The following is a 121896-nucleotide window of genomic DNA, read 5'->3' as shown; positions in this document are numbered from 1 at the left end:
ATGAGATTTGCTGGGCTCTCCCCAGAGGAAAAGACAACAGCTTTTGCTTACAGATTTTGTGGCATTTATGTGGCACACTCTGCTTCTTAGTGTTTCTGTGAGCTTAAATAATATTTTAATTATGTTTTCGTTTTTAGCTCTTCCTACAATTTCCTAACATTTATTGCTTAAAAATATTTAAGTAAAAAATGTCCCTAAATCAAATTTTAATTTCCATAAATGTCTAGAGCAATGGCTACAAATTAACATGAAATCTGCATTGGTGTTCTTTGGCAGTATGTTCAGAGAAATGGTGACCAGATCTTAATACCAGGAATTATGAAGAGTTGCCAATACGTTTTCTAGTGAGAAGCATTTACTTGCCAGTGTTCATCGTGGTAAGAAGGTTGATACTTCAGATAATTTATTGCTGCTTTATAGTATACATAATTAAATGAAGAAACATGTTAAACTCAAGGGAATTTTTAATAGTTACTTGCAATTGTTATTGCAGGCAACAACTTGTACATGATTTTATTTCCAAATCCACAAAAAACAAATTTTATACAAATCAGCACTGTAAAAATGTCAATTACAGCCCCAGAGGCTTTGCTGGCAGAATAATTGTCTAAATTCTAGGATATGGGAAACAGGTTTTTTCTGGATTCATCTTTTTTTTTTCATTTTCTTTCTTTTTTTTTTTTTACAAAAAAAAATTTACAAGTGAAATGTTACTACAAAACTTTTTATAAGGAATTTTTGCAAAACATTTACATTTTACCATCAACTATTTCTGTTTTAAAATCATTATGTAGATTTAATACCCTATGCTGCACATCAATTTATGTGGGATGACAACTTAGTGACATGCATAAAAAAAACACCACAAGGCATTAAAATGAAGACTTAAATACAAATATTGTTGCAATAAAACAGTTATAAAATTGAAAAATAGGACCTAAACATCATGCTTATCTAAGTTTGACAAATTAACTTTTTCTCCTAGATTACACACTTTTATTACTGCTCTCATGAGAGTGTGATAAATAATGACTTAACATCAAGTTCTAATGTAATCAGCAACACATACACAAACCTAACCAAAGAAAGTATACTGTAAGAAAAAACTATTCTAACACTGGAGTTCTACCATGATAAATACATAGCTTTGCACTGATAATTACAATAAAGAAAAGTTTTATAACGGTGGCAAAGGGAATGAACAGTGAAATGCCATTAAATATGACTCTACTGCACATCTGTGCCCTATTACTTATAACAGCTATATCCCACTGAGTCAAATAAAGGACATTGAAATTTACGATTCTTATAAGACAGAAAAGTGGATTCAGAATGGTATGCAGAACAGACTGTCAAAATATTTCTAATTTCAGTGGTGAAATGTGCACCTGCTAACACAAATTAATGTATTTTATATGCCATAAAGCTATCCAGATTCCGTTTGTTAAATTTATAATAGGCCTCATTGTTGATTAAAAACAACTTCCATTTTTGATGATCATACCCAGGTATGCATTAAAACTGGTTCATGGAATAATGGTGCAGAGAGCTCATACTTGGTATTAACAACAACAAAAAGTGTCACTTTGAGGAAACATGATTCAAACATTAGGAAAGTTTCTTTGCATAAAAAAATTTATAGCACTGATTGTGTAGCATAATGATAGATAAAATATATATTTGATGTTTCAGCTCCTATATAATAAAATTAAAATTAACACTACCAAATGCTCCTCTGTACCAAACAAAACAACAAACTGATTCTGATGTTTTAAAGCCAGATACATCAGTTGTTAAGAGTACATTAAATAAAATATACAAAACAATTTACAAAATCCAACTAAAATTTAAAGACTTTGTTACAAGTCTACAAAAGCTTTAAGAAACTTGAAATTTATAACCACAGTGTAAAAATTTTTTTTTCCTTTAATCTCAAAGCTTTTTTATACAAACTGAAAGCACAAAAGACCTTCAGTTTTATATAACGCTACAAAGGGCTGGCCTAAAGTGTACATAGTGTAAACAGTGATCATTACAGTATTTCTCCTTCATCAAAAATACAAGAAACATCACAATTTTGGAAGAGAATTCGCAAGAGTAGTACTTTTCCTGAAATAAAATAGAGAATGCACAAGAAAACACGTACCTTTATTTAAACGGTCCCCAAACGAATAATGTTAATAAACCAGGCAGTGAAAATTTAGTTTTCAAATGGTCAATTCCAATTCCATTATGTTTTCACATAAGTACATTTTTAAAGTAAGAAATATCTTACTAAATACTTAAGCTGTTGGTATAATCCAAATTTTTTTTTCAAGACTTTTTGGCCATCTTTCCTATAAGACCCTTGCATAAACAATAAAATACAATGGTTTCCTTTATCACTTATTTGAAAATCATTCTGATTTTTAAAAAATAACCTGCTTCATAATATCACATTATTATAAATCTGTTAGGCTGTCTTTTTAGGGAAAATTCAGTTATTGGCATAACATAAAGACATTTCTATGTTATAAATTCGTAACCAGCCTTCTAACACAGTACTAGAAATAAATGAGATTGGCTAAATTTTAGTAGAGAGGAAAACAGAAATTGTAATGTAGTTAAAATAATTTTCTGCCGGCCTTAAAAAAAAGGTGTGGTAATTCCTTCTTTGGCTACCAAGTCAAAGCATAAAGAATTCTGCACATTGTCAACATAACTCATATTTACAGAATATGAAACTACAGAATGATTTATACTCTATGCAAATATTTCCAATATAAACATTTAAAATGAATTTTGTGGTTCAACCTAGGGTTAGGAATATAATCAAATCCTAACTTCAAAACTTTACATGTTAAGTTGCCTCATTTTATTTTTCTGAAGCTATTATGAGTTTTGTTTTAACACCCTCCCCACCCCAGTATTTTCCTAAGGTTTCAATCTAAAATTTAACCTAAAGTTTAGCTCTAAGTTCCTCTTGTGTCTCCAAATGGAGAAAGTAATTGGACTTCACTGATTGTCTGCATACACACTACTATAATGTAGTGGTAATAAAGATCTGAGCTGCATCTCAGATTACTTTTTTGGAACTTACCTAATTCAACTGTTGAAGATTTTCTAACATTTAGAAAAGACGGCCAAAACTATTTTCAGTTGATTTTCCAAAAACAAGCTAAGGAAAGAAAGTATTATCCCTATCATCAGTTAACTATCTGTTTTCTGTGCTATAGGAAAAAAAAAAACACATAAAATTATTACTGACTGAATTTATAACAAAGTACTCCCAAAGAAAACAAGTCTAATTAAGGTCCAGCCTGCAAACTACTGAGGTCTGTCTTTTTAAACAGGTTAACACATGATGTTAAGAGAGGGGGAAGATTCAGATTAAGGATTATGTGATTTATTTCCAAATAACTACAACTTATAGTATGGAGGAAATACTTTTCTGTTTCCAGTACATCAGTTTGATTTTTGTATTTTTAAAAATTCGACACTTCACGTGTTGACCCAAAATCTTGGAATACTTAAAGAAGCCAAGAATGAAAACATGATTTCCTACTCTAATCCACTCGACCAGCCCATTTCCAGATTTTCAAAGGTGTGTAAACTTAAGTGCAGCACTAGAGGTCTCTGTTATAAATAACTTTTCAGAATTCTTCCATGTTGGTTGAAACATTGGGAGTTGCTGGGTTTGAATCTTGAGAAATGGCTGCAACTGTGACAATTCTTGGAGAGCCAAGCACCTCTGTAACAGATGAGTCCAGTTCTCCCGAGGTAACAATGGCAAGAGCTGTCCCACCACCTTTCTTATTCTGGTGCGTTTTGACATGTTTGGAGAGGTGATCACTCCGCATAAACCTTTTGGAACATTCTGGGCATTCAAATCTCTTTTCACCTGAACAAAAAAATAGTAAATGAAGTCATACACATTTTATTTAAACGAAATTATAATTTTAAATAATTTCTCTTTTGATCATACTGTACTTTCGTTTAATTTCTGACTAATTGCAAAATAGTTTTTTCCTGTTATTTTAAAATGCCATCAAACAAGAGGTGCCTGGGTGGTGCAGTCGGTTAAGTGTCCACTCTTGGTTACAGCTCAGATCATGATTTCAGGGTCATGAGATCAAGCAGCGTATTGGAGTCTGTTTAAGCTTCTCTCTCCCCTCCTCCCTCCCCTGACCACTCTCTCAAATAAATGAATCTTTAAATAAAAATTAAAATAAAATGCTATCAAACAAGCAGGGCTGTATAGGAGAAAGAGCATGTGATTGGGAATCAATGACCTGAGTTAATGTCCTGATTCTACTAAGGCCTGGAAGTAGAGCTGGAGCAAATTCAATAACTACTCTGTTTACCCATCTACGAAATAAGAGGATTTCTAAAGATAATCTCAAAAAACTCTTTCAGGTATAATATATAATGTTCAAGGCTTATGTCTACTCTTCCTTAGAAACTGTCTCCGTTTTAATTATAATGCCGAGAGACATAAACTATCTTAGAACTACTTAAAATAAAGCCAGTTAATAATTTAATAGTGTACTGAGTTTCTTCATAAGGCAAAAATGAGAGTCAGGCAAATACTCCATTTAGAATTTAATTGAGTTTTGAGGTCTTACAGAGTAAGGCTGTTAGGTTCTTGCATACAAAGTGATCTTAAATATGCTCTCCTCAAGACGTAAGACAGTTGAGAGGAACTAACAACTTCTCTGTTTTGGAATAAAAACTAGATGTTAACTAAAGAGAAAAATGTAGGACCCCTGGGTGGCTCAGTGGTTGAGCGTCTACCTTTGGCTCAGGTCGTGATCCCAGGGTCCTGGAATCAAGTCCCCCACAGGCTCCCTGCAGGGAAGCCTGCTTCTCCCTCTGCCTATGTCTCTGCCTCTCTCTGTGTCTCTCATGAATGAATAAATAAAATCTTTGAAGAAAAAATAAAGAGAAAAAACACATTTCACTTCTGTGTGTAATGAGTGTAGTGAACAAAAATTTAGTGAAGTGGTATAACATCATGTTCACCATGGATCAACTATTCGCTTTAGTCTTTCCCTCTAAAAATTGTTACAGGAAAGAAATGTTTTCCAAGTCTGATACTAGAATTTGAATCCTAAGAAAATTCAGTTTGGCTGACTTCTTTACTTAGCCCTACTTTTAACTTATCAGTAGAAAATCTGTAGGCTCAACTTGCTCTATATCAGATAATCTCCCCTCTTTGTGTTTGCTTTTATTTTTTAAAAAATTACACTGACAGTAATTCATTGAACTTTTCTCTTTCAGTCTTGGAAAATTAAATGAAAGGATAAATACATGGTTTAGACGAAATTCTCAAAAAAAAATTTGGATTTTCTGAACACTGATACTTAGACAAGGGCAAAACATGATTAAATGCAGGTTTTAGGTTAAGATCAATCTTGAATTCTACCTTCAAGTCTCTCATTTTATTTTAAAAGAAAAATTCACAGCTTACAAATTTTAAAGCTGGAAAAAATCTTAAAGATCTTATTTTACATTTTTCATCTTATAAATGAGTAAGCTGAGGATCAGAAATTAATTAATCTTCTTGGGAATCATACAACTTATTAATATCACAGCAGGATTCAAGGCACTGTAATTCTGGTTTGGGCTTTTTATGCTAATCATCAAAGTGCAATTAGAGACATCGATTCTTTTACAGCAACAATGGCCAAGAATAGAAAGAAATCAGGTAGATCACCTGATCAGGTGGATCTTGTGTCTTGCTTGAAGACACAAGATCATTTAGTAAGTACTGACTCAATTGGCTGGATCAAGCTGTACATAGTAGCTGTTTAGTCTTTGCTAAGCTGTAATGTTCATGAACTAATCATTTTGAACAAATATCTGTGCAACATCTATAATGTGCCAGGCACTAGTGATACAAAAATGAACAAGAAGAGACTGACACTTTAAGAAGTTCTATTATTTTGAGACAGTCATTTGCAATCATGTGGAGCTCTTAATATCAACTGAGAAATAAATTCAAGTCCCAGCTACTATAAGTGGCAAACTGCATGGGATATCATGGTGACATGGTTTGTATGTGGACCTTTTAGTCTGTCTACTTCTAACTGGTGTGGGTGTCAATTAATTTTAAGTAATAAAAGTTAGCTAGAATCTCAAGTTTAATAAATTATGTTGCACAATTTAACATTAGGGAAATGACATTTCAGTTTGCTACTCCTTTTCACAAAGAAGTGTGTTTTCTGTAGTGGCAGACAATTTCTAAATTTCTTACTGTTAGCAAACATTATCAATATACTTTATCTCAAGGAGGTTAGAGTTCTGGTACTAATATAATACAGTGTCTCTTCCTTATATTTATAATTGTCTTAAATATTTTATAATTATTCTTGAGTTTATTACTTTTATGATTAGTGCAACAAATTACTGCAACTTGGTATTAATTACTTATAATAAGCAGAAATGGCCTCCAAAGATGTCTATGACTTAATCCTTGGAATTTGTGAATGTTTTATTAGATGGCAGAAGGGATGATATAACTATTACAGAGGTTAGTACAGAAAGATTATTCTGACTTATCTGAGTGGGCCCAATCTAATCACACGAGATCTTAAAAGCTGAGTTTTTTTCAGCTGGAGTCAGAGTTGCAACAGGAAAAATCAGAAACATTAGAAGTGGAAGGGACTTGACTTGCTATTGGTGGAGGGTACCACATGGAGAATATGACAAAGAATGTGGACAGCCTCCAGAAGCCAACAGCAGCCTCCAGCTGAAAGAGCCCAGATAACAACTTGATTTTTGACTTTGTGAGATGCTAAGTGGAGGACCCAAGCCCAAACCTACTCAGATTTCTAACTTAAAGAAACTGTGACATAAAAAAAAAAATACTGGTTCTTTTACACTGTTAAATTTGAGACGGTTTGTTATGGCAGCAATAGAAAACTAAGAGTTACATAAGTTATAATCTTGAAAAAATTAAGGCCTAATAAGGAAATAAATGATAGCTGATCTACTATAGGATTCAAAATCTGTTAAGTATCTTCATTACAAGTATCCAAAGGTGATCTAGGATCATTCCCAAATTTTATTTCTATAAGAAAATATCAAGAACATAACCCAAACAATTCTGGTTTAATAAACTGAGTACAAAAAAAAAAAAATAAAAATAAAAATAAACTGAGTACAGAAAGAAAGAATTGCTTGGGGGCACCTGGGTGGTGCGACGATTTAAGCATCTGACTTGGTTTTGGCTCAAGTCATGATCTCAGGGTCCTAAGATTGAGCCCCAAGTCGGACTCCATGCTCAGCGTGGAGTCTGCTTGAGATTCTCTCTTCCCTCTTCCTCTGTCCCTTCCACTCATGCTCTCTCTCTAAAATAAGTAAATCTTAAAAAAAAAAAAAAAAAAAGAACTGCTTCTTTGACCTAGGTTATTTAGAGAATGCCATGTTATATTACATGATTGTTAAAATATAGTAGTCTTTTACAGGAGGACTTAAGTAGAAAATTCATATTTAGAAACTACATTAGATTACTTCCTCACATAATATTCCTAACAGTAATTTTTCTCAAAAAAAGCTGCTGAGGGGTACCTGGGTGGCTCAGTCAGTTAAGCAACTGCCTTCAGCTTAGGTCATCATCTCAGGGTCCTGGGATCCAGCCCCATGTCAGGCTCTCTGCTCAGTGGGGAGCCTGCTTCTCCCTGCCCTTGTGCCCCTTCCCTTGCTTGTGCTCTCTCTCAAATAAATAAAATCTTAAAAAAAAAAAAAAAAGAAAGAAAAAGCTGAGATTTTCAATGGAATCATAGGTTTGAATGAATGCAATAAACCAGATCTTTTAAGTTTATTTGAAGTACCATCAAGAGCCAACTATCTTGCTGTCATAGTTCTGCCTGTAATCTGGTTTTCAACATGCTGCCTCAAATCTAAGCTAATAAAATGTATAAAACATACTTTATGAATTAATGTTATTTCTGTTTGTAATGGTAACACATAGACTAAAATTAATTTTTAATATTAATATTTATAAATTAAAATTTACAAATTAAAATTAATTTCAGGAACAAACTAAGTGACTGTATTGGTTTCCCCGGGCTTTTGTAAGAAAATAACACAACCTGAGTGGCTTCAAATGATAGATATTGATGTCTCTCACAGTTCTGGATGGTTAGATGTCCAAAATGAAGGTGTCAGTAAAGCAATGCTCCCACCAAAGACTCTAGAGAAGAATCTTTCCATGCCTCATCCCAGCTTTAGTGACTTCTAGCAATCCTTGGCCTTTATTGGCTTGTAGCTGTATCTCTCTAATCTCTGCCTCTGTCTTCATACAGCCTTTCCCTGTGTCTCTGCATCTTCTCCCTTCTTACAAAGATACCAGTTTATTTATGCCCGCTAGGTCCTAAATCTTAGGTACATGGTATGACTTCATCTTTATTTAATCTGCAAAAAACTTATTTCCAAATAAAGTCACATTCATCACGGATTAGGATTTGAACATCTCTAAGACACACAATTCAACCCACTAGAGAGATTCTTTTAAATGTCTGGCATTTGTTATAACTAGGTAAAAAACATACCCCTTAGCTCATGAATTACTTTACCAAATATTCACAGGTAGCATATACAGCTGATCTTTGAACAAGGGGTTAGAAACACTGACCCCCATATCTACAAGTTGAAAATTTGTACATAACTTTTCACTACCCCAAAACTTAGCTACTAATAAAGGCCTATAAATACTGACTGGAAGCCTTACCAATAGCACGAACATATTTTGTGTTAATTATATATTGTATCCTAACAATAAAGTAAAGAAAGGAAAACATTACTAAGAAAAGCGTAAGGAAGAGAAAATGCACTTGCAGTACTTTAGGGTATTTAAAAAAAAAAATCTACATATAAGTGGACCCATATAGTTCAAACCTGTGCTGTTCAAGGGTCAACTATATATAATTTTTTAGTATATAGTATATAGCTCTGTACAACTTTTATAATCTACATTAAAGAAGTAATTTTTTTGATTTGTTCTAAGAAGCCTAGTTATTCAAACTGGGAGGCTTTTTGGATCCCTTCAACTCTCTCCTCCAATACATTCAACTTAACAGTCCCTCTTAGACACATTTTTTTTTTTACCTACCCAGCCTAAAGTATCTAAACAAATCTCTTCATGAGTACCCTCAATTCTATCATTACTTGGAGATAAAAGTAAATTAAAAGGGGGGATCTATATATAATAATTTCAGAGAAATCATGTGGCTTAAATTTTCTTGAGGTAGAAGAATTAAGAGTAAAGAGAGGCTGAGTGGGAAAGACAATGGAAATAAGACTTAAATATTTTTAAGTCATCTCTGCCCAACACAAGGCTTGAACTCACAACTCTGAAATCAAAAGTCTCACACTCCACCAACAGACCCAGCCAGATGCCCCAGTAAGATTTGGATAATTATTAAAATAATGAGGAACCTGACCAAAAACAAATAGGAATCCAAATGCTATTCTGATTGATGAGCTGACATTTGAGACTGACTTTATAGGGACATCAATTTACATAATGAATAACTTCATTTCCTCCTTCAGCAATTATTCATTTGAATATAGAAATCATTTGGTCAATTTTATTACAAATGCTTATTTATTTATTTATTTAAAAGATTTTATTCATTCATGAGAGAGAGAGGGAGGGAGGGAGGGGCAGAAACACTGGCAGAGGGAGAAGCAGGATCCAAGCAGGAAGCCCGACGTGGGACTGGGTCCCGGGTCTCCAGGACCACACCAAGGCTGCAGGCGGCGCTAAACCACTGCGCCACTGGGTCTGTCGTCTCTCTCCTTTGGCCCCTAAACCCTGAGCTTGCTCTGTCATATACATACATAAATAAATATTTAAAAGAGGAAGAAAAACTCACATTCTCAGATTAATAAAAACTGAAGAATGTATTGCTAGCAGATTTGCAGCTTGATTATTTTAAAATGTGAATTGTAATCCTAAAAGCAGGTGGGCACTAAGAAAATATATTAATACTATAGAGAAATGACAAGAGTTAAAAAATAACACACAAGGAATATTTAATACCAAATGCTAATAATAGAGGAATACAAGAACAAAAAAGACAAAAGACATGTAGAAAACAAATACCAAAATGACAGAAGTCCTCATCAGTAATTGTATCACTTGTGAAAGTATTAGAGGTTCTGATTAAAAGGCAGAGGTTGCCAGAATGAACTAAAGAAAAACATGGTCCAACTATATGCTAAAAGAGGCTCACTTTATTTATTTTTTTAAGATTTTATTTATTTATTCATGAGAGACAGAGAGAGGGGCAGTGACACAGGCAGAGGGAGAAGTAGGCCCCATGCCAGGAGCCCAACGCGGGACTCGATCCCGGGACTCCAGGATCACGCCCTGGACCAAAGGCAGGTGCCAAACCGCTGAGCCACCCAGGGATCCCAGAGGCTCACTTTAAACTCAGACATGCATAGGCTAAAAGTAAAAGGATGGAAAAAAGATGTTATCATGCAAAAGACAGCTGAAATAATTATATTAATAACACAGAAATGTGATAAAAATAATTACTACTGACAAGAATCCTTTATAATGATAAAAGACTCACTCCCTCAAGAAGATATAGCTACTATAAATATATATGCACCTAAGAACAGAGCCCCAAAACAAACTATGAGAAACAAAACAGAATTGAAGGGAGGTAGACAATTCTACAATATACTTATCCTTCTCCAATAAGCCTCTTTTCAACTGGTAGCAGTTATCACTATTATCTCTTTTCTCACATTTAATAATCACCAAGTCCTGTCAATTTTATTACACTATTAATTTTTGATCTGGCCTCACATATTCTTACAAATTCGGTTCTAGTTAAGATCTTGTCAACAATCCCTATCATCTTCACTAAGTGGTCTCAAAATTATTCCATATAAGTCTCTTCTCCCTACAAATACCAAATGTCTAAAATAAAAAGATGACCATCTGATTAACTGCTGAAAACTTTTAGTGGTTCCTCATTTCCTAAGGCTGTGGGAAAAACAAAATTAAATAGTGTATAACATACTATGATAACCAATCTCTGTCTACCATTAAAAAAAAAAATCTACTGTCATAAATATTATCATTCCAAACACTGAACTGCCTGCAGGTCCTGACATATGATACTTTCTTTTTTTGTAGGAATTGGGTTCTAGTTCAGGTTAAAAATTTTGACTCTGCTCTACCTACTTACTAGCCATGTAATTTTGGGCAACTTCTCTCTTCAATTCTGTTTCTTCATTTTTAACTAGGAATAACAGAGATACCTATTTTATGTTACTGTTCAAAGGATTAAAAGAGAAAATGAATGAAAAAAAAAAAGCATTTAGAAAACTCCCTGGGCACTGAAAGGACTCAGAAATATTAGTTGTGGCTGTTGCTGCCTGTCTGAGTTTGTTTACTCTACTGTTCCCATGGCTCCTTCTTACTGGTCACTAATCACTTAACTTGGCTCAAGGAATGAAGTTTGGACCTTAGTAAAGAAGGCCCTCATAAGACTTAAGTTTAGTCCTTATTTATAAAACGATAGGGATGCATGAAATCATTTTTACAAGTTCCTCTAGCTGTATATCCTATTATCCTTGGAAGAGTTAAGAGAAGTGCTGTATGATAGACACTGAGGCATATGTATGAGGCTGAAAAGAAAATGGTTTTGGATTTTTAAAAAGAGAGACAGAGAAGAAGAAGAAAAAGAAGAACCATAATCTCTCCCTTTTTATGTTACAATTTCTCAAAGAAGAGTTTGTCTCCCACTTCAAAACCTTATGTTTTCATTTATACAGAGTAAAATCACTCTTTTTTGGTATACGGCTCTATGAATTTTGACAAATGTATTAAATCTCTTAGTCATCATCAAAATAAAAATATGGAAGTTGGTATCACTTCCAAAAATTCCTTCATGATGCCTCCTTATAGTTGGGTTCTTTTCTCCCTATGCCCTAGAAAACAATAATCTGTTCTCTGTCTCTGGAGTTTTTAATTTCCATATTATGTCATATATAAGTGAAATCATACAATAGGTAGTCTTTTGATGGTGGATGGTGGGATCGCTCACTTAACACAAAGCATCTGAATTTCATCATTGTGGTTGTATTAATAATTCATTCCTCTCTGTTGGAGGCAGTACTCTCTTGTTTTTCTACATGTGGCTGGTCAATTCTGACAAATGGTCAAACCATTTCTTGAAGACTGTTCTTTCTCCATAGAATTATTGTTGCATAATATCTGTGTGGGTCAATTTCTGAATTCTCTTCTTGGTCTTATCTATGTGTCCTTCTTTTTCACCAAAACCTCACAGCATTGAAATACTGTAGCTTTATAAGAAAATTTAAAATCATTTAATGTCAATCAGCTAACTTTGTTTTCTAAAAACTGTTTTGACTATCTAATTGTTTTGCCTTTCATATAAATTTTAGAATCAACTTACGATCTACAAAATACTCCCGCAATTTTAAGAAGGAATGCACTGAATCTGTATATATATATATGGAGAACTGATATCAAAACAATATGGGCCATGGAATCCACTAAATGGTGTATGTCTACATGAATAAATCATCTTTAATTCTTTCATCAATGTTTAGTTTTCAATATAGATATCTTGCATATATTTTGTTAGACTTACAACAAAGTATTTTATTCTTTTCACCCTATTAAAAATGACACTATTAAGCTACTTGTATCTAGTTGTTCATTGCTAGTATGTAGTTAAGACAATTCATCATATATATATATTTTTTTATATAAATTTATTTTTTATTGGTGTTCAATTTGCAAGCACATAGAATAACACCCAGTGCTCATCCCGTCAAGTGCCCATCACCCAGGCAGCCCCCCCCCGACCACCTCCCCTTCCACCACCCCTTGTTCGTTTCCCAGAGATAGGAGTCTTTCATGTTCTGTCTCCCTTTCTGATATTTTCCACTTATTTTTTCTCCTTTCCCCTTTATTCCCTTTCACTATTTTTTATATTCCCCAAATGAATGAGACCATATAATGTTTGTCCTTCTCCGATTGACTTATTTCACTCAGCCTAATACCCTCCAGTTCGTTCCATCCATGTCGAAGCAAATGGTGGGTATATTAACCTTTATCTTGCAATCTTGCCAAACACAGCTTTTTTGTAGATGCCAAGGTATATCTAAATAGACACTTATTGTTGTCTGCAAATAAAGACACTTATTTTATTAGAATCTGTGTGGTTTTTTTTTCCTGCTTATTGCACTAGGTAGGACTTCTAGTACTAGAGTGAAGAGAGTGATAAAAATCAGTCATCTTGGGGCACCTGAGTGGCTCAGCCGGTTAAGTGTCCAACTTTAGATCTCAGCTCAGGTCTTGATCTCAGGGTTGTGAGTTCAAGGCCTGTAATGGGCTCCATGCCAACTTAAAAAAAAAAAAATCACATCTTTTCCTCGTTCCTGATTCTATATATAAGTATTAGGTCCTTCATCATAAGTATGATATTAACTATAGCTTTTTCATAGGGACGCCCAAGTGGCTCAGTGTTTGAGTGTCTACCTTTGGCTCAGGGCATGATCCCAGGGTTCTGGGATCGAGTCCTACATCGAGCTCTCTGTGAGGAGCCTGCTTTTCCCTCTGCCTAGGTCTCTGCCTCTCTCTCTGTCTCTCATGAATAAATAAAATCTTAAAAAAATATATATATATATATATATATAATTTTTTATAAATGTCCTCTACTTAAGAATATAACCTTAAATTCTTAGTATGCTGAGAATTTTTATCAAACTGAATGCAGATATTACCAAATACTTTTTGTATATATATTTAAGTAATCATGTGATTTTTTTTCCCTTCTGTTAATATGGTAAATTATTTCAACTAATTGACTTTAAAATGTTCACTCAGCCTTTCATTCCTGAGTCATAATACATTATTCTTTTAATATATTACTGGACTTGGTTTGATATTTTGTTGAGGATTCTGACATTTGCATTTATGAGGCTACTGGTCTGGTTTTTTTTTCCCCCTAGTAATGTCTTTGTCTGGCTTTGGCATCATGGTAATGAAGGCCTCATAAAATAGTTAAGAAGTGTTCCCTCATTTAGTCTCTAAAAAAAAGATTGTGCAGAACTAGTATCATTTATTACTTAATATAGAATTTTTCAATAAAACCATCTGAGCCTAGGATTTTTCTTTGTCAAAAGTTTTCCCTAAAACTCAATTTCTTTAATAGATATGGTACTATTCATGTTATCTATTTCTTCTTGAGCAAGTATTGGTCATTTGTGTCTTTTAAGGAGTTGGTCCATTTCATCCAAGTTCTCTAATTCAGAGTATAGAATTATTCACAGCATTCCTCTATTATTATATTGTCTATAGGGGCTCTCCTCTTCCATTCCTGGCATTGATAAATTTTGTCAGTCTAGCTAAAGACTCACCAATTTTATCTTTTCAAAGAAAACTAATTTTCGAGGACTAATTTTCTCTATTAGATCACTTTTCTATTTTCAATTTCATTTATTTTATCCTATTTATTACTCCCTAACTTCCTGTTTTGGGTTTAATTCATTTGTTTTTTTCTTAGTTAAGATAGAAACTTATTCTACTGAAGAATTATTGACTAATGATTCCTTGTTATTTTGTCACCCTTTGTTACTAATAAAAGCAGTCACTGCCATAAATGCCCTCCAAATATTGTTATATCTACATCCCACACATCTTGATATGTCTTTTCATTCAGTTGAGAGTATTTTCTAATCTCCCTTGAGATATCCCCTTGACCTACAGGGTTAATCAGAAATGTGTTGGTTAGTTTCCCAAATTTGGATTTCTCAGATGTTTTTGTTACTGACCTCTAGTTTAATTATCTTATGATCTGAGCATACTTTGCATAATCTCTATTCTTTTAATTTGTTAAGGTATAACTTATGGCACAGAATATGGTTTATCTTCCAGAATGTTCTATGTACTTATGAATAAATTTAAGTATTGTTGCAATTGGCTTGAGTACTCTATGAACGTCAATTAGGGCAAATTGACTGATAATGTTCTATACTCTTTCTACTTTTCTACTTGTATCAATTATTATGAAAAGAGTATCAACTCTACAAGAGTAATTTGTGGATTGCTCTAGTTTACCTTTTAGTTTTATCCAGTCTTGCTTTATAGATTTTAGAACTGTTATTAGGTGCCTATTACAATTAGAATTGTTAATCCCTTCATGTAAAATGAGCCATTCCATCATTATAGAATGTCTTGTCATACCTAGTAATTTTCACTGTTTTATGAAGTCTACTTTGCTATATTAATATAGAACTTAAGTTTTCTTTTGATTAGTCTTTGCATGGCATGTATGTTTTTCCTATACTTTTAAATTTATCCATATTATGATCTTTTAAGTGGGTTTTTTGGTACACAATATTTAATTTTAATTTTTAATTTTTAATGTAATCCAACAACCTTTATCTTGTTAGGTTTAGACCATTAGCATTGTATATAATCACTTACTTGATTAGATTTAAGTCCATAATTTTGTTGTTTTCCATTTCTATCCTGTTTTTCATTTTTGTTTTTCCTTTCTCTTTCTTTTTGATTATGTGAATATTGTTTAGCATCCTATTTTAATTTATTACCCTATCACCCCAGAATCTCTGTATTTTTGGTAATTGACAAAGGAATTGCAATATATATAGCTAACTTTTCACAATATATATACTGTGTTCTATATTTTCACACTAAAACAAAGAAGCTTTTCAATCATACAGGTTTCTTTACCCTCTCCACTTTCCATTATATTTAACAAATATATTATATTCACATATATTAAAGACTCACCACTACTAAAATTTTTCCTTTAAACAAACACATTTTTAAAAAATTTAAGCAGAGGAATAATAGACTGCTTTATGTATTTTGTTCTTTTGTGTTAAATTCCCAATTCTCCTCTGGTATCCTTTCCCTTCAGCCTAAAAAAACTTTAAGTACTTCTTTTGGAGTAGATCTGATGACAACAAATTCTTAGATTCTCTTCATCTGAAAATATTTTTGTCTTTCTTATTTAAGACACTTTTGCTGGGTATAAAATGCTGAGTTGGCAATTCTTTCTTTTTTCTTTTTTTTTTAAGTCCTCCAGTTTCTTAAGAGCATCATCCATCACTCAAATTTCTATTCCTCTATACATTACATGTCATTTGCTTTAGGTTCCTTTCAGATTTTTTCCCTTATCTTTAATTTTTAGCAGATTATCATGTATCGGGCAGGATTCCTGTCAATTCGGTTTGATATTCAATGAGCCTCATAAACCCATAATTTAGACCTAATATAGGAAATCTCAATCATTATTTTGTTAAATATTTTTCTATATCAATCTTTCCCTCTTCTCCTTCTGGGACTCCAATGACACTAATTTTATAAGTTTCACAGTTCCCTGAGACCCAGTTAATGTTTTCCACCTGATCTTTTTCTTCTGTTCTTCAGACTGTGTAATTTCTAATGATCTGTTTTCAACTTCAATGATTCTTCCCTGTTATTTCTGTTGTTAAGCACATATAAGGAATTTTTAACTTTGCATAATGCATTTTTTTTTTCAGTTCCAAAATTACCATTTAGTTCTTTTTTAGAGCTTCAATTTTGCTTCTGGAAACTTCTGCCTTTTTATTTCAAACATATTTACCTTTACTCTATGGCTGATAGTTTTAACAGCTTCTTTATAGTCACTGTCTGATAATTCCAACATGTGGATCATCTTGACACAGTGAGATTTACTTAGGTTCACAGTATGTCCAATAACTTTGGGTTGTATCCTAGACATTTTGGATATTATGTTGTAGTCACTCTGAGTCCTGTGGGGAATGTAAGTTTTTGTTTTAGTAGGTAACTAACCCATTCAGTTTCAGACTAATTCTATCTTGCCTTCTTTGGGCATGAGTTTCAATATTAATTTGTTTTCAAAGACTGTTATGTTTAGGTCTGCTCAGCACATGCTGGCAATCAGGTGATGGTTTATAAGATAGTTCAGTTCTTGAAGCCTTTATTATGGTTCTTTGGATCTGTTCTGTGCATGTACAGCTAGGGGCGAGCACAGAATTTTTGTTCCGTTAATGAAATCAGGGATCACCTTTTACAGATCTCTGCAAAATTGCCCTCATGCCTTCTCAAACCCCAGGTGTCCTTCTTGGTTCCTCTGGCCAGAAAGCCAGAATTCTTAGGTCTTCCTATACTATCCTGCACATACATATGATTGCCATAACCTTCAGAGTAAAATGGCAAGAGAGATAAATAATAGTGATTCCCTCACATTCAATGAAAAACAAGGTTCTGGGGTCCTTTGGTCAGAGATACGAGTATTTTCTCAGGTTTTTTAGGTGTCTCTGCTGCCACTACTGCAGTGCAACCTACAAACAGGGCTGGCCTCAGAGCACAAGGGCCTCTTTTCTCAGTCCTCTGGGTGGATATATATATGGTGTTTGCTGTGACACTTGCTATTCAGTGCCCACAAGGTCAATGATAGGAGACAAAGGAGGGAAAAAAATCCTATGAAACTCACTTGTGTTATGGAAAGTTATACAAGTTTTGATTGCATCAAATTTCTGAAGACTAGAATAGAGATTATTAAGGAAGAGGATATATCTAGAAGAGAGCCAATCTATCTTCTGTAGAATTATGTAAAAGTTTCAGACTCAAAATGGGAAGAAGAGGATATAAAATATATAATAGTAAATTAAAGTCTGTACATGGACTATTAATCCTACTATCAAAAAACTGGGTCAGAATATTTGATGGTTTGTATCTACTAAAATGTGGTCCCACAGTATATTACTGAATTTTGGTAATTAGGTATCTTGCAGTATAACTCACAGTTGTCCCTATCCAATTGCCTAGAATGAAAGTCACCAGTTCATAAAACTTTTTCCTTTACTTAAACATAGTTATCACAATCATCATCAACTTGAATAAGCAAAGGACCCTGGATAATTGAGGAAAGCCTACAACATCAGAAAAAGGCAAGGTACAGACAAAAAAAAATTACCTTGGAGAAAATAGAAGTATTAAAAAATGTATATCTAGCTGGAAAACTCCGAGATTGTCAGTAAGCTCCTGCATTTCTACAATAAGAAGAGTATGCTATAAAAAATAATAGAAAGCACTCTTGGAAATTAAGAAAATATTCAAAAGAAATATCCGAATATAAAGTTAAGAAATCTCACAGAAACTAAAAGGTAAAAAGACAAAAAAATAAGTTGTAAGATATTAAAAATAAATCAATATAGGGAGTCCAACTTACATGAAGTAAGACTGCAAAAAGAATAGAGAATAAAAAAGGGTGAATGAAAGAGGGTAGGAAGGGGAAGAGGGAGAACCCAAAGTTGAAGAGTCCAACCAGTCTGCCCAATAAATGAAAAACTATGTAACATACATAATTAGGAAGTTAATTAGAACATAAAAATTATTAACAGAAACTCTTACAGTCAAAAGAAAACCAGAATGGGAGTATGTAAAAAGCACAAGGAGGTAATCTAAAACAACTTCTAAAGTGGCCAAAGATGGAACAATTTGAGCAAGAAAATAATGACAATATTGGATTATAACCCCAAAATAAAATAAATACTCATGGGTCCATATAAATGAATGATTAAATAAGCAAATAACTGGAGAAAAAGGTATAAATCTTCCTTGCACAAGAATCGAAAGAAACTGAAAATTGTACAAGGAAAGAGCAAAACAGAAACGACTTTTAAAACAGCAAAGTAATTGCTGTAGGCCAGAAATAATGAGGAATGCTAAAAGGGAAACATTAGAATTTTCTTTACAGAGAAATATGATATTTGCATAGATTCAAAGAATCCTCCTTCCCTAACCCACCTCACACATTTACTAAAACTAGTTTTAATAAATTCTTTGCCACTTCTCCCTCCACAAGGTGAAGCTTACTTCACTGGCCCTTCAGTGTAGAATGGACTTAGTAGTGCCTTGCTTCTAATAAAGAGTATAGAAAGTACCAGAAAAAAAAAAAAAAGAGTATAGAAAGAAAAAAAACAACAACTTCACAATGGAGATACCTGGCATACACTATCTTAATGAATTCACCAGCAGTAAGACACACTGACATGGTATACTTCTTGATGAGATGAAAAAGCACAATGATGTCTATGATATACTTCTCAACAGTTCATAATCTCAGTCTAATCATGAGAAAATAAGCCCAAATTGGAGGGTAGCCTATAAAGTACCTAATTTTCAAAACTGCCAAGGTAAGAAAAAACAACAACAAAAAAAAGAGTAAGGAAATTTCAGATTACAGGAGACTAAATAACCATAAGAAATGCAATGTGGGGGATCCCTGGGTGGCGCAACGGTTTGGCACCTGCCTTTGGCCCAGGGCGCGATCCTGGAGACCTGGGATCGAATCCCACATCAGGCTCCCGGTGCATGGAGCCTGCCTCTCCCTCTGCCTGTGTCTCTGCCTCTTTCTCTCTCTCTCTCTCTGTGACTATCATAAATGAATAAAAAAATTAAAAAAAAAAAAAAAGAAATGCAATGTGGTATTCTGGACTGAATCCTGGAACAGAAAAAGTATTATTTGTGGAAAGGTCCGTAATTTAATAACTAATATTACACCAATGTTAGCTTCTTAGTTTTCATAAGTTATGTGGATTATGTAGTATTAGACGAAGCTGCATAAAGGGTACATAGGAACTCTCCGTACTATTTTTACAACTTCTTCTGTAAGTGTAGAATTATTTCAAAGAAAAAATACAAATAAATAAGTAAGTAAATACGCTCTTAAAAGTTGACAGGAAAATCAGATCTACAAAAAAGTAAGAAAAGAGTAACAATGGACTTCATACTAGTAAAACAGATGTAAGAAAAGGATAGAGCACTGCCACTAATGTTTCGGGTATCATTTACAACCTAAAATTCTGTATTAGCCAAGCCATCTATTAAGTTGGAAAGCAATATAAAAACATTTTCAGACAAGTTACTTCCTAGAGCTGTACTGTAGGAAGCATTTCAGAATGTTTTACAGAATGAAGTAAACCAAGCAAAATGAAGGCAGAAGATCTTGAGAACACTTTATCAAAACGAATACAGCAGGGAAGAGAAGTCTCAAGATTATACCTATGCAAACTTATTAGAAAGCTGGAACCTCTGAAGAAAAGGAAAAATTGGATGGAGCTGATATTTTTTCTTGAAAAGGTGAAATAACAAAAGGAGGTGATTAAGTTAGCCAATGCAAGGGGGGGAAGGCAATTAGAAACTTCAAGAAAAAACAGGAAAGGATATATAATCACTTATCACATCACATAGTATAAACATAATTATTGTTTATTTTGTTTATTGGTGTTTCACTTTACGAACTAAACTAAGCTAGATGCCTGGTGACTAAACTAAACTAGGGATGCCTGGGTGGCTCAGTCAGTTAAGGGTCTGCCTTGGGCTCTGGTTATGATATCTGGAACAGGCCAGGGATCAAGCCCCAAGTTGCGCTACTTGCTCAGTGAGGTGTCTGCTTCTCCCTCTCCCTTTGCCCCACTCATGTTGTCTCTCAAATTAGTAAATAAAATCTAAAAAAAAAAAAAAAAAAAAAAAAGGAACTAATAAGCTACTGAACAAAGGAACAGTGCTTATTGGAAAAAAGTAAACATTTTAACATCAAGAGAAAGAGAAGACGTAAAATTTTATGTAAGAGAGGTTAAGAGGTAAAACAATGAGGAATGAATGAAAGACATACATGCTAATATCTGTACCACAGAGTGGTGAGTCAAGTGATAGCATGAGGCCTGCACTTTTAAAAAAATTTGAACATCATCAGATGGTGTAAAGTGAGGTAAATTCTTAATTCTCAATGCAAGAAGGGTTAGTGTCTAATACTGACATATGGGTAACAATAAGAGTATTATTTAGATATATAACAATTATCACCGGGAGAATAAAAATGCAAAAATAGTTACTAAATTAAAAATGGTTCTCTTAGGGATTAGAACATGGGATGGGGCAAGGAATCCCCTTAAATATTTGTGGGTTTTTTTTAAGATTTTATTTATTTATTCATGAGAAAAAGAGAGAGAGAGAGAGAGAGAGAGGCAGAGACACAGGCAGAGGGACAAACAGGCTCCATGCAGAGAGCCTGACATGGGACTCTATCCTGCATCTCCAGGATCACGCCCTGGGCTGAAGGCAGCGCTAAACCGCTGAGCCACTCGGGCTGCCCCCCCCCCCAAATATTTGTAAACGATATATCGAATAAGGGATTAATATCCAAAATATATAAAGAATTCAGACAACACCAAAAAAAATCTGATTTCAAATGGGCAGAGGACTAGAATAGACATTTTCCCAAAGATGATGTACAAGTGACCAATAGATACATGAAAAGATGCTCAACAACCCTAATTATCAAGGAAATGCAAATCAGAACTCCAATGAGCTATCACCTCACAACTGTCAGAACGACTGGTATCAAAAAAAACAAAAAATAATTGTTGGTGAGGATGTAGAAAAAGGAATCTGCATGTACTGTTGGCAGGAATGTACTGTGGAAGCCACTATGGAATATAATATGGAAATTCCTTAACAAATTAGAATAAAAATTCCATACAATTCAGTAATTCCTCTTCTGAGAAGAAAGCACTAATTTGAAAAGCCCTATGTATCCCTATGTTTACTGCAGTGTTATTTACAATAGCCAAGATCTGGAAGCAACCCCAGTATCCTCTGACAGATAAATGGATAGAGAAGATGTGGTATATAGGACAGTGGAGTATTACTAAGCCATTAAAAAAAGAATAAAATCTTGCCTTCTTGCAAAAGAGGGATGATAGGAGGCATTATGCTAAGTGAAGTAAGTTACACCGAAGACAAATACCACAGGATTTCACTTAAATGTGGTATCTAAAGAACAAAACAACAAACACAAAACAAAAAGTGACTCATAAATCCAGAGAACAAACTGGTTGTTGCCAGAAGGAAGTGGGGTGGAGAGATGGGCAAAATAGGTGATGGGAAGGAATTAAAAGGCACAAACTTATGGTTATAAAATGAGTATGTCACAGGGATGTAAAGTACAGCACAAAGAATACAGTCATAACTTTGTACAGTGACAGATGCAATCACTTATTGTGGTGAGCATTTCATAATGTATACAGAATGTCAAATCACTGTGTTGTACACCTAAAACTAACATATGTCAACTAAAATTTAAAACTAATTTTAAAAAGCAATCCCCTTAGCATTGTAACCACTTTATGATTTAATTTTTTTGATAGATTTTATTTATTTTTTGAAGTAAGCTCAACGTGAGGCTTAAACTCACAACCCTAAGATTAAGAGTTGTGTGCTCTACTGACTGAGCTAGCCAGGTGCCCCTATGATTATGCATTCCTTTGGAAACTAAAAAAAAAAATGTTTTTCCAAAAAGCAAAAAAACAAACAAAAACAAACAAACAAAAAACCCCACTATTTTCAGTAATCAATAAAAGTAACTCATATATTCATTCATATTAAGGTACTGAGTTTCTACTTAGCGTAGTGGTTGGCCTTTAAATAAAACATCGTTCTTAAAATGAATGGCCAAGGCTTTCAACTTAACATATTAAATGCTTAATCAACACTTATTCATTTCAAAAGATATTGTTTCATATTCTCTTCAAAAACTTTAATACGGGGATCCCTGGGTGGCTCAGCAGTTTAGCGCCTGCCTTTGGCCCAGGGCGTGATCCTGGAGTCCCGGGATCGAGTCCCATATCGGGCTCCCTGCATGGAGCCTGCTTCTCCCTCTGCCTGTGTCTCTACCTCTCTCTCTCTCTCTCTCTCTCTCTCTCTCGTGAATAAATAAAATCTAAAAAACAAAAACAAAAACAAAAAACTTTAATACTTAGAAGTTACTATAATCGGTCACTAAAAGTAACAGCAGCATACTGATTTAAGCTTAACAGTTTTCAATGTAACGTTTAATTACAAAATTTTGTATATAATGTATTCAAGAGGTCTGGAACACTGAAAGTAAGCTTAAAATACATTAAATTCTGAATTATTCAGGCTAGTAGATTATAATGATGTGAATCTTTTTTTTTAAATAGAAAATATGCCTCCAAACCATTAATAATTTGGTTTTGAAGTATATGAGTATATAAACCCTTAGATAAATTTGTTTTTATATATCTCTTGGATTGTGGATATGTGATAAGAGAGGCTTTAGAGACTCATATTTCTCAAATAAAATGATAAAATCACAATGTGAGGTTCCAAATCAAAGAAAGGGGCAATTTTTCTTGGCTTCCCTAACTTGTCCCACTGCTAATCCAGAGCAGAAATACTGTATCCTATCATACTGATATTAACAGCAGAGCATTTTTTTAAAACAGACATCAACACAGTTATGGGATTAATCACACTATGTATGTATGTATGCCAGTATCAATGGTGAGGTGGCATTATTAGAAGCTCCAATGCAATACCATATGGGAACCTTTAAAAAATTTTTTTAACTAAAATTCTTAGTTTTAGCATTATGCTAACTAAGGGATTCAGCCAGTATACTAAGACTCATCTGCCTACTAATTTATGTACATATCAAACTAAACTTTTAATAAATTTAACAACTATTTTTTGTTCTCTGAGACTATTTTCTAATCTGTAAAATGGAGCTAATATCTATCTCACAGTGTTACTGTTAGAATCAAAGGAGATTATTTATTTGAAACATGTGATGTATGGTAGCTGATCAATACACGTCAATTCTATTTCCTCTTCTCTCTCCCATGTACCTTGGTATAAGTTCAGGGGTAAAGTCTAATTTGAAAGATTATCCCAACTATTAATTTATTCAACAATTAAATACTGAAACTCAAATGTGTATCAGACATATTCTAAGTAGAGAGGGTAGTGGTTCTATGTAAAACTTAGAAAAAGGGACAAAACCCACAAAAAAAACCCACTTTAAAGCATTAGAAGAAAATGTTTTTAAAAACTTTATGATCTTGAGGAGTGCCTAGGTGGCTCACTCAGTTAAGCATCTACCTTTGGTCAGGTCATAATCTCAAGATTTTAGGATTGAGCTCTGTGTCGGGCTCCCTGCTCAGCAAGGAGTCTGCTTCTCCCTCTCCCTCTGCCTCCCTCAACACCCTGCTTGTGCTCTCTCCCATATACTTGCGCTCGCTCGCTCTCTCTTGCTCTCAAATAAATAAAATCTTAACAGAAACAAACAATTTTATGATCTTAGGATAGGAGAGTATTTCATTAAAAATAAGAAAAGCAAAGGACAAAAGAAAAAAACATATCTGACTAAATAAAAATGTAAAATATCCATGTGACATAAAATAGCAAAAAGATAAAGACTAGCAATATAGGAAGAAATTTTAACATATAAATCAGTAAGAAAAAGGAAAACAACCCAAAAGAAAACTGAGCAAGGAAATAATCAACAGAAAAAGAAATATAAATAACCAACAAACATAAAAAGACGCTTAATCTCATGGATAGCCAGGAAAACGACTACTTAAAAAAATGAGAAACCATTTTAGATTTACAAAAATGTTTTTTCTTTTAAGCAGTAAGAGTATTTATCTATTTTTTAAAGTAGGCTCCACACCCAAAGTGGGGCTTGAACTCATCACCCTGAGATCTAGTTACATGTTCTACTGACTGAGCCAACTGGGTGCCCCACACCGACAATTTTCAAAAGCTAACACTACTGAATATTGGTGAACATATGGCAAAATGGAAACTCTCAGTTACTGCTAGTGAAGCAGAGATAGTAACAGCAACTCTTTAGAATTCTCCATGGTCCAATAATTCTACTTCACATACATGTTCACTGTATTTTCACAGTAACAAAGTTTGTGACAGCAAAAAATCTAATGATGATTTAAGTAGTAGAAGGAATGGATTAATACAGTATGGCAGAGTCATATTAACAGAATACTAAGTAGCAGTTAAAAGTACTACAAACCTATATACATATACTTATATGTACACATATATACTCAATACATCTTAAAACAATGATAACTGAATTATGGTATTATACCATTTATGTAAAATTTCTAAACACGTAAAACCAATATTTTACATATACATCCATGAACAGTATATATAAGAGTATTAAAGCTGTACTAACAACTTACAGTGTAAATTCATGGTAGCTATTGTCTTTGAGAGGACAAAGATGATGTCAAATTTATATAATTTGTCTTAAAAAATAACAAATATATTAACAGCTGTAAACTCTAAATGAGAAGTATATATTTGTTACATTATTCCTTACACTTTAGTCTTTTTTTCTAAATTGTAAAAAACCCAAAAAAATAACAAAGGTCACCAATAACATCATAATTATACTCTCTTCACCTATTTAAATACTGCAAAAACTAATATACATGAATTCAACAAGCTAATACAAAATAATCAAATGGAATGAATATATTTCATGTTACGTACTTATGCTGATAAACCTTACAAAAAGTAGAATAAAACATATCTCGGAAATGAGGTAAAAATTTTTTATCTTAAACATCTCATAAAATCACTAAAGTGAATTGTCTTTAATTTGCATATTTCCAATTTCATAGCTAAACTATCCTACAATTTTCAACTGAACACTAAAAAATTAGTAAAATGTACAAGCCCTAAAATAAGCCAACTAACCTGTATGGGTTCTTCTATGTCTCTGAAGCTCATCACTCCTTGTGAATCTTTTGCCACAAAACATCCAGTTGCATACAAAAGGTCTTTCTCCAGTATGCCAGCGAAGATGTGCTCGGAGGTGAGATGTTTTGCCATAAACTTTTCCACATCCTTCAATATGACAGATATGCTGTTTCTTTTTTCCTGGTTCATTACTGCCTCTAACAAAAACAAGAGCCAAACATTAATTACATCCCAAACACCAAGCTTATAATTATGAAAAAAAGGGGGGGGGGGGATGAGGATCAAGGTTCTTAAAGGATGCATTTCTAAATGGGTTTTAAAACTCATGATGCCACAACTGTAGTTAAGAATCAGAAAATTTTCAATTAAAAAAAGAGTTATGTACTAAACTCAAAACTAATATGAAAACATGTTTATCTCACAAAATTCATGTTCTACCATGGACTTCATGTTCCTTCCCTAATAGGCTCTCTTCCCTTGGGAAAAAAAAGTCTCTAAGCTTTTCAAGACGCTTGAAATTCTTCTCTAAAGAGCCAAAGAATGATAATCCCCATTTAAAAGAGTAAGGTTCAGAGTTTCACTTCCAGCAAGACAGCATGAAGAGCTCCATGGGTCCACTCCCCAGTGAAAATTATAAAACAAAAAAACAAACAAATACCATCTACAGTCTCTGGAAACGGTTCTATGAGCACACAGCACATAAATAAATAGATACTCAATAAAATAAGTGTAAAAATAGTGAAAGTCTATGGTATTTGAACTAAAACCCAACCCTCTATCCCTCTGCCTCGTCACCTCCCTTGACATAGAAACACTCTAGACTGATACAGCCAAGGAAAGGGTTCCCTTTTCTCACCCCCCAATTGGAGGGATATCTCCCCAGGAAGGGGGAAGATGTCAGCATTTTTCATTCTACCCCCACTTATCTGTTGCTGAGGCTAAGTTCCAGGCAAGTATGGCTGACAGGTAGGGAACTCTTTTCTATCCAAATCCAACTCGAGAGACTCCAGCTCTACCTTGGATAGGGCACGATGAGAATACTGCAGGACAGATAATCCTTGACTCAGCTCATTTGCCGGGCATACATCAGAACTTCTAAGCCAGCAGAAGCAAGCCAAGAAAACCTGAGGCTACTGCTGCTCCCCTGCCACCAAAACTCCGCTCCTAGAACAAGGATGCTCCTCAAAGAATGTACCAGTATCCCAACCCCAAGTTCAAGAGCCATAACAAAGAGATCTTGGCCAGTGAGGAAGCACAGCATAAAAGAGAACTCCAAATCTCTTCCCAAAGGAATCAAATTCATTTGCAAACACAGTGTGAAAAAGTTTGAGCCTAAGGGCACTCTTAAAAACAGTGGAGTCTACTGCAAAACACAATTGGGAGGAGACTAACAGATATACTGGAGAAACAGGCAAAACTATAGGCTGACTAGGTTGTCAGAAAGACCCGAGGAAAGAGGCAACTGGAGTAGCTCTCCAAAGTCAGAATAAATCTCAAACACAGACCTGTTGATCTAGTCCTTAGGAAGAATCTGATTAGATCAGTCTGTAATACAGGTTACAGGGCATTTTGCAAACAATGAAACAATCAGCTAACAATTAGGAGAGTTTAACAGCTGGGTGTGGTCAGGGACAGGACAAAGATCCCTGCACAAACCACTGTCATCCAGGGTCACTAAGCATACCCAATTCTACAACCACTGAGGAGCAACATGCTTCATGCTGCAGTTCACCAAAATAACCCAGTCAGTCACTACATAAGCAAGCAAACAATAAGTCAGGAGTGGGGAAAGGCAGGGGAGCAGTACTAAGTGTTGCTACAATACATTATACCATCCAGTTTCCAAAAAAAATATGAAACATGCCAAAAATAAAATAGGGGAATATGACCCATACACTCAAAAACAAACAAACAAACAAAAAGAAAACAAGCAAGTGAAACTGTGAGAGCAAAGAGATTAACAAGACTTCAAAGTAGCCATTAATAAATATGTTTAAAGAACTAAAGAACACCATGATTAAAGAAGCAAAGTATAATAACAATGTCACATCAAACAGAAAATATCGGTGAAGAGTTACAAGTGATTAAAAAAAAACAATAGGCAATTGTGGAGACAAGAAGTACAAGTGAAATGAAAAATTCACTAGAGGGAATCAAGAGAAGAAAGAAATAGCAAAATTCAAGATAGATCAATAGAGATTATGCAATCCAAAAACAGACAAGAACAAGAACAAAGGAAAATGAACAAGGTGCCTGAGAAATGTGGGACACCAAAGTCTGAGTGAGGGAAGCAGAGAGATGAGGGAAAAAGGGAGGAGAAAAGGCAGTGGAAAAAATATTAACTTATTGAAAAACATGGATCTATACATACAATATTGCAAGCAGTATAACTTCACAGATCCACAAACACCTCATATACTGAAAATCCTGAAACCCAAAGACAAAGTCTTGAAAGCTGCAAAGGAAAAACAACTTGTCACTTACAAGGGAACTGCGGTAAAAGAACTACTTCTCAGCAGAACAATGGAGGTCAAAAGACAGAATGAAAACATGTGCAAAGTACTCGAGAAAAAAACTGAAACAACACGACTCTATCCAGCAAAACTGCCTTTCAAAAATAAAGGTGAAATACAGATATTCCCAGATAAACAAACACAGAGAATTTGTTTTGAGCAGACCTGCTTTGCAAGAAACTAGACTAAAGAAGTTCTTCAGGTTGCATCAACTGAACCCAGAAAGTAATTCAAAAGCACACAAAGAAACAAAAGAGCACTAGCGAGGGTAATTATATAATTATAGAGGACAGTGTAAGTGCATATTTCTTGTCTTACATGATTTAAAAAATAATTTTATAAAACAGTAAGTGTAAAATGTATTGTCAAGCCCATAATATTATAGAAATGTAATCTATTTAACACATTTGCAGTAAGAGCACAAAGCAGGGAGGTGGGAGCAAAGTTGTAGTGGGATAAGAAAATGATGCCAGAAAGGAACTCAAATATGAGGAACAAATACAGAGAACTAGGATAAAATTAACAAAGCAAAAGTTATATATACTTGCTCATCTTCTCTCAACTCCCCCCCCCCCCCAAACATCAGACGTGAAAACACTTTAAAACGAGGCCCTGGCAACCTCCAAATTATTCTTGGTGACCCTGAAATCCCTCTGGTCTCTCAATTTCTTTAAATGACAACATTATATAAAGCAATAATTTATAACAATGTACTGTTGGATCTGTAACACTTGCAGACATAATATGTATTATAACAATTTATATAATATGCAATAATAACATCACAAAAGGAAGCAAAAGGAAACAGACCTATAAAAAATAACATATCACTGGAATTAAGTTAATAAACTTTAAGCTGATTATGATAAGATATATATGGTAAGGCCAAGAACAGTTACTAAAGTAACTCAAAATAATACAGTGAAAAAAATCATTAACAAAATTAAAATGCTACTTTACAAATTAAAGTGCTATATTTGCTTAATGCAAAAGAGAGCAGTAAAGGAAGAGAGAAACAAAAAGACATGAGACACAAAAAACAAAAAGCAAAATGAAACACACAAATTCAACTATATCAATATCAAATGTAAATGGATCATACAATCCAATCAAAAGACAGATTTTGTCAGATTAGATTTGAAAAAAAAAAAAACAAAACCAAAAGGGGCATCTGAATGGCTCAGTCAGTCAAACATCCAGCTGACTCTTGGTTTTGGCTAAGGTCATGATCTCATGGGTCATGGGACTGAACCAGCATCAAGCCCTGTACTCAGCAGGGATGCAGGGAGTCTGCTTGAAGATTATCTCCCTCTGCTCCTCCCCCTACTCTCTTTCTAATAAACCAATCTCAAGAAAAATACAACAAACAAAAAAAACCAATATCCAACTACATGCTGTCTACAGGTGACATAGTTGACATTCAAAGACAGAAAGATACAGGGAGATTTAAAGCCAATCAATTAGGCAAAAAAGCAACAAGGAAACAAGACTTGATAAACTTGACCTAACAGACAACCACAAAATACTCCATCAAATGGTAGCAAAATATACATTCTTCTTAAATGCACATAAAATGTTCTCCAAGATAAGCCACACACTAGGCCATGAAACAAACCTCAATGAAAAACAAATAACAGTGAACATGAGACTAGAAATCAATTATAGAGGAAAGTGTAAAATTCACAGATACCTAGAAATTAAACAATACACCAGTGGGTCAAAACCAGTGGGTCAAAAAAGAAATCCAAACGGAAAGCAGGAAATGAAGATACAACATACCAAAATTTAAGGGATACATAGAAATAAGCAATACCTACAGAGAAATTTTTAGCTCTAAATGCCTACATTAATAAAGATCTTAAATCAATAACCTAACCTTCCATCTTAAGACAATGGAAAAAGCAAATTAAATCTAAAATAAAGCAAACAGAAGGAAGGAAATAATAAAGAACAGAGCAGGAACTAATGAAATAGAGAATACAGAAACAACAGAGAAAAATCAATGAAACCAAAAGCTGATGTGACTTGATTTTTGAGAAGGTCTACAAAACTGAACAAGCCTTTAGGTAGACTGACCAAGAAAAAAAGAGAAGAAAAAAATTACTAGACTCTGAAATGAAAGAAGACTCATTACCAACCTTACAGAAATAAAATAAAAAAAATTATAAAAGTATACCAAGAATAATTGTATGCCAATTACTTAAATAACTTAGATGAGGTGGATAAATTCCTCAAAAGATACGAAGTATCAAAACTGACTCAAGAACACTCAGAAAAAAAACCTTAACAGTAAAGAGACTGAGTTAGTAGTCAAAAATATTACAGAAGAAAAAGCCCAGGCACTAGATAGTTTCACTGGTGAATTCCACAAAACATTTAAAGCATTATTATCAGTTCTTCACAAACTTTTTCAAAAAATAAGACTGGAGGGAACACTTCCCAACTCATCCTATGAGGCCATATTACCCTTACCAAAAGCAAACAGACGTAAGAAAACTGAACAGTTCTCTCTCATGAACAGAGATGCAAAAATCCTTAACAAAATATTAGCAAATTGAATATAACAACATATTTAAAGAATTATATGCCACGACTAAGTCAGATTTATTCCACAAATGCAAAAGTACTTTAACATCTGACAAGTAATTAATATAACACATCATACTGATAAAGAACAGAAACTATGTGATCACCTCAACGGATGCAGAAAACCATTTGAAACAATCCAACACCCTTTCATGACAAAAACACAATGAAGCAAGAATAGAAGGGAGCTTTCTTATTTAAGGGCATATGTGAAAAGCTCAGAGCTAATATCATACTTAATGGTGGAAGATTGGGCATTTTTCCCTAAGATCAGAAACAAAACAAGGATGTCCACTCTTGCCACTTCTATTCAATGTTACACTATAGGTTCTGGACAGAACAATTAGGTTAAATAGAGATAAAAGTCATCCAGAGTGGAGAGGATGAAGTAAAACTATCTCTATCTGACATGATCTTACATATATAAAAACCCTAATGAATCCATTAAAAAAAAAAAAAAGAGTTCAGTAAGGCTGCAGGATACAAGATCAATAAACAAAAGTTAACTGTATTTCTATGCACTTGCAATGAACAATAAAAAAAAGGTTCCATTTACAAGAGGATCAAAAAGAATAAAATACTTAGGAACAAATTAACAAAAGTGTAAAACTTATACTCTGAAAACTACAAAACAGTGTCAAAAGAAATCAGATCTCTAAATAAACAGAAAAACACATACCATGAATAAGGATCAGAACACAATACTGTTGTCAATATTTCTTAAGCTAATCTAAAGATTCCGTACACCTCCATCAGAATCCCACCTGTCTTCTTTGTAGAAACTGACAAGCTAATTCTAAAATTCACAAAGAATTGCAAGTGTCTTTGGCATTATCAAGAAAGTAAAAAGAGAACTCTCAGAATTGGAGAAAAAATTAGCAAATTGTGTATCTGATAAGGAACTTTTATCCAGAATATATAAAGAGCTATTACAATTTAACTTTAAAAACTAATTTAAAATGGGCAAAAGATCTTAAAAAAAAAAGACACCTGGGTGGCTCAGCAGTTGAGCATCTGCCTTCGGCCCAGGGCATGATTATCCTGAAGTCCTGGGATCAAGTCCTACATGGCTCCCTGCGTGGAACCTGCTTCTCTCTCTGCCTGCGTCTCTGCCTCTCTCTGTGTGTGTCTCACGAATGGATAAATAAAATCTTTAAAAAAAAAAATTGATTCACTCATTTTAGAGACAGCAAGCAGGCGGAGGAGCAGAGGGAGAGAAATCTTCAAGCAGACTCCCTCGCTGAGTGTGGAGCTCTACATGGGGCTCAATCCCAGGACTCTTGAGATCATGACCTGAACAGAAATTAAGAGTTGCCTGCTAAACCAAATAAACTACCCAGGCGTCTCTCTCTTTTTTTTTTTTTTTATTTTAAGATAAATGGGCAAAAGATCTCCACAGACATTTGTCCAAAAAAGATATACAAATGGTCAATAAGCACATAAAAACACACTTAACTAATGAAGTCATCAGGAAAATGCAAATTAAAACCATACTGAGATACACTTCACACACATTAAAAAAGCTATAAACACGGGATCCCTGGGTGGCACAGCAGTTTGGCGCCTGCCTTTGGCCCAGGGTGTGATCCTGGAGACCCGGGATCGAATCCCACGTCGGGCTCCCGGTGCATGGAGCCTGCTTCTCCCTCTGCCTACGTCTCTGCCTCTCTCTCTCTCTCTGTGTGACTATCATAAATAAATAAAAAAAATTTTTAAAAAAAATTTAAAAAAAAAAGCTATAAACAGAAAGCCAAATTATAACAAGTGTTTGCAACAAGTAGAACTTTCTCATACACTACTGGTGGTAATGTAAAATGGTATAGCTATGGAAAATAAGCAGTTCCTTAAATGGTTAGACTTAAAGTTACTATATGGATCATTAATTCCATTCCTAGGTATACATTTAATAGAAATGAAAACCTGTGTCCACACCAAAATCTGTACAAAAATGTTTATAAGCAGCATTGTAGCCAAAAGGTGGAAAAATTCCAAGTATCCACCAACTGATAAATAAATGGATAAGTAAAATACTGTGTATCCATATAATGGAATGATATTAATTCATTTAAAAAAATGAAGTACCAATACCTAATACATGCTATAACATGGATAAACCTTAAAAACATTATGTTACATAAATGAAACCAGGTGCAAAAAAATCACATAATTGCACGAGTCCATTTATATGCATGTCCAGAATGGCAAATGCATAATGACAGAAATGTGTTCAATGGTTGCCTAGAGCTGGGAGGACTGGAGGACAAAAGGGTGATGACTAAAAAATATAGGTGTTTCTTTTGGAGGTGATGAAAACGTTCTAAAATTGTGATGACAGATGCACAACTATGTGAATATACTAAAAACCAAGGAAAAGTACAATGAGTGAATTGTATGGTATGTGAATTTTGCATCAATAAAATTAAAGTTTTTACATAATTAATGAAACATGGAAACCATTTTTTTAAAAAGTATAAGCTATATGTTAGTAAACCACTAAAACTCCATTCTTTGACTAGCTCAATTTAATCCCTATCATAACAATATTGTATCTCCACTTCTGTGCTACAAAGCTAGTGACATTCTAGTGATCAAAGTACCAACCAATGACTTGGTTTTAACTATTTTATGCCATCCAGAGAGATAAAGTTGGTAACAGAGTATTTACCTTCCTTCTCCTTCCCTACAATTAGGACAGGAACAGGCAACTCTTCGAAGCCTCTTGCCAGGTTGTACCTCTTGATCAGAAGCTTGCTGGCCTTGCTGCAAATGCACTTGTGTGAGTTGGTCAGGACTAACAGCACCTATCGTTGCGTTAGCAATTCCTCCAACTGCTACAGTTACAGGAGCTATTGTGGCTTGTTGGACCTTTACTCCATCTTGTCCTTGCTGCTGACCTAAAAATTGGGGAGGGGGGGAAAGAGTATTATATTTTCTATTTCTAAAGAAAGGATTAAAAAAATTCCATATGGACATTTTAAAGCTACCATATTTGTTCTGATAGTTAATCTGTGTCAAATAAAATAGCAAAGGGACAATGATTTAATGATTTTTACTATGCAAATCCTCCTAAAATACAGTATTCTCATGTAAGTAGCTCAGGCTGCCTCTGTATCAGGTTTGTGGGACTACACATAAATCATTTAACCCTGTGGTGGCTTTAATTTCTCCATCTGTAAAATGAAGATAATAATACTTGCCACCTACCTACCTCACCAAAGTGCTGTGAGGATTCATGAGACATTATTTGAAAAGCACTGAGACCCTCAGATGAAAGATGCTATATCCATTTCCACAGTAAGCAATAGATCTCATTCACTCTAGAAAATACAGGAATGAAAACTAAACAAATGATTAAGTTTTATAGATATTTCTCATTCGTCCATACTTTAAGCAAACATCTCTTTATTGAGGAATCTTTTTTTAATTATACTGAGTTAAATAGTTTTTTAAAAAGTAAAACCATGATAATTACATACTATCACTATAATCATAAAACAGACGTTTAGGCAATTACTACTTTATTCACTCATGTTACGTAGCTTAGACTTACTTCACTTTTCAGGTTATACATACACCAACTTGGTTTCTTCACTTAGAGAAAACTATGATAAATAATATATAATATGACCCAAAAAAACATCTACTTTATCTATGGTTTAAATTGATCCTGAAGTGCATGTACCTTATAATGATCCTTCCTTTCAACATAGTACTTTCTCCACATCAGGTTTGGAATAGCAGAAAACACCAATTTATAAAGGAATGCTCCTACCACCAAGAATTGATGTAAGAATTAAACAAGTTAATTTACCCCTTACCACAGTGCCTGTCACAGAATTGTTAACTATTTGTTAGCTATTATTGCTATGAGTCTCCCCTGAGTTGGGTGGCAACACAAGAATAAAATATAGTAGCAGAAATAAACATGTGAGTATTGGGTGTAAAATAAAAGGGCTTATTTCAAAGCTGCATATATAGTACTTTAAACACACAGAGCTACCAAGAAAAGAATAAAAATTAGCGAGTGAGGAAAGAGTACACATTTTCCAAACAAAACTAAGCCTCTGATTCTCTCAGCCAACATCAATCTCATTCTCCTCTGTGTATTCAAAACACAGTAACTATAATACAAATGAAAAACATGTCTTTTGTATTGTTTTAATAAGGTCACATATTTTAGTTTTTTTCTGCTAAAATTTAAATTTCTGATCACCTTTGAATAAACATGCTGTGATAGGCAAAGCAATGCAAGTAGTCAGATGTAGTTAATTCATGTGCCATTCAATGACCATGCACTTGAATATCCTCAAGTTTCCTCATCTCTTAATAATTCTGACCTCCCTAAAATTCCTTTCCTCTATCTACTTCAGAGAGTTATCAAGATCAAGTAGATTTCCTAAAGAGTAAAGACTTTGTAAACTGTAAAACAATATGTATAGGCAAAGTATATTTCTTATGCCTTTATGTATCTTCTGAATGCTTAATTTTTTCAGCTGTTGTTCATACAACACTAGGTCTTTCCTTTCAGGCTGCAATGGTATTTAAGAGGTCCTTCATTACGTTAAAGTACTAGGAATTCCCAATCACTGGCTGATCATTCTCAGATCCCTTGACCACTTCCTAGATAGATTTTTAAACTCTTCACATTATGAACATTTGTCAATGCCTAAACAACTTGGCAAGTTATTTCCACGAAAAATATCAAGCCAATCATATTTGAATTTATATATTTAAGCCTGACAACTCTCTTGACTTCTTTACCTAGCTGTCCTAGACAGTTCGACATAGCTCAGTATTACTTTTCTTTCTTTTCCACTGCTACCAGTCAAGTATAAGCCACTAAATTCCTTACCAAGGCTTCCAGGCCCTGCTCAAGTTTAACCCTACCCTCTCAGACCTCATCATGTATTATCAATCTCTCCTCTGTTCACTCTACTCCTGACACACCGGCTTTTTTTTTTTTTTTTATTAGCCCTCAGACATATCACGCTCATTCCCTTCTTTGGGCCTCTGCACATCCTCTCCAGTCTAGGTGGCAATGTCTTGGCACTCAAATCTTTGCACAGCTGACTCCATAGTAATATTCAATTCTTTTTTTAAAAGATTTTATTTATTCATGAGAGACACAGAGAGAGGTAGAGACATGGGAAGAGGGAGAAGCAGGCTCTCTGCAGGGAACCTGATGTGAGACTCGATCCCAGGACCCTGGGATCATGACCTGAGCCGAAAGCAGCTACTCAACCACTGAGCCCCCTAGGTGACAGTAATATTCCTATCTAAATTTAAAACTCTCCTCTTTACAAATACCATTCCTGATCACATCATCTAAAATGGTACCCTTTAGTGTATTTCTGTATCATCACCAAGTTTTGTCTTACTGGGATTAAATTATCTTGTCCTTTTTAACTTTTTTCTGTCTTCGCCTCACTTTTGAATGTTAAGTGCCATGAGAACAGGGATCTTGCCTGTCATGTTCACTGCAGTCTCCAGGATGTGGAACACTACTCAACACACAGCAGCCACTCCATAACATAAGCTTAATAAAGGCATGTTTAAAAATTAATTCATCTTCAAAACCTGCTCCTACTAAATGTTTTTGTTTTGGCAAATACTAAGTACCACTCTCCTTATTAGCCACACTAAAACTTTAAAACATAAACTTTGAGGCTACTTTTCCTTTACCCATTAATTACATCCATATGATAGCCAAATTAAAGAGTGCATAAAAGCATAATAGCTCTTGCAGTCATCTTATCTTTCTGTTACCAGAAAGATTAAAAAAAAAACCAAAAAACTCTATTGTGTCCTGTTCTTTTTTACTTATTTATCAATAGAAGTGCTTCAAAAATATTACAAATTCTTTTAAAATAGTATAATGATTGTTTAATATTCCATTATACACATATACTATGCCTTACAAAACCATTACCCTAGTATTATACATTAACGTTCTTTTGAAACACTACAAGTAATCCATAAGCAACATAAGTATGAACAACCTGAACAAAAATATTTGTTCTTATTACTTCCAAGACATGGAGGCCTAGTGATCAATATAAGTAATACATACAACAGAAAGCGAACAGCTTTTGGAGTTAGCTAGACCTGAATTCAAATACCAGCTCCGTCACTTAGCTGTTTTGTGACTTTGGGTATTTTATGTACCTCTCAGAACTACAGTGTTTTTTTTTTGTTTGTTTGTTTTTAAAGATTTTATTTATTTGAGAGAGAGAGTGCATGAGCAAGGAGAGGGGCAGAGGGAAAGGCAGTTACACATACCCCCTCCCCCCACCGCTGAGCCAGGAGCCCAACAACTCAAGAATTGATCCCAGGACCCGGGACAACCTGAGCCGAAGGCATATGCCCAACTGAGTGAGCCACCCAGGCGTCCCCAGAACTTTAGTTTTCTTAACTTAAAATTGGGACAGCAGTACTTAGTGCAGGGGGGTGTAAAGAGTAAGTAAAATAACAGATATAAGACATCCAGTAAATATAAGATGATAGCTGCTATTGTGGAGGATAAAGGAAATGGAAGAGAGTTAAGAATGGCTTCAGGTTTTCAGTTTGGGCAGTGAAAAGGAGCTGGTTTAAGAGTGTGGGATAACCAGTCTGATTCCTAGAAACACTGTCTGTGAGATCTTTTGCACATGTCTCTTGCACAAGAGCTGCATTCACTTATACTTCCACTAGAAGTATACATGAGTACTTCTGCATTTCATGCACAAGAGAAATTCAGTAAGATTTAAAAAAAAATTAACAGACAAAAAAATTGGTATCTCATTGTGGTTTCTAACAGAAGTGATCCCCTACTCCTTTGATATTCTATGTATCATGAAGGTATAAGTCAATGCAATAAGATAAAGAAGTAACACTTCTATATGAGAAAAGAAATTCGAGAATATCAACAAATTATTAGAACTAAGACATTTATAGACAAGATCAACATAAAAATTAACAGCTTTTTTCTAGATCAGCAATAACTAATTCAAAGAAATAAAAGAAAGAATATTACATTTACAACAGCAACAATAACCATGAATACCCAAGAATCAATCTAATTAGAAATGTGCAGGGACACCTGGGTGGCTCAGCAGTTGAGTGTCTGCCTTCGGCTCAGGGTGTGATCCTGGGATCTGGGATCAAGTCCCACATCTGGCTCCCTGTGAGGAGCTTGCTTCTCCTTCTGCCTGTGTCTCTGCCTCTCTCTCTATCTCTCTCTCTGTCTCTCATGAATAAATAAATAAATCTTTAAAAAAAATTAGAAATGTGCAAGTCTCATATGTGGAGAAAGGGGAACCCTCTTACCCTGCTGGTGGGATTGCAAGCTGGTACAGCCACTCTGGAAAACAGTACAGAGGTTCCTTCAAGAAGTTAAAAACAGAGCTATCCAATGACCCAGCAATTGCACTACTAGGTATTTACCCCAAAGATACAAACATAATGATCTAAGGGGCACCTGCACCCCAATCTTTATAGCGGTAATGTCCATAACAGTCAAACTATGGGAAAAGCCCAGGTGTCCATTAACAGATGAATGGATAAAGAAGATGTGGTGTGTGTGTATATAACACACACACACAAAATGGGAGTATTACTCAGCTGTCAAAAAAATGAAATCTTGCCATTTGCAACATGGATGGAACCAGCCGTATTATGCTAAGCAAAGTAAGTCAATCAGAGAAGGACAACTACCACATGATTTCACTCATATGTAGAATTTAAGAAACAAAACAGGAGCATAGGAGAAGGGAGGGGAAAAATAAAACAAGACAAAATCAGAGTGGGAGACAAAAATAAGAGACCCTTAATCACAGGAAATAAATTAAGGGTTGCTGGAGGGTGGGGTGGAGAGATGGGCTAACTGGGTGATGGGCATTAAGGAAAGCACGGGATGTAATGAGCACTGGGTGTTATATACAACTAATGAATCACTGACCTCTACCTCTGGAACTAATAATACACTACATGTTAATTGAATTTAAGTAAATGTAAAAAAAAAGAAATGTGCAAGTCCTGAGGAAGAAGACATGAAGGACATAAAGCAAGACATGAAAAGAAATATACGTCCTTATTATAAATGTGTTAATTTCTCTAAAATCAACCCATATAAAGTAAACACAATCATAACAAATTTTCCACAAAACTCTACTAGCTGATCCAAGATGTGAAAAATCAGCCAAGACAATTTTAAAAAGGTAAACAGTAGAATAAAAATGTATTACAAATCTTAAGTAATTAAAAACAATGTAACAATGGCTCAGAAAAACCAGAATACAGGATCTAAAATAGATGCACATCTACATGAAATTTAAATATATAATAAAAATGACATCTAAAATTAGGGGGAAAAGAAGAAAATGATTTGTTTTGGCTTGGTATGCTTTGGAGTTGGGGGTGGGGTGAGGAATTTCAGATCTTAATCTTACACTATTTACAAAAGTAAAATGCAAACAGGTATTTTTAAAAAACCCAACTAAAAACAAAATTACAAACAAAAAATATTAGAAGAAAATGCAGAACTAAAGGGTTTTCTTAAATAAGATTCCAAAACAAAGAAAAATATTGATAAATTTGACCATTATTAGAATTTTATATTTCTTAAGACAAAGATACAACTTCATCTATGTAGCTCTACCTTTACCTAGATCAAAATCTGTGAAGTAATCCTTATTCTTGATTCCTTTCTCTCATACTTTATTCCCTATCCTGCTGAGTACTCCTTCAAAACAGATTCAGGATCTGAGCATTTCTCCACCACCTCCACTATTTGCACCTTAGTCCAAGCCTTTCTCCTGATTGATTACTACATAGTTAACTGCCACCACTGCCCTACTCTATCAATTCATTCTTAACAGAGTTCACAGAAAATGTCGCTTCTCTCTAAACTGCTACAGTGGCATCCTACTATATTCAAAGTAAATGCCAAAGGCCTTATAATCACCTACAAGGTCCTATATATAAATTGGCCACCCATCACCTCTTCAATCTCATCCTCTAGTTCACTCAACTTCAACCATGCTAACTTCTTTACCATCCCTTGATCATAGAAGGCATAATCCCAATTTACAGCTCTTAAACTCTTTCTGCCTAGAATGGTCCTTCCTCAGCACATGTATGTTCAATTTTCTCACTTCTTTCAAATCCTTATTCTAATACCACCTTCTCAATGTGTCCTATCTACCCTCACTGCTCTATTTGTAACAGTTTTGCCCCTCCCTCCCCAGCAATCCTGTTTTGCTTAACTTTACTTTTGCCAGACTGTGAAGATGAATACATTTTATCAGTGTTTAAAATAGTAAAAAATCAGCAACTACCTAAATAGCTATGAATTGCAGAATTCAGACAATAGCAATGTTGTGTAGTAGTTAAAAAGAATGTGAGAAATCTACATACAAACCTAAGACAGACCTCTAAAAAACATGACAGACCTCTAAAACAAAGTTCCTGATGTTTACGTTACAAATATTAGGTATTTCCTACAATGATATTCACGTATAATAAACAAACTGGAAAAGGTCTGAAAGGACATGTAACAAATTGATTAAGAGTGCTTACTTCTAAAAGAGGATTTGAAGAATGGAATGTAATCAGCAGGAGCCTTTTTAGCTTCACTTATATCAGTTGCACTTTTTTTTTTTAAACAGGAAAGTAAAAAAATAAAATAAAAAAAAATAAACAAGGAAAGTGTTTCCATGTATTACTAACATATTAAAGATCAACTTTAAAAGGAAAAAAAGTTGACAATTCATAAACCCAATATAGCATTTCATTATTACTTTTATTTGCATTTTTAAAAATTCCTAATGGAGTTGAAATGTTTAGAGGCCATTTGAATCCTCTTACGCATTCACACCTTTGCCATTTATCTACTAGGACTCAAGTCTTTCTTTTTGTGTGGTTCTATTTATTAAGGACCTTTGTCTTATGCCTTATTTGTTGAAAATATTTTATATAAGTTGCAACCACACACACTAAAGCCAAAGGAAATATGGCCTGGTTGATTCCCGTGAAGTCGGCTATAAATGACATTTTAAAAAATTAACATTTAAACATAATAGGAACATGAGGGGAAAGGAGAAATAACAAAAAATGAAGGTACAATCTTCGTGTCCACTTCCTTCAACTATTACTGATTTGATTCTTTCAGCATTTCATACCAAACCTTTGAGGCAAATAGGACCGTCATTAATATTACCATATTATTGATAAGAAAACAGAGTCAAGATAATCCAACTGGCCCTTGCTTCTTGTGTGGAAAACAATGTTTTACATGTTTTTTTCTTACATAGTGAGTACTAGGTAACATTACTGTGTAGGTAAAACAGACCCACAAATCTGAAAAACAAAGGGAACTATTTATCTTTTAAAAAATTAACCCAACTACCAATTCACTGAAAATCATCTACTTTGTAAAGCAACAGGTTCATGATGCTATTTTAGGTATATGTGTTTCACAGTTGTATTTTTTATACATAGACTAGGAATAACGTTTATCTCCTAGAACTGAACAGGAAAAACAAAACTGTTTATTTCTATAACATAAAACTTGTCATGGAGGGCCAGGGGGACTTCTCATTCTTCTGAATAATACTAAAATGAGTCTTAACTCAGCCTATTTAGGTTTATTTCCTCTAAAGATTAAACTTGACATCTCCCTAAACAGAACTAAGGGCCTCTTAGACATAGGAAAGAATATGTCTCTGTACATTTCAAATGATTTTCAATAATATACTATGAAATAGAAGTTGGTTTGCTTTACACTGACTTAAAACAGACAAGGAGAATGTATATTCCTAAACATAAAAAGATAACCAGGTATGTCTCAGGCTGGAAGACAAAGAGGAGAAATGGGAAGTGAACGCTAATATGCCTGGGGTTTCTTTATGAGGTTATGAAAATATCTTTAAAATTAGATTGTGGTGATAGTTGCATAACTCTGTAAACATACTAAAAACCACTGAATGTAATCTTTAACTGGCTGTACTGTATACAAATCATACCTCAATAAAACTATTCTAGAACGGAATGGGGGTGAGGGAGTATGGATAACTGGGAAAAAAAAATCTACTTTTTGTTGGTTCTAAATTTCCTCAAACTAGTGGTTCTCAACTAGAGGTAATTTTGTCTTCCGGGAGTATTTGGCAATGTCTGGAAATATTCTGGGTAGTCACAATTTGAGGGATTACTGGTATTTAGCAAGGAGAGGGCAGGGATGCTGCTAAACACCTTACAATATATAGGACAAAGATCCAAATTGAATATCTGGCCTAAAATGGCAATAGAACTGAGGCTAAAACAAAACTCTGACTAAACTGAGCTCCCAAATAACTACCGTTCATGGCTCTCATATGTTCATATCATTATAAACTATAACAAAAACTGAAATTATGAAAAGTTAGAATATATTTGTATGATACTCATAAAAACTATTAAAAAACTACATGAGTCTTCATAAAAAACAGAAATCACATGACTCTGAATTAAAGCCCTTGCAAAGAGAGTAATATAAATTTGGGAATGGGCTTTGACAGCTTTGACAGATAATGACTTGGATAGATTCCATAGCACAGTGGCAATACAAAGAATAATACACTAAGCTTGGAAATTAAGCCCATTAATTGCAAAATACTTCTTTATTTAAGAGCTATAACAAGTGTGTTCTACAGAAGAACTATAACGAGAATATTAAGAAATAACTTGTTGTTCTCTACATTCTTTAAATGAAGATGAACCATATGAGCCAATGACTTCTGAGACTATTTGCACATAATGGAACACATGGAGGGGTGGGAATTAACTGATATAACAATGTATGGAACACATTAACACAATATCCCCAATATGATAAATACTCAAAGAATGTTAACTTCAATACATTTGAAATTGCATGATTTATTAAGTACAAATAACTTACTTAATAACAGCCATTCAAATTTGTGTAGTCTTAGATCTTTAAATGGGACCCTAGGGTACAAGTGAGATTTACTCATTCAACAAACATTTCCTGAGTACCTGCTATGTGCTTAACACTGCTGGGTAAATAAAAATGAATAAGATCTAACCTGAAATTCTCACCTGTAGGGGAGACAATTATAATATGTACAATAAAAAGCATAAAATAAGTAGTACAGAAGAAAGGAATTCACTGTCCAGAAGAAACATGAAGGCTCCATGAAGAGAAAAAAAAACCAATGACTGGTAAGAATAAAGCCAAGTAGGAAGGCCATGGGAAGAGCACATTTAAAAGTATAATTCCGCATACTGCCAGAGATTAAAGTTCCAGAAGTGAGGAGCTAAAAAGAGAGTTGGAAGGATAGATGAGGAAGGACCTTATTTAATTTCTTAAAACAGTGACTTTTGGGGGTGCGTGAGAAGTGGATTCTTATTAAGGTTATCATTCAAACAATAGATGCCATATAATACTTAGGTTTACTCAATTTACAAAATGGCCAGAACTGTACTCAAATAGTTTACACTTATACTTTGTCATCTAATGCTCTATCCTAAGGTTCTGAGGGGTTATATAAACTTCGCTATTACATAGCAAAGCCAAAGTGTGAACCTAGGTCAGTCTAAATCCGATGCCCTCTACTCCTCTTCTATAGACTATAACATCCTCCGTAGGAATCCGGGATATTGTTTGGGCTCTGGAGGCAATACAGTAATAAATGGTTTTAAGTAGGAAATTAATGGGTTCAAATTCACAATTAAATTATAGATACAACACTGCCAATTGTTCTGAATTGAACAGAGTATGGAAGTTCTATTCATTTTTAAATAAGACCTGAAGAAGATCTATCATATCCTCTACATTACATTATAGACATGATTAAATCTGTGTGCTAATATGACCTTTACTCAGATTAAACAGGAAAGTTGCTTTGACCGAAAATATGCATAAATTTAAGATGTAGGGTTTTCATTATCTTTTATTAAAAAATGACTAGGTCAAACTTGGTTTACAGGCCAAATATTTCTTAAATTAAGGATCAGAAATTCAAGAATGTCTAATACACAGTGGCTGTATTTCTAGAATAAGTATCTCAGAAGTATACATAGGCAAAACCTGCCTATCAATTCCAATTCTTTTTTTTTTTTTTCAATTCCAATTCTTGAAAACATTGCTCTTTTTGATCCTCAAACTAGGAAGGAAAGGCAACTCTAGTCATGAGGCATAGTAGGTGGTACTTAAACTTTTTTCTACTCATTTGAAGGCCTAGAGAAGTTGCATTATTCATGAAGAGCAGATGTGGGCAATGAAAAGTATATGGGGGCATTTTTTTTTTTATGTTAGCCTGATACCTGCCCAAATTCAAGAAAGTGTAAGGAAGAACTAACATATTCCTAACAAAATGAGTATACTTAGGAAGGACATCTAAGCAGAATTAAGCACAGAGAATACTGATTTTAAGAAAACAAACGCCAGCGGGCTCCAAACTTTATTATATAACCCCATCAGTAAAAATACCTTAACTTCACAACTTTATATATTTATTCATAACTTACATGTATAAGTGCATATCAATGCATACATTATAAGATATACAAAGATTTTGATTAGAAAAATAAACTCTAATACCTTCCTACTTTCAGTTTTGGAGATCAATGTCTTTCAAAACAACATGAATAAGACATAAACAGAGAAGTACTAAAAAACAAAACCCAGCTAGACACATAACTGCTAAAAGCTCACATCAAGTCTGCTTAAAACTCACTGTATTGATACGGTTTGAGATGGTTATGATTTGCTTTGGAGATCTATCTAAAATGCTTAAGGAAAAAAAAAAAACAGTGCACCATGAATACACAGAACAAATCTGGTGGTTGCCAGAAGGGAGGCAAGTGGAGACACTGGCAAAATAGGTGAAGGATAGTGGCAGGTACAGGCTTCTAGTTATAGAATAAGTAAGTCATGAGACTGAAAGGTAGGGCATAGGGAATATAGTCAATGGCATTGTAAAAGTGTCGTATGGTGACAGATGGTACCTAGTTGAAGTGAGCATAACAATGTATACAGTTACCTAGAGAACTGTAGGAATATATATGAGAACTGAAACTAATATAATGTTGTGTGTCAAATATACTTCAAAATATAAGTAAATAATAAAAGCAGCCCAGCCATCACAGGAGAGTGTGCATTTCCCCAAAATGTCTCATCAATATTTGAGGACACTGCTAAAAAAAACACCAGCACATAAAATTGTTTCTGGTAAGAAGAAACATTAGATTAAAACAGCAATTGTGAAAATAATTTTTACTACAGAATTTCACATGCAGCATTATAACTAAAGTTTAATTTTAAGAAGTCCCTCTTAAGGAAATCTAATGACATTTTTTAATGTTTGTTATAGAAAATGGGAAAAAGTAAACAGAAGAATTTATCACTATTTATTTAGAATGATCATATTAAAAAAAAACACTAACTGGAAGGCAACAATATCCTAGTTATTAGATGTAGAAAGATGAACTCTGTATTAATGGATACAGCTTCAATCACAAGGAAAATCATAACCACGACAGGCATCATGTTAAGCACTTTCACATATTTCACACATAACCTGCTGAGACAGGTTATTACTCCAAAAGACTATCTACCCCCTAATGCTCCAATTCCATGCTCACCAATTATTTCTGATTATTAGTTGGTTTCTCAGGTACCCTGACAACAGGAATAGAATATTAACAGCATTCCAGTAATTGGGAACATTTATCTCTTAGCTAATATTAGAAAGAAAAAACAGTATTCTAGTTTATAAATCAGCCTCTTATCAATCCTGATTTTATAAATCAATTTCTCTAGGATCTGTACTGAAAACCAGTTCTTGAAATTTCAAAGCTACAAACTAAATCATAGCCTCTTCTATCACAGAACACCTTAGGAAGCCATATTCTAAAAGAGGAAAAGTACCTAATCATCTTAACTACAAATAATTACACACGTACACTCTCTTCAATAATGCAATAATAATAAATTATTTTAAAGGCAGGCTGACAACTTTTAAAGTTTATATGAGCAAGTATAAATAGTATGCAAATTATGCAAAAACATACAAAATACATATTGAGTCATAAGGATTCCATGTGCCTATATAAGAACTTTGGGAAAATAATGGTAGAGGACCCCCAAATTAATGCCCCAGGGACTGGAATATCCTAGTGTCATGAGAAAGTTAATAGAACTCTCTAACTGCCTAATTTTAAAAATATGACACTGGTTTTTAAATAAAGTTAAGTATTTAAGTGTGTCCCACTCATTTCCTAAAGTCCGTGTTCCACAGACTCCCTTATATATTTTCTTATACTTAACTTGCAGCAGTATTGTTCCTACAATCCACCACTGATAATGATTTTTTAATGATGTAAACATCTGATGTTGCTTTGTAATAAAAATTCACATTTTCCTCTAAAATTACTCGATTACAGAATACTATTAGGCAGTTTTCAGGGTTACAAATTAATAACTGGCACATAAACCAAAGGACTCAATTTGTATTTTCCTCTTCATAATTTAGAAGGATGACACACAAATAATACAACGTATAAAGCAGCTCCACTTCATGTACTCAGGTCAATTTACTATAGTAAATGTTTACTGAGTGCTTCCCATAAGTGAGGGAGTAAGCAAGGCAGGAGTTGGGGAGCAAAGCTCACTGAAAACAAAGACATACACTTGTCTTTGACTCCTAATTATTTCTATTTATTCTGGCCTTAATGCAGATTAAGGGTCAACTCTTTTTTATTTTTATTTTTTTAAGATTTTATTTATTTCTTCATGAGAGACATGGGGCGGGGGGGGGGGGGGGGGAGAGATAGAGGCAGGCAGAGACCCAGGCAGAGGGAGAAGCAGGCTCCATACAGGGAGCCCAACGTGGGACTCGATCCCGGGTCTCCAGGATCAGGCCCTGGGCTGAAGGCAGCGCTAAACCGCTGAGCCACCTGGGCTGCGCTTTTTTTATTAATTTTAATTTTTTGTAATAGGGTCAACTCTTTTCAACTCTTTGTCTACACAGGGGGGATTGTACATTATAGAAACCCTTCCCAGGAGGCAAAAAACTGACCCAGAAGAATATGAAGGTCTCCTTTAAAATTGCAATATTAAAAAAAAAAATCCAATTTCCCAGCTCCCATTCATTCTTTATTGATCCATATTTACTTAAGAAAGTGGTAGAAAAAAAAATCAAAGGAAAATCTGACCCCTTCTACATGGAATTTTAATAGTTTTTAAAGATTTGAAGCTTGTTTCAGTTCTTCAGAGGTAAACAGAGTTGCCACTGATTGTCGTGATCTATCAAGAGCCACTGTCACAAACTTTATTCCACATTAGGCTCTCTCACTTCTTGAAAATAATATGTATGAAAGTTTAATAACCTAAAAAGTCTGCAGTTGTAAATCTATGAAGGTTTGAGAAAGGGAAAAGGAGTATACTTTCTAGATAATGAAGCCCTGAAAAAGACTGACATGAGAAAAAGAACTAGATATAATAATAAATAGATGCTAATAATAAATAATAATAATAAATAGATGCTAACACTTAGTGAAAAATCTTTCTGTGTTCTAAGCACTGTGCAAAGCACGTTACATATATTATCCCACTAAACCAACATGATTATTGCCATTTTATAGATGACACTCCTATCTAGAGAAGTATCTGATCAAGATTTAAGCGGCAAAACCAGACTTCAGTCAAGCTCTAATTTTAAGATTCAGGCCTAAACCTAAAAACTTCAGTTAAAATCACTGTTATAAAGATCAAATCAGTCTCTAAGAATTCTGGTCTGGGTCACAAGGAAGAGGATGAACACTTTAACTGAGACAAGGGAACTCAGGAGGGGAAGCAGCTTTGGAAAGGAAAATCGGTTCTATGCTCTATGCTCAAGATGTCTTCCAATGTGCAGAGCCCCAGATCAAACTGTTACCATTTAGACCTATTCCACCTCCAAGAAGTCGAGCTCAGCACTGACTCTTCTCCGATCACTATCATGCAACCTTTTACCATCTTTTCTCCCAATACTCTTGAATTTCATCCTCACTTTGTTCTGCTGTCATCTGACTGAACACACAATCCAGCAACCCTCCTGACTTCATCTGGCATCCTCTACTAAACCCTTCCCCCTCTGGACATCTGTCATATCGGATGGCAATTCTCCTAAGAAATGCCTCAGGAAACAATACTATTTCATCTCCTACCACTGCCTCAGAAAACATACTCAGTTGTTCTCTTGTCTCCACTCTCTCTCTCTAGTCCTTCTCTTTCCTCTATGTTCCTACTGAACCAACCTCCTTAAAACTAGATTAGCCTCATCCCATCCATGTCCAAATTGTGCAATCCAAAATGGAGATTCAACCATGATATTCCAGTTCTCAGGGTCCTTCAAAGGTTTCCCATTGCTTTCAGAATACCATTAAAATTCCTTATTATGGCTTGGGAAGAATCTCCCATGACATGGTGCTTGCCACCATGACTATAGCACACAAACTCTTGATCTGAACACATAAAACCATCTGTGTTCTCTTCCCTAATCACATCTTGCTACTACTTGACTCTGACCTTTTGCCTGGAATATCTTTTCTCTGCCAACCTGGCTAATTTCTAGTCATCCTACCTGAGCTATCCTGTATCAATCACCTCCTCGAGGAAACCTTCTTCACAAATTCCTTCATCTGATTATACAGTACACTTGTGTTTTCCACAGAAGATAGGTAGGTCCTGCTGTTTAAGCATTATCACAGTATATCATAACTCATCTGATTTCTAACTCCCAATATTCTTTCTCCAATTATATGTCTATATAATCCATAATAACTTACGCATTGTGGTGTCCATAAACCACAGTACTTGGTAAATAATAGGACCTCACTAAGTATTTACTAAATGAATAAACATAAATCATAGACTTAAAAGACTTTATCAGTTCCCAAGATATTAGCCTCTTCCTGTTTTTATCAAACTTTTCCAAATGTATCCTATGCTTGATAGATCAGTATTTTCACCACTTATTCATGTAAATGCTTTCAGTTTTGCTGTAGTATTCCCTAAATTGTATAAAATAACGCCATCCTATAGAACTTTCAATATTCTGAATCAGCGCTGTCCAGTATGGCAGCTTCCAACCACATGTGTCTATTAGCTATTGAGATGTGGTCGGTGCCACTGAGGAAATGAATTTTTCAATTATAATTAATTTTACCTTAAGTAGTCACAAGTGCTGGTGGCTTTCATATTGAACATCACAGTTATCAGGTCTTTTCAAATGATCCAAACAAAATCCACCAACTTTTCCCAAATGCTCATTCTTCAACTCATCTTTCCAACATTCAACATCCTCTGAGATTCCTCTTAGCTGTTGACCTACCGTCCTATTCTCTTCCTATCTCTGTGTTCACTTTTTTTTTTTTTTTTTTAAGATTTCATTTATTTATTCATGGGAAACACAGAGAGAGAGGCAGAAACATAGGCAGAGGGAGAAGCTGGCTCCCTGTAGGGAGTCTGATGTAGGCCTTAATCCCAAGACACCATGATCATGACTTGAGCCAATGGCAGACATTCAATCACTGAGCCATCCAGGTGCCCCTGCTTTTCCTTTTCTTGATTCAACATTCTACTTTTGTTCCCAAATGATTGAGTATAACCCTAAGGATAGTTCTTATCCTTCTGACGTCAAACCCCAAACTGATTCTCTCATCAATTTCACACAGTGCCATAATTTCAATCACCACCTGTACGTACAAGACTTCCAAATCCAGATGCTCACTGTGATCCCTCTTCTCAGAGTCACACTCCAAATACAAACTGGACATCTCTAATGAATGTCAAACTTAACAAATATAAAAATTCAGGGTTTTCAACTTTTTTTTTCTCAATGTCGTTTCTTTTAATGGTGGAATCACTCTCATGGTCACCTAGGCTCAAATTCTTAAGAATTACCTTTAAGTTATTTTTCTTCTCTACACTCATGAATCAAATCCTGTCTATTGTTTTCTTAGTCTCTTGAGCCACACACTTTACACCCAAGTTCAGATTTCCCATCACTGATATGTGAACTAACTCTATGGTCCCAAAATTGGCTTTCCTGTATTTCCTATGTCTGCTAGGTAATAAAATTAAAATACCACCTCATACATGAAACTTCCCTTCCTCTAATCCTCCAAAACATACACATTCACACACACCTTCAATGATCTGTCACCTGTCCTTGGTCTCACATTGTCATTCTAAAATCAGATTTTTACCAACCTTGCCAACTTCATCTTCTATCATTTCCCTCAAAGTCTCCACTAACTCAAATGGCCTACCAATTCTTTCTTAAAGAAAAGAATTTTCTTTATTCTTGTTTTGGGTTGGGGGGCTGGGAGGTTTTCCTTTGCCTCAAGAATTACTTCATGCCTCCTAGGCTTTATAAAGCCTTTCATTTCTGCTCTCGCTCTCAGTGCTTCTTCCTGTTCCTAATTTCAACACTGCTACCTTTTACCATTCAGTCTGCTTTTAGCATATATCATTGCATATTATTTCTATGTACTACCTTTAATTTTAATGAATATTCTGTCTCCTCAATTAGAACAGAAGATTTTAGGAAGCAAAGACTGTTTCTTACTCATTTGTTCTAGAAACTTAAGGAATAATCACAAAAAAACAGATAAGATGTTGAGAGGTTGTAAATAATAAGACAGAGAAAATCAGCAACCAAGGACACTAACTACTAAATGGACAAAATAGGAAATAATAGGGGAATAAGTAATCTAATACAAGAGCCAAGAATACAGGCAAAAGCAATCACAGAATCAGGATTAGTATAATAAATGCCCCAAAACAGCAAAATCTTGGAACAGTTATCATCAAAGGACTCTGAGTTTTTCTGTTTTATAGGCAGTTCACCCAAACAAGCAATGGTCAAAATAAATAGGTAAAACATAGGATTTCTGTTGTGTTTTTTTCCCCTACAATGGTATGTATCTTAATGAAATCCTATATATCAAGGCAAGTTAGCAGTTTGTGCAGGTGGGTATGAGAATTCCCCAAATTATTAGAATGATAGCCATAACTGCATAGAAATTCACAGCTGATCTGTCCAGCCCTGGAAATACAGAACTGGCACTCAGTGCTATGAGGGTACAATATGCCCTGTCTGTTCTTAAGGTCACAGCTTAAAATAGTTACACAGTCCAGGGCCAACAGAGGCTGGGCCAACACTGTTAGGCTGTCAGGGATCAGTCTAACCCCACAGATGTCTATTTTAAGCTACATCTCTAAACACCAAATTGAGCAACCAGGAAATACTAGTTTTCTACTATCAAATGCAGGTGAACAAGTCATAGATTATCTCTAAAAATGTGTATGGGATCATTCCAACCGTGTAAGAACCATACATTGTCTACCATGCAATCCAGACCCATCTTCAGTTTTGGGGAACTCAGTTCTAGTCATCTTTTCACTTCCAATGTAGACAAGAAGTATGAGCTAATCTTTGTGGGGAAGAGAAGATATTTTAAAATTACACTTACATTCTTGAACACAAATTTTGGCATATTTGGTGGGGAGAAGTTAGAATACAAACAAAGAAAAAGTTTTATTCACTCACATGAATTCACAATCTGATTTAAAAGAAACCTCATTTATAGAAATAAACCTTTAGAAACAGATAAGACAATTCTGTTCGTTTGATAGAAGAAACTAACTTAAAGATGTGTGATGACAAGGAAAAAAACACACTTCACTGTAAAATTGTAGTCAAAGCCTAATACTTTGAACAAATGATCTCTATATTTTCTTTAAAAGTTATAAAAATTCTTGGGGCACCTGGGTTTTCAGTTGGTTAAGGGTTTGACTCTTGGTTTGAGTTCAGGTCATAGTCTCAGATACCTGAAATTGAACCCTGAATCAGGCTCTGCTTGTTCTTCTCCCTCTGCTTCTCCCCCTACCTCACACTCTCACACTCTCAAGTAAATAAATAAAAAATCTTAAAGAAAAAAAAAGTTATAAGAACTCTTCATATTAACTATTTTGTCCTTTCAATTTCTTCATCACAACAAAACTCCAAAAGACCAGGAATTTTTAATACCTCTACTACTATTTTTTAAATTAGTGATTTATTTCATTATGCTCACAGTTTAGGTTAGGTCTCAAGATTACATCCACATGTGAATTCAAACATGAGACATGGGAATAAGCAGAAACTAAATTATATAAAGTAAAAGAACTACTGAAAAGGAAAAACAATGGATCACATTTATATGCCTTTCGCCTTTACATATTAGGGTACTTATTATTTTATATTTCTACTCTGCTCTCCCTTGGAAGAATTCAATGTGCTTTATCAGTTTGGGGAGGCAATAATCTATTCATTATCTAAGAATACTCTTCATGATTATCAAAAAATACCCTTGATGATTCTGAAAAGGAAAGAAACATACAAATTTCTAAACTTAGTAAATACCATATAAACTTAGAGAATAGCTTGGAAAAAAAAAACAAAACTACATTTAATTATTTCTTAGAAGGCCTAAAAAGTTTCTAAGTTTTTTTTTTTTTCTTAAAAGATTTTATTTATTCATGAGACACACAGAGAGGCAGAGACATGGGCAGAGGGAGAAGCAGGCTCCCTGAGAGGAGCCTGATGCAGGACTCAATCCCAGGACCCCAGGATCATGACCTGAGCCAAAGGCAGATGCTCAACCACTGAGCCACCCAGGCACCCCTCTAAGTTAAGTTCTTTCAAAGGCTACCAGATTTGTATCACATTAAAATTTTACTTTCAATTAATACACAAAAAATTGTGAATGATTTTAATATCCTAAACAAGAAAGTGTAAATTTTGTCTAGATTTACAGTATCTGGAGTATAGATGTCCAGGTGAATATCTAATGTTTCAGTACAAAAAGGTACTATAATATAGAACATAAGAAAAAAAAAAAAGAACATAAGAAAAAACGTTAACTTTTCTTAGCAGTTACAAAACACAAGGTCAATTTAAAATTGATACATATCATTAAATAAAATCAGAAGATTTTACAGTAACAGAATACTGAGATTTTCATACTACCAAAGGGTTATTAATAAAATGATTCTCTCTTATTCAGTTAACAAAAAAGCAAAGCATTTCAAAAGCATTTCACAATCCAAAGTTTCTGTATACTACACATGAAATAAATATCAGTCCTTGAAATAACTGACAAGTTTTAAAGAATGCCCATATACTTCTGGAAAATGAAATCAAATCATTAAATATAAAGCAATTTTTTCAACAGAGCTACAAATATTTACCAAGCACCAATTATATGCAAGGCACTATCTATGCACACTGGAGGAAGCGAAGATGATCACAGTACTATCAGTAGTAGTGTAGTAGGCCTTAACTTAGTTCCCATTCACAACTGTTTGTTTTCCATTACAAAAACTGAAAGCTTTGGCAGTAAGAGCATTTGGCAGTTAAGAGCATCTCAGGGCCTCTAGATCAGGTAAAAGCTGGCAAGAAAAGGGTACATGGGAAATCAGGCAGGGAATGGAAAATTTTTTTGAAAATTCAAATGCACCAGATTATTCTAGATCGTTCCTCTATGATTTAAGGTCATACTATAAAGAAGTTGCTAAGTACTTTAACATATGATCAAAAAAATATATAATTTCTCTCATCCAGAAAATTAGAGGATCCCTGGGCAGTAGCTGACATGCAATTCTAGAACAAGCTAGACGGCAGTTAGAATATAACAAATTTTCATGGGCATAGATTCCTCAGTTAAGTTGTACCTTGTTCAATTACTTAATGTACTTCTTTAATCTAAACCAAATTTCACCTTCCAATATAATTAGATTTTGTTCAGTTTTCTAAGGAAATCACTAGTATCTGTAGAGAGAACCAATGTAAAGCCACCTCTCAGGCTTTCCTTCTTGTTTCTTTGATGTAGAAAACCAAACTCAATCCAATATTTACATAAAGATCCAGCAAAACAGAACAGAGCAAAAAACTATTTCAACCCAAATCTTATTTTTTTTACCTCTTAATATTAAGTCTACCGAAAAACAAAAAAGAAACCAAAAAAAAAAAAAAAAAAAAAACCACTAAGGAAAACTCACAAAAAGCTCTAACTCATTCTTTAACTATAATACACCGTTCTCAGTAATTTCTCCCCATATTATCTCATTCACAGTATGATTATTTGACCCAGTCAAATATATCAAAGAAGTACAAATACTGGGAAATGTTCACAAGAAAGTAGCTAGCTTAAAGGCCATTACAAGTTTCTAAGTTTGTAACTCTAACACCAAAAAAGAAAATAAAGGGGGGAAAAAAGAGATGAGACACAAAATAAGTGAATTTTGGATATAAACATCTGGATTTGGACATAAAATATATATTAAAATAGTTTATGAAATAAAATTTAAATAAATACATTAAGTTTTAGTTTTGCTAGATGAAAAAATTATTTCAATAGGAGCAATTACTTAGCAACCAAACCACTGCCACTTGGGAAAGGAGAAAACAAAATTAACTTTGGATCTATTCCCTTGAGAAAGAGAAGAAAAACTTGCCTATAATTTTCTTTTTAATAAAAAAAATTTATTAACACATGTCAAGTCTTGAAAGGTTAAACCTAGGTTATCTGGGGTTTGCCAACAACTAAAGGTGTGAGCTGGGGTTATCTATAGATCTACTCTGGGCCTTAGTTTTATCACTTACAAATAAAGGGAGCTAAACCAAAAACCATCTGCAAAGGTAGCTTGGAAATCAAAATTTGTCATCTTCCAGTGAGGTTCAAAAAAGTTGTATACACACACATACGTAACTGTGTGTATATATGTGTGTGTATATGTATATATGTATACATGCACACATTTAATTACACACACGTACATATCTCAGTATCATCCTGAATATTCCAGTTAATTCTAAAGGAAACTTCCATATTTAACGATATTTAATACTATTCCTTTCTTGGGGATCCCTGGGTGGCGCAGTGGTTTAGCGCCTGTCTTTGGCCCAGGGCGCGATCCTGGAGACCCGGGATCGAATCCCACATCAGGCTCCCGGTGCATGGAGCCTGCTTCTCCCTCTGCCTATGTCTCTGCCTCTCTCTCTCTCTGTGTGTGTGTGTGTGACTATCATAAATAAATAAAAAATAAATAAATAAATAAATAAACCTTTAAAAAATACTATTCCTTTCTTTTTTCTTAGAGAGAGAGAGCACGTAAGTGGGAGAGGAGGAGGCAGTGGGACAGGGAGAGAAGCTCAGGTAGGCTCCATGCTGAGCTGAAGCCCAACACATGGTTCAATCTCAGGATCCTGAGATCATGACCTCAGCTGAAATCAAGAGTCAGATGCTTAACTAAATGAGCCACTCAGGTACCTCAATACTATTTCTTAATAAGTTCTTTGCCATAAACAGCATAAAAGAAATCAGCAGCTCATTGTTTTAAAATATAATGTGTTAAAAAATGTGGACAGCCCAGGTGGCTCAGAGGTTTAGCGCCGCCTTCGGCCCAGGGCGTGATCCTAGAGACCGGGATCAAGTCCCATGTCAGGTTCCCTGAATGGAGCCTGCTTCTCCCTCTGCCTGTGTCTCTCTCTGTCTCCTCCGTCTCTCTCATAAATAAATAAATAAATAAATAAATAAATAAATAAATAAATAAATAAATAAATTTTTTTTAAAGTGGATATATTAATACTGACAGATGAGAAGATTGCCTTGAAAAGACAATTTGTTGTTCAGTTTCCAAGAGGAAGGGGCAAGCCATGCCACAGGGGGCTATATAGAGAAGCACCAGAATTAGTAAGAAGGCAGAAAGAGGGGGAATTGTGATAAGAGCTTTTACTATGTTTTCCACAGGAAGGAAAAGGCAAGACAGGGGAAAAAGGCTTAAGATTGGCTAGTCTGAATAATTTCAGAGCCCTGGAGCATTGAGGCTGTTCCTCAATGTTGTCTGGGCAGGTCACCTAAACTGTCAAGAGCCTATAAAAGAATAGATTGGGGAGTGGGCTCTAGATTGGTTTGTACCTGAAAAAGCACACATAAGGGGGAGTTGTTTACTATCTCTAGGAAATGAGTAATCCTGAAAGGGGCAGTCCTCTCCAGGGGCAGCAAGGCCCCATATGTCAAAGCATCAGAATACAAAAAATAAAACATAGTTAACATATGCAATTAAGCTGAGTAATAGAGAAGTCTCAGTACTGCTGATATTTATTGAACAATCAGTATATACCAACAGTACATATACACTATAGATATAAAAACGACCTTGTAATAGAAATTGAGACTGAAAAATGCTCAATACACACATCTATTAATTTAGAATTAAAATAGAAGGGTAAATTTATAACAATTAATAGTTACCTCTATTTAGTACTTACTCCATTTAATCCTCAGAAAAACCCTGTGCAATAGGCAGTTTAATCTTCATTTTACAGGTGCTTACTAATTGCTCAAGAACGCTAAAGGACATCACCATATCACAGAAAGTAACTAGCAGACCAGGGGACTGAAGCCTGGTCTTGATTCTTGTCCACTGCTATTTTCACCAGCACCACAACATCTCCTTCATTTTAAAAGTTATAGTATATTGGATAGTGTTATTGTATAGATTCCTAATCACTGAGGACTGACTGCTCAATGGCCTCTAACTGTAGCAACTGGGCTAACACATGGAAAAGCATGTATAATTCTTAGTAACTAATGGACACATAAATAACTTACTGCGTACTTTTAATAGTATTTGAGGGCACAATCTGTGTTTTTTTTTTTTTTCTTTTTAACTTCTGTAGAATAGTAAAGTACTATGCGCCACATAACTTAAGACATGATTTCCAAAATAGCTTTTTACTCTTTAGGAATACGCAGTAACTAAACACACTTTTAAAAAAAGTGTTTCTATAAATTTAAATTAACTTACAAAATGAAATTCCAAGCAAATATTTAAAAAAGGAAAAAAAAAAAAAAAAAGAAAAAGAAACCCAAGCAAACATTGTGTTTAAAAACTCAGGTTTAAGGAAAATCACTGTTTTATCATTATGTAAAAAAAAAAAAAAAAAAAAAAATCTTGGGGCTCCTGAGTAGCTCAGTCCATTAAGCTTCTGACTCTTGACTTTAGCTCAGGTCACGATCTCAGGGTGGAGAGACCCAGTCACCTGTCGGGCTCTGCACTTGGCGAGGAGTCTGCTTGAGATTCTCACTCTCCCTCTGCCTCTGCCCCTTCCCCCTTAAAAAAATCTTCACAGAAGACATTCTACAAATGCAGCTTGACATTAGTATGATTCAGCATTTAAAATACTTTCTTTCCAAGGTGGCAAACTGGAATCTGTTATTAAACTCTAATTGTGCCAGCAGTTGTGAGGGTGAAAATGGTGTTCTTCCTGCTATAATACTTTTAAGCTTAAAATTCTAACATTCTAGCAGATGAATATACTACTACTCTCATGAGACATCTATGGACTACAAATCAGCTGTCATATCTGTCACCTTCCAGGATAGGTAGTAAAAAGTTTTCTCCTTTGAAACTGAGATACAAAGATTCACTTGACTCTTCTATATTTCTAGATTTGACTCTACTGTCCCTGGGGCCGGCTGACTAAAAGTCTAAGTTATGAGGTGGTAAGGTAATAAAACACATAGCTGAGATGATCATTGTTAAGTTGGAGAGAAAAAAAGAAGGCAACAAGGACTGTGGTAAAATCATTGGTCTGAAGATCAGGATCTAGCTTTTGGAAAAGTTAGGAGGTAATATTAAATGAGAGAGCTCTCTGTGTAGTTACTGTGGCTGCAACATTTATTCTCACAGGGCTAATCTATGCTGCTTGTTAGCTAGAGGAGCTCAGGTCTAAGCAAATATACTCCCTGGCTTAAAGGGCAGCTGGTCTCTGACTAGGCATCTTCAATGTCTATACCCAAATGCAAGAACATTTTGAGGAGTCAGAGGAGTTCCCAGATGACAATCTGAATGCCCAAGGGTATAGAGTCTTGGCCCTCATTTTTTCTGTTGCTGAAGGCTAGGCATGTGCTTAGTTTAAAAGGATGGTGGCTTGGGCCGCCCAGGTGGCTCAGGGGTTTGGCTCAGGCTTCAGCCCAGGGCGTGATCATGGAGTCCCGGGATCGCATCCCACATCGGGCTCCCTGCATGGAGCCTGCTTCTCCCTCTGCCTGTGTCTCTGCCTCTCTCTCTGTGTCTCTCATGAATAAATAAAATCTTAAAAAAAAAAAAAAAAAAAAAAAAAAAAGACGGTGGCTTATCATTTTCTAAAAATTTTGCAAATCCTCAATAACGCCTCAAACTTAAAGACTGACCTTTCTTAAAGGAGAATAGCATTAGACTCAATATTAGGTTTGGCTTCAAAAACTTTGCCATTAATAAAAGCAAAACTTGACATATTTAGAAATACGGACATATCTCATTCACAGTTTTACTCCCAAAAGTAATAAACCTGATTTAGAAACTAGAAATGCAGTTAAATGATGTTTTTCCTGAGTTTTCCTCTTGGCTCACTGAAATAAAATCTAAGTTCAATTTGGTTTTCATATAATTGTGCTTAAAATTATAAAATATTAACACCAAAAATATCTCAAATACCTTATTTTACAAAATACATATACAAACATTTCATTGTAACTAAAGGAAAAAGCCAAGACCTCCATTTCCAAAGGTGACACAACTATTTAGTGGCAGAGTTAACCTGCTACCCAGCAACAGAGCTTTTTTCTTAAATATATCATGGTTACCTCTGCTCATCAAACTGCTTATGGAATGAAACATGTTTGCCTTCCACTTTGAAAATTATACATAGTTATCATTACCTGTTCAGATAGCTATCAGAGAATCTTTTTAAAAGCACACTGAGGGATCCCTGGGTGGCTCAGCGGTTTAGCGCCTGCCTTCGGCCGGTTTAGCGCCTGCCTTTGGCCCAGGGCGTGATCCCGAGGACTCAGGATCGAGTCCCACATCAGGCTCCTGCATGGAGCCTGCTTCTCCCTCTGCCTTTGTCTCTGCCTCTCTCTGTGTGTCTCTCATGAATAAATAAATAAAATCTTTAAAAAATAAATAAACAAAAATAAATAAAAGCACACTGAAAGCTGTGAACATTCTGATTTCAACAATTTACTCTGTGACTTGGGGTAGGGGTGGGAGTGTGAGAAGTATGTTAGTTAATTTTTTAGAATTATCCCAAAATGAGTTGGTATCCTTAAAGGATAGTGTTGAGAGAACAAGGAAGGTGATAAACAGGTTCATAAATATAGAATATAATCTCCTTTTTACTTAATGTTTATAAAGAGTAAATACATATATATATATATATATACACACACACACACACACACACACATATATATATATAAACATGTACACACACACCAAAATAGAGACGGGCAAAATGAAACTCAATCTCATCTTTTCAAAATATAGAGACTGAACTAAATTTACTCCATTCTCACAGACTATAAATTTACTTTGGTGTATCAAACTCTTATAAAATGTAAACTGGTCTTCAATTTTCTTTGGTAGTTACTTTATTTTTTAAAAGATTTTATTTATTTGAGAGAGCAGAGTGAGAGAGAAAGAGAGAGAGCATGAGCAGGGGAAGGGAAGCAGGAGTAGAACAAGCAGACTTCCCACTGTAGGGCTTGATCCCAGGACTTTCTGGGATCATGACCTGAGCCAAAGGCAGACACTTAACTGAGCCACCCAGGTACCCCTGGTAGTTACTTTAAAAAGGAGAAAGAAAAAAAAAAAAAACCTTTTAAAAACTTTTCACAGAAACTAATTTTCCCAGCCCTAAGGATTTATGATTAAACTGGAGTAAGATTTTTGAAGCCACATGGAATTTGGGTTCTTTTCCCAATATGCCCATGTATTAACTCTATAAAACTGGGCAAATTATTTAACTTTTCTGAGCTGGGATTTCCTCATCTATTAAAAACAGCAATAATCTAATTATGAGATAAAATTCACCTAAAGGACCCAAAATAAATAAATAAATAAAATAAAAAATAAAATAAAGAACAGGACCCATGATTATAGAACATGTCTGTTTTGTTTGCCCCAGCACCTAGAACAATGTCTGGTATATTATAAGGTAGATATTCAATTTTGTTTTATTATTATTTATCCACTAGACGATAATAAAGGTAAAGCACCAAGGCTGTCACCTGAACTAATGGTACACAAAAATGACAACAGAATTATCTGAAGAACCTAAGTTCTATACATATAAATCTTACTGCCTTCGGGTTTTGTCAAAGTCATTTCTTAATATTTCCTTCAGAAAGTAAATTCCTATCTACTCACTCGTCACATGCAGTTCAACAAGTTATGAAATGTAAGCCTCATAAAGCATACACTTTTTTGCATACCTGACAATTTTATTGATTTTTGTATCAGTATAACATAGTTAATATAACATATTAACTACTATATATTGATTATATTTAAGTGTTTAATATAAATATCAATGTTACATATTAAATATTAATATTACACTGAATATTAATATTACTGTATTATAAATGTTAGTGAAAATGAAATCTAAGACTCTTCTATGGCTTATAGTCTTAGAATCTGTTTTTAAAAACTCATTCAAAATTGATTTATGGTACACATATATTTAATAAAGGAAAGGTTCTTCCTAACTTCAAATTCCCAATCAACATAGGATACAAAGTAATAAAATCTCTTTCTAATCCTCTCTGTGGCATTTATGCCCTATGCCCCTAAAGGTAGATAAAGAGTAGAATGCTCAGCTAAAGATATAGGAATCTATACCTTACTGAATATTCTGCATTAATTACAATAAGTTATTTAAAATAGCATTGCTTAGCTGTAAAGATAGGTGATAGTCCTGTTCACCCAGACCAACCTTAAAAAAATTACTTTAGCTTATTAGTGCCTAATATATTGGCAGTATGATTATGCCCAAGATAGTACCTCTGCTAGCCCTGGTTTCCTGTTTTATAAACTGAGGTCGCCATCATTACCTTCTCCATAGAATTGCAAAAATTAAATGGGTTAATAAATATAAAATGTTTAAGCACAGAAGACGCATAAGAAACAATTTCACAAATGACCACAGGAAACATACACTATAGCACGTGGGGAGTGTATTGTGAGACAATTTAAGTACTAATGGACAAAGTGCAGCGTTCTAGAGACAAAATGTGTTTATTAGATTATGTGACCCTGAGCATGTTATTTACCATTCTAGACCTTAGCTTTTTTTGCACATGACCACAATGCTTAACTTTATACAGTGTTCTGAAGAGTAAATGCAGTTTCTGGCATACTACAAATATACAAAAAATGTGAGCCAAACATATAAGTTAAAGAACTCTTTTACTTATTTCATTCATAGAAGAAAAATTAATTAATTTCTTTCCCCATTAGAACATTATGGAAGAGGGAGTTCAGTCCCATGTATTTAACAGTATAAGGAAGACATCAAGCCTCACGAAACAGATGCTGAATATCCAGTTGCTGAATTTATAAATGTAGTCTCCCAGCAGACAGTCCACGAAATGGATGAAAGTCTATCAAGAGATTACTAAATCCATATACGTGCCTTACCATTAAAATCAACATACAGGGCAGCCCAGGTGGCTCAGCAGTTTAGTGCTGCCTTCAGCCCAGGGCCTGATCCTGGAGTCCCGGGATTGAGTCCCACGTCAGGCACACCTTTGGATTCTCCTCAAAACTCCCCTCACTGAATGGAGCCTGCTTCTCCCTCTGCCTGTGTCTCTGCCTCTTTCTCTCTCTCACCCCCGTGTCTCTCATGAATAAATAAAAATAAAATCTTAAAAAAAAAACAAAAAACCTCCCAGTGTTATATTTAAAAAAAAAAAAAAAAAAAAAACATACATACTAATATCCTGCCAATGAGAACAAAAGATGAGAGAAATTCTAGAAACAAAAATACAGTGTGTTCTAACTTTAAAAAACTGTTAAAAAAAATCACAATTATGGGGCAGCCACGGTGACACAGCGGTTTAGCACCGCCTGCAGCCCAGGGTGTGATCCTGGAGACCCGGGATTGAGTCCCACATCGGGCTCCCTGCATGGGGCCTGCTTCTCCCTCTGCCTGTGTCTCTGCCCCTCTCTCTCTCTCTCTGTCTCTCATGAATAAATAAATAAAATCTTTAAAAATAAATAAATTCAATTTAGAAAAAAAATCACAATTATGATAAAATTAAAATAATCAAATTACTGCTTCAACAAGCATACTATAATTTGTAGCATTTGTGACAAATATCTGTCAAATGTTAACATCTCAAATTAGTTCATCTGTAGATTTAAATATATGGGAAAATGTACAGGATTTACAAACCACTTTAAATATAATCATTTCTCCTATATAAATTCAGTCAGTACGTGTCACCATATGCACCTATTCTTTTCTTCTTCCCTCTTCCTCAACTCCTTGGCGTAGGCACCCTCAACTACCACCAAACAAGGATTTTCCACCCCTTCTCCCACCCCCCACAGCAGGGACAGGTACCCACTTACCACAGCACAGATCACTATCTGGTTCCTATATTCCTGTGCAAAAGCAGCTCCGCTTCTGTGAACAAAAAGCTATGGTGACTTGACTCATTATTTACAGAACTATACTAAACCCTCTCTGGCCACATAATGAGGTACCTTCATAATAAATTTAGAGGGACAGAAACAACCTGTAAACTTTAAACACCTTTGGATTCTCCTCAAAACTCCCCTCACTGCTAAGATTCTCAACCTGCAGCTCCAACATATGGAACAATCAGATATAATTTCCTTTTATTTCATTTTATTAATCACTTTTCCTTTTATGATCATAAAATCTCTCATTCCTTTTTTAGTATGCACGTAGAATCTATTCCAAGGACCTATTGATCCCATTCTCCTATGAAATCAAAGTTCTTCACCTGTGTCCTTTTCCCTAGTTCAGTATCAGGATTATAATGTACCAAGCAATATTCATCAATGTGCAAGTTGAAAAAAAAAAAAATATATATATATATATGACACAGCCCCTGCCCACAGGTTTACAATTCAACTTTAGTGTGTTAGTATTTCTTGATTCCAGTGTGAATTTTGTAACATTTGTAGAAAAATTCCTAAAAGAGTTCCAAACTGCATGTAAAGTCCAACATAACCATTTAAAATGGCCTTCCTCATCCTGACCTCGCAAAACTTGAGTACTCCATTAAGGTCCAGCTCAGTTATAACCCACTCCATGAAAACATTTCTGGAAGCCTAGAAACAACTAGTTTTTCTTTCCTGTGGGCTTCTAGTAACACCTCACTCATAGGCTTTATAAACCAAATGCTGTGTTATAATTTTAATTTAACTATATATTCATCATATTCCATTGAGTCTAAGATGCAAGTGATTGTGAAGACAAAAAATCTGCTAATTAAATTATGACATGTCTTTGAATATATGACGCATTTCAATTTCAAAGATGTTAAAATGTTTTTAAAAAGTACATTTTAGAAGCAAAGAAATAAAATACAGTAGGTCTCTGTAACAGATAATATATTCTATGAGAGTAGCAAGCATATCTCACTTCATCTTCAGTTTCTTAAATGCCTGTTGCTATACTTGATATGGAGTAGAGGAAAAGAACTGGCAAATTTCATGTTTTTACCTAATCCCTTACCACTTTTTTCAGGTTGACACTCAGCACTGAAGGGTACTTTGACAACCTGTTCTCTATATTAAGCAAGTTCACTGCCATAGCCTTTCTAAAGGCCATTGTGAATTCATGACTAAATTAATCAACAACATGCTTTTTACTGGCCTCCTGATTCTAACTTTTCCACACTTTTATCTATAGAAAAACACTTTAATATCACTTGCTTCACCAATCTTTCCATTAAATCTCTTCCATCCACTAGATGTTTTTCAAACTTATTTTTTTTCAAACTTATTATTATTTTGGCAGAATCCTTTCTTCAAACAAAACATCAGGAAACAGTCCAATAAACACACAACTTCTGTGAAGCAAAGGTGGCAGGCTGCTCACTGGGTGTACCCTGAGATACTCTGAGACCGCCACACTGCTACGGCAGCACAGACGAGAGAACGTCACTCACTGTGTTAGCTACATGCTTTCACATGAGGACTTTGTGCTTTTCATTTCAAGTTCAGCTACTTGGCTCCCTCTCTCTTTACCTTTCCATTGTCAGACTCAAACGTCCACTTTCCAAACCAATCTTTGAGACTTGTTTCAAGTCCTCACCACAGAAAACCTTTCTTGTTTACTCCAACCCACTGATCTCAGCAGTCTCTGAGTTTTCATAACTTGTTTTCCATATCTTAAAACCCAGTATTTAAGTATGAACTCTCATACGTAATTGTAGCTGCTCTGTAATTGTTTAATGCATGCTAGCCTCCTCTCCCCAACAGGGGCATCCTTTTAAAACAGGTAAGTACTTTCAGAGTCTAACACAGACTGAGCATGCAGCAAACACTTAGCTCTTGTGCAATGAAATACATGGCTTCTTTTCCACCAGCAGATACACCTCTTTCTATCCTTAGTTGGACTTCAAAGGTTTCTGATATTCCTTTTGTACAACTTTCTCATTTGCATCTAATATTTAGCTCAAACTAATATTCACAGCTAAAACCACTCATTCTCCCACTGTATCTTCTGATTTTCTTAATAACAATTTCTTTTCTCTGGTTTACTTTAAGAATACAGCATATAATACATACAACATAAAAAATGTGTTAAGTGACTTTGTAAGTCATTGCTAAGGCTTCCAGGTAACCATAAGCTATTAGTAGTTAAGTTTGGGGGGAAATTAAAAGTTACATGGGAATTTTTAATTATGTGAAGGTCATCACCTTTAACCCCATGCTGTTCAAGGGTCAACTGTAGAATTTTCTTTATAATATTCAAACATTTTTTGCATGTATTATGCCATTTGATTTTTGCAACTCTATGAGGTAAAAAGGGAAGGAATTAATACCACTATTTTACAAATGAGAAAAGGAATAAAACTCCAATTATAACATGTCTGCCCAGGATTGATAAACTAATGAAAAGCAGTACCCAAGCAAAAATTTAAGAGTTCTAATTTTCATTCCCGTTGTATTATAAAATTTAAAATGTTTTCCTGCGGGCTATACAACTTCTCAAGCAAATTGTGAGCACCCCACCCAGGCACTCAGGTGCACCAACATGATAAGGGTGGCTCCTGCAGCAGTTTCCCTTCTTACCTTCCCCAACTGTGACATAGTAATATTTAGTAAATGACATTCTCTCACTTCTTTTCTGTGTACTCCATCCTGACTTTCCCCAATTAAAAAGCATTTGCCCATGGGTTCTTGCTCTCTGCTTCCCACCTGCTGAGCTGATCCAGCTCCCTTGGCATTCCCTCTCATGTGATCCCCTCTCAGTGTACAGTGACAGTCTCCCTAGGACATGTGAGTATAATATTCTTTTTCCTGTGCCTCTTTTGTTTCCTCTTTCAGCCACACCTATCACTGAGAACACAAAATACCTGTGCTCTAGAAAGCTTCTCAGTACCTATGTCTGCAGCAGTAATAAACCTACTACTTGAACCACACCTCTCTGATAAAGCAGATAGTCCCTACTCCTAACTTTATTACCATACCTAAAGAAAAGAGAATCTTCACGTACCTCAATTAATACTTTTTCTATTAAAAAAAGGTCTCAAGGGGTGCCTGGGTGGCTCAGTCGGGTCGTAATCCCATGGTTCTAGGATTGAGGCCCGCCATCGGGCTCACTACTCAGTGGAGAGTCTCCTTCTCCCTCTGCTGCTCCCCCCTACTTAAGCACGTTTATGTGCATGCGTGCACACTCCTCTCTCTCTGTAAAATAAACTCTTAAAAAGAAAAAAGGGGTCTCAAGTCTCAAAAACTTTTTTTAAAGCCTTTCTCCTTTTAAAATAAAAAGGAAAAAAAAATAAAAAAAAAAAATAAAAAGGATTTAGCAATAAATAAAATCCATTTAGCAATGGATTCTGGAAAATTGTAATTTTATCTTGACATGAAAATACTTCAGTGCCTGATAGGTTTAGTATTTTCTGCATAATTTTTTAAAAAAGACCTATGTGCTAGATACTCTGAACCAGAAAGAAAGACATACTGGATCTGTTTGCTCCACAGGGTAAATTAACAAATTTGAAGCTATGAGTGCTTCCAGAGTTTGAACTCTATCAGCATCCTAGATTTTCCAAATGCTCTCCAATTCTACTAAAGAAAAAGTAATCATGTTGTGCATACTAAAGTGACAGTATCAGAAACATAACTAAGAGCCACTAAGATAAAATATCCTAACTACAAATCAATGTTGGACAATGAAGTATATGTCTAAAACATTAATGCTTTGGTAGTCACCAAATAAAGCTACAAATAACATAAAAAATGGCATCAAAGAGTACAGTAAGTCTAACAAATAGTGAAGAATGGAAATCTATTTATGAATCAAACTATTACATTTATTGCTTAATAAAGTTCACCTTAATTATACTACCACTATAATAAGAAAAATGGGGATCCCTGGGTGGCGCAGCGGTTTGGCGCCTGCCTTTGGCCCAGGGCGCGATCCTGGAGACCCGGGATCGAATCCCACGTCGGGCTCCCAGTGCATGGAGCCTGCTTCTCCCTCTGCCTGTGTCTCTGCCTCTCTCTCTGTGACTATCATAAATAAGTAAAAAAAAAAAAAAAAAAAAAAAAAAAAAAAATAAGAAAAATGGTAAATATGACCCTCAAATCCTCACCACCCCAATCCCTAAATATTTGGTCATTTATGTTTAAGATAGAATTCTCACCATATGCTGGATGGAAGTACCCAGAATAGGACCATATAATCAAATATTCATAGACTCTTCTATTTTAGATTAGAAGAAGATTTGCAGTTTACCTAATCAAACTTTTGATACAAGAAATTCTTCTATATTCTGCAGGGTCTCTGACAGATGACATCCAGCCTCAAAGAAAGATCACTACTCTGAAACAAACCATTCCATTACTTTATGGCACTAGTCTCTGTAAAGATACATATTCTATTAGTTTCCTAGGGCCAAACAAAACAGATTTTTAAAAAAATGCTTTTCATATATCCAAAGATAGTGGTCACACTTCCTATTGTTTTAACAATAAAACCCTCCACAGTTCAATTATTGCTAATGTGAAATGTTTTCCCGCACTCTGCATCTCAGAAATATCTCCTGATACTTGCCAGTTTCATTTAAAATGTGGCACACCTAGCAATGCACGCAATACTGTATAAATGGCCTGACAAACACAAAGTAAAGGAGGAGCTTTACTCTACTTAGTTCATATTAAGCCAATAAATCCCAAATCACCTTCACATGTCCTGCTGCCAACCTAGGTTTTTCATCTTGGGGGTATACAATTTCCCCTACCCCTTTAAACAGAGGATCTATTGTATTTATTTTGCTAATTCTGACCCAGCATTCCAGACCATTAAGATCACTTTGAATCTCAAGTCTATCCCCATCATAATTAATAGCAAAGTATCCCAGCTTTCCCTCATCTTTAAATTCATTTAAATAGGCCATCTTTCACTATAATATTTGTTTAAAAATATTCAACAGGACTGTGTTCCAGGATAGAATCCTATGCCATAATACCAAAGACTTCTATCGAAGGAGACAATCATTTTTCATGTAATTGAGCAATCAGGTATGAGCCTTAAAGAAATCATGACAGGTGCATTGGTGGCTCAGTGGTTGAGCGTCTGCCTCTGGCTCAGGGCATGATCCCGGGGTCCTGGGATGGAGTCCTGCATCGGGGTCCCTGCAGGGAGCCTGCTTCTCCCTCTACCTATGTCTCCACCTCTCTGTATCTCATGAATATACAAATAAAATCTTTAAGAAAAATTAACAATAAAGAAATCATGACTATCAATGCTGGAATCAAAACATATTATGGCGACATTATTTCTTTTCTCTATTCATCTGGAAACTCTAGAGAAAGAATAAATAAACCTAGTTTCTTAGTGAACCCATATGGGTTCCCAGTGATCCCTGAAGTCCTTTTTAAATGCTCAGAAGCCAACTACTAGATAATTCATTCAGCAACTTTGTTAAAGACGTTATGAAACTCATCTGTCTGCAATATAAGATGTTTTCAAAAAGTAAGGTACTTATTCATGCTCAATTCTTCAATGCTGCACAATTTTTAAGTTATTTATACCAGCCTGAAACTGAATTTGAAAGTTCCTTCTGACCCTAGGATGGCACTTTATCTGGATCATTCTGACTTCCAGAAGGTAACTAAATGTCCTTATCTCTTCACTTACCTTGAACAAATAATCTCAGTAAATTACAGGTCTAGTCATTTCAGCTGGAAGTGCATTTTCCTTGCTGGTTAAGAGAGGTAGAGTGGAGCAGCTTTGTCTTTTCTTCATATTGCACCATTATACTCAAGTAGTAAGTGTCTTTTGCTGTGATCTGAAGCCTTAAAAGTTGTTTAAAATTATTTTAAAAGCCTACTTTATTATGAGTTTCTGCTTTCCTGACATTATTCTTAAAATGTCAAGCTGCTTTGTTTTCATTCTTAATCCTGTGTCCTTTCTTCTACCTTTCATGTATTTTAAAATGTGAGTTTAACACAGAGATCTCCATGCAGCCACAATAGTTTCTACTCACCATGTCTTTTATTACCTTTAGTCATAATTGTCTGCCAGTGCCACAGGATGTTAGGACTAGAAGAAACTTTAACTGCATAATCAGCATTTCAATTTTCGAAACCATTTACTCTTTGTGGGACTTAAAGATATATCAGACACAAAAGGGTGAAAAATAGCCTTTACCTGTGAACTCATCCTTTTATCTTAGATCTCCTGAACAAAAACCTCAGAATCACAGATGACTTTAAATCATGGTTCTACCACTTACTAGAGAGCAAATTTTCTTAAATAAAGCTCATGAGGCTCTCTGTAAAACAGGCACAAGATCATCTTACAAAGATATCATGGGTTTTAATGAGATAATATAAAATATCTAACCTAGCACCTGACACACTCTATGGGAAATGATAAATGTTTTTCTTCCTCCACAACTCTCTTTAAAAAAAAAAAAAAAAAAAAAAAAAAAAAACATTTCTAAATATAGTTTGGGAAAAGATACAGTATCTGGACAGCCTGAGAATTTGCTTACCAACATATAGAATTTATTAATCTCATTAGTTCTGATTTTGCTCTTTCAAGAGAGGACAAAATACTACCACTAAGATTCCACCATTAAACTCAATAACAAGGAGACCTAGGGAATTGTGCTTTTTACCAACACTATATTCAATATACTAAAGCTGAATATCCAGTGACAACAGACACAATTCATCTGGAGAAGACAAAGTCAAGCTACTCTCCCTGTCTGGTCCCTAAACTTCAACTACATTTACTCATCTACTAGCAAAAGATTTGGATAACAAAGCCAGCGATACAGCAGAAAGACAAGTGGAGCACCATTAAAATTCTAGTCCTGGGAATACCTGGGTGGCTCAGCAGTTTTGCACCTGCCTTCAGCCCAGGGTGTGATCCTGGGGTCCCCGGATCAAGTCCCGCATCAGGCTATTGGCATGGAGCCTGCTTCTCCCTCTGCCTTTGTCTCTGCGCCTCTCTCTCCCCCCCCCTCCCCCCTCTCTCTCTCTGTGTCTGTCATGAATAAATAAATAAAATCTTAAAAAAAAAAATTCTAGTCCTCATTCTGCCAAAAAGTACAAGACATTCAACTTTTCTGGGCTTCAGTTTCATTTCTAAAATACCACTAAGGAATGAGGGAGGGGGAGAGATGCTCAATTATCTTTAAATTACATTGGTTAACTACAGTATCATGCGTTTATCTCACCATATACATACATAAGCAATTTGTAGTTCAACAGGTTCCCCTTTGCCACAATCTGCTCATTCATTAGGTAGCAAACTGTCAAGTATTATGAACTAAATCAAGAGTAGAAGAGCCCACAGATTTCCCCTTTCATTGTCAATTCTTTCTATGTCATCCCCCAAGTACTTCATGTAGCACTGTAGAACCTCTGACCCATATTTCTGCTCTTACTTATAACAGAAAAATACAAAATTCCTTTATAAATAGACTTTAGCAGTGATACCAAAAGGCTATAACTGGTGGCAATAACCTCAAAGATACTTTCAAACTAAAATTCTATCATCCTATAAATCTGTTATTTCTCTAAGACCTATCTATGGCACTTTCCCCTATCTTCTTTCTTAATCAAGCTTCCTTTTTTTTTTTCTCTTCAACTTGCTTTTATGCCTGCTCCAGTATTCCTCAAGTATTACTTATTTATGTTCCTTGATTCAGATTCAAAAAGCAGATAATTAAAACTATTTCCCCTTGTGCCCCTCCCTATCCTGAAATCCTCCTCAAAGATGCCTTTCTAAAAATTAATGTGGCTCTACATTGGATATATTTTCATCGTCCGTGAAAAACTTAAAAAATTGGTAATGATATTGTTATGTCATCAACAAATCTTAAAGGTCATGCTATATATCATCTAATGGGTAAAAACAACTTGGTAATTCAAAACCTAAATCACTTGTACAGGGTACAAAATATAAGTTCCTCATAACAAGCTCAATATGTAACAAACGGTACTGTAAGATTTTAGAGAAATAAAACTACAAGAGCAAACTTGATTAAAAAAAAGAAATAACTAGATATCTATATAGTTATGCACACAAATGTGTTTATATATCTAGATATATATACATCCCATGTATGTTATTTTAAGATGCCTAAGAAAATCCAAATTAACAGAATATATGTATAGTGAAGAAAAATCATATTAGCATTAAAGTTCAAGTCAATACCTACTTTTAGTAGCTCTGTAAAAAAGATTTGGTGTAAGAGGCTGATTCTACTTCATTGTTTGGTTTCTAAATTAAATATAAACATCAATTATTTTGCTTGGGCCCCATTTTCCCTAATTATGAAGAACTGGCCTTCCCATTCCTGATTCTGCTACATCCCAAGGTTTCATACTCTAATTCCAAAAAAAGTAAAGTTAGACAGCTAAGTTTTTGAAGGGCCAGCAACATCTTATCTTTGAGTTTGAACTTTTGTGTAAGAATTAAACATTTTAATTGCCCCTAAAATGAAAAAAAAAAATCCCTCCATCACAAGCAAAAACATGATCTGTTACCCAAAACCAAATCAAATCCTGTCAATGAAGTTAATTACAGATTTAGATATCAATGGTCCCCTAAGTGTTCTAAATTCTTTAAGCAGATGTAACTTCTAAAGTTCATTTTATTTAGGGCTCTTTGGCTACCTGAGTACACCATGCAAAATAGGTAGTTTTTTACCGCAAATATCTTGCTTTCCTCACTTAGTTAAAACTAAAGATGTTCTGAAACCAGCAGTACGATGTTATCTTTGTTATTAAGAAGGAATTCTTTTCCTCCAAAGTCAAACTCCTAATTCTAACAAGGAACAAACAGTAAGTATGTTGAAGGAACATATACTTAGTTCCCACTACAATTCCAACTAATTAAATGCTAGATGCTCAGCCTGGAAGTCAAGATTCTGAGAGGAGACCAAACCACAGAAACACATTATGCTGAATTCATTATCAAGGAAAGAGATTCCTCCTAGGTTGTCACTAACATTCTCATTTCATAAAATCAAGTATGAAGCTCCCTAGCTTCACGAACTTCATATGATTACCTTACACAATTTTTTTCCTGTCCATATCATCCAGACCCTTCCCATATCTCTTGAAGAGTAACATGAGGATGGAGGATAACTTAGCCTGTTGTTACTGAGCTAGTCATTACAATCTGTCAAAGCCAACTATTGTTAGTAATTTTTTCAAGGCTGGTAATAGTGTCATAAATATTTACAGCAAAAATTTTCCCATGAATTAAATAAATTAAATACTACCAGTCAGGAGGAGGGGACACACAAAAAAACCAAAAAACCAAAAAGTACCAAAAGGTGGGGACACAAAGCAGAAGATCAGAACTTCAAGGACTCAGCTATAAAAGGGGTCTATGGGCACTTATTGCTCATTTTCCCTCTTCTAGAGATAGTGAAGTACCTGGTGTCCCACTCTTAATGTCTTAAAAGCTCAAAGCCAAAAGAAATTAAAGAAAAAAGAGCCATTTCATCAGCTTCATTAAAACTACTCCACAGCATTACTCCCAATCCCAAAGTGCTATCTTCTCCATCTCCTCTACACCTTAATTTAGCAAATATTTGTCAAGCACCTACTATATTAAAAACGTAAGGTAAAAATCCGTCAACAACTAGGCCAGATTAGTTACATTGACTTGTAGAAGTTGGTAAGTTTCTAGTCTTTAAAACATGGCTATCTTCTTAAAACGACTGAGCATATCTATTGGAATATAAACTCTTCAACATCAACGAAATTTAAAATCTTTTAGTTCAGGAAAAAAAAAAATCCAACTAGGTGAAGTTTAAATATCCTGATACACTTAAGTGAAACCCAAATCATGTAAACTCCTTTAGTAAAAAAATAAAAATAAAAAAACTAGCCCTGAAAATGAAGACTAAACGTACCTCTTGGGAATGCTCAGCATATTGCTAGTTAATACATGCTTGTGAAATTAAAACCCTAAGTTCTTTTTGCCATCAAAATCCATTCCTTGCGGCACACATGAACTAGCTCCAACACCCAACTGCTTCGGTATTTTGCTTTATGGTTCACGACTGATGTCTAGATCCTTGGTTCTCAAATCTCAATGAGATTTAGAATGACGTGGAAAGTTTATTTGAAAAGCAAATTCCTTGACCACACCCCCAAAGTTACAGTTCAAGAAAGTGGATCCTGCCTTCCTAATAATGTATCATTCAAATAAATATGAGTTAGGCAATCAGAAGATCACACTTCTACTATCAATGACTTACCCTCACAATGGGTAAAGGGAAAACTATGAGTTGTAACTGATACTAATTGCAGCACAAAATTAACTATTCCTAACCTAAGTTATAAATTATTCAATTACCTTAATCATAATTCACTAATGGTTAATACGCAAATCAAAATAGAAGTGAAGTAACTTTTGCTTTGATAATGCAAACTGTCATTCAACCCATTAAAAACAGACATTTTTTCAGAAATAAGATATTGTCAGTTTTTACTAAGAGTATGAACAAAGCAAGCTATGGGTTATAATCTAGAAAAATACTTATATAATTGTGCTGTAATAGCGTTAGGGGAAAAAGTACCACAGCCAAAATACCCTTTGATCAGGTTATTGTGCTGTCAGTACAGAAGCCACTAATCACATGTGGCTATTTAAATTAAAAATTAAATAAGCTAAAAATTCAGTTCTTCAGTTGCACTGTCCACATTTTAAATGCTCAATAGCCGCATGTGGCTAGTGGCTAACATATCAGATAGGATATACAACACTTCATCATCACAGGAAATTCTACTGAATAGATTTGGTTTAGAGGTAATAGGCATCTAAATAAAACTCATAATCTGTTATTCTTAATCAGAGAACTCTATCTGGTAATACTCAATTATAACTATATACATCAACTTTAGGTATTAACTGTAAAACAAAAACCCTAGCATAATTTTCCTGAAGCTTGTTTCAAGAAAGGTCATTAAAAAGTGATGTGCTGGGGATCCCTGGATGGCGCAGCGGTTTAGCGCCTGCCTTTGGCCCAGGGCGCGATCCTGGAGACCCGGGATCGAATCCCACGTCGGGCTCCCGGTGCATGGAGCCTGCTTCTCCCTCTGCCTATGCCTCTGCCTCTCTCTCTCTCTCTGTGTGACTATCATAAATAAATAAAAATTAAAAAAAAAAAAAGTGATGTGCTTATTCATTTCAGATTATCAAAATAAAAATATTTAATTAAACTGATCTGACAGTATCAAAGGCACTAAAACACAACTAGGTTTTCACCAAATCAGAATCAGTAAAGTGTTTAATTATGAGAAAACAAAAGCTATCAGATAAAATAAGACGAGTCGAGAAAATTTAATACTTAATAAGACTAGTTTTCCAAATAATTCAGAAGTCCCTCTTTATAGAACAAATAATTGCTTTACAATTGGTTTTAAAATGACCTTATTAGAATTCAAATTAGTGGCATTCTACTATTTTCATTTTTAACTGCTTTTCAACAACTTCACACTAAAAATAATGGAACCATAAGATTTAAATATAATTTTATATGTAAATATTCAAAATCCTGAGAAAATCCTGGTTTTAGCAGAAAGCACACATAAAAATTGATTTGTAACTTAAAATTGTTCTCTCTAAACTGCATCAATATCTAGTTTAAAACAACACTGTATACTAAAATGCAAAAGGATGAGCAACAAGATGCCGAAGCAAAAGGAACTTCCAATTTAAGAAAAAGCTAGCCTTATTACAAAGTAGAATTAAAACTCCAACAAGTTCACAACTGTATTACCAAGTCAGCTTTAAACCCACTTCCTTTTAAAGAAGATATAACCATTTTTATTAGAGTTCTTTCTGAAGAGTTCAAGTGTATTCAAATATGATCTCTAAATTACAGAAGACACTCATGACTCTAATCAGGAAGTTTTGCTCCACAGAAGAGTAACTTTATAAAAGTGTCTAGCATAATTTAACACATAAACCCTAATAGAAAAAGGTACAGATGTGAATGGGTCACACTGATGACTATAGTTATGACAGTTAATATAATATTCCTTTGATTTTAGATTCCTTATAATTATGTTTATTTCAGATATCTACATCAAACCTAAGAGTTAGCAAGGAAAAGCAGTAACTAATTACTATTAAAAACCATGTAAAAGGATCTTATAGAGAAAAGACCGTAGTAACTTACCTGCAACACTAGTGATTGTAACTGGAACTCCTTGCACTTGAACACCTGCAGCACCCAGGTTGGCAACACTCACTGTCTGAAGGTTAGGCACTGATGCAAGCTGGGCAGTATTCAAAGTTATTGGGGCACCAGCAACAGCCACAGGAGCAATCTGAGCAAGAGTTGTGCCACCACTTGAAGACACTGGGGTGATGGTTAATTGTTGGGATAACCCAGCATTCTGAACTTGCAAATTTGAAAGACTCTGAATATTCTGAACCTGTACAGTTTGCCAACTGATTTGCCCTGAAGGTGTTAAAGTTGGAGCCCTGATAAGCACCTGAGTCGGATTTACTGCTTGAAGTTGAACATTCTGCAAAGGCTGCTGCTGGATGGTCTGAATGGTCTGCCCTGACTGAAGTTGAAACGACTGCGGTGGAATAGCCTGAATAATCTGTTGCTGAGGCTGTTGGATCTGGATCTGCTGTAAGATAGGCTGGCCTACAATCTGCACCTGCTGAAGAGAATTTGATTGATCCTGTGTATTCTGTATTCCATTAGACTGAAGCTGACTGGAGCTCTGTGCTTCAGACTCAGTAGCAGCAGGTGTTTGAGATTCTTCAATAGTGCGTTCAGAACTACTGGCTGATGTGCTTGCATACTGGCCCGTGTCTGCTGAGCTCACTAACGTGTCACTGCTCGTCAGAGATGTTGAAGCAGTGGTTGTGCAGGTAGTGGAGGAGGAGGGAGATTCCGGCATAGTACTGGCAGAAGCAGTGGTGGTGGTGGGTGTGGAAACTAACTGACTCCCGTTGGAAGTCCCACTATCAGTAGTAGTAGCAGGCTGGCCAACCTGTCCAGTCCCTCCTCCAGCAGTCACGTTGTTTATCACTGGCAAAGCTAAAGTCACTCCTCCAATGTTAATTGGTAGGGTTGTTACAACTTGAGCCTGAGTACCAGGAAGGGTCTGTAATTGCAGTGGTATTGAGACACCAGGTCTAATTTGGACTGGAACGGTCTGATTTGCCAGGTTTTGAGCAAGAATATTCCCAGAAGCTGTCCTATTAGCAGCTGTGAGTATAGCTTGATTATTACCTGCAGAAATGAGCTGAATTTGGCCCTGCAAATCCTGTAGAGATGAACTACTAGTTGGATTGATTTGAATTTGCTGGCCTTCCACTGTCTGAAGTTGAGGAATCACTTGGTACTGTACACTACCACTTGGATTTTGCACTTGTATGACTTGAAACTGACCAGGGGTGGAAGAATTACCTGATTTAGTTTTTGTAGGGGATGCACTCCCGTTATTACTGCTGGAAGAACTAGATGAACTAGAAGCTGGTTGAGAAACGTTATTTTCTTTTGAAGCAGGAGGAGTGGAGGCAACAAGTTGCCAAGTGTTTCCAGCAAGCTGTGTTGTTACCAGTTCTAGCTGTTGCGGTTGATTTTGAAGTTGCACCAATCCTTGGCTTGGATCTATAATTATTTGTTGTTGTCCAGTTGCTTGATTTTCACCAGGAGTCCCTATTTTGCTGCAAGTAGCTGCCAGTAAAGCCAGAGGAGAGGGCTGAGAGTCCTACCCAAAATGAGATGGTAAAGGAGAGGGGGGGGAAAAAAGTGGGCGGATTTAGTGGAGGCTAGTAGTTGGAAGGGGTTTGTTTGTTTGTTTATTTGTTTATTTTGACAGCTCTACACTTCAGAACTTACTCAGGAAGTGACAAACCAAAAAAAAAAAAAAGAAAAAAGAAAGAAAGAAAAAGAGAAAAGAAATAGCAACAAAAGCAGTAAGACAGAAGGATAAGCAAGCAGATATGTAATATAAAGTTCAAATAAAAGGAAATTTCTAACAAACTTTTCTTAAAGTATATTCTCATAAACTCAAAATGCCCTTGGGAAAACACACACACACACTGTCTTCCACTAGTCTTGAGTTCCTGATGTCATTTTAAACAACGTTACCCCTCAAACGTGTGAAATCTTTATGAAATTACAATTTAACTTCCTCACTCTCAGAAAGATGCTTTGAGCGGATGGGCATTTGTATTCTGTTCTTCAGTTCTGGGCAATTAAAGGACAGAACTCCCTCTCTCCCCCTAACGTCTCGTGATGAATTTTGTTTTTTGCTTGTTTGTTTTTTATACCTATATACATATGTCTGCTTTTACCTGGGAGCCTGAGGTTTTGGGTTTTTTATTGTTATTCTCTGGCTCAGAGGTTTTCCCTCCTTCTGTAGCCATCGCCGCCGCTGCTGCCGCCGCCGCCGCCGCCTCCTCCTCCTCCTCCTTCTTCTGATCTGCAACAGACCCCCCCCCCACGACAACAGGTTATTAGGATTATTATTATTCGCCTTCCCCCCCCTCCCCTCCTCTCCCCCTCCCCCGGAACATTAATCTCCATAAACCCGCGATCCACGCACACGGGCAGGGGGTGGGGGAGAAGGAGGGAAGGGAGGAGGGGGATATCACAAAACGTGGTTTGAAACCCGACCCATCCGCTCCAGAGCAACACCCAGAAGGTTGTTCTCTCTCAGACATCAAGACAAAACACAACCCTCCTTCCCACCCCCTGATACCCTCCCTTCGTCTCCTCCTCCCCTTAAAGCATCTCGGCGGCCCCGGGGGAGGGGGGAGAACCGAGCAGGGTCTGGGGAGGGAGGGAGGGAAGGAGGGAGGGAGGGAGGGAGGCGGTGAAGGAGACCGAGGGGGGTGGAGAATACGTACCGCTCATCCCGCATTAACAGGACAAACCCTCCGCCGGAGACACAGGGATAGAGGTGGGTGGGGGTGGGGGCGAGGCGGGAGGAGAGGCCGGTCCCGCCCGCCCGCGGTGGCTCGGAGGAGGCTGTAGCTGGCACAGGCTCTGCCTCTTTTTCCGCGAATGGCCGCCGCTGGGCTGTGGCGTAGCAGCTCCTCTCTCCGCCCGAGCCCGGCTGACTCGCCCTTGATTGACAGCGGCGGCGCGCGGCGCGGGCGGCGGCGCGGGCCGGGGGCGGGGCCGGGGCGGCGCGAGCGCGGCCGACTCCCCACCCCCCTCGGCCTGTCTCCGCCGGAGCCGCCGACTCTCCACCCCTTCCCCCAGCGGATTGGCCGCCGACCTGCCGGGGGCCGGGGCGCCGGGGCCGCCTCCTCTCCACCCCCTTTCCCGGGGCGATCCCTTCAGCCGCTCTCCTGTCCCCGGCGCGGCCCCTCCGGCGCTCCCTCTCTCGGCCTCCTAGCGCCGGCCGCCGCCGGCAGGCCCTCCATACAGCCAAACTTGTTGTCTCAGGATATCCCGCCCCCTACTCATTTCCCGGCGCCCTCCCCCCGAAACCTGCTCCAGCACCCCTCAGAATCGCCGCCAGAGGGGAAAAAAGTAGGGCCGTCGCTCAGGGGAAGCGCGGGGGCCGGGCGAGCGGGCGCGCCGACCACCGCCGCCCCGGCGCGCCGGGCGGACTGCCCGCTGCCCCCTGCGCAGGGAGCATGGCTTTCCCGAGGCGCATCCGGACCCGGGCGCCCTTTTTCCCTGGCTCGGTCCCCATTGGCTGGGCCCCTGGTGACGCGCTCTGAGTGGTGGGAGCCGAGGGGCGGCTCGCCGCCTCAAAGGCTGTCGGGTCTTGTAGTTTCCGGCGGCCGCGGCGGCCCCCGCCGAGGCACCGCCTTCCCTCCCGCCCCCGGCCGAGGCCTGGCTGCGGAGCGGAAAGCTGCCCGAGGGGGCGGGGGCGGCAGGGCGTGGCCGGGGCCGAGTGGGAGTTGAGCTGAGCGAGGGGGAGGGGGAAGGGGTGTTGTTGTCTGGGCCTATCCGCCGCGCGGGGCTGCCCAAACCACCTCTGCCACCGCCTCCTCGGCTCCAAGCCGCTCCCCGCGGGGCGAGCTCACACCCGGAGCGCTTGGCGATTGAGCGGGCGGCGGCGTGGGGAGGCGGGGTTTGCTGTCCTCCGGGTTTGAATGAACCCGGTTTCCAGGAGCGGTGCCTGCGCTTTTCCTTTCTTTGCTCACCTCCCTGGCCCAGGCCTTCCGTTTCAAATACGAGGCCTGCTGTTTGCCACGGAGAAGCATCTCCCATTTTATTTGTCGTCTCCGGCCGGCTCGCTGGCCGCTGGCACAGGCCCACGACCCACCTGCCCAGGTTGCACCGTGCTTTGCCAGACAGCCCCTGCGGCGGGCGGACCTTTCCGTCCTAACGGGTCTCCCAAGATTTTGGAGGCCAAGAAAAAGCCCGGCCCCGCGTCAGTCCGCCCCGGTCACAGTCGAGCATAAGCTGCTGGGCAAGGTGGAATCCACATCTGGCTGCACAAAGCTTTCTGGTGTCGGATGCACTTGAGCAGCCTTCAGAGTCCTGAAGTCATGATGACCCCACGGAACGGAGTAGGCGCCTGATCCGAGTGTACCAGCGGTGGAAGTGAATTGCTAACGTAAACATTGGCCCTGGGGACTAGGCGCTCTTACACACCCAGGCTCATAGGCCCTTTCACTCCCTTTTGACCTGGGCTCCACACACACAACAGAGCCGCGAGCGGTTTTTGTCTCCCGCTTTGAGGCCTAGTGCGTTGCAAGGATGAGGAGGTCCCAGGTGCTGCGCTTGACTGGCATTTCCTTTGCTTGTTAAAGTAATTGCAACATTGGCTGATGACAAAGCCAGCAGTGCAGAAAGACAAAGCATTTCAAAGAATTACATAGTATTTATTGCCTACCCCTTCTTTAAAAAAAATTAACCTGCTTTGTTCCCCCCCCTCCCCCCCGTGTGCAATATGGAAGCTCAGAAGTGCTTTCTTGGATTTACAGATAAACTGTCTACCCCTGAGTCTTTTTTTTTTTTTTTTTTTTTCTCAATCCCCTATGGTAAATGAAGGAAGACATTTTGTAGTCTTATGAGTTGGGGCATTCCTTGGCAGCTTTCTTACCTTACAAAACCTGCTTCAGAGGGAATGTATCACTGGCTCTGAACCACAGATTTAAAAAAAAGAACGCTTATCCGTTCAGTATAGATCTTCAAAGTGTTTTAAATATTCTGATTAGTGGTATTGCTGGTATTCATGAAACACATTGGAGAGGAGGAAAACCCTCTCTGGTTTCTTAGTAGAGACTTCTGTAATAATTGACAATAATAATAATTGACAATTCTGGCAAAAAAAAAAACACCAGAATTTTATTTACATGTATAACTCAAGTATGCATGAGAGAAACCCAGGGAAAAAATGATTAACTCCCCCAAATGGCTTAAAATTCAAGGTTAAATATCTTAATAGGGAAATGGGATGTAGACCTCTTAGGGGGAGGGTAAATAATTTTTAGGAAAGACAAATGGGCTGATAGCCAAATAGTTGGAAGGTATGATAGTTTGTGAAAAAGTTTTCTGGGTATGGTTTCGACTTCCAGTCTCTTCTGTTCGGTCTTCCCTGGTTGATGAAACTCCTTGGGAGATTGATGATAATTGAGTTCCTTTTAGGGGATCTGTCTTTAGGCAGATAAGCGGGGTTGAGAGAGCCTCTCTCTGCATTTGCTGTTTTTCAAGTGCTTACAGCTCAAAATAATCAGGATAACAAAGTGCCATATTTTGGGATGGCATATTCTGCTACTCTTCGATAGTTAGCAAGCCCAGCTTTTTATGGTGAACCAAAAGCCTCTCATCCACGGCTGAGCCATAAGACCTGGGGCAGGTGACCTAGAGTAATGACTTCTCAGGTACCATCATTTTACCTAACAGAAGATTTAGCTATATGAGACAGTTCTAAAATTACAGTCATTCTTATACCACCTTACTAATTTAAGCTAGGAATCACCTATACTATGATATATCTAATATTTCTCTTTAAATCGTTTTACTTTTAGTCTTAAGGTAATTAATTTAAGAAGTTGATATCACCATGGTAAATGGAAAACCAGTATCATTCTCTGTGTAGGTAAATATAAATTCAATAAAATTCTCAGCCTTACACCTGTGAGAATGGTATCTTGGGAGGAAGTAGTTGGTTTGAAAAGTCTCCTTCCTACACTCATACTGCCTGTAGAACAGTGGCTTTCACACCTTTTTTTTTTTTTTAATCGTGTCCCAATGTGTATACACACAGAGAAAAATGACCATTTCTATTCAAAATGTTTAACAACTGAGCACTGACTACTCAGATAAAACACTGCCTCCAGGATCTAATCAGTACCCACCCTGAAGGCCCCCTGCCATGCATTACCCCTATAGTTGCTGGGTAGAGCTCCAGAGGGTAGAGAAACAATGTTGGGCATGGGGAGGGGACCTAGACACCACCTTCCTGGGGCAGAAAGTTCATATTTCCAATTGCACTGCAGAACAAGTCTAGAATCTAGGTAGGTAGCCTGTGCATTGCTCTGCATTCCTAAATTTACCCTTAGTCTACATTTGGAAAAATGCTGCTGGAAATTTTTTAACAAGCCTTTAAGATATAAAATATCTCCTGGTCCCCACTTTCTAGGACCTGGCATTTCTCAACTGAGCATTCAATCAACAACCCTTGGATGCTCATATGATTAACAGTGAAACCACCAGCTTCTTCCACACCCTCTCCCTCGCTGCTCTCAGTATAGCTCCCAGTATAGCCCTTAGCTCTTTGAGGGCCAAGGCCAAGGCTTTAATCCCCTGCAATGCTTAGGAAACATTTAGAAAAACTTCAAAAAACATGCTTATAGGTGACTATGATAGAAGCAGCTCCAGAGGATGCTTAAATATTACAGGAAGAGAACAAGGCCCAGACATGGACCAATTCCAAATGTCTCCACCAGGAAGCTTCTTGTTGAAATAATTGTTAAACTGCTTCATTTTGTTTTGGGGAAGCAGAAAGCCAAAGTTTGGAGAGGCTACAAGCCAGAGAAAGGTCCGAGTTCTACATGCACCTCTGCTTCAAAGTGTATTGACTGAGAATGTAGCCAATTAGGAAACAGACGTAGATGCAATGAGCATACTTTGCTGAGAACAAGTGGCTTCATTAGTACATCTAGGAGACCATGCATACTTGCTATGGTAACAAAACCCTGGTAGTGTACAAAGTAACATTTAAAATAAATTTCTTGGGCAGCCCAGGTGGCTCAGCGGTTTAGCGCTGCCTTCGGTCCACAGCCTGATCCTGGAGACCTGGGGTCGGGCTCCCTGCATGGATCCTGCTTCTCCCTCTACCTGTGTCTCTGCCTTTCTCTCTCTCTCTATGAATAAATAAACAAAATCTTAAAAAAATAAATAAATTTCTTAAGTACTAATAACAATTGTTTTCAGGAAGCAGAGAAAGCTTTGGAAATTTAATTGTAATGTAACTGAGACCTTGGATATAGAACATTTATAAGGGAATGGGTAGGCCTTTTAATTAATTCATAATAAATAATGTTTGTAAAAATAAATAAATAAGTTTGTAACTAACATTGTCAAATAGTGAATAAAGAAAGATAGGCCTTCAGACTGTGTTTCCTCTAGCAAGAGGTGGATGGCATTATTGTTCCTCATATGCTCTTATAGCTGTTTCATGGATTGCTCATGTAAAACTTCAGAAGATTTAACAATTTTTAAATGTGTAATGTTTGTGATTTTAACCCAGTTACATTTACTGTTAATTTATATGAGAACATAATTAATAGCTATTGGTAGTTAATGGGTATAGTCTAGAAATATAGTCAATTTTTATATCAATTTGTATGTGTCAAGGAGTATAATAGGGTTCATTGTCACCACAAAATGAAAGATACTTGGTAAGTGTGGAAGTTAAGACAGATATATTAATTTTCTTAGGACTGTATATAGTGATTAAACATCATGGAAACATAGAGCACAAATGCCCATTGTGTTTGCAATTATAACTTTCTAAAGCATGCCAAGTCCACATACTCAATTTATATTTGTACTGTTATTATTTACTTATTTTAAGTAGGATCCACATTCAATGTGGGGCTTGAACTCACAGCCCCAAGATCAAGAGTCAGTATTATTTATTTATTCATGAGAGACACAGAGAGGCAGAGACATGAGCAGAGGGAGAAGCAGGCTCCATGCAGGGAGCTGGACATGGGACTCGATCCCTGGTCTCCAGGATCACACCCTAGGCTGAAGGCAGCACTAAAATGCTGAGCCAAATAAATAAATAAATAAATACATAAATAAATAAATAAATAAATACATAAATAAATAAAAATAAACTGCTGAGCCACCCGGGCTGCCTTGTTAGCTATGATTTTTGTCATCATTATTAATATTATTACTAAGATATATTATTTGCAAGAAGCCAAGTACAGAGTAAAACTCTTTTTCCATTCACCTCCATTCCTAACACTAAGCAGCAATAATTAATTGGCAAATGCTTTCTTACTTTTACCTAGTTTACACGAGTTTTATATATTATACATGTATATAATGTGTGTGGTTTTCTAATGTAAAATGTCATGCATGGATGTGACATATAGATACATATATATGCAAACTTGATTTTCTTTTACCTTAATATATAATGGTCATATTTCTAGTTCAAAATATAGAAATCAAAATCACTATTTGCATAGAATTTACTGCTCCATGGTATGAATATATTTTATTCAATACAAATATCCCTACTGATAACCTCTCAAGTCATTTACTATTTTCACCCCACCATAAACAGTTTGCAATAAACTTACTTGTACTGGTACTTGCAAAGATAGTCTTTTATGTTGGCATTTTTGTTTTAGCAGAAAAATTTCTGACAATGGGAATGCTGTCACTAGGTGTATGCATATTTAAAATACAAATAGTGGGATCCCTGGGTGGCGCAGTGGTTTGGCGCCTGCCTTTGGCCCAGGGCGCGATCCTGGAGACCCGGGATCGAATCCCACATCGGGCTCCCCGTGCATGGAGCCTGCTTCTCCCTCTGCCTGTGTCTCTGCCTCTCTCTCTCTCTCTGTGTGACTATCATAAATAAATAAAGAAAAAAATATAAAAAAAAGAATTTAAAAAAAATACAAATAGTGAAAAAAAATACAGATAGTAAGATCATTGTACAGAAAGTTATTAAAAAAAAAAAGAAAGTTATTTCATTTCACAAATACATCTGGTAAGCATGAGTACTCATTTCCTTATAATTTCTTCAGCACTAACTATTCCCAGCCTTCTAAATTACTACAGATCTAGTGAATGAAGAGTATATTTACCTGACTGCTAGAGAGGTTGAGCCTCTTTGCATTTGCTTAGTGGCCATGTGCATTTTCCACTGAAGCAAATATTCCATTCCTACCCTTGCCTCTTTAATTTCCTATGGTATTGTTTGTTTTTCTGTTATCGATTTCTAGGAACTGAATATATATGATAATATTAAGCCTTTGCTTATCATTTATATTGCTAATATATGTCTTTGGTTCTTTGTCATATATCCTATGTAATAATATATTTTGTACCCTATTTCAGAAAGGATAATACCAATCTGAATGAATACTTTTCCTAATTCATTAAAATATTCTTTATACATGGATAAGATACTTTTTTTGTACTATTTAGTAGAGTTGTTTTCTCCACTAGAGTAGCAATGGATTATCATCTCCCCACCTACCCTCTACACCTCCACGACCCACCCCTCTCCTGTCCAGTATACATAAACCTAAATGTGCAAAATGATGCCTGGACCGCAGTAAACATTCAATACATATTTATTCAGTCAGTGAATTTTAAAGTTTCAGTATATGATCTGTACAAATAAAGTGACCCTGTCACAACAAATGGCTGGAGTTATTTTATATCAAATTTGGATGATATGTGGAATGGTCTGAATTAAAACAGACTATCCAATTCACTAGGAGTGGGGTTAGAGACGTGGATACCTATGGGAGCACCCTAAATATTATAAGCACTTATTCTTTCTGGTAGCTGCAAGTATTGATTTTTTAATGATAGTTGTGGATTCTCTCAACTATCCCAAGGATTGTAATCCCAAACTCTATTTCTTCTGTTTCATTATAACATTTTTCTTTTCACAAAGACCTGAATAATACGAAATAAAATGGTGAAATAGAAGTTGAAATTAAAACCAGGGCCAATGAAAAAGAGAAAACAAATATGATCACCAATGGAGTCGACAAATATGTTTTATCTGAGCTTTAATTTTGACACTGAGTTTCCTAGCAGCCAGAGCTTATAGAGAAACGTAATTAGTTGTACAATTCTCATTATAAAAACAGAGAAAAATGCCAGTGATTAGTTGTACAATTCTCATTATAAAAACAGAGAAAAATGTCAGTTTCTCAGAGAAAGTAAAGGCCTTCCTAGCTCCAAAGGTTGATAGCTGTTTTATAAATGTCACCAGCATGTTAGGGCTGTGAATTTGCCAATTTTGAGTATTTAAAATGCTTGGAAGGGGGTGCCTGGCTGTCTCAGTTGGTGGAGCATGAAACTCATGACCTCAGGGTTGTGATTTCAAGTCCCATGTTGGGTGTAGAGATTTATTTAAAAATAAAATCTTGGGGCACCTGACTGGCTCAGCTGGTTAAGTGTCCAACTCTTGTTCTCAGCCCAGGTCTTGATCTCAAGGTTGTTAGTTAAAGCCCTGCACTGGGCTTCCCACTGGGCCCACAACCTGCTTTAAAAAAACAAACAAGGGGATCCCTGGGTGGCGCAGTGGTTTGGCGCCTGCCTTTGGCCCAGGGCGCGATCCTGGAGACCCGGGATCGAATCCCACGTCGGGCTCCCGGTGCATGGAGCCTGCTTCTCCCTCTGCCTGTGTCTCTGCTTCTCTCTCTCTCTCTCTCTCTCTGTCTGTCTCTCTGAATAAATAAATAAAATCTTAAAAAAAAATACATAAATATAACCTTAAAATGAAATGCCTGGAAGAGTTAGTTATATTTAATTTAAGAATATGATTTGAAATATTTATTGAATTTAGTTTCCTATATGAGATTAGACAAATTTTATGTACTTAAAATTTATAGAGCATTAATCAGAGATCAAATAAAAGTACTTATTTTATTTTATTCAAATACTTCTAGATTTAAAAATTGTCCAAAAAGACCTGAAAATTGGGCTTGAACACTTGAGAAAAAAATTTTGACTTTAATAAATTGAATGTTAATTTAAAACCCAAGAGTTGGGCGGCCCTGGTGGCGCAGCGGTTTGGCGCCGCCTGCAGCCTAGGGTGTGATCCTGGAGACCTGGGATCAAGTCCCACATCCGGCTCCCTGCATGGAGCCTGCTTCTCCCTCTCCCTCTGCCTGTGTCTCTGCCTCTCTCTGTGTGTCAATAAATAAATAAAATCTTTAAAAATAAATAAAATAAAACCCAAGAGTCTATAACTTTATTTTTCCAAATTATCCAAAAGGCTCAACATTAAAAAATATGCCCTTAAGATCACTAAATGAATCAACTCAGAACTAGAAATCTAAGAATTTGTGTCAATGCAAAAGATTTAAATTTTTAGGGAACCCTGGGCGGCGCAGCGGTTTAGCGCCTGCCTTTGGCCCAGGGCACAATCCTGGAGACCTGGGATCGAATCCCACGTCGGGCTCCCAGTGCATGGAGCCTTCTTTGCCCTCTGCCTGTGTGTCTCTGCCTCTCTCTCTCTCTCTCTGTGACTATCATAAATTAAAAAAAAAAAATTAAAAAAAAAAAGATTTAAATTTTTAGATTTTAGTTTCAGTTCTTTCTATAATATCAAGAGCTGTTATTTACTGAAGCTACTCGGTGATAACACCAAATCCTTGGTCTAAGCATATTAGCCAAATAGGTCTCAGCAGTACAAATAGCCAGGTGATCTAAGAGTGAATACAAAATTTAAAGGTATGGTATAAGGAAGAGGTGAGGAATGTGAAACCTAGCATTTGCTTTAAATTGTTCAGCATTGGGATGTTTGGATGGCTCAGTGGTTGAGAGTCTGCCTTTGGCTCAGGGCATGATCCCGGGGTCCTGGGATCAAGTCCCGCATTGGGCTACCTATGGGGAGCCTGCTTCTCCCTCTGCCTATGTCTCTGTGTCTCCCATCAATAAATAAATTGCTCAGCAATTTAAAATCTTTAAAAAAAAAATTGCTCAGCATTGGGGCCCCTGGTTAAGGCTCTGATTTCACCTCAGTTCATGATCTCAGCTCAGGTCATGATCTCAGGGTTGTGAGATCCAGCCCCTGGTTAGCCTCCTTGCTCAGCAAAGAGTTGGCATGAGATGCTCTCCCTCTGCCTCTCCCTTTGCTTGCTTGCTTGTTTGTGCTCTCTCTCCCTCTCTCTCTCTCTCAAATAAATAAAAATCTAAAAAAAGAAATTTCTCAGGAATGTTTTCTAGTTTGTCATGCTGCTACTCTTCCTGACTACTCAGATTTTCGTGGGGGTTATAAAAATGCAGGTGTCTTAAGAACATTAATAATGGGGATCCCTGGGTGGCGCAGCGGTTTAGCGCCTGCCTTTGGCCCAGGGCGTGATCCTGGAGACCCGGGATCGAATCCCACGTCGGGCTCCCGGTGCATGGAGCCTGCTTCTCCCTCTGCCTGTGTCTCTGCCTCTCTCTCTCTCTCTCACTGTGTGCCTATCATAAATAAAAAAAAAAGAAAGAAAAAAAAAAGAACATTAATAATGGAGTTCGTGCAGCTTGGCTAATAGCCACTGTAGAGTAAGGGAGGTCAGGCAGGATAAGCATTGGCTGCTTTGGAACCTGGAGAGAAGTGCAGCCATGTGGCTCTCCTCAGGCTGGTTACTTAACCACCCTAGGTTTCCTCATCTATATGTAAAGTCTTCATAATTCTTCCTCTTATATAGGTTATTAGCAAGATTACATGAGGTAATCTCCATGACAGGCACTTAATCATTAATTTAGATATCCTTCCTTTCTGGTTCACAGTGTTGTATCTTCCACAAAAATTAAGTCTTCGGCCACCTGGGTGGCTTATTGGTTGTGCATCTGCCTTCAGCTCAAGTCGTGATCCTGGGGTCCTAGATAGAGTTCTGCATCAGGCTCACCTCAGGGAGACTGCTTCTTCCTCTGCCTGTGTCTGTGCCTTTCTGTATCTCTCATGAATAAATAAATAAAATCTTTAAAAAAAAATTAAGTCTTCATTTTGCTATTCTTCTAGTTTTAAAATACACTGAGTAATCTAAGGGAGTGAAAAGTGTTTCCCATAAGCAAATAGTAGCTTCTGGGATCATCAGTGGCCTTTTTGGGTCTCAGCATCCATATGTTTTTTAATTTTTTTTTTTTTAAACACAGGGAAAAGGGCAGCAAGTGTACCAAAGCTGAAACCCTGCAGGGAATACATTGTTTGGCTTCCCTCCAAAAGGGCATATCACCTGAGTGTGATGTGCTTACTCAGGGTAGAAAATACATGGGCTTGGGGAGCTTCTCTGCCCCTACAACGTCAGGACAGGACAGAGGGAATCCTAAAAATAGATAACTAAATAAACGAACACACAAAAAGATGAGAGAAATTCATGTAGAAAATAATATAAGTGGCAAATGGAACAAAAAGGAAAAAAAGTAATAATTGTCTTTGCCAATGAGCCCTTTCTATGAAGATTTTTTTTCCATATGTGACAAGTGGCTTGAGAAAACCTAGACTAGAGTGTGAACTTGGAGGGGGAACACCCACCAAGAGGTACAGACATGGTCATAGTAAATGCAGGCACAGCTATAGGTGTGCTATCTTCCCATAACACAAGTCTGGAATGTGCCACGAAGCCTTCTTGCCAAGTCTGGCTAAATTGAACTCCTGAAAGATCATGTGATACGAATAACAACGCCACAGTAAAAGTAGGAAGCATCTCTTGTGAAGATGAAGCCCGGGGGTAAAAAAAAAAAAAAGGAAGAAGAAGAAGAAAAAGAAGACAAAGCCTGGGGAAAGAAACAAAATAAGAGTACAACACGACTGGGCAAACTACAACAAAGAGTCAAATATAACAGCAAAGATAAATTTCCACAGTGGTAAATGCAAAGTCTTCCACAAATAAGTGTAGCGAGGATGTTGCTTTGTTCCGTCAGTCCAGACAAACCTAGAATGCTCTTTAACAAGGACATCAACAACTAGAAGAGAAGGTAGACCAGGATGGCAAGCGATGAGAAACCATTGTAAGCGTTCAGGATGACGTGGGAGAGGGTATTAGAACAGCCTTTAGGTACTGTCAGACCTATTAGGTGGGGAGGAATTAGATGTACTTTATGTAGTTTCAGAAGGCTGAACTAAGATCAATAAGTGTATGTTGTCAGGAGGTAGATTTTGGCACAATATAAAAAGAACTTCCAAAGAATGAGAACTGTCTGAAATGAAACAAACTCCCTATGGAGTGGTGGGCTTCTCTTAATTGGAGAAATTCAAATACAGGTTGAACTACTACTTATTAGGAATGTTGAAAGAGATTTCTATATCTGATAGCAACAGAAGCAGACTCAGCTTTATGGGGCTCCAGCTTTTTAAAGTTTTTTGAGAACAAAAAACAGGGCACCTAGCTGGTTCAGTTGGTAGATGTGGCTCTTGACATCAGGGTGGTGAATTCAAGACCCATGTTGGACATGGAGCCTACTTTAGGGGGGAGGAAGAGAGGAAGAAAGAAAGAAAGAAAGAAAAAGAAAGAAAGAAAGAAAGAAAGAAAGAAAGAAAGAAAGAAAGAAAGAAAGAAAGAAAAGAAAGAAAGAAAGAAAGAAAGAAAGAAAGAAAGAAAGAAGGAAGGAAGGAAGGAAGGAAGGAAGGAAGGAAGGAAGGAAGGAAGAAAAGAAAGAAAGAAAGAAAGAAAGAAAGAAAGAAAGAAAGAAAGAAAGAATACAAAACTGTGAATAAAAATTAGAGAGCTTTGGAAGGTACTTTTATAAGTCAGGAATCCTTGAAACTTAAGCTTCATTAGCTTTGTCATAAATTCACACCAATGGAGTCCATTGATAAGAAATAAATGTATGATTTAAAAATTTTAAAGGACAATTCTTCTTAATTGACTGTGTGCATATACTAATAATCAACAATAGGGCACCTGGGTGGCTCAGGGGGCTAAGCACCCAACTCTTGGTTTTGGTTCAGGTCACAATCTCTGGGGTGTGGGATCGAGCCCCACTTGGGACTCCAGGCTGTGCTCTCAGTGCAGAGCCTGCTCTAGGTTCTTTCTCCCTCCTCCTCTGCACCTCCCCACTCGTGTTCTCTCTCTCTCAATAAATAAATAAAATCTTTTAAAAATAGTATATACTTATTTAGCACTCATGTATATTATACCATAAGCACATTATGTATATTTACCCACAGTAACCCTATAAGGTAGGTACTATCATTGTTTCCATTTTACAGATGTGGAATCAGAGGCACTCAGAGGTTAAGTACTTTGCAAGGTCACCCAGAAAATAAGTACTAGAACTGGGATTCAAATCCAGGCCTTGATCTTAGTCTGCCTCTGACACACATATCTCGGGAACCCTGTGGGTAGGGCTGCCTGCTTTGGGTATTCTCACTCCCCCTGCCAGTTACTATCCTAATCGTATTACCATTTCCTACAGAGCTCTTTTGTCAAAGCACAGCAACAGATTTTAAACCACAAAGATATGTATGACTGCAGTTGTTTGTTTAATAGACCAACCAGATTTGCAAACAAGAAAAGGAAGCAAAGTATGGACACAGAAAGACTTCTCACAGCACCAGTAGTATTAAAAAAAAAAAAATATGAAGGCCACATAAGATAATCAGGATAATCCAATCAAAGTGAGACAAAGAGTTACTCTTTTCCTGAAGCAAATTTTCTAAGGGTAAGATTTTCAAAACAGAACCAATTTAATTTGTTTCCTGTTATCAACCATAGTTCCTTGCTTTGGGTAAAGCAAGCTATTTTAAAAGGACTTTCACAGATGTTTACTCTTCTATCTTTATGACACCCCAAAGAGGTTGAGTGTCTTGCTTAACACACAAACTAAGTGGCAGAGTTTAGATCACAGCCTGGTTTCCTGAGGTAGACACTAGAGCCTTCTAGCTTCACCCCACCCTCCTTCCTTACCCGTAAGAGGAGAGTGGAAAGAGGTTTGAGAGCCTCATATTTTAAATCTGGAAATTTCTAGTCACTCACAAAAAACAGCTAGTGCGGGCTTTATCATGCACCAATGTCAACCTAAGAATGTCACAGGGTACAATCCACTTAGTTATCTTTAAATCACAATAAATCAATGAGAAGTATATTATTATAATCCCATTTTGCAGATGAAGAAACTGAGGTGAGGAAAAGTTAATACCTTGCTCAGGCTCAACCTCCTAGCAAGTGGCAGAGCTAATAACGAAACTAGGACATCTGATTCTAGAAACTCTTATCCACCAAGCTGTCTGGTCTCTGCCAAAAAATTAAGACCAAATTGTTCAACAGAGATCCCAACAGCATCAGTCCAGAATCATCTATGAATGAAAAAGGGAGATTACATAACACACTATGGTAAGAAAAATAGTATCACCATGCTGTCATGTTAAATAATCATTTTTTTTAAGATTTTATTTATTTATTCATGAGAGACACAATGAGAGAGAGAGAGGCAGAGACACAGGCAGAGGGAGAAGCAGGCTCCATGCAGGAAACCCGATATGGGACTCAATCCTGAGTCTCCAGGATCCCGCCCTGGGCTGAAGGCAGGGCTAAACCACTGAGCCACCAGGGCTAAACCGCTGAGCCACCAGGGCTAAATGTCCTTAAATAATCATTTGAAGGTAAACAGAACTATCATTTGGGTGTCAGTATGGAATATTAGTGATTAATAAATTAAGATGCATCAATTTATAGGATCTGAATATCTTCTGTGTGTCGGGGTCTATGTCAGATAATACAGGGCTACAAAGACAACATAACCTGCCTTGCCTTTGAGAAGCCTACAAGGAAACTGAAGAAACAGCAAGGCACTATCACACACACATACAAACAAAAATTTTTTTTTAAAAGTGCAACTCAGAGGTATAAAGGTTTGATGCAATCAGTGAAGAGATGTCACAGGGCAGGAAGTGATTAAATGCTAACTGAATTCTTCTACAGTCAATAAATACTCTAGGAGTTCAAGGCAAGGACCAATTCTCCAGGCTTGAGTTTTAAAGGAAAACTGTCCTGGAGATAGGGTTTGAGTTAGGTCTTAAAGGATGCCAAAAATATGGGAAATTCTAGGGGAGGAGAGGAACATTCCAGACAGAGAGAACAGTGTGAGCATAGGTGTGGAAGCATAAAATGCTGGAAGGGCACATTTGAGGTGGGGACAGCAAACACAAAGCCTGACAGCACTCAGCATAACTTCATTACCAACCTCTCAGGGCTGCTGCTGTGGAGAAGTCTTGGTAGAGTGCCCAGGTACTAACCAATTCACCTGCTTGCTGCCTGCCAGGGAGCCCTTGGTAACACATCCGTCCACAGGATGGGCAACTCCTTCCAACAAATCATCCTCCCACACCCCAGTGACTGCCGTTGTCTCTCATGAAGATTTCTGAAGAAGTACAAATCAAGCCAAATGTACAATCCAAGGGCTGTTGGTTCGAAGTCTTTTGGGAACTCTAAAGCCAGCAAATATCAGCACACCTCCCATCCCTGTCATTGTCTTTGGAGACTTCCCAGAAGTCAAGTTCCTCCAATCATCCATCCTTGCTGTCTTTGTGTTTCCATAACACTCTAGGCTTTCTCTCAATGACCAGTGCCCACTGGCCCACCAAAACTTCCCAGGGGTCCCACTGTAAAGCCATTGCATGGAAACAACCCCTCACTGCCCGACATGCTTGCATGCTTCCCTCTGCACCTATGCCTGCAGCTCTCTCATATACATCCTTCTCACAACCCCCTGCCACTAAGTTCATTCAAAAAAAAAATTTTGTTTATACCTCCGGCAGCATGTAACAGTGACCAAAATCCTGCTGTTGAGTAGCTTCTATTCTTGGGGTAGTATTGCTAGGGGAAAAAAAGTAAATGTATGTCAAGTCAGATGATGATAAGTGCCCTGTAGGAAAATGAAGCTGAGGTGTAGAATCGAGCCTTCCTGTAGGAGTGGGCACAGGAGGAGAGCTAGAGGGCCTTGCTGAGCAAGTGACAGTTAAGAGAGAGAGGGGATAAGCAGGCCCCTGAGGAAGAACTTCTTGGGCATAACCAAGAGCAAGTGCAAAGGCTCTGAGGTGGTGATAAGTTTTATCATGTTTGGAGACAGCAAAGAAGCTTGTGTGGCTAGAGCAGGATGGGCAAGTAGAAAAGTGGTAGGAGATGAAGTAAGAGAGGAAAAGATGGACAAGCCCGCTAGTCAAGTCCAAGGTGGAAACACTGGAGCTGCTCAGAGGGTTGTAGGAAGCCAAGACCAACATGATCAGAGGTGCATTGAAAAAAATCCAACCCATTGGGGCACCTGGGTGGCTCAGTCAGTTAAGCGTGCCCTCAGCTCCTGATCCCAGGATTCTAGAATCAAGCCCTGAGTTGGGCTCTCTGCTCAAAGTGGTGTCTGCTTCTCCCTCTGCCGCTCCCTATGCCTGTGCTCTCTCTTTCATTCTCTCTCTCAAATTTTAAAAATCTTTAAAAAAAATTTCAAGCCAACTGAATCATTCTTCCATTCTTTTGCAGGAATTCTGCATGTTTAGGGGTCATGTCACTCAATTGTAGAATCCTCTGTCCCAGATCATTACCTTCGTAACTTTTCTTCCTCCCCATCATTCCTGAGGACTTCAGCCTTTCTTTCCCACCCAGTCTTCTTCTCCCTATGACTTGCCATCAACTGGGGGAATTTAGCATACATTTGGGTGCTCCCTGGCTTCTCAGTTCATTGACTTCCTTGATCCCAATTACCTTCACATTGTTTTCCCAATTAGTCACTCAGTCCCACTGCTTATCTTATCATCACCTGGGTTTGATCTGCTTCTGAAGGCAGAAAACAGCACATTCCACTCTCAAATGCTAATCTTCTATCTTTGCAGTTTTCTTATTTACTCCTAGGTTAACTGGTCCTCAACTTCATGGAAAACACCAGTTTGTTTGCTGTTCATTCAATCATTCCTACTCAGTATTTCTCTAGTCATTATAGCTACTTCAAACATTCTTCGCACTCTGCAAACCATCTACCTGATTTGCCCCCTCACTGACTTTCCAAATGAAATCCATCAAATTCCTGCCATCCTATTCGCCACATCCATCTTTGCCCTTCCTTCAAATCCCACACAAGGAGTCTGAAGGCTTCACCTTCTCAGCCTCTCTTCCTGTAGGCATCTTGCCCCACAGCTCCTCCCTATTCCCACCCCCCCCACTCCTGACTCTGGCTTCTCCCCTTCAGCATTTGATCTTGCTCACATCTTTCCTATCTTAAAAACATACACACATAATGACTCCAAACACTCCCCCAAACACATACCCTCTTTTGCCTCTTGCCTTATGCTTCTCTCCCCTTTGCAGCTAAGCTTATTGGAAAAATGTTAAATCCCCCTTTGTGTCCACTTGTCAGTTCTCATTGAGTTTGACTCTTAGATTATTCACCCAAACGTCTCTGTCTGCTTTCACCAGGTTTCCTCTCCAAGCCTCATCTCTGATCAATCTTACTGAAGGGGCCCACAGGCAGGCCAAGCTCATGCCTGGCCTACTCTTCCCTTCATTACACTTTTGCTATTGGCTTCTGAAACTCTTTTGGCCTCAGAAAAGCCATTTTGAACTCCCTCTCCCCTTACCCCAAATTACTGGATAAGATGCCCTATGTGCTAGCCTGGCATCTTGTGTTTGTTCTTTATTGACATTTATCACATTGTATGGAAATTTCTCATTTATTTGCGAGCTTCCCCTGCAAGACTATAAGCTAGTTGAAGTCAAGGTCTGTATCTATAGCACAATTTCTCATATGTTGAATATATGCTCTTTTGAATTAAATTTACAGAGAAAGTTGAATTATGAATAACATCATATAGAATTGGGTTTTCATCTCTGCACATTAAAGAATAATTGAGAGTTGTCCATCAAAGGTGTGACTTGATCAAAGGGGTAATTTATTGAGTCTCTTTCATTTCCCTGTTCTCTTTGTGTTTATAAACCTTCTCATTTTATTGGGCCCTATGAAATCACTACTGTGTGCAAACCTGAGCTGATTCTCAAAGTCTTTCCCATTTTTCAAGATGGGAGTAGAGGGTGAGAAGCTGTGTGGAGAAGGAGCAATGTGGGGCATTTGCACTTTGGACATGTATGGGACAGTCAGGTGGAAATATCTAGTGGGCAGCTGAATAACCAGGGCTATGCTCAGGGGAGGTCTGAGTTGGTGACATATATTTTAGACCTAACAAAATATACGTAGCAGTTGAAACATGAGAGAGTCTGTGCTCACCAAGAGAGAGCATGCAGAGAAGAGTAGAGAGGTTTGGCATGTGGAGCCCCTGTGTCCAAAGGATACAGACATTTGAAGGATGGCAAGAGAAAGGAAACCACCATGAAAGAATGGTCAGAGAAGAAAGAAAGAACCTCAGGAAGGACATAAGCTAACCAAGGTCTGCACCCTAACCTTTAGCATCTTTTTGCAAGTCTTCTAGCCTGTTCTCTTTCCCTGTCCTTTAGTCTCTGGGCTGAAGAATTCTGACTTGGCAGGCCTGATGTTCCTGCACAGGCATACAATCTAATTTTAATTGGTTCTCACCAATGGACAGAAGTAGTTTATCTTTGGCCAATTCCTTTTTAATTTTTTTTAAGATTTTATTTATTTATTCATGAGAGACACAGAGAGAGAGAGAGGCAGAGACACAGGCAGAGGGAGACGCAGGCTCTAAGCAGGGAGCCCGATGTAGGACTCGATCCCGGGACTCCAGGGTCACACCCTGGGCTGATGGCAGGCACTAAACTGCTGAGCCATCCAGGGATCCCTCTTTGGCCAATTCCTACCATGCTTACCCCAATAGCTATCTTCAACCTTCACTCTCCCAAGGACTCTAGTCATTCTCTACTCTCACTTTTTTTTTTTTTAGTAACAGCTTTATTGAGATATAACTATTCAACACACCCACTGAAATATACAATTCAATTTTTAAAAAGTATATTCACAGAGTTGTGTGGCTATCGCCAGAATCCATAGAACATTTTCTCACTCCAGAAGGAAATCCCATACCCTTTGGCCATCACCACACAAATTCTACCCTTCACCCCTCCAGCCCTAAGCAACCATCAGTCTATTCTCTGTTTCTTTTTTTTTTTTTAAGATTTTATTTATTTATTCATGAGAGACGCAGAGACACAGGCAGTTGGAGAAGCAGGGTCCGTGCAGGGAGCCCAATGTGGGACTCCAGGGTTATGCCCGGAGCCAAAGGCTGACACTCAACCGCTGAGCCACCCAGGCACCGCTATTTTCTGTTTCTATAGACTTGCCTGGTCTGGACATTTTATATAAATGGAATCATGTGACCTTTTTTAAGTGGTTGCTTTCACTCAGCATATTGTTTTGAAGGTTCATCCATGTTGTAGCATACATCAAAACATGAATCCTTTTTATGAAGACATATACCTTAATAATATTCCATTGTGTGAATATCCTACATTTTCTTTATCCATTCATCAATTGACAGACATTTGGGTGTGTCTACCTTTTGGCTACTGTGAATAATGCTACTATAAACATTTGTGTACAAATTTTTGTGTGGACATGTTTCATTTCTCTTGGGTATATACTTAAGAGTGGAATTGCTAGGTGATATGGTAACTCTGTGTTTAATCATTTGAGGAACTGTGAGACTATTTTACAAAGTGACTTCCCTGTCTTGAATTTCTACCAGCAGTGTAGTGTTATGAAAGTCTCAATTTCTCTACATCTTTGCCAACCTTTTTTTTTTTTTTAAGCCATCCTAGTACATGTGGAGTGGTATCTCACTATGGGCCTGATATCCCTCATCACTAGTGATATTGAACAAATTGTCATGTGTTTATTGGCCATTTGTATATCTTCCTTGGAGAAGTGTTTATTCAGATCTTTTGCTCATTTTTAATCGGATTATCTTTTCATTATTGAGTTGTGTATTAGTCTGCTTTGGTTATCATAACATAGTCACAGACTGTGTGGCTTAAACAACATAAATGTATTTTCCCACAGTTCTGGAGCCTGAAAAAATACAAGATCAAGGTTCTGGCAGGTTTGGGTTCTGGTAAAACCTCCTTTCCAGCCTTGCAAATGAATACTTTCTACACACATGGCCTTTTCTCTGAGAAAAAGGTGGGAGGGGGGCAGTTCTCTGGTGTCTCTGCTTATAGGGATGCTAATCCTATTAGTTCAGGGCCCCACCCTTATGACTTCATTTAATCTTAATTACATCCTTAAGTGTCCCATCTCCAAATATAGCCACACCAGGCATTAGGCTTTCAACATAGGAATTTTGCAGGGTCACGGACATTAAGAGTTCTTTGTATATTCTAGATTTAAGCCCCTTATCAGATAATTTTTTTTTTTTTTTAAGTAGCCTCCATGCCTAGTGCAGAGCCCAATGCAGGGCTTGAATTTATGACCCTGAGGTCAAGACCTGAGCCAACATCAAGGCACTCCTATCAAATACCATTTTTAGTATTGGGTTGTTTTTTTACTTTCTTGATGTTCTTAGCACAAGAATTTTAATTTTTATAAGGTCCAATTTATTTTATCTTATTTTTTTGGTTGCTTGTACTTTTGGTGTCATATTTAAGAAATCACTGCCTAATCTAAGGTCATAAAGTTTACTCTTTTGTTTTTTCATGTGTTCTACTCTCATATTTTGGTAGTTAGGAGCATCTACTTCAAAGTAATGAAAGACTGGGTTTTGAGCTGTGCCTCTTTATCAGTTGCTTAACTGATAAAGGCAAAGGGTACTGAACTCACTAGCCTTGTTTCCTCTTCTCTGAAGTGGAGTGAGTGAATACAAGCAATGTAATTCATAGGCGAATTTTCAGATTCCACTGAGTTAGTATTTGTTAAAGCTCCAAACACAGTGTCTGGCACATGTAAGTGCTCTATGTCAGCTGTTAATGACCACCAACTGCAGCTTCTCAATATTTGCTCACCTGCATCTTAAACCGTCTCTATTTTCTCTATACTTTCATATCAGAGCAAGGGCGTAATTGACTTCCAAGTTATTTATTGCTAATACTATATAATCACAATTGCATTGTTTAATGTGCATTCTATTATCTAAAACTATGATTAATACTTTCCAAGATCTAACTTTTGGGTGCATTCCTATATTTGTGTTATGCAGGATGTCACATTATATTGATCATTTTAGCATTACCATACAAGCTGTGTTTTTCATGAAATGTAATTATGGCAATTTTACATTGCATTATATAAATCAGAATGTAATACAGCTATTAATTTGGATAATAACAACAGCCTATTTTTACAGAATGGAAAAGAAAAAACCCACCAAAACATTTTGTTTCCATATAATTATACAGTACGTTTATTTATGGAATAAATGACCAGCTAACAGTATAATCTACACGGAAGCCATGATAATTCTTCATGAACTTGGTTGGGAGTTATTTGGAATAATGACTCCATTTTCTTCTGACAGATCAATAATGTGAACCATAACAAAGTGTGTTTTAAGAGTCTGGCTAGTAGTAAACAAAGGAAGTATGTGGGTGGCTCAGTTCGTTAAGTGTCCAGCTCTTGGTTTCAGCTCAGGTCATGATCTCAGGGCCCTGGGATAGAGCCCCACATTGGGCCCCGTGCTCAGTGTGGAGTCTGCTTGTACTTCTCCCTTTGCTCCTGTGGAGGCCGAGAAAAATTAAGGCCATTCCACCTCAAGTTTAGCATTAGCACAAGTACAGCCATCTTAGGCCCCTGTGAATAAGAGCTGAACTTTACTGCAGAATGTCTTCAGCAGGGAATCCCATATCAGAAAGACAACAGAGTCCACGCCCGTGGTAGAAAGTCCCATATTAGAATGAGAACAGAGCTCAATGCCCTTGAAAGCCCCATATCAGAATGTAAACAGAACTTGAGAAATTCCTCCGCCCCTTCTGAAAATCCCCTAGAACCAGCCTATAAAAACCCCAGCTGTAACCCACTTCGGGGTCCAAGTCCCTGCTCCGCCGTGTCGGGTATATTTGGACCCAAGCTCGAGCTTGCTAATAAACCCTCGTGCGCTTGCATCGGTGTCGGCGCTTTGTGGTTTCTTGGATTCACAATCTTGGGCACAACACTCCCTCCTTATTTGTTTGCTCTCTTTCTGGAATTAAGAAAATAAAAATAAAAAAGGGTAGCCCCGGTGGCTCAGCGGTTTAGCGCGGCCTTCAGCCCAGGGTGTGATCCTGGAGACCTGGGATCGAGTCCCACATCAGGCTCCCTGCATGGAGCCTGCTTCTCCCTCTGCCTGTGTCTCTGAGTCTCTCTCTCTCTCTCTTTCTCTCTCTCTATGTGTGTGCCTCTCATGAATAAATAAATAAAATCTTAAGAAAAAAAAAAAGAATCTTAAAAAAAACCGTCTGGCTAGTAAAGTTCATTTCCAATGTGGTCTGGATTACTGACTGGTTCTCAAACTTCAGTTGCATTAGAATCACCTGGAATGGGGGTGCCTGGGTGGTTCAGTTGGTTAAGTGCCCGACTCTTGATCTCAGCTCAGGTTGTGATCTCAGGGTCCTGGGATAGAGTCCATGTGAGGCTCTGTGCTCAGTGGGGTATCTGCTTGAGGATTCTTTCCCTCTTTCTCTGCCTCTCTTCCTGCTTGTGATCTCTCTCCCTCTTGAATAAATAAATCTTTGTAAAAAAATGAAGGGGTGCCTGGGTGGGTTAGTCAGTTAAGTGTTTGCCTTTGGCTCAACTTATGATCCTGGAGTCCCCGGGTATTGAGCCCCTCATCAGGATTCCTGCTCAGCAGGGAATCTACTTCTCCCTCTCTCTCTCTGCTCCTCCCCTGCTCATGCTCTCTCTCTTAATCACCCCTCTCAAAGAAAAAAAAAATAAATAAAAAATAAAAAATAAAAAAATTAAAGAAAGAATCACCAGGAAGGTTTGTTAAATACAGATGCCGGGCCATCTCCTCAGAGTTTTTGCTTCACTAATCCTGGGTAAGGGCCTGAGAGTGCAATTCTAATAAGTTCCCAGATGTTGCTGATGCTGCTAGTTAGAGCAAGACTTTGAGAACTACTACTCTCGTACATAGTTAACACATTGGGAATATCTGGTCTACATGTCTAAATTGGCCAGTATCCATGGAATTCCATGGGTCTTGACACCATCAAATCTATTAGAGCTCCCTAGAGGATCCATGGAACTGCAGATATCTCTGGACTTCTAGATAAAGTTGGGAACACTTAAAAAATGTGAATTTTTAAATTTCTAGTCCCTGGAGACTATGCTGACTCCTGAGTTACAGACCATAGAATTAGTATTCAGCCTCACTAATAATGTGCTTGGTCCAGCTGATTTTGTTTTTACTTGTTCTGCACTGCAGAGGAGATGCTGTAACTGGCTTTTAGCCTACCCCTGCCCAATTATTCCTTTGTAATATTATAGGTTTGTTATATACATTCCTAAATTTACAGCCATTTCCGTGGATTTTATAATGATTATAATGATTATAATTTGCTTCCTGATCCCTCTCATATTAAATTTTTGGTTAACAAGTTTTTCTTCCTTTCCTCTCCTTCACTAGTCATTTTGGTTTTTTTCTGACAACAGAGGTAGGTATATAACTAATACTTGGGCAATTCCCTTGGTCATATTTGGAGTTGGAGTGCAACCACCCCAAGAAAAAATTAGTGGGGCAAGACTGTCTTTCATATGGACTCCCAATGTGGAAAGGTATAATTCTGGGGCCTTCTTTAATCATTATCTCTGTACCATGGAGATTGCCAATACATAAAGAAAAGGAGACCCAAGAGAACTTGATGACATTGTTTGAACCCGGATTAAGTCATGCCTGGGAACAGAAATACCCTTGTCATTATGGATTATTTAAGCCAATATATTTCTATTTTAAATAAGCTAGTTTAAGCTGGGTTTCTGTCATTGCTAAAAACTCCTGACTATATAGATCCTGAAATTAATTGCATAGAGAGGAAAAACACTCCTGTGTTTCTCCTCTAGTCTTAATACTGCACTTTACCCACAGAATACTTTACCTTTGACCCTTCTAGTCACCAAATGTGTGGGAATATTTCCCCATACCCCGCAATTCTCTGATTCTCCCAACACTACCTGGGTGTTCTACAATTTAACTCAATTCTGACACTAACTACCTGGAGTTAGTATCAGATCTCACACATTATCAGTTGTGTCCCACAAGACTGGTCCTTACCTCCCTTCAGATGCCAAACACAAGTACAGATTGTCATCTGGGCTTCTGACCTATCAATTGGTTATGAATATGGCCCCCCATCAGGTTCACTTATTTTCTAGAATGGCTCATAGAACCCAGGGGGGACACATAACTTACTATTAATGATTTATTACAGATGTGAAAAAAAGAAAGAAAAAGAAAGAACAGGCCTCCAATGGCATCACTTGCTCCCCAGACAGCAAACCAAGACTTAATTGAATGAATGTGACCTTTAACCAGTCAATGTGGAATTTCCTGATTAGCACTAGTGAGGTCATCTACTCTTCCCCCAAAGGAAGGTGACTTTGCCTGAAATGATCCTTTCTTTTCTTTTACTAATTACTTTCTTGTCCTGCCCTGTTTCTGCCTCCATGTTGTACAGCTCTTAGGAGCAATTTTCTACTTGCTACATGAGAGGATGCTGGATTCATGAATCATTAAATAAAGCCAATTAGATCATCAAATCTACTCAGTTGAGTTTTTGTTTTTTAACATAAAGGATATTTCAAAGGATACAAATAAGTACTTGAAGGGAAGAGATGCATAGGGCACAGTATGGAAGAAGGGCATGAAAAAGATTCTTTGCTTGACCAAACTTAAGCTCCCCTGAACCTTCTCTCCCACAAGGGTCATCCATTGGGCTGTACTTCCGTGTAGAATCCAGTTTCAGCAAGAATCCTTTTAAGTCAGTTTAGTGAAAATTCCCCACCCTTGATATCTAATCAAACTCTGAACCCCCTGATCACTCACTCTGGCCTGCCTTCAGCAAGAATTCTATTAGGTCAGTTCACCCAGAATCTCCCAGAATTAGTGTCTACCCTTAGTAATTGCCATCCACCAATGCCCCTCCCCTCAACTAATTTCTTGGTTATAATTCTTCACTTGTTCTGGTTGTATTTGGAATAGAGCCCAGTGATCAAACATCACATGTGTATATGTGTGTGTATGTGTATGTGTAGGGGGATTCAGAATAGTGGGGGTTCAGAGAGGAATCCCCCGTCCTCTATTGCAATCTTTTTTTTTTTTTTTTAATAAAATGTATCTCTACCACTTTAACTTCTATTCTTTGCTCAGGACATAAAACTCTCATGGCCTCTCCAGGCACACTACTCTCCCAGTACTTCTCTGTTAGCAACAACCCAGAAGCTCTTTGAATCCCAACCTTTTGCCCTCTTACGGAGGCATCATTATATAGGCATGACTAGTTAAATCTTGATGATTAATTCAAATTCCAGTCCCTTCCTCCTATCCAGAGGTTAGAGGGTGGGGCTGAAAGTTCCAATCCTATAATCATGGGATTGTTTCCCCTGGTAACCAGATCCCATCCTTAGTGGATTTCTAAAAATCATCTCATTAATATAAACTCAGGGTATAGTTAAAAAGGTCTTGTTAGGAATAACAAAAGACACTTTCACCTTTATCACTCAAGCTATTTGAAGAGGAAAGACCACGACAAAAGATGCTCCCATTGCTCTAATCTTTGAAGAAATTCCAAAGGTTTTAGGAGCTTGGTACCAGGAATGAGGAAAATAGATTAAATAGATATTTATTATAAATCACAATATCACAACTACTAATCAAATATCATTTTTCATAAGAAAAGGTTGAATTATGCACATATAATACAACCAGATTACATTCAGTCTTCACATGAAATATTGACCACCATATTTTGAACTTTACTTAGACTAGTATTACTAAAAACTTTTAAAGAAAAAAAAAATAAAAAAAATAAAAACTTTTAAAGAAATCTAAGTTGTTTGACTATGGTGACAAGAGTCATAAAGAAGGAATAAAAGATGTCAAGAGGGTTGCTGATTTATTGTTAGAATTGTTAGGCTAAAAATGAATATGACTTTCCTAATTTGCCACTGAAAATTAATAATCCCAAATGGTGTTTGTAATATGGAATTTCTCATAATTTGGGATGTCTGGGTAGCTCAGCGGTTGAGCATCTGCCTTTGGCTCAGGGCGTGATCCCAGAATCCTACATCAGGCTTCCTGCATGGAGCCTGCTTCTCTCTCTGCCTCCCTCTCTGTCTCTCATGAATAAATAAAATCTTAAAAAAAAAAAAAAAAGAATTTCTCATAATTTGAAAAAATTGTTGATCTCCACAAAGTTCTCAAATTTACATACCATTGTTTAATTGACCTAAGTCATACTACTGATAGAAGTGTCATTGGAATATTTATATTTACCTTCATAATAGCTAGATGCTTAACTCTATTCTGAAGAAAACAGAGTGAAGCTACTTAGAACACTTGCAACAACCAAATGGCAGCTACAGATGGTTCATTCAAGACTGATGATGACATCTACCTTTGAATTTGGCTTTTCAGGTGCTTTTGCGAATTACCAATTTCATATTTTATTCACATAGTGAACAAATCAATGCAACTGTTTGTAAAGAATTTAGGCCTTAAACTGTTTTTGTTGTACGAGTGAATACTTTCCATTTTGGTCTACAGGTCCTCTCATGTTACCCAGTCCTGATCCGAGCTCAGTCTCACAGCCAGCTGCAGACAGAGCTGAGTACTTCTCATCCTCTCCATATGAGGCTGCCATAACTCTGCCATTTGCCTTTCCACCCAGCAATTCTCGTCTGTCTGTAGAAAAACTTTCTGTCCATTCCTGCCTCCATAGAGCTTCTGCTATTCAGGTACCTTGATCTAGTGTAGGGTATGAAGTGGAGTTGGGGATAACGTACGTCATAATTCCCAGACTGCTGTAAATTTATCAGAGATGGGCTGTATCTACTTGCTGGAAGAGGAACAATTGAGGAAAGGTTATTTGAACCTTAAAAATTCAATTCATGTGCCTGTCTTAAAGTAATTCAACAAGGAGGCCATTAGACTGAGATGGTGTTAATATCTCAGCAGCCTACATGAGCAAACCAAAACTTAAACCAGCAAAAGCCCCAAGCTTAAGAAATAAAAAACTAAGGACAACCAATCACAAACAGCCAACTAAGCTTTTCTAAATGCTTAAACTATAGCCAATTAAAGTAAAATGTCCTTGTTTTGTTTCTGCCTTTTCTTTATAAAATTCTTTCCTCGGGCTCCTGCTGGTAGAGTACTCTTAACCACTTCTGGTTTGGTCCTGCCCAATTCAAAGTCGTTTTTGCTTAACGGAATTCTTAGATATTTAAAACACTAGTTATCCAGTTTATCTTTTAACATATGTTATCAAACCTTTTATTTTTTAATTATGAGTTTTTGTTTCTTAAGAACACAAAATGTAAGAATAGTAAACAGAAAATAAGAAAAAAAAATCAAAATGCCAACCGTCAAGACTTAGGAGGTGAACAAAATAAGGAAAAATGTCTATATAAGCTGAATTCTTTGATTATAAGATACTTAATAGTAAATGCCACAATCCATGTGCATGTCTCTCCATTCACAAAATGAACCAAAAGCCTATTTTCTCTGGTGCATGATGTATGCCTCAACAGATAGCCACCTCTGATTTTAAAGCCAAGGAGAATTTGTGATTTTAAGAATTATACATGGAGTCTCCAGAAAGGAAAGCTAAACACAATAGTGCTTAAAGCTTGAAATAATTGAGCATTTATCCCTTCCCCAACCCCACCCACTGCTTCTCACTTGCAAAGGCTTGGTGCTTAGTGAAAGGCTCAGCTTCCACAACTATTTCCCTTCTTGCCTTGGCAGAAAGTTAATCAAAACCAAACCCAAACAAAAAACCAGCACTTTAAACTTCTCAGTCATTAATAAGAATTTATACCAGGAAGCTCAGAACTATAAAATATCAGATAAGGTTTGTTCATTCTTCCGCCCTAGTATCTATAGTTGTGTCCTGGTCTAGTTAATTGTGGGTAGTAGACTATTTTGAAATAATCTTCCACTGAAGTACCTAGGACAAAGAGAAGAATGGAATTTTGGAGTATAAATCTTTTACTACAAGAACACTTTATCAGCAGTAAGGGGGCAGAATAGAGCACATCTTTGCTGTAGCAGAGTCATGGGCCACCTGTTTAGACTATAGGAGAAAGACGTAAAAGAGTTGACTCCGCAATAAAGTATGGGCAACTCTCCTTTTAATTTACTTTTTTTTTTTCCCCAAAAGAATAAGGATAGCATGAAAATTTTCATGATGGATTCTTTGTCAAGGTCAAAAGAGCAAGTAAAATACTTATACTCTTGGAGAGCAATCACTTCATCAGCATAGTGTGATTCCTAAAGAGAGACGCTCCCTACAGCAGGTCAGCAAATGCCTGAGCTGTCTAAAATAGCTTTCTCTGGACTGAGAATTACCTAAGATAAAATGGAATCTTCCATAAGAAATTTAAGATTTTTGACCTACACTTGACCAGAATGATGGTACACAAGAGTAGCTGAAATGATGTTTTGTTGTCACTTTTGTTATTGTTGTTTTTTTAAAGATTTTTATTTATTCATGAGAGAGAGAGAGAGAGAGAGAGAGGCAGAGAGAGAAGCAGGCTACATGCAGGGAGCCCAACGTGGGACTTGATCCCAGGACTCGATCCTGGGACTCCAGGATCATGCCCTGGGCCAAAGGCAGGTGCTAAACCACTGAGCCACCCAGGGATCCCCTATTGTAGTTTTAAAGAACCAGATTTTATGGAAGTTTTCAGGTAAACTAAAGGTGAGGGCTACTTTCCATGTGGAATCATCACTGGAGAGACAGAGATAGTACCTCAGCTTAATTTCTTCCTTTATCAAATTTTTCAGTAGAGTCCATGAGTGGATTCTTTTTCTCTCACAAACACCTATTTAAATGAACAACTTAAATATAAGGAATCATTTCATTATATGCAATATTGCCTTATCACAGATGCATTCATTTCTTTTTTTTTTTTTTTTAAGATTTTATTTATTTATTCATGAGAGACACAGAGAGAAAGAGAGGCAGAGACACAGGCAGAGGGAGAAGCAGGCTCCATGCAGGGAGCTCGACTTGGGACTCGATCCCGGGTCCCCAGGATCACACCTCAGGCTGCAGGCGGTGCTAAGCCGCTGAGCCACCGGGGCCACCCGATGCATTCATTTCTTAAATGGAAAGTCTCTGTAATGTTTTATAACTATAACATTTATTTAATTATTTTAAGTAGCCCTGCAAAATATTTTAAAACTTAATTCCTTTTGGTGTTTTATAATAGACTTACTTCCTGGTGATTTCTTTTTTACATTTATTAAGATTGGGCTGCTAATTGTAATTTTGGCTTATAATAATTATTATTATTATAATTTTAAAAATCAATAATATGTGTCTAGGTGGCTACTGTTTCCTTTTTTTTTTTTTTTACTGTTTCCTTTTTGATAATGTCTACACTGTTCCAATGTGTCCTAGTTCTAATTCCTGAATTCTAATTACATAACAAGAATAATTAGTAGGATTATCAATCAGAAAAAGAAAATGTGGGATCCCTGGGTGGCGCAGCGGTTTGGCACCTGCCTTTGGCCCAGGGCGCGATCCTGGAGACCCAGGATTGAATCCCACGTCGGGCTCCCGGTGCATGGAGCCTGCTTCTCTCTCTGCCTCTGTCTCTGCCTCTCTTTCTCTCGATCTGTGACTATCATAAAAAAAAAAAAAAAAAAAAAAAAAAAGTAATACTTTAAGTTTCTATTTATTTTTTAATATTTACTTATTTATTTTTTAGAGGGAGATAGAGAGAGAAAGAGAAAGTGTACAAGAAGGGGTAGAGGGAGAGAAAGAAAAGAAGTAGACTCCCCACTGAGCACAGAGTCCAATGTGGGACTTGATCTCAAGACCCCTGAGATCTTGACCTAAACCGAAATTGAGAGTCAGACTCTTACCTGACTGAGCCACCCAGGTGTCTCTAATTTTCTGACTGTTTAATAAATACATCGCTAATTTAGAGCTTTTATGATTGTATCTAGTCAGTAATACCATCATCTAACCTGAATATTTTGAGTCTTTGTTTCAGGTGGATTATATGTTTAATTCAACTGAATTTATCCAAGCTAGTTTGTGTATTATTTGTTGAAACGGATGAGTTAAAAGTTAAAGAAAGAAAGCAATCCACTCACTCATAGAAACAATAAAACCATAAAATCATTAAGGTAAGTAAAATAGGTCCAATGCAAGTAACAACAGGTAACAAGGCATAATTAGGTGCTAGGGAACCTAGTCTAAGGGAAACTAAATTCAGAGAAACTTGACTGCGTTTTGGGGACAGCCAATTGCAAATGAAATTGTGGTATGTTATGGACCCATCCATACCTACGTATCAAGATGAATAAACCTCCCTACCTTGTACTTCAGGGAGTATATATCCTATAGGGATCCTGATTGGCATAACAAAAGATATTCAGAAGTTTTTTTAAGGGAAGAATAATTTTATCCCACTAAAATTTTAATCCCACTAATGAAGAGCATAAAATATTAACTCATGGGTCTGTGAAATTTCTGTGGGAACTACTGTCATCTGTGACAGATTACTGAATTGCCTTGTGCAGGCAAAAAGCTTTGAGAATTTAGGGCATTGATCTTTAGACATTTTTGTTCATATACGTCCTAAAATAATTTTGAAAAACGACATGTCCCCTTGAACATTTTTTTTTAGAAGATTTTATTTATTTATTTGACAGAGAAAACAAGCAGGTGGAACGGCAGATAGAGGGAGAGCAGGGAGCCTGATGTGGGACTCGATCCCGTGAACCCAAGATCACTACCTGAGCCAAAGGCAGATGCTTAACCGACTGAGTCACCCAGGTGCCCCATACCCTCGAACATTTTAAAATTAATATCTAAAAATCTCCATGAGAAGTTTAAAAAGTTAAAAAAAAAGAAGTTTAAAAAGTTAAAAGGATGTAACTTTTGTATACTTTATGGCATTTTAAAATTAAACTTTTATAGCATATTTAAAGATTTATTTATTTTTTTTTTTTATATTTAAAGATTTAAAAGATAATTAAAATACCATATAGATTTGATACCGTCATTATCCCTTTAAAATTCATGAAGAAGAGATGCCTGGGTGGCTCAGCGGTTGAGCACCTTCCTTTAGCCCAGGGCGTGATCCTGGAGTCCCAGATGGAGTCCCATCAGGCTCCCTGCATGGAGTCTGCTTCTCTCTCTGCCTGCGTCTCTGCCTCTGTCTCTGTGTCTCTCATGAAAAAATAAATAAAATTCATGAAGATTTTCTTCAGTAGTTAGAAATTTTACATTGTTCCTTATTAAACTTAAACTCATATTTCCATTCTGTTTCTACCACCAGTTTTTCTCTGGGGGTGAATTATCATTTAAATAACTTGGCCTTCAATCGACCAAAACAACTAATTACATAACACTTCTAGAAATATTTTAATTATAATTGGTAAAATGACTATCTTTCTCCATTCAAACTTTCCTCCCTGCACAGTCCCCATCGTGTTGGGTATCTTTGGAGTGGTTTTGGGCATTTTTGGGGAGCCAGCTAAAAGAAAGTTGAGTTGGAGACAAGTTTGGTGTATGTTTAAGGGGTTATTTATGAGGTTGACACTTCCTTCTGTACAGTTAAGTAATAATTAGGTATCTCAGAGTACAATAAGGAACATCTATACAACCAAGGCAACTCACCTAGAGTCGACACAAAGGTGCAGGGCTGGAGGGAGAATGATATGAATGTGTCCAGTAGCTCTAGCACCAGAAGCATGTAGGTGGTAGAAAAGAAACAGAGCTTGAAATTATTGGAGACAAAAGCTGGGCTATGGAAAAGGATTTGGTTTTCAAAAGCACCCGATCAAAATAGAAATTCCCACTTAACATAGATATAATTGAAAATGCAGCAGATATAATTACAGTTTTTCTCCTCTTTCTTTTTTGTCAGTCACGTGTCTGTAGCAATATTACAAACAGCATTTGTGTCTGTGAGTGAAGCCACATGTTTTATGCATCTAAATGTCAATAATAATTTTTAAAATTATTAATCATATTGGGGAAATACTGGATCATATTCCTGTTCTTTCCATAATATTAGCATATTGAAATTATCATTATATGAAGAGGCTATCCAACAGTATTCAGGCAAGAAAAATGAAAAAAAAAAAAAAAGAGATGTCTTAGGCACTCATATAGTCTGAATATTTGTATCCCCTTAATTTCATATGTTGAAATTCTAGTGTCCAATATGATGGTATTGAGAAGTAGGGTCTTTGGGAGGTGCTTAGGTCATGAAGGTGGAGCCCTCATGAATGAATTACCATTCCTCTAAAAGAGACCCCACAGAGCTCCCCAGCCCTTTCTACCATGTGAGGATGCAGCCAGACAGTACTGGCTATGAACCAGGAGGAAGACTCTCCAGAACATGACCACGTTGGCATCTTGATCTTGAACTTCTCAGCCTCTACACCATGAGAAGTAAATTGCTGTTGTTTAGAATCTACCCAGCCTGTGTTATTTTGTTACAGAGCAATCTGAATGGACTAAGACCAGTATTTAATTCAAATATAATATTTCTAGATTTAGAAATATTTGTGTTGTTTCTTAGCACTATAAATAATTTGTAATGTTTTATAATTTTTCATTCTAAATAAATATTCACATTCAAATCTAAATTTGTATTCCTTTTCTTAATGAACACTTCCTCTCTCCCCAAATTATTTAAACCTCAAGCCTTATAAAAGCTCCTTATACTTTGATTTATGGGCTTTGGCCCCAGTGATGATCAATTGGTTTTTCTTGTTTTCAACTATTTTTTTTTATTTTTAAAATTCACATACTACAATAGTATCAAAGATCTCAAGGATATAATAGTATCTTATATCCACCTACTCTAGAGGCAAAATCATTGCTGGCTTCTTTTTTTTTTAAATATTTTATTTATTTATTCATGAAAGACACAGGTAGAGAGAGAGGCAGAGACACAGGCAGAGGGAGGAGCAGGCTCCATGCAGGGAGCCCGATGTGGGACTCGATTCCGGGTCTCCAGGATCACACCCCGGGCTGAAGGCGGCGCTAAACCGCTGAGCCACCCGGGCTGCCCTGGTTTCTTTTTAACCTTCCATGATTGAATGCACATTTTGTTGACTTTTATTTATATAATAAAGTTAGTATGGATTTATTTTGTATTTGCTCATATTTGGTCTAATTGTGTGCATTACATTTGAAATTTTTTGGTTTTCTGTAAAAAGGGCAAAAATAATCTATAATTTTGTATTGACAAAAGCACAATTGGAATTTTCTGTTAAAATCTGGATCTGCTCTTAAATTGTAGTCAGGCTACAGTAAAAGAGGCTTCTGCCCCAATCTACAGCACATCTCAGTTTAGAATATCTCCAAATGCACCAAAACAGCCTGTTCTGATGTACAATTTTCCCTTAAAAGAAATATGATTGGGATGCCTGGGTGGCTCAGCAGTTGAGCATCTGCTTTCGGCTCAGGGTGTGATCCTGGAGTCCTGGGATCTAGTCTGGCGTCTGGCTCCATGTGGGAAGCCTGCTTCTCTCTCTGCCTATGTCTCTGCCTCTCTCTCTGTGTGTGTCTCTTATGAATAAATAAATAAAATCTTAAAAAAATATATGATTAAGTCAAAGAATAAAGTACACTAGAGCCTTGATTAGGGATGTTTCACAGCTATCGATTGTTTGGGGCTCATGAGTTTCTCCTCCCAATTTTTAAATTTGAAAATGTTTAAATGTATGTGAAAGTTGCAAGGAGAGTACAATGACTATTGATTCATTCTTCCTAGGTTTACCAATTGTCATCATTTTACGTTTGCTTTCTCTTTTAATGAATAATAATTATTGTAATATTAGTCTACATTACTATTACTGCTGAACCATTTGAGAGTAAGTTGCAAGGTATACCGCTGGACAAACCCTTACAATCACAGCCGTGCCCTTCACAGGCTTTGTCAGGTCATGAGGAAATGTTCTTATCTCTTATTTCCTCTCAAAAGCCATTGTATTTAAAAGTGAAAAAGCAAAGCCTTGAACTGGCTATCCATCTCTTTGCTCAGCATGCAGAAAGGAGGTTAAATATTGATCTCATTTGCAATTTTCACTACTTACCTTAATACTGAATTAAGATCTGTAGGCATATTTTTACCTTCCTGCTGTTCTTTAGTGAGAAAGCAGCCTGGATTTTGGCACTTGGGGACAGCTCACTTTTTCATGTACCAATGTCTTTTCTTGTTGTGCATGTCACAGGTACCTATCACACACCTTTTGTTACAGATCATGGTTTTCAAAGAGATCGCTAAAACATAGCAAAACAAAAAAATCTCTTTTCTGATAGCATGGTGAGGGAAACTTTGAATAATTCTGCCTTGCAATGACCATTTGCCACTGAATGACTTTTCTTTCATTTGGAAAAAGGTAATTTTGACAAACTACATCAAGAAGTGGAACCATAAGGCTTGGGTCATTTTAATTTTTTAAAAAAGATTTTATTAATTTATTCATGAGAGACAGAGAGAGAGAGAGAGAGAGGCAGAGACACAGGCAGAGGGAGAAGCAGGCTCCATGCAGGGAGCCTGATGCGGGACTTGATCCCAGGTCTACGGGATCATGGCCTGAGCCAAAAGCAGGCACTTCAAGTGCTGAGCCACCCAGGCGTCCCATGGTCATTTTAATTTGTGTATACTACAACAAGCAGATGGAAAACATGTATGAGGTGTTCTTCAGGCTTTATATCTTTATATCACAAGAAACTTTGCATACTAACTGCTTGGTAATATTTTTTCTAAAAAACACAGGGAGACTGTTGATCAGTACTCCAGTTGAGAAAGGAAAAGCTATAATTGGTTGTCATCTATGTCAATCACCTCAGGTATAAAAGATGGAGGCAGGTCACTAAATTTGGGGAAACAAGATCTAATTAACGCCATAAGGCTCGACACAAACTACTTTCTGTCCTTTCCTCCTAAGAAAAGGCAACTCTAGTGCCAGAAGCATGAGTGATTCAAGTCAAGGACTCCACAAGCAGATAGCAAACTAACTTAGTTTATTTGAGGGAAGTTATATATATTATATATTTAAATGGAGCAAAAGCATAGAAAATTTCATGTCAGTATTTCACAGAGTTTCATTACAGGTGATGGCGTACATGAACTATCTGTACAAAAAAAATACAACATCCAGATAGTCATAATGGCATTTCCCATCTGCACTTTCTTTTTCAGTTCCTTGTATAAAGCCACTCCCTTCTATATTCATTCCTGCCCAGAAAGAGCCACCCAGACACCCCACTGTACATCTCCTTTTAGATGTTGATGTGTGCAGTAATCTCAGAATTGCATAAAAAAATTTCAATATGTCCTAAACATGGTCACCCAATTTGTTTTTGACAACTATTCAGAAAATTGAGAATTATTTTAGAAATTCTTCCCTTGCCTTCATGCTTCACTTACAATCAGCCACCAGACCTTGTCAGTTCTTCCCTCTAAATATATTGAACCTGACCTCGTCCTTCCACCCTACTGATACTGCTTTTCTTCAGGACTATGTAATTTCCTGCCTGTTTTACTGCAATCTCTCCTACATTGTTCTAGCCCTCTTGCTTCTCTCCAATTTATATTCCATTTTGACTCCACGGCTACCTTTTAAAAAATGCAAATTTATTGTGTCTTAGCTCTACTTAAATTTCTGAAAATGCTCTGCATTGTATTGTATTCAGGGAAAAAAATCGAAGTCCTTTAGTATTACATGAAAATTTCATCATGATCTGGCTTTGGTCCACTTCTCTGTCACTTTCTCAACATTAACATTCTGAACTTTTGACATTGACATATTTTGCTATTCCAGGCCCTTATTGCTTTTGTGCACACTGTTCCCTCCAGCAACATCCTGCCTTCTCTCAAGTCTGCTTTTACTTGGGTGACTCCATTCTATAAGATACAGTTTAAAACTGATACCTCCTCCAAATAGCCTCCCCTGAGATGCCCCTACTTCCACAATATTTGAAGTATGATGCCCTCCTCTTCATTCAATAATTCTCTACATAACCTGGGCAACTCAGGTGGTTAAGAGTCCAATTCTTGATCTCAGTTCAGGGCTTGCTTGATCTCAGGGTTGTGAGTTCAAGCCCCTTACTGAGCTCCACATTGGGTGTGGAGCCTACTTAAAAATCAATCAATCAATCAATCAATCAATCTCTACATAACTTGATCATTTCATTGATTTTTATAATATCTAAGCAGTTCTTATTCCAGTTCTTTCTTTCTTTCTTTCTTTCTTTCTTTCTTCTTTCTTCTTTCTTCTTTCTTTCTTTCTTTCTTTTCTTTCTTTCTTTCTTTCTTTCTTTCTTTCTTCTTTCTTTCTTTCTTTCTTTCTTTCTTTCTTTCTTTCTTTCTTTCTTTCTTTCTTTCCTTTCTTTCTTTCTTCTTTCTCTTTCTTTCTTTCTTCTTTCTTTCTTTCTTTCTTTCTTTCTTTCTTTCTTTCTTTCTTTCTTTCGATTTATTTATTTATTTGAGAGAGAGAGAGAGCATGCATGTGTGCAAGTGGGAGAGCTTCTTCAAGCAGACTCCAAGTATAGAGCCTGACTCGGGGCTCCATCTCAAGACCCATGAGATCATGACCTGAACTAAAACCAAGAGTTGGATGCTTAATCAACTACACCACCCATCTCATTTTCTTGTATTTCTTGATTTTATAACTTTAAAACATAACTCTAGTTATGTTTTATGATTATGAAGAGGCGGAAATCAGCTTGTTTATATATTTTTTTACATTTTCTTTTTATGTGCTTTTCAACATTCAGTCATTTTAAGAAAATGCAATTAATAAGGGAATTAACTAGACTTGTAATCTTTTCCCCTAAACCTAGGACTCCTGTTGTCAGGGACCTTATTACTATAAAGATTTCCATTTGTTACAATGTAAGTTAGTACAGAAATTGGAGGTACTAAACTCTTCCTTGTTGCACTAAATGCCTTTCCTTAAAGTTTTATTAGGCCTCAAATCTAACTTTTAGATATTCTAATATAGAGTTTTTAGAGCAGAAGGTAATTAAAAATAAATTGACATTTTCTGTGGCTTCAGATTTCTCCAAAAAAGAGACAGCTTGATTTTTGTATGTTGGAAAGGATCATCAGATGAATCTATTTTATAGGCAATTCTCTGATATTTCAGAATCAAAATGTTTTAAAAATTGTTGGGGATCCTGGGTGGCTCAGTGGTTTAGCGCCGCCGTCAGCCCGGGGCTTGATCCTGGAGTCCCGGGATTGAGTCCCACGTCGGGCTCCCTGCATGGAGCCTGCTTCTCTCTGCCTGTTTCTCTGCCTCTCTCTCTCTCTCTGTCTGTCATGAATGAATAAATAGATCTTAAAAAAAAATTGTTGTTGATCACTGAATAGGGGGAATACAAACTATTAAAATAAAACAGAAGCAAGCTTGTGGAATGACAAGTAGGTCATCCATAGGAAGTTGCTGTGCCACGAGAAAGAATAAAAGGTAGAAATATTATAAGAACATATACCAGTGTGATCTGGAAGCAAAATCGAAGAAGCAGAAGAAGCACATAGGAATTTAACAATAAATGTCTATATACTCTGTTTTGTGAGGTGCTGTTTAACAGGTTTTTGAATTCACATTATTACAAGAAAAGTCACTTATTCCTATTTTGATTAAAAAAAAGTAACCTCTCAACCAATTGAGTACAGAGCTAAATGTGAACCCAATTTCAGGGTTCTGCTAAAGTATTAGTCTTGGTTCTCCTTTTGAAGTACTATCTTCCATCATGTTGACAAAAGTTAAAAGAATCTTCCAATAACAACTTTGGAGAGAAAGCCACAGGTTTAGAGAAAATTTTTTATTTCTTGATTTCATATACATAAATCAGGTTACATTCCTAAAAGGAGTAATCAATATTAATGATTTTTAAAAAAGATTTTATTTATTTATTTGAGAGAGAGCGAGAACAAGCAGGGGGAGTGGCAAAGGGAAAGGGAGAAGTAGGCTTCCCACCAAGCAGGGAGCAGGGCTCAATCCCCAAACCCTGGGATCATGACCTGAGCTGAAGGCAGATGCCTAATTGATTAAGCCACCTAGGTGTCCCTTAAATGATGTTTATAAACAGGGTGTGGAAATTGGTTTTAAAAAGTCAGAACATTTTGATTAGTGTTGAATGGAGTATCTTTATATGTCTTCTTATTTAAAATGAGTTTCTTACAGGCGGTACAGTTGGGTCTTGCTTTTTTAATCTAATCTAACAATCCATGCCCTCTAATGTATTTTGATCATTTACATGTAAAGTATTGATAGGGTTAAGCTAAAAATCTACCATTTTGCTAATTGTTCTCTATTTGTTCTATGCATTTTTTTGGTTTCTTCTCTCTCTCCCTCTCTCTTTTTGCTTGTGTTTAGATTAGCACAATATAGTAGTCGATTTTTATTTTCACTATTGGCTTGTTATTTATAGCTCCTTAAATTATTTTTAGTATTTTTTCCTTAGAGCTTATAGTATATGTTTTAAATTAATCACAGTCTTGGGGCACTTGGCTGGCTCAGTTGGAAGAGTGTGTGACTCTTGATCTCAGGATTTTAAGTTTGAGCTCCACATGTATGTTGAGACTACTTAAATAAAAAACTTCATAAAAATAAATTAATCACAGACTACCTTCAAATAACATTGTAAAGCTTTGTGTGTGGTATAATAACTTTGCACCAATAAGCTTCCATTTCCTTTTCCATTTTTTTGTGATATTGTCCATACATTTTGCTTTCATATGTGCTATAAACTCTAGATACTTTGCCACTACTATTTTTACTTTACAATGATCTTTTTGAGTAATCATAGGTAAGAAAAACATGACTTTTACATTTGATTTCATTTTAACTGCTTCAAAAGATTTTTATTTCTTTTTTTTTTTTCAAAGGATTTTTTTCTTAATGTAGATCCACATTACTGGCTGGCCTCATATTCTTTCACCCTGAAGAGTTTTAACATTTCCTGTAATCTAGGTCTGCTGGTATTGAATACTCTAAAAAAATTATTTATTTATCCTTCATTCTTTTTAAAAAAATTTTTTATTTATTTATGATAGTCACAGAGAGAGAGAGAGAGAGAGGCAGAGACATAGGCAGAGGGAGAAGCAGGCTCCATGTACCGGGAGCCCGACATGGGATTTGATCCCGGGTCTCCAGGATCATGCCCTGGGCCAAAGGCAGGCACCAAACTGCTGCGCCACCCAGGGATCCCTATCCTTCATTCTTGAAAGATATTTTCCTCCTCAGAAACTTGGTTGACAGTTTTTTTTTCTTTCAATACTTTAAAGGTGTCACTCCCCTGTTTCTTGGTTTGCATCAAATCCAAAAATGATGATGATAAGTCTACTATAATTCTTACCTTTTTTTCCTCTGTATGTGTTATAGACTGAATGTATCTCTCCAAAATCCATATTTTTAAATCTTAGCCTCTACTATAAGGGTATTAGGAGAAGGAGGGCTTTGAGAGATAATTAAGTTATGAGTGAGGAGCTTTCATGAGTAGGATTAGTGAAGAAGAGACATGAAAGCTTGCCATTGTTCTTTTTGCTCTCTGCCACATGAGGATACAATGTGAAGATAGTTATCTGTCAACTAGAAAGCAGGATCTCACCAGGCACCAGATGTGTCTCCAGAACTTTGAGAAATAAGTGTTCTTTAAGATACTCAGTCTATGGTATTCAGTTAGAGCAGCCCAAACTGATTAAGACATTCTGTAATGTGCCTTCTTCTTACTGACTGCCTTCAAGACTTACATTTACCTTTTTTTTTTAAAAAATGATTTTATTTCTTTACTTGAGAAAGAGAGAGAGCATGAGTAGGTGGAGGAGTAGAGGGAGAGAGAGATAAGCGGACTCTGGGCTGAGTGTGAAGCCTGATGCAGGGCTTGATTCCATGATTTCAGATCATGATCTGAGCCAAAATCAAGAGCTGGATGCTTAAATGACTGAGCCATGGAGATGCCCCTACCTTTGGTTTTCAGAAGTTTGATTATGAAGTTTCTAGGTGTGTGCTTTTATTTTGTTTTGATTTATTGATATATTATTTTTATGCCTTGGGGTTTTCTGATCCCTTTAGCATAAGGCTCTTGTCCATAGGAGAAAAGAGACTTAGGAGGGCTTCCCATCCTTCCTATGGTGGTGACAACTTCCCTCCTCTACACCTATACCACAAGTGAGACTTTCACTGATTTCCTGCCATGTCTTTAATCTTTCACATGATCATCAAACAAATATCTGTAAAGAAGAGCCCATGAATGAGTGTAGATTTCCCTGTATGTGCAATTTCCATGGGTTTTATAGTATCATGCTAGCTGACACTCAGACTTGAACATTTTGTTAAAAATTGTACATAAAGGGCAGCCTCAGTGGCCCAGCAGTTTAGCGCCACCTTCAGCCCAGCATGTGATCCTGGAGACCGGGGATCGAGTCCCACGTCCGGCTCCCTGCATGGAGCCTGCTTCTTCCATTGCCTGTGTCTCAGCCTCTCTCTTTCTCTCTGTGTCTGTCGTGAATAAATAAATAGAATCTTAAAAAAAAATTGTACATAAATTCTTACCTATTTATCTGGAAGTCACATATTATCATTTGTGCTCTGCCACAGGTAAGTCAATGATTACATCCTGTCTCTTGGATTTTCTTGTCTTTCCTTTGAGTTCAGGCTAAGTGGTATCCTGAGACCTCAGCTTTGTTTTTTTGAAGAATTTTTGAAAATTTTAAGAATTTTCCACCTTTTTTGGTTGTTTAGATTAAGAGCGTTACTCTTCTCATCTTCCAAAATTCATAGCAGAAACTTGAGGTCCAACAATCAAGATATTTTGAATAGACAAATTATGTATTTCAAAGAGAAAAGGATTTCATAATTTAATTAATAATCATTGAAGAGAAGAAATAAGTGTTCTACCCCAAATGTTGATTTTACAAAAGTGCTATAGATTTAATTTTCAATGTTTTTTCCTAAAGAAAAACCTAAACATTTATTAATTATAATTATTTTTTAAGATTTCTGTGAAAGAATATTACAATTAATACTTTTAGAAGCAAATATCCAGTTTTTGTTTTCCATAAGGTGACTGATCAGATCATAGTATTTATATATGCATTAGTGTGAGGTTTTCAAATAGATATCTGTGAATCACATACCAATAGTGGTTGTCAAAATAGATTGTGAGGGAAAATATGTAAAAAATCCCAGAGCAATAAGAATTAAACTTTCTAGAATTACTTAAAATTATTTTATTAAACTTCTTTCTCCATTAGAGGTCATTGCAATACTTTCTATGTGAATATCTGTCTTAAATATATTTTTATTAATGAACAAAGCAGGTAATGAATGTTCTATGACATTACACATAATTTCAAAGCCTATTCAATTGGGCATTTTTTCTATGATGCTACTCAATGAATATTCTATGGCTAAATATTGTATACTTTTGGGTTGAAGAAAGTTAAACAGGGTTTGTGTTTATGTTTTTAAAATAACCAGACCAGGGATCCCTGGGTGGCGCAGCGGTTTGGCGCCTGCCTTTGGCCTAGGGCGCGATCCTGGAGACCGGGGATCAAATCCCACGTCGGGCTCCCGGTGCATGGAGCCTGCTTCTCCCTCTGCCTATGTCTCTGCCTCTCTCTCTCTCTCTGTGTGACTATCATAAATAAAAAAAAAAAAAAAAAAATTAAAAAAAAAAATAACCAGACCAAGTGAACATGCATTGTAAATCTCATAATGTAGACTAATTTTCAGTGTTTCCAAAATGTATTTAATTGCCAAACACTTTAGGAAACACTGTATGTTTTTAAATTAAAAAAATTGATCTGTATCTGCTATGTGCCAAGCTGTGTGTTAGATTGTGGAGATTCTTGCAAATAAACTAGGCATGGTCCTTGCTCTCATGGAGCAAACGTAGATTTTTAAATAGATTCTATTTCTTAAAGAGAGCTAGATAATCATTATTTAAAGATTGTTAGATTCATTGCCATAGAAATTAAAAGAAATAATTTTAAGTATAAAATATAATAAAATTTAAATAGAAAAACAAATTGTAGGGACCTCTGGATGGCTCAGTGATTGAACGTCTGCCTTTGGCTCAGGTCCTGATACTGGGATCCCGGAGAGAGTTCCGCATTTGGCTCCTTGCAGGGAGCCTGCTTCTCCCTCTGCCTATGTCTCTGCCTCTCTCTCTCTGTCTCTCTCTCTGTCTCTCTTGAATAAATAAAATCTTTAAAAAACCCAGATTGTATAAAATATGAGTAGTGATAGTTTAATGTAATAATATATAAAGAATTAACATAAGTTAAAGACAAATGTTGGGCAGTCCGGGTGGCTCAGCGGTTGAGTGTCTGCCTTCAGCCCAGGGCCTGATCCTGGAGTCCCGGTATCGAGTCCCACATCAGGCTCCTGCATGGAGCCTGCTTCTCCCTCTGCCTGTGTCTCTGCCTCTCTCTCTCCCTCTCTGTGTCTCGAATGAATAAATAAATAAATAAAAATCTTAAAAAAAAAAAAAAAGACAAATGTTAAGCCCTAGTAGTAAATGAACAAAGACTGTAAGCAGATAAACCACATCTACCCTAGTAGTAAATGAACAAAGACTATAAGCAGATAAGCCACATAAATGAAAATGCAAATAGCAAATAAATATTAAAAAATCTATTGTCCCCAGTAATCAAAGCCAAATTTTAGTATCATTTAACATCTATGAATTTGTTCAAATTAAAGAACATCCAAACAAAACAAATAAACACAATATTGACATAATTGTAACCAAACAAACTTTTTGGAAAGCATTAAAGGCAATTCCCATCAATATCCAAAACTAAGTCCATCTGCTCATTGAGTAATATCACTGCTGGGAATTTTCTCTAAGGAAATAATCCAACAGAATAAAACTATATTCGTGATCCAATACATGTTCACTCTGATTTTTTTTTTCACTCTGATTTTATTTATAACATTAAAAATTGGAAACAACCTCAATTATCATAATAAGCAAGGTAAATTAAATATTGTTATGCTAATTTGGCAGATGATTATAATTTCTATTATGCATCTAACTTAGACAGCTTAGACTTTCTGGAAACAATGATAAAAATGAGGTTAATTAGGTGTGCTGCAGTGGGTTTACAAAATCCTACATTTATGATGAATAATACTTCATGCTTATATGGAAAAGATTGTTATTGGATTATTAATTTGGATGGTCTATGGCTGGCTTTAGGGGTTGGTGGCCAGGGGAACTAGCTGCCCCTGAACTATAACCTAAACATAATTTTGATGAAATAACCTTGAAACAATATTATCCTGTGCTGGAGGACAGATTTAAAGCAATTTATAAGCATGTTGCATACATCTATGTAATCTGTAAGTGATCTATCATACTGTTAATAGAATGACCATCAAATAATAGTCAAAGGGATAGATAATGAATAACTTATAAAAAGGATGAAGTAACTATAAAGGGAGGTAAAAAATTCAAAGAATTCTAATAATTGAAGGCAACTAGCTGCATTCCATGTGGGTGGTACAGGATTCCATCTATCTAAATCAGTCAAAAAAAGTTGAAAAAATTTATATAAAGGTGAAATTTGAAATATACCCAGAGAATATATTTTAGGAAGGCATAAAACTATATTGCAGATAAAAAGGTTTTGCTTGTTTGTTTGTTTGTTTTTTTTGTGGTTTCCCCATTGATATGGCAAGCAACATTGGATTGGAAAAAGAAGCACTAATCTGATCCCACATTCTAGTGCCCAAATTCAGACCAATTACCCAGGTTTATAGCTGTATGTTAGTTTTGAATCTTTACCCAAGGAACTTAGTCCTGTGGGAGATAGTGATTTTCACTCTGTAGTTGGATAAATGACTTTGCAAACCCAGAAAATTGTAAAAATAAGTATAGGGATGATAAAATAAGTCTATAGATAATATTAATATTGCTGTAGTCCATTTATAAGGAATGTATTTTAAGTCACAATGATTAAGTATGTTTCTTATATGCAGTTTTGAAATGTCCAAGAAATGCCATGCTAGAGATTGTCAAACATGTTAGAGGATCTATTTTTTTGCCTTATTCTTTTAATTAGAAATGTCTGATTGACACTTATGACTTAAATTTTACATGCGTTTGGGAATGTAATTAATTAAGCTTATAGACAGTGTTTGAATGCTTTCTAAAGTTGTAAATTAAATTTGTTATATTTTTAAAAGCTGCTTAAGAACTTACAAAGATTGCTTTACTTTATAACCTGGCCTCATTAGGAATATGATGTACTTGAGAAAAAAAAATTAAATTTGCATATGTAAGTTAAAATGTTTAAGGAAACTTAGTGAAATAAGATTTGTTGCATGGGTTTTAATAATGACACATGATCATTTAATATATTAAGTTTATTAAAATTCAATAAAATATAAGTAAAAGTGATTGTGCTTATTTTTAATAAGTTATTTAATTCATAAATCAAGTAGCAAAAATTCTAAGTTGAATTTAGAAGTTTAAGTAAAATTCAGTCTTTTAATTAACTACAGTTACAAATTGCATATTTAGACAGCTCTAAGTGGCTCATTTTGCATATAAAAGCCCTCCCTTGGACATTAAAGTATTCACTGACATGCTAAGCCCAATGACAACTGTCAATTGAACATGACAACATGACAAACGCATAAATCATTCTGTAAAACCCTTTCCATTATACCATTTGCATTTGAACAGTGACATTTCTTTGCATTTTAAATAAATACTAAATTAAAAAGTATCATATTTGCTATAGAAAATTTGTAAGTTAAAGAAATGTAGAAGAAACAAACTTTACCAGTAACCTATCCAGAGATAATCACTGTTAATATGTCGGTGTATTAGTTCTCAGTCTTTTTCTATATTTTAAGCATTAATGAAAGTAAAATCTAATGAATGTAGTCTACACTACAGTATAGACTGCCCATGCAGCTTTTTTGTATGTTGTTCTTAAATTTTTAGCTTTTTACAATGGCAATGTTTGCAGATTGTAAACATTAAGAAGAGTGAGCCAAGAGGCTTGAGTGACATTTGACGCTGTGTGATGGAGGGAGGGTAGGATTTGGTGTTAGCGAGTTAAATCCCAATTTCAATGTTTACTAGGTAGGAAGACTTTGGACAAGTTCCCTAACCTTCCTTAGCCAAGGTCTCCATACCTGTGAAGTGACGATGCTGGTGGCTGCCTAGTTTCCTCGTTGGAAAACTGAAGTCGCTATATGTACAGTACACAGGGCAGCAAATGATAATCACTAATAATAGTTTCTTGATGCTTAGAATGCTAGAGATTGGTGTCAGTAGTGATTTTTCGGCTAAATTTGTGATCAGAGCTGCCTCTGAGGTTGAGAAATTTCAGAGACATGGAAGGATTCTTTGTTCTCCCAGTTTCACATACAACTAGCCAGGGCTGTTT

The 121896-nt window shown here is 36.6% G+C and overlaps 1 protein-coding gene across 2 annotated transcripts; it reads right to left on the bottom strand.

Moving 5' to 3' along the window:
- Positions 1–446: 446 nt before the first annotated feature.
- Positions 447–77898, bottom strand: SP4 (Sp4 transcription factor). Of its 2 annotated transcripts, XM_025464335.3 has the most exons (6): positions 77163–77452; positions 76608–76735; positions 74464–76018; positions 33368–33596; positions 25601–25800; positions 447–3880 (listed from the first exon to the last, which is right to left on the bottom strand). In XM_025464335.3, exons 1-6 carry the CDS (start codon positions 77167–77169, stop codon positions 3633–3635), a joined length of 2367 nt encoding a protein of 788 aa, XP_025320120.1. In that variant the 5' UTR covers positions 77170–77452; the 3' UTR covers positions 447–3632. The 2 variants fall into 2 exon arrangements, with proteins under 2 accessions (XP_025320120.1, XP_048949654.1); XM_049093697.1 differs by lacking the exon at positions 33368–33596 and having other exon boundaries at positions 77163–77898.
- Positions 77899–121896: the final 43998 nt, after the last annotated feature.

Source organism: Canis lupus, chromosome 14, assembly GCF_003254725.2.
Source record: "Canis lupus dingo isolate Sandy chromosome 14, ASM325472v2, whole genome shotgun sequence".
Lineage (NCBI taxonomy): Eukaryota > Metazoa > Chordata > Mammalia > Carnivora > Canidae > Canis > Canis lupus.
This window is presented reverse-complemented; position numbering and strand designations above follow the sequence as displayed.

Coding starts and splice junctions, on each gene's coding strand:
- SP4 (XM_025464335.3), bottom strand. Junction 76,019..76,607: donor CCAAAACCTCAGGCTCCCAG/GTAAAAGCAGAC, acceptor CATTTTGGGTAG/GACTCTCAGCCCTCTCCTCT. Junction 33,597..74,463: donor TACAATCACTAGTGTTGCAG/GTAAGTTACTAC, acceptor CCCAATTTTTAG/GTCAGCAGCAAGGACAAGAT.